Source organism: Schistocerca serialis, chromosome 3 (assembly GCF_023864345.2).
Source record: "Schistocerca serialis cubense isolate TAMUIC-IGC-003099 chromosome 3, iqSchSeri2.2, whole genome shotgun sequence".
NCBI classification, from domain to species: Eukaryota; Metazoa; Arthropoda; class Insecta; order Orthoptera; family Acrididae; genus Schistocerca; species Schistocerca serialis.
In genome coordinates, this window is record NC_064640.1 from 169,888,118 (window position 1) to 170,032,296 (window position 144,179).

Consider the following 144,179-nt stretch of genomic DNA (forward strand, 5'->3'; position numbering starts at 1 on the left):
CTGATTAACATTAAAATCTGTGGATACATTTAAAATTAAACTAAGCGCAGGTAAGCATTACATAATTTATAGATTAGTTAAGATTTACTAGATCAATATAATAAGTACATACAAGTAGATCAATTTTTAACAGTCGGTTAGGCATTATAGAAATTTACATTTTGGAGATAAATAATAGTACAGAAAGACAAGGGAGCAAATATATTTCATAGAAAAATAACATTCAAAATATTCATGTAAGTTATAAAAAGAGTATTTTAATAATATCGATTTAAGCCTTCACTTGAAACGTGCTGGATTGTTGATGTTTTTTATTTTTAGTGGTAGATGACTGTAAAGTTGAATCCCAATGCATTTTACAATATCAGCATATAATTTGGTGGAATAGGGAAACCGTGTCAACAAGTATTTCCCTCTACTGTCATGCTGGTGATGGTCCCAATTATGCTCCAGATTGCCAATATTTAGCTTCGTAAAACTTAGTTTCTCCAATATGTACTGGCATGGAAGTGAACGAATATCTAGTTTTTGAAATAGTTGTGTACATGAGTCTCTGCTTTTTAAATAACATTATCCTGACAGCTTTCTTTTGGAGCTTAAATATTTTATTGGACTCAGAACTGTGGCCCCACAATATAAGGCCATATGTTAGGACTGAGTGAAAGAGAGCATGGCACACTGAGATTAGCATACTAATACTCGTCGCTTCCCTGACTGACAGAAGCATAAAATATACTTTACTTAGCCTGGTAACTAAGATGTCAGAGTGCCTTTTTCAGCTTAGAGTGTCAGAGATAGATATTCCAACGAATTTAGTTATATTTTCCAGTTCAGTACTATTTACACCTATTTGTATAGTTGGACCGGTGGGATTTCTGTTCTGGGTTGTATGAATTGTTAAGCGTACAGTCTTTTTTGCATTAATAAGTTGCCTATTAGCCATAAGCCATGAATCTAGTAGAGCTGTAGATTGGCTGACTGCAGCTTCAATATGATCATCTGAGTCAGATATCAGAATACTGCAAAAAGGAATGTATTGCAAGTTGGTTGGTGAACGGCTCTGAGCACTATAGGACTTAACACCTTAGGTCATCAGTCCCCTAGAACTTAGAACTACTTAAACCTAACTAACCTAGGGACATCACACACATCCATGCCCGAGACAGGATTCGAACCTGCGACCATAGCGGTCGTGCGGTTCCAGACTGAAGCACCTAGAACCGCTCGGCCACACTGGCCAGCTTGGTTGGTGAAAAGGAAGATCATTAATGAACAGGAGAAATAGGATTGGGCCTAAAACTGATCCTTGATGGACACCATGTTTTACAGTTTGCGTATCAGAACACGAAACCATGGATATTCCTGAAGGAGTGACCTCACACAACTGCATATAATGTTTTCTGTTAAGTAGGTAGCTTGCAAACCAATCATAGGCAGTTCCCCGTATACCATAATTATACAGGGTGAGTCACCTAACGCTACCACTGGATATATTTCGTAAACCACATCAAATACTGACGAACCGATTCCACAGACCGAACGTGAGGAGAGGGGCTAGTGTAACTGTTTAATACAAACCATAAAAAAATGCACGGAAGTATGTTTTTTAACACAAACCTACGTTTTTTTAAATGGAACCACGTTAGTTTTGTTAGCACATCTGAACAAATAAACAAATACGTAATCAGTGCCGTTTGTTGCATTGTAAAATGTTAATTACATCCGGAGATATTGTAACCTAAAGTTGACACTTGAAACCTCCGACATTCAGTTGCGTGTTGTAACAAACACGGGCCACGGTCGGCGAGCAGCATCTGCAGGGACATGTTTACGATGACGACCGTGTTTACAAGTGTGGCTGTAGTGCACTGTTGTGGTTCTGGCTCAGACAGGTAAAGCGACAGCGACCATGGACTGTAAATGTATGGTGCGGAATCATTGGCGACTACCTCATTGGTCCTCACTTCATTGCAGGGGCCCAAACAGCTGCAACATACATCGCGTTTCTACAGAATGATCTGCCAACGTTGCTCGAAAATGTCCCACTGGAAACGCGTCGACGTATGTGGTATCAGCATGATGGTGGACCTGCACATTCCGCAACTAACACTAGGCTGACCCTTGACCGGATGTTCGACGGGCGTTTCATAGGACGTGGAGGACGCATAAATTGGCCAGTCCATTCTCCTGATGTTACACCTCTGGACTTCTTTCTGTGGGGTACGTTAAAGGAGAATGTGTACCGTGATGTGCCTACAACCCCAGAGGATATGAAACAACGTATTGTGGCAGCCTGCGGCGACATTACACCAGATGTACTGCGGCGTGTACGACATTCATTACGCCAGAGATTGCAATTGTGTGCAGCAAATGATGGCCACCACATTGAACATCTATTGGCCTGACATGTCGGGACACACTCTATTCCACTCCATAATTGAAAATGGAAACCACGTGTGTACATGTACCTCACCCCTCATGGTAATGTACATGTGCGTCAGTGAAAAAGACCAATAAAAAGGTGTTAGCATGTGGACGTAATGTGTTGTTCCAGTCTCTTCTGTACCTAAGGTGCATCACCATTCCCTTTGGATCCCTACGTAATTCGGTGCTCTCCGATACACACGGTCGAACAGCGGAGGAGTGGGACTCAAGCGTCAACTTTAGGTTACAGTATCTCCGGATGTAATTAACATTTTACAATGCAACAAACGGCAGTGATTACGTATTTGTTTATATGTTCAGATGTGCTAACAAAACTAACGGGGTTCCATTTAAAAAAACGTAGGTTTGTGTTAAAAAACATACTTCCGTGCATTTTTTTATGGTTTGTATTAACCAATTACAGTAGCCCCTCTCCTCACATTCCGTCTGTGGAATCGGTTCGTCAGTATTTGATGTGGTATACGAAATATATCCAGCGGTAATGTTAGGTGACTCACCCTGTATAGTTTCTGTAATAGTATTCTGTGGTTTACAGTATCGAAGGCCTTTGTAGGATCAAGGAACAACCCCACAGCTGGCTGTTTTTTTATCTATGAGTGTGAGAGTTGTATCTAGAAATTTATAAACAGCATCTACTGTTGTTTTCCCGTCCTAGAATCCATATTGAGCTGGTGAGAGGATACTATACTTATTCAGAAATGATTTTAGTCTATCAGCCACTACACAGTCAAATATTTTACTAAACACAGAGATCGACTGCTATAGGCCTACAGTTATTGGGATCTTGTTGAGAGTCTTTTTTGTGTATCGGTATAATATTTGCAATGGTAAGTAATTTAGGGAATATGCCTTCCAAAAATGAAGAATTAATGATATGCAATAGAGGCTTAATTATTATACTTGAACGTCTGTGAACAAGGAAACGAGGGATTTCATCTTGTCCAGTAGAACGAACCTTTTTTATTTTTTGGCCGATTGTGTTTTCGATTTCAGCTTCTGAGGCTGGTGATAAGAATAGTGAAGCAGTAGGGTTGCTCGAAAGGGGGCTGGCATAAGGTTTTCAACAGAATTTATGTAGAAGGAGTTAAAGTCATGAGCCATTTCATTTTTGTTAGTAATCAATCTTCCATTTATTTCCAGGTTACTGATATTTGTAACGTTTTTAGTCCTACCTGTATTAATGTTAAATATCTGACACATACATTTACTTTTGTTAGCTGAGGTTTTGAGAAGTATGTTATAATGAAGTTTTTTGGCTTCCTTGACAAAATTTCTGAGAATCTTTTTACAAGCAGTGAAGTATTTCTTAAACTGAACTCTCCTGACAAAGTTGGTTTTGCTCAGGGAGAAAAGCTCTCTCTTTCTTTTGGAGGAAACTATTAATCCTGAAGTGATCCACCTTCGGGAATAGCCAGGAATGACTTTTCTTATTTTAAAAGAAAATGGTAATTGAAGTAATAGGAGAAAATGTTTAGAAAGGTTTCATACTTATCATCTACTGTTTGTGATTGGAAGACTGTCTGCCAGTTCTCTTTATTCATGTGGGATAGAAAATTTAGAATATTGCTTTCTGAAAAGTTTATGCTTTCTCTTACTGCTTTTTTTGGCTAAGGTGTCCCTATGTCGTAACTTTGCATTTATAATTATAGCATTGTGGTCCGAGAATCCTAGGTGTACAGGATTTGCAATACATATTATATTAGTGACTACTTGGTCAATACAGCTACTACTATGGGATGTGATTCTAGTTGCAGATTTTACTTTCAAAAGAAAGTTGAAAGAATTCTTCAAATTTATGAAGATTGTCTGAGTGGTGCCATCATTCAAGAAGTCAATATTAAAATCGTCACAGATTAAGATATTTGGAATGCTTCTATTTGTTGAGTTTCAAGAAGGAATGTAAAGGTTTTAAAGAATGAGCCTACGACACCAGAGGGTGATCTGTAAACAGTTATAAGAGTAGACTGAGACCGGGAAAGTTGAATCCAAGACAATTCTATATCCTTTTCAACACTGTAAGAACAGCATATTTAGAGTGGATGGGTTGCAATTCATTCTCTTTCAAATATGCAACTCCCTCCACCTTTGTAAACTTTTCTTGAAAAATTGTCTATTAGTTTGAATTGTGGGAGCCTTGTACATTCGATTGCTTGTGTTTCCATTAAGTGCTCAGTTACACATAGAATATTTGCGTCTGAAATTTCATTTACAGAGCTTATTAAAACTTCTAGGTCACATATTTTACTTCTAAGACCTTGTACATTTGTACATTATGAAAGTAAATTTTTGAGAGAAAGTCTTTACAATTAGGTTCTTCATTAATTATATCTAGATAATTATTTTTTTTATCAACAATTAGGGCTACTTTGGCAGTTGCATTTAAATGGGTGGATTTATCATCTACAGGACTATTGCAAAAAAGATTATCTATGTGACGTACAGTTGTTACGTCAAGCATTTCTTGTTGAGGGGGTAGTAAAAATCCTCCCTTTTGACAGTAGGTCGTCTCAGGCTTAGAGGCATTTTTCTGTTACCTGAACTTTGAGGTGGAGCTGCTGCAGTAGAAATATCTGATGATGAGTTATTAGCAACTGCACCTGCACAAACACCTGTTGCTGAAGCAAGAACTTCTATAACTTCTTGTGCTGGGAGAGCAACTGGAGATGAGTGACTAGCAACAACATTGCATCACCTCCTGACACACCTGAGCTATTGTCATATCTTCTTGTTGTGGAAGAACACCTGATGAAGAATAAGGAATATCTGCAGTTGCATAATTACCAGACACATGCTTTTCTGAAGCTACTTCCAAATCTTCTTGTGGTGGAAGAGCATCTGACATTTGGGGTGGATGTACTGTTGAGGAGTCAGTTGTTGCTTCTTTTGCAGGATCTTTTGCTACTTCTGATGCTGGGGCTGCTGATAAGTCTCTTCTAGTATGTAAGAGACCTGTAGGTGGAGCTGGGTGTTACGATGTAAACAAAGTGTACAAGTCCATGTTTTTAGGCCTACTCTTTCGGTAACATTTGCACAGGAGAAGTGAAGCTTTTTACCGCACTTTGAACAACAAACGCCTTTGATACTCTTTTTCCTACAGTAACGCAATTCATTAGACATGAAGTTTGTGTCGTTTACAGTCATTAATAAATATAGGTTACGAACAAGTGTAAACATAGGGCACTGTAATGTATTTCATCCGCACTTTTCACTCACGAAGTAAACACTGGAAGCTGCCGAAATTTCACACGCGGTTTGCCGTATTTAAAAAGCGAAAACACGCAAACTCTGTTGTCACTGAAATTGCACCGATAGTAATGTAAATCTTTTTAGATTTCTTAAACTGGGCGTTTACATTTTTCCCTCATAAGTTTCTTCTTTTCGCACTAATCACAGAGGAAAATATCACATTTTCTGAAACATCGTTTGGAAGAATGTCATGTGGTAAACAAGGCATTCCAGTCAAATCCTGCAGTGCACTTACGGCTCCTAAATGAAGTTCTTTCATTAATTACTGGACTTGTATGGAAAATTGTTGTACTAGAGTATAGAGGTGTTATTTTAACAGTAGACGTTCGAAAATATGTCACCGAAGAGTACACTTAGGTCATGAAGTCGGACTCTTACTGGAAAATATGAATACTTTCAATAAAATTTCATCTGAGGTTTAGCATGCCATAAGGAAAATATGTGAACATTTTCTTATTTCTCTTACCTCTGAGCAGCAACGCCCCTTGCTCCAAAATGTAAAAGTGTTGCAACGCGTATCCTTAATCGTCCCAAGAGAATGTTTGCAAGTGATAAAAGAACTAGCAGTATCTTTGGCTGAGGAAGTAAGCTTGTCAGACATTACAGTAACCAAAACCGATTTTCAGTGGTCGAAGCTCCCTGCTGTCCAGTGGAAAGAAATAAACAATACTGCGACGTTCTGGAATGAAATTACGTCCTACAGAGATGCTATAGGCTTCAATCCTTTCCAATGATTTTCAGATACGACTATTACGCTTTTGGTTTTACCATGGTCCAATGTGATAATAGGAAGGGACTTCAGCCAACTACATTTCATAAAAATATCTCTTCGAAACAGATTAACAACCATCATGGCGAACGCTATTAGTACAAAAAGAGCTGGTCTTAATCGCGTTGGTAAGTGTTGTCGCTATTACAAGCTGCCAGAGAATGTTCTCCAAGAAATCAGCACCGTGAGGAGATATGGCACAGTTATTGCTTCACCGGAATCAGTACTTCAGCGGTGGACATGGAAGACACCCTACTGTAAGATGAAGAGGAAAATTAAATTCTGTGGCTTGAAGTACATTAATGTGGTGAGTGGATAATAATAATAATATGCAGTGTCGATGACAAAAAAGTTTTTGGTAAGTTGTCAGTGCATTGAAATTTCAATTTCAGGACTTTAAATAACAATAATAAGCATTTAGCGGGATTTTAACTTCAGTTTAGCGGAATAAATTTTCCTATGTTGGCAACGCTGCTGAAGGGTATATTCACAATTTTCAAGCGAGTCGGATCAATACAGAGTTGTGGGCTGTGGGGCGCAGTATGGGCACTGGACGGCAGAAGCGGAAGGCATTGTACTGAATCTGTTTCGAAGCAATGACTTTTGTTTCGCACTGTTACATATTTTTGCTGAGAAATATTTTAGTACGAGAAATAAGGATATATATAGAGAGAAAAAATGCCAAACCATCATTTCTGGTTGTACCAAAAAGATAAAAGTAAGTAATTACCAAGTTGTAAATGAGACTTTTTAATGTCGTTTTGGGCGTACTCCATGCTATGTTGTTATAGGACAGCGCTTTTTATTTAGAAGAGTAACAAGTCATCGCAGACGCTCCTTAATATGGGCTGATATGAACAACCATTTATATTTCATAATAATGCAAATTTATTTGTCCCTCATCGTAAGGTAAGTTTTGGAAATAAGGAAGTAAATTGCTTTCGGATAAAATACACGACTATATTAGTTAAGAGAATTTACTTTCATTATATACTGGTATATTACGTCAAAATAGCTGTAAATATAAAATCTATTTAAGAATGCAGTAGCAAGTGATTGACAGTTTCATTTACTTGATTTTCTTTACTTTTCCTTCAGTCACCAGAAAACCGATTAAACTAGTTTTAACATACGATGTTGGATTTGCAGAATGATTGTTTGTTTAGAGTCTGCATTCGTTCAAAGCTCTTACATGGGCAAAAGAAAGTTTTGCAGAGGTTTCTGTAAGAAATGTTTAACATCTGGTCTAAATTTTTATTTGCTAAGTGGTCACCAAGTAGTAGTAATATAGTATTTGCTAGCGGTAAAATGGCAAGAAAGGATACCTGCAGCTTTAGGTTAACTGTCTGGGGTGGAGCAGTGGTGAGATACTGACTACTGTTAAAGTCGACTGCTGATTTACTGTTTTTTTCCTTGAATTCTGCAAATCACGTAAGTACAAAGAGGATTCCTTTGAAAGGACAGGGCTGATTTCTTTCACAGATCTGAAGTTGTGCTTCATCTGTTAATGACCGTCATGGATGAAATTAAACAGTAATTCTCATTTTAATTGATAATGCCTTTACAGTTGCATCTCACTGTCCACAGCTTTGTCATTCAGTTTCCTTCTTAGTGCCCCACATAGGTATTAAAATCTGGGTGTAAGTGAATTATGGACTTTTTGGTAGAAGCTGGACATTAACCATGAATCAGTCGTCAAGGAATCATTGTGTATGTCAAGTATGATCTCGCTTTGCACTGGTCCACTCGTATCTATTGATTTTATAATTAATCCGTAAAACAAGTTAAATTGTACGGATTTTGTCATTCAAATGATTTCTTTATTAGACAATGAAACAGTTTCTGTTTGTTCTGTGCCACTGGTTCTCATAGACAGATTTCTTTATTAATCCGTAAAACAGTTTATATTGTACGGATTTTGTCATTCAAATATTGAAAACATTAACAGCTTAAAAAATTTTTTTTCACACAGTAATTGACAATGAATTTTCTTGTAATCAAATTAAATTTGTTTTGTATTTTCATGTAATTATTATTTCAATGTTTATTGTGATACAGAGTCTTAAATTTGGTAACCTGTTTTAATTCAGGTGGGCGCACTCATCACCATATAAAATTTTTTTATTTTGTAAGTAATTTTTCAGTTTTGTTTTGAAAGAGAAGGTATTATCTATGTCCTATGTGTTGTGGTAATTTGCCTAATTTGATGCCATTGTACAATAGATTCTACAGAGTTTTAGCTTTTTTTTCCAGCCCTGATGCAAATTAATGGTTTCTAGTTTTATAATGATGTACTATACAATTTTAGACGTAGTCAATTTTTTTACGTTTTAAGGTACATAAGTCTGAAAAGTACATACGTAGGGGACAGTTAAGATTTCCAGCATTGGGGATGACCATTTGCATAGCATTAAAAAAAAGTGCAATATTTTCCAGAAACCTCACCCTTTAGTAGTCTTGTATCATCGTTCTAGGGAATAACTCCTCCCGTATCTGTGGGGTACAGTGCAGCACATGCTGAAGCAAGAAGCATATGTGAACTGGATGCAGCAGAGTGGTGACTGCACTCCACATTATTATTGGTCCAAATTCTAATCATATACTAAAAAATCATGACTTAATGATAGTTGTATTTGTGTTCAAACAAATAAAAATACCTGAATTATTCTGAAAATATGCCAAGAACTAATGAAAACAAATATGCAGTTTCAGGAAAGAACATGTTGTTGCTATTGAAAACATGTATTATAGTTCATGGTGCAGGACTCCACAAATTTCGTGATGTATCACCTGTATGCGTGGGATTAAAAACGAATATTAGGAAACATCAAAGTGAAAAGTTTCTTCAAATTGGGCTGTGAGCTCTCCGTAGATCGTTTTGCACAGTGATTTGTAAACATGTGGAAAAACTCATTTTACATTTACATTGCAAGTTAATTTATTACTTAGTTACTCATATTCCATGGATGGTTTAGCACAATAGGCATGAGGGGGACTGAGTTATTTTACATTCATATTGCAAATTAATTTGTGCGACTATTTGTACTCTAAAAATCACCATGTTTGTACATATGGTTACATGCTGAACATTAAGGTGTTTTTTTTTTTTTTAATGAAAAAAGAGGTGCAAATTAGTAGCTCGTATCCATCACATTTAACACATTTCTGTAAAAGAAATTCTTCTATGGAATAAAAATAGTTGTCAAGGAGAAACGTTCTCAATTTATTTTCAGATTTTGCATTGCTGTCTAATATCTTACATCATTGGGTAGAAAGACAAAATTTGTTGCAGCATTGTTCACCCCTTTCTGTTCTAAAGATAACCTTCATATGGAGTAATGAATTACATTTTTCCGTCTGGCATTGTAATTATATAAATCATTGTTCTGTCGAATTGTTGTGAATGATCAAAAATAAACGTTATGGGGCAATAAATATGCCGTGAAGCAGTAGTCAGAATGTCTAGCCCCTTAAACAAGACTATTGTGGATAAGTACCACATATTACTCTTCCAGCACGTTTCAGCAACAAACGCTCTGATTCTTAAAGATTAGTTGTCCCAGAATCATTATTCCATATGATGCTGTTGAATGAAAATATGTCAATGTGCTGATTTCTCTCCCCAAGATTTTTGGTGATTATAAGTGCAAATGTGGCTAAATGTTTTAAGAGTTTCAAAAATGCTTTTTACAGTATACTTTCATCAATATGTACACTGAAGAATTTTTAAGTTCGCACCCTATTTATTATTTGCTCACCATGTATTAAACTTATCATTGGGTTAGTATCTCGAAATGGGCAAAACTAAATATGTTGTCCTTTTTAACATTGAGGATGAGACCATTTCCAGAAAATCAGTCAGTGTTTCTTTAAAGAAAATTATACTTTGTCTCAAATAAAAGGTCACCTAGTTTTTAGTTTCCAATGGAGTACTAAAGATTTGTTGCCATACAAGCACAGTCTTACCTGAAATTTGTAATGCATTGCTAACTCCAGGCATTGTTCCAGAGAGACAAATATGCCACTGTTAAACCACTCTTATAGAAAGGCGAGTAAAGGAGATGTCAGTAACTACTGGCCTGTTTCACTGCTGACATTTTCCAAAATTTTTGAGATGGTGATGTATTTGAGAATACTTTCTCGTCTTAATAATAATACCCTTAGCAAATCACAGTGCAGGTTTAAGAAGGGTTCCTCTATTGAAAATGCCATTTGCATGTTCATTCACTAGATTCTACAGCCATTAACTAATAAAATATCATTGAGCAGTGTGCTCTGCGACCTACCGAACGCATTTGAGTGTATGAATCACAGTAGTCGCCTAGATAAGTTGAAGTTTTTGTGGGAGTGTGGGATTGCCAACCTGTGGATGTCATCTCTAACAAAAAAAATATGCACGAACTTGTACTTAATAATTCAACTAATGTAGTCCGGGGACATAATTCTGAGTGGAGAGAAACTGCGTATGGGGTTCCCCAAGGTTCAATCTTAGTTCCTCTCGTTCCTCATATATGTAAATATGTGAAATATCCTACAAGGAGAATTCTTTTTGCAGATGATGCTACTATTGTCATCAATCCAAGCATACATACAGAAACGGTAAACAAAATTCTTAAAGGTGTCATTGACTGATTTTCTGCGGACGGATATATCCTCAATTTCAAAAAAGACAAGATGTATTTAGTTCCGCACATCTTGAGGTAGTACACAAATGATAAGTGTAACACATGTTGAAGAGACAATAAATTGTTAGGTGTCCATATTGATGAGAATTTAAACTGGAAAAAACACACTTTGGAACTCCTAAAACAATTTAGTTCAGCCACATTTTGACTGTCACCTGTAAAAAAAGAATTAACTACGTTTGCTGTATATTACACAGAATGTCATTTACATATGTGAGGAACCCAGCGGGCTCTATTTTATTGTTTAATGTCCCTAAAATATGGCCGGTGAACATGTATATAGCACTTTCAGTAGAGCAGCAGTAGAGCAGAGAATAATTTCCTGATGATATTATTGTTGCTAAGGAAGGATTTTATTCCAGAATACGTTGCCTTCTCATATACTTCGAAGAATGATGTCGGCAGTGAAACAGATCATTAAGTATTGACATGTTATCGTGTCTCTTAAAGGTGGGTTTAACAATGGCAAGTTTGTCAGTTAGTGATGCATTACATATTTCGGGTAAGGCCGGGCTTATTATATGGGAATGGATCTTTAGTACTCAATTGGGAACACCATCAAAACTAATATAGCTTTTACTTTTGAGATATTGTACAATTTTGTAAATTTCACAAGAAGTTGATGTAGTCAAATGACTGAATTATATGGGAGTTGCTTTTTCAGCATACCTCCGTGATTTCTCTCTAACTGTTGTCCCCAAGCTTTCTACTACATGTAAAAAATGATTATATACATTTGCAGCCTGTGACCCATCATTTATAGGCCTTCCATTCAGTTTAGTAGTGACGTTACCATGTACTGTGGCTGTCTGTCTTGTCCCTCTTTGTATTACACTCAATACAGCCTTCAGTCTCTTGTCTAAATTACTGATTTATGACAACATGTGTTTTCCTTGATTTTTTTAATAACCTTTAATAGTAATTTTGAGTAGTTTTTGCAGTGTGCAGCTACTGCAAGATATCTATGTGTTCTTGCTAATAGGGACATTACCCTTTTCCTTCACAAGATACTTTAATGCCTCTAGTGATTAATGGTTTTTTACACAGCTGTTTAATGTCTTCTCTGATTAGCTTATGCGGAAAGCTATTTCCAAATAATGATGTGAATTTGCATGGAATAGCTTAAGTTTTACTTTAGCATTTGGTTCATCATAAATTTCGTCCCAGGTCCTCCCTTGTAAACGATTGTTGAAAACATTTGTCCTGGAGTCATTAATTATTCTGATTTCCTCTCAGGGAGGAGTAGCCATAGGGTAAGGCACTACATTATTAATCCTAACTGTGCATTAAGCTCAGAGACCGCGTTTGTTACTGGGTAAACAGTTCTTTTCTTGCTTTAAGTTTCACAAAAGACAACATTATCAATTACAATCCTACTGTCTTTCTCCACCCTTGATGGAAAGTTGATTACCGAGATGAAATTTTAGGGTCCAAATAAGGTCTCCAGATCATCTTTCCTCTCACAGTTCCTTAGAAAATCTACATTGAAATCAGCACAGACTGAACTGCTTGCTGCTGCCTTGGATGGGGAATGAAACTGGACATGTGTTTTTCAAACAAACCATCCCAGCAGTTGCCTCAAAGGCTTGAAGGAAACCACGTAATACCCAAATCGGTACGGCGACTGAAATTTATAACCCACTCACACCTGAAAGAAGTTAAACAGTCTTAACCACTGTGCAACCTTTCACAGATGACAATCCCATTCTCTCAATAAGTATTTAATATCACAAGTTAATTTCAGAAGTTTATCTTTATTCATGAAGGATGCTTATGAAATTCAAATATATGAAAGAAACTTTCACAAATTAATGTCATATAGAAACCTCGTGCCATTTGTTTGTATATTGTTGTAATGAACTAATAATTGCAGGGTCAATTTCAAAGTGTAAACTTGAGATGAAGCTCGATATTGATCCGAACAAGGGACACACTATTTACACTTGATCTCTCATTTGAAGTACGGGATTCAACTCTCCATATGACAGATTCGTTTTCTTGAAAGGCGGGTGTAGGATACGAGCTAGTGGAGAGTGCAAGTGTAGTTGAGTGGGCACAAGTTGATCGCTGATGGTTGTAATTGGTAGGCATGGCAGCATGCTCCAAGTGAGATGCAAGATCATTTCATGTTCTCAGGTAGTGTAAAACTGTTACTACATAGGGAATACTGAAGTGCCAGATACAACCCATCAGCTAAGACCTGTGATGTCGCCGATATGACAGACATTGCCATTTTACACTTAAGTCATATGGCAGCCATGTCACAATTAACATACGAAGAAATGCTGCATCAGATGATCTATAATCTAATTGATGAAAAGACATCAGTCTAACAGAATAACTGTGCGAATTGGATATTTTTGCTACGTCCGAACAAACTAGGCAACACTTGTAAATACACATCAAAAGAAATGTGTGAGATATACAAGTAGTATTGACAACAAAAACCTGGTATCAAAAATTTTGTTGGCCCATATGACCTGAACCAAGCCCATGAAAGCACAGATTGCTCCAAAAACCTGTACTGAAAGCTTCAAATGACATACGTAGCCTAACGGAGGCTCACAGTACCAACAAACCAGAACACTTGTATGTAGTATCTAAAACCTAACCTGCCCAAAATGACGACGACACACTCTGGTTACCACCAATATCAACTAATAATAAAAATAGAAGAGGAGGAAGACACTGTAACATTAATTTTGATCCCCACATCTCAAAGAAAATCTCTCTCTCTCTCTCTCTCTCTGACAAAAACTGCTAAAACTGACAAATGTCTGAATAATAGCAGTCAATAATGTAAAAGCTTCACTAAGTGTAAGATTCCTTTTACTCACCTCTGGTGAGAAGCAACAAATTACCCCAGGTATATTCTAGACACTGATGCCACAGGGTGAACTTGTAATGGTAATATTAAAATAAGAAAGCTTGTTGATTTCTTAGTACATACAACTATGAAGTCACATCTGTACATCAAAGCTATTGGTTTCGGGATCAGATGGACTAAATCGCAACGAACACAGTGAAACTGTTGAAAATTAGATGTGTTAAGAGTTCCTCTTGTCGCCAACCAGCCCGCCTCAACTAATTATTAACACATTTTTTGTTTGTATTCACTACCACATATCTTGGTTCTTTTCACCCAGAAAAGTAAATGTTTTGTACAAGGAAACACAACACCACCTGTTCTTCTGCACATTTTCAATAATCTTCCAAATTTACAAATGGGAAAGTTGTTAACCTGAAACTCAAATCCTTTACAGAACTAAATTATTAAATCTTTCTGCAGAAAGAAATTTGGTGCAATTCTCAGATAAGTTTAAGGTCAGAAGAAATAGTGCTACAGCTTCTATGACCACCACATTTACTCTTGCTATAGTGAACTGGTTAAATGACATATGAACTGCTACGTACACATTTGGCATAATGTCCTCAACCAAAATGTATCTCTGAATTATTTTTAAAATTCCTGTGAACATTAGCAGCTCTGGAATAAGGGTGACACCGTACAAATTGAATCTGAAAATTTAAAAATCTACCATGGAATGTAAAAGTGGACAGTAACAAATTAATTCCAAACAGAAGGTGTTGAAGGGTGACAGGATACAAAAGAACTAGGCAACATCTCAACATTTTCTTAGATTAGGGACATAACTTGACAAATATTTGAAAGAACATTTGGACAAAAATGCTAGAATCTGCTCTCAGCATACCAGGGAGATTCGGTCACTTTACACATGGGGCAGCACAGGCATGCCGTTTAAGAACCATTTTACAAGTATATTTTTTATAAGATTAAAATTAGAAATCACTTACATCCTTTAAGATAGGGAGAATAATCTGTAAATGAAAATTATGATCAACAATACATTATCACAAACCTCCATTACAACTTACGTGATACAATCATCGAATGGTTCCTAACAAGGTAAGGGGGTCTATTTGGGGAACAAGTATCTACACACATGATGAAGCAAACTGCTATGGCTACTGACACCTGATTTCCAAATTGTGTTGCCACTAAAATATAAGCCCCCCTCCCTGTCAGGAGAAACTCAAATGAGAATTTTCTGGATTACATTGTCTTTATTTTTATCTGGCTGGGTATCTGTGTAAACAATGTAGTGCTATAGAACATGTCACAAAGTACACACAACTTACTGAAAGAAAGCTAACCAGTGACAGGGTAGGAAAGATTCTATACGGGCAGATAACCCAGCGTGCTACAGTAGTCACAAATTCAGGTGAAAGAAATATTAAAGTTGACAACAAGGTCATTGGAACCAGAGTAGAAGTTCCGATAGGACCAGGATATGGAACAAAACTGGTCATGTCTTAAAGTAACTAACCCACCATTAATTTATGTGTGTTTATGGAATCTGCTGGAAACTTAAATTGGAATGCCTTGTCAGGGATTTTAATCCCACTCAACCTGAATATTGTACTTAATCATTGCCCTACTTGGTTACAAAATTAGAAATTTCCTTGGTTGCACTAAGGAAGCTATTGATAACATTAAAGTGCCTGGACTCTACAATCCTAATGTGAATGTGGTCTGGTGTACACTGGCAAGATGGGATAGCACATTAGGCCCAACTGCTACATACAGTTTGGCAAGTGCAACAAATCAGCAGTGGTGGAATATTAAACCCCAGTGCAGGAGATTCACAGAATTACAATAAACATGAATGAGAAATGTGTATAAAGCTTCATAATACAAATTGCTACTACGCTACATGGTCCTCGGAGCAAAATCGTTAGCATAGAATAAAATTAAATTGAGTTGTAAACAGAAGATAACTTAAAGATTTTATTGTTTTTATCTTTTTACTACAAGAATGCAGTCATCTTTCACTGGTGGTTCTTCTAACGACAGAATTACTAAGGAATTAAGATTAAAGTTTAGCGTCCCGTAAACAATGCAGTCGTTAGAAATGGCCCGCAAGGTCAGATTATGAAAGGACTGAGAAGGAAATCGGCTGCACCTATTTCAAAGTAATCATCACAACATCTGCCTTGAAGGATTTGACAATACTGTAAGGTGTACCATTTAAAATTATAAAATTCATAACTCTCAAAATAAAGTAGGCTTAGTGCTGTATGTTACTACTTGATTTGGAAGTTTGTTTTTGCTGGTATGTCAATTGACTGCTCATTTGATTTTGGAATTGTTAGTTCACTTTGTTGATGGTTTCAATTATATTTTGTTTTTCATTTTTACTAGTTATGGATCTTATGACGAAATTTACTTAGTTACCACTATGGGTAATAATATGGTCACTATAATTAAATTTCTTAAGTTATATGGTTTTGTGGTGGAATATGTGAAGTGTCAACAGTGTGGTAATCAACAAAATTCACCAAAGTTGCTGCATCTCAAAAAAGGGAAGAAGTATGTGGCAGAATACGTATATATAGGGTGGAATTAGGATTGTTTTAATTGTGCTTTGTTTGGCTTATTTTGTTTATAAGGAACGTTCAAATAAAAATATATGGAAGGTCTTAACAACCAAACCATTTGAAATCTGCTTATGCCACCTTGGGTTAATGCAGGGAGACATGCATGTAATGGAAGCAAGCATCATTACATCCCCATAAGAAGTTTAATGCTGTGCCTGCAGCACGCAAGGTGATGCTCAGTCTTTTTCAACATCTGAGGTCCGGTACTCCCTGAATTCCTTGCGCATGGAAGAATCATTAACGGTGACATGTTCTGTGACACACTGAATCACCTATGCAAGTCAGAGAGCAAATGGCCTGGGCTGCTCATGGAGGGAGTGATTCTGCTCCACAACAACGCATGTCCACACATCTCCAATGTCACACAAATTGTAATGGCTAAGTTCAAGCATGATCAGCTTGAGCACCCGCCCAGCATCCTGGGCACATTGCCCTGCGACGTCTGTGTGTTTTGTTAAAAAAGAAACCACCCCACCCTCAAAGGCAAGTGATTCAACTACGACAACTAACTGAAGGACACAGTGGAAACTGGCTCTTGTTACAGCCTCCAGATTGTAAAACACTGGAATACTTTTGAATAAATATTTCAATTATACCCACAGTGTTGTTTTGTACCTCATTTTTTCCAAACTTATCCATGCTATTATTGGTTTTTATATTTTTATTTGGATACTGTGTTGGGGATGGGTATTAGCAGATGGGCAAGTGGTGTTAAGAGGCCTAGGATTGAGGAGGAATGGGGTCAAGTGAAATTTTCAACACCAGATTTCTGTCGGTGCTACTTCTCTATTTTGCGTGGTGGTATTGCTACGTATTTATATTATGAATGAATGTTGTTTAGTTTGTTTGTACATACCCCAAAACTCCAATTCTCACAGTTATTCTGTTAGGCTGATGTCTTTTCATCAATTAATTAGATTATAGGTTGTCTGATGCAGCATTTCTTCGTATGTTAATTGTGACATGGCCGCCATATGACTTAAGTGTAAAATGGCAATGTCTGTCATATCGGCGACATCACAGGTCTTAGCTGATGGGTTGTATCTGGCACTTCGTAGTAACAGTTTTACACTACCTGAGAACATGAAATGATCTTGCATCTCACTTGGAGCATGCTGCCATGCCTACCAATTACAACCATCAGCGATCAACTTGTGCCCACTCAACTACACTTGCACTCTCCACTAGCTCGTATCCTACACCCGCCTTTCAAGAAAACAAATCTGTCATATGGAGAGTTGAATCCCGTACTTCAAATGAGAGATCAAGTGTAAGTAGTGTGTCCCTTGTTCGGATCAATATCGAGCTTCATCTCAAGTTTACACTTTGAAATTGACCCTGCAATTATTAGTTCATTACAACAATATACAAACAAATGGCATGAGGTTTCTATATGACATTAATTTGTGAAAGTTTGTTTCATATATTTGAATTTCATAAGCATCCTTCATGAATAAAGATAAACTTCTGAAATTAACTTGTGATATTAAATACTTATTGAGAGAATGGGATTGTCATCTGTGAAAGGTTGCACAGTGGTTAAGACTGTTTAACTTCTTTCAGGTGTGAGTGGGTTATAAATTTCAGTCATCGTACCGATTTGGGTATTACGTGGTTTCCTTCAAGCCTTTGAGGCAACTGCTGGGATGGTTTGTTTGAAAAACACATGTCCAGTTTCATTCCCCATCCAAGGCAGCAGCAAGCAGTTCAGTCTGTGCTGATTTCAATGTAGATTTTCTAAGGGACTGTGAGAGGAAAGATGATCTGGAGACCTTATTTGGATCGTAGAATTTCATCTCGGTAATCAACTTTCCAGCAAGGATGGATAAAAACAGTAGGATCGTAATTGATAATGTTGTCTTTGGTGAAACTTAAAGCAAGAAAAGAACTGTTTACCCGGTAACAAATACGGTCTCTGAGCTTAATGCGCAGACCCTATGGCTACTCCTCCCTCAGTGGAAATCAGTTACACTATGTGATTAAAAGTATCCAGACACCTGGCTGAAAATGAATTAAAATTTCTTAGCGCACTCTGTCGCTAATGCTGGAATTCAGTATGGTGTTGTCCCACCCTTAGCCTTGATGACAGCTTCCACTCTCGCAGGCATACGTTCAATCAGATGCTGGAAGGTTTCTTGGGGAATTGCAGTCCATTCTTCACAAAGTGCTGCACTGAGGAGAGGTATCGATGTCGGTCAGTGAGGCCTGGCACGAAATTGGCATACCAAAATGTCCCAGAAGTGTTTTGTAGGATTCAGGTCAATACTCTGTGCAGGCCAGTCCATTACAGGGTAGTTATTGTTGTGTAACCACTCCGCCACAGGCAGTGCATAATGAACAGGTGCTCGATCATGTTGAAAGACGTAACCGCCATCCCCGAATTGCTCTTAAATGGTGGAATGCAAGAAGGTGCTTAAAACATCAATGTAGACCTGTGCTGTGGTAGTGTCACGCAAAACCACAAGGGGTGCAAGCCCCCACCATGAAAAACACGAACACTCCATAACACCACTGCCTCCTAATTTTATTGTTGACACTACACAGGCTGCCAGATGACGTTCACCAGGCATTTGGCATACCCACTCCCTGCCATCGGATCGCCACATTACGTACCGTGATTTGTCACTCCACACAATGTTTTTACACTGTCATCCAATGTTTAGGCTCCTTACACCAAGCAAAGCGTCGTTTGGTATTTACCGACATGATGTGTGGCTTATAAGCAGCAGCTCGACCATGAAATCAAAGTTTCCTCACCTCCAATGTAACTGTCATAGTACTTGCAGTGGATCCTGATGCAGTTTGAAATTCCTGTGTGATGTTCTGGATTTAGAGATTGGCAAACTCGTTCATCCTTAGGAACTAGTTTACAGGTGATGGCTCCTTTTTGGGAACTGTTCGTGTTTACTCATACACCATTCATTTGTGTTGTGTATGGTTTTTATGAAAAATTTAAAATTAGTAGTGTAGGTGACTGAAGGATGGAAGGTGCCAACTGGGGGCATTTGCCTCCCCCCTGAAGTACAGAGTTTTTGTTCGTTACAGAATTCTCACACACTTGTAGAAGTAATTTCCATGATTTTGCAAAACTTCTCATTTAGCCAAGTGTAGTGTCATGTGGTTGATCGCAGTGAAATAATATAAGGTGGGGCATGAAAAACCGGCCTCAAGTACAGACTGCTTGTCAGTTATGCATGATTTGTTGACCACTACGAGCAGAATAGATAAACATGTAATAATTAAGCAGTAAAGAAATAACAAATAATCTAATGGAAAAAAAAAATTTTTTTTGAAACAATCTAACTGGTGGGTTACAGTGAGCAGTCTAGTACTCAGGCCAATTTTTCGTGCACCACCCTGTACCACAGAAATAATATTGTGGATGCTACCATATTGTCTTTACAAAATATGAGACCAGACTCTCGATTATGGAGTGCGGGCTTCATTCAGTTGTAAGTCGGTCTGCCTTGCATAATAATGAACGTGGTGTTTTACCTTAGATCGAAAAAAAGATGGAAAATGAGCACTCGTGTGTGCCTTCCTGACTTCTTTTGCATGTGTATTAACAAAAAAATTGCCTCTGTATGTCTTCTGCTGTTTATTGAAATAAAGAAGTAAGCTGATGTGCCCTTTTGTTACTTGAAAAGATGTATGCATTACACACGACTTAATTTTTATGTAATTTACGCTACATTTTAATTACCGGTTTTGGGCGCTGAATAGGATATGAAAAGAACCAGAAGTCCAGAGTTGAAGAAAGGTTTGAAACAGATCTAGAATAAGCATGTGCAGCAGACGAAACGAACAACTAGATACTGAAGTAACTAGGAGCAGTCGGCAGTGGAACTGTGATGAGTGGCCACATGGAGGACGATGGGTCTGTCTGAGGTAGACCGATACAGAGACAGAGAAGGGAAGGAGACTGAGACTGGCCGATGTGCCGTTGTGGGAGTGAGACCGAACATTTCTTGTCCCTGGGAACTATAAGTAGAAAGCCGCAACCAAAGTGAACTATGAAAGACCATTCATTAGAATTTGTTCCTCGCCCCTTCTGCTCATCTTGGTGAACCGTTCCTTTGGACCCGTCTGTTTGCGAATGACCCATCTCTAGTCTGACTAGATGTCTGCCTATTACACATTAAGACCCTTTTCAACTGTTGGCGATCTATCAGAAGACGAGGTCGGCCTGTACGGTTTTGTGCTGTATGTGTCCCTTCACATTCCCACTTAACTATCACATTGGAAACAATGGGCCTAGGGATGTTCAGGAGTGTGGAAATCTCGTGTACAGACGTTTGACTCAAGTGACACCCAATCACCTGATCACGTTCGAAGTCACGTAAGTTCCGCGGAGCGCCCCATTCAGCTCTCTCATAATGTCCAATGACTATCGAGGTCGCTGATAGAATACCTGGCAGTAGGTGGCAGCACAATGCACTTAATATGAAAAACGTAGGTTTTTGGAGTGTGGCCAGATACATTTGAGCACATAGTGTACAATAACTAATGACAAATGTTTTTAACAATTTTTACAAGGGAGAACCTGGGATGAAATTTATAATGCTAACATAAAATTGAATCTAGTCCATGATGAATTCATATTATTTGGAAATGGCTTTCCACATAAGCAAATCAGACAAGACAGTGAACAGCTGTGTAAAAAAAACCATTGCTCACTAGAGGTATGATAAGTATCTTCTTAAAGGAAAAAGGAATGGGGAAGTTTATATTTTGGCAAGAACAATACTCTGAAGCGCCGAAGAAACTGGTGTAGTCATACATGTTCAAATACAGTGAGTGATATGTAAACAGGCAGAATACGATGCTGTGGTTGGAAACACTTGTAAGACAAGAAGGGTCTGGTGCTTTTGTTAGATCGGTTATTGCTGCTCCAATTGAGGTCACCAATATTTAAGTGAGTTTGAACATGTTGTCATAGTCGGTGCACGAGCGATGGGACACGGCATCTCCAAGGTAGCGATGAAGTGGGGATATTTCCATACGACCATTTTGTGAGTCTACTGTGAATATCAGGAATCCAGTAAAACATAAAATCTGGGACATCGCTGCAGCCAGAAAAAGATCCCTGCTAGAACGGTCCCAACGATGACTAAAGAGAATTCTTTGATGTGACAGAAATGCAACCCTTCTGCAAATTGCTGCGGAATTCAGTGCTGGGCCATCAAAAAGTGTCAGCGTGCGAACCATTCAACAAAACATCATCGATATGGGCTTTTGGAGCCGAAGGACCTCTCGTGTACCTTTGATGACTGCATGACACAAAGCTTAATGCCACACCTGGGCCCATCAACACCGACATTGGAATGTTGATGACAGGAGACATGGTGCCTGGTCAGATGAGTCTTGTTTCAAGTTGTATCGCACGGATGGAGATGTATGGGTATGGAGAAAACATCATGAATCCATGGATCCTGCATGCCAGCAGGGGACTGTTCAAGCTGGTGGAAGCTCTGTAATGGTGTGGGTTGGTTGGTTGGTTTAATTGGGGGGGGGGGGGGGGTAAAGAATGATGTGGGGAGTGTGCAGTTGGAGTTGTAGGGGACTCTTGATATGTCTAGACACTACTCTGACAGGTGACACGTACGTAAGCTTCCTGTCTGATCACCTGCACCAATTCGTGTACATTGTGCATTCTGATGGACTCTTGCAGCTCTGGCAGGACAATTTGAAACCCTACACATCCAGAATTCTTACCGAGCGGCTCCAGGAACAGTCTTCTGGGTTAACACTTCTGATGGCCACCAAACTCCCAGGATGCCTTGCAACGAGCAGTTCACAAGAGATGTCCACCCCTTCGTACTCTTATGGATTTATGGACAGCCCTGCAGGATTCATGGTGCCAATTCCATCCAGCACTACTTGAGACATTAGTAGAGTCCATGCCACATTGTGCTGCAGCACTTCTGTCTGCTTGTGGGGCCCCTACATGATATTAGGCAGGTGCACCAGTTTCTTCAGCTCTTCACTGTAGATATCCTGCAGTAGTTGCACACTGTAAACAATGCTCCAAATTGCTATCAAAGGTTATTAAAAAAATCAAGGAACATGCATGTAATGTCATAAATCAGTAATGCAGACAACAGATTGAAAGCTATATTAAATGTAATGAAAAGAGGGACAAGACAGCCAGCCACAGCACAGGGTAACGTCACTGCTGAACTGAATGGAAGGGCTATAAATGGTGGGTCACAGGTAGCAAATATATTTAATAATCATTTTTTAAATATAGTAGAAAGCATAGAGACAAACAGTTAAAGAGGAAAAATAACTGCAGTATATTAAAAAAGCAACTCTCATAAAATTCAGTCAGCTCCCTTGACCTTCAAACCCACAACAGCTCTGGTGGTAACCACCCCATCAATGCAGCTGAAAATAACTCTGACGTCACCAGGGAAGAGGATACCTGCCAAAGTGCCCTACACCGAGAATGAAACAAACCAGCAGTATACCATCAATCCTTGACTGAAAGAGCCTCAGGCTGCTGGTCTGGTTTGCCCCAGAATTGAGAACAGGAAAACGTGCTGATTCCAAAACTGCACAGGTGCAAGTAGGAAAAAAATCAAAGTGAATCGGTGTTCAGCTAGTTTGGTCAATCTGCCCCCCCCCCCCCTCCCCCCTCCTCTCTCTCTCTCTCTCTCTCTCTCTCTCTCTCTCTCTCTCTCTCTCTCTCTCTCTCTCTCTCTCCCCCCCCCCCCTCTCTCTCTCCCCCCTCCCTCTCCCCCCCTCTCCCCCCTCTCCCCCTCCCCAAGGAATACCAATGAACAAACGCACATTTCTGTGGAGCCGACTCAGCAGAAACGTAACTTTTACTTGGCTGCTCTGTCAATCCTAGTCTGATGTTCCTTCAGTGGAACTGTAATGGCTGAACTGTCAGTTAATGCTATTTACTCAGCGGTTGGTGTGGCATTTTAGGAGACAAGTTACTTAGAGACCTGACTCCCTACCATAAAAAATTACAAATCCTATTGTAAAAATTGCGGTTAATGCTGAGAGGCTGTCTAGGAAAGTCAACACGCCCATAGGCTCTGATACTTCCAGTGAGCAGGTACCGCTAATTACTGTGTTACAGGTGGTGCTCTCTGTGCCAACCTCTTAGAGTAGCAGCATGTAACATTTGTCTACCACCGGACAGATTCTTAGCATATCATGAGGTGTTGGAGCTAGTGGAACAGCTACTTCGACTCTTCCTCGTACTGGGGGCTTCAATGCCTTCAATCCTCTGTGGGTTGTCAAAATCACACCTGGCTGGGGCCAAGTGATAGCAAAGTTAATTTCAGAAGTGGAAGTATGCTTACTTGAGATTGGAGCTGCAACAAATTTCAGTACGAGGTTGAGGGTTTGATTCTGAGTCGAGGTGTATTTATTTTTATTTACCGATTTTATTCTGTCCTACAATACTGTGGCGTACACCGTTTCTTAAGCCACATTTACCCGTCATTTACATAATACTGTATTTTGTAATGGTGAACATAACAAAAACGTGGGCAGACAAGTCAGAAATACAGTTGATACAGATGATTTGTTTTAGGACACAACTACTACAAAAAGAATACAGATTTGGAGATGCTAAAGATGATTTCGCAGTTAAATAACTGTCGACTAGTCATTTATACTATATGCAGTATGTCTGCTCAGGTGTTACATATTAGCAACCAGTGAAAAATAATTATTTCAATGTTAATGACCACACGACATACAAATTAATACATTGTCCTCAGAGCAGATGCTCAAAGTGACCGCCAGCATGTCCAAAAATTGTGTGACCCGCTGGATTGTACACTCTGGACCCTTTGCAATGTGTCTGCATCCACAGAGACAAGAGCAGCTTGAACATGCCATATCAACTCGTCTACGTGTGTCAGACGAGTAGGATACATGTGCTCCGTAATGTGTCCCCACAGGAAGAAATCCAGGGGATTTAGGTCAGCTGAACGCAGAGGCCATACAACTTGACCTCTCCGTCAGTGCCATTTCCCTGGGTATGTTCTGTCCGAGTACAGTGACACATGAAATCCAATAATGTTGGAACCATAACCTCCGCTGAACGTGAGATGGAACATCTTGCAGTATTTCAGGCAAATAATTTGAGGGGAAGGCATTCGACTCAGTTCCGCACTGTTGCTTGCTACAAGAAGTGCGCGCTTACGGTCTATCCAATGACATATGCAGTTAGATAGAAAGTTTTATAACAGACAGGAAGCAGTATGTCGTCCTGAATGGGGTAACTTCCACAGAAACAAGAGTAACTTCAGGTGTGCCGCCCGGCAGCGTAATAGGTCCTCTGCTTTTTACGATTTACATAAACGATCTGGTTGATGGTATTGACTGTGGCCTTAGACTGTTTGCCAGTGATGCTGTAGTCTACAGGAAAGTAGTATCACACGAAAGTTCTGAACAAATCGATGAGAATTTGCTGAAAATAAATGCGTGGTGTAATGACTGGCAGTTATCTCTCAATATTAGTAAGTGTAACCTACTGCGTATAACAAGGCGAAAATCCCCGTTAATGTAAGAGTACAAAATAAATGATCAGATTACGCAAGTAACGGGTAAGGCGAACTCTAGATTGCAGTTTATTGGTAGAATCCTGACGCGATGCAGTCATTCAACAAAGGCAATAGCTTAAAACACGTTAGTTCGTCCAGTCTTGGAGTATTGTCCGTCTGTATGGGGCCCTTACCAGTTGGGTCTGATTCAAGAGATTGATAAAGTCCAAAGAAGAGCGGCAAGATTTGTGACTGGTACATCTAGCCATCACGAGAGTGTTACAAATCTCATAGAAAGTTTGAAGTGGGACACACTTGCAGATAGACGATGCGCTAAACGCAAGGGGCTGCTCTCTAAATTCCGAAATACAATCTTCACTGAGGATGTAGAGCATATATTATTACCACCAAATTTCAAATCGCATAATGATCATCATTCAAAGATAAGTGAAATAAGGGCTTGTATTGAGGCGTTCAGTCGTTTTTCCCTCGCGTGATCCGTGAGTGGAACAGAGGGGGGGGAAATATGACTTTGTGCCCTCCGCCACACACCGCTTGGTGGCTAGTGGAGTATATATGTAGATATAGATTTAGATACCATATGCAGTCAACCAATTCGGCAACATGTAGGGACCCAAACTCCTGTCGCCCAGTATTCCGGCCTAGACATTGAAGCTGAGGTGAACTTGATATCCACGGTCAGGAGTGACGTGCGGGTTGGCATCATACCCATGGTGGGGGCTGTGCTTATTGAAAACACCCTCAAGAGTGAACGCTGTTTCATCTGACCATATTACGGTGTTTATGAAGTCATTGTTGGCTCACTGCTGTTGTTGGAACCATTCACAGAATTCCATCCACAAATGACCTGCAGGATGCAGATGTTGCTCTGAACAGTAATGCTAGGGGTGATGCCCATGCCTGTGCAGCATGTCAATGGCCATGTGTTGCAAGGTACACAGCTGCCTTGCTATACTGTTTACTTCACTCAAGTTCTTTGTGTATGACCTCCAGAATAGCTTCCTTAGTAGCTCCAAATGACAAAACACATTTTTATCTGGATAATGTCAATGAGGAAAGTGGGAACACCAGCCTGGTTATCAGTTGCATCAATGACCAGAAGCATATCCTCTTGTTCATCGTTTGTGTATATGATACATCTGCCACTGTTTTAGAATAACACAAGAAGAAAATAAGATACATGTACGAATGTCTAAGGTCCTAAAGAAATGTAATGGACCTGAACATGGCAAGAATAATAGTTGGTACTACTCACTGGGACCATTGGGGGAGGGCACACACTAAACAGGTTTGGAATCTAGTAGATGCAGTGGTCCGAAACAGGTCATGTCCACAATGTGCAAAAGGTTTCTTTAAAAGCTGACCATTGAAAACAATTGTACTTCCATTTCTGTGCTCGTAGTTAGTATTTGTAACCATGAACCATGTAACTTGCCATTGGTGGGGAGGCTTGCATGTCTCAGCGATACAGATGGGTGGTTTCTGAAGAGGGGCAGCAGCCTTTTTCAGTAGTTGCAGGGGCAACAGTCTGGATGATTGACTGAACTGGCCTTGCAACATCAACCAAAACAACTTTGGTGTGCTGGTACTGTGAATGGCTGAAAGCAAGGGGAAACAACAGTCTTAATTTTTCCCGAGGGCATGCAGCTCTACTGTTTTGTTAGATGATGATGGCATCCTCTTGGGTAAAATTTTTGAGGTAAAATAGTCCTCCATTTGGATCTCCAGGTGGGGACTACTCAGAGGGATGTCATTATCAGGAGAAACAAAACTGGCATTGTACGGAATTAGTGAAATTCAGTGGCAGGAGGAACAGGACTTCTGGTTAGGTGAATACAGGGTTGCAAATAAAAAATTGAATAGGGGTAATGCAGGAATAGGGCTACTAGGAACAACGTAGTGAATGCATTATTGAAGCCAAGATAGAAACAAAGCCCACACCCACCACAGTAGTAAAATTTATATGCCAACTAGCTCTGCATTTGATGAAGGGAGTGAGGAGATAAAAGAAATTATTCAGATAGTAATGGCAGATGAAAATTTAATTGCAATGGGGGACTGGAATTAGATAGCAGGAAAAGGAAGAGAAGGAAAAGTCATACGTGAATATGGACTAGGGGAAAGGAATGAAAGACCAAGCAGCCTGGTAGAATTTCACACAGAGCATAATCGTAGCTAACACTTGGTTTAAGAATTGTGAAAGAAGGTTGTATACATGGAAGAGACCTGGAGACTCTGGAAGGGGAAGGGAAAGAGAAAGGAAACTGAACTGAACTGGAAGGTTATTGGTCCCATCGGATTAGGGAAGGATGGGAAAGGAAATTGGCCATGCCCTTTCAAAGGCACCAGCCCGGCATTTGCTTGAAGCAATTTAGGGAAATCGTGGAAAACGTAAATCAGGGTGGCCAGATTTGGGTTTGAATCCTCATCCTCCTGAATGAGTCCAGTGTGCTAACCACTGAAACACCTCACTCTGCACAAAATGGTCTTTGTTTTCTTCTTTTGTCTCTGTGTAAGCTTACAACAAATAATTGTTTCTGTTGAGAAGCAGAAGTGTTTTCACACTGGTCAAGAGAGTGCTGGTCTGATTTAAGTGTTTTCTCAACATTATTTTTCTTTCTCCACCTGACTTGATAATTACAAAATCTGCAGATTACTGATTGAGACCTTTCGTGGGTATTCATAGCTGTGTAGCCCATACTTGACGTTGCTGCAGATAGAACCAATAGGGTACTTAGCATAGAAGTAGAACCAAAAATAACTATTCGCATCCTAGGAGAGAACCTCTGGCGTAGTCGAAATCCAGTGACAGGTTTTGTTTTCATGTGGCTCTATAGTGCAGAGTGTGAATACTATAAATGGACAGTTGACAGGGTGTGTAAATAAACTAGAATTATCAAAATAAGAAAAGAAAACTATCGGCAACACGCAACACAAAGCGTTCTCGAATGGCTACTGAGTAATCACTAGTTCAGGCCTGATGTCTACCAGTATTTGACATGACCATAGTTGAAAACATCTGCCACCTAAACTGTCACATTATACAAAGTTTTGAACTTCAGCTAGAAGACAAATGCCCACATTTTTCTGTTCTAAGGTGCTAGGTTCAGTGGCTTAGTCGTACATTGCATTATGTAGTGTGTATCTTATGCAGACCATTCAACCACTCAAGTTTGGTGTGGCACCAGAGCATAGAGAATACTGATACTTTGTTGCATTTGTGCACTTTTTATTTTGCATAAACTTTCTTTCACCAAATAATGTGCAATATCAGTAATGAAAAATTGGTTATATTTTTTATATTTATATCCAGAAAAGAAAACCATTTCCAACTACCTCCAATAAAATAGCTCATCTGGCTAAAATTTGCTGTGAAGTAGCATTTATTAGGTACATTCACACTTATAAAGCAGAATTCACATTTACGCAGATGTTAATTTTCCAGCTCCCTACTAACAACAAATGATACATTTTAAATCACTTGTAACAATAGTTATGCATACTGCAAATGCAGCTGAACCAAGGGGATCATTAATTCTAGACAGTGGGTTTTCCATTTAAGGTCGTGATCTATAGCCCTGAAAACTCGGCTTTTTCTACTTAGTGTATGTCATTGTTCCAGAAACACGATTTTGATAGCTTGTGCAGTTTTATGAGAAGTACTCAACTGTATGACTGAGTCTTGTCAAAGTCCAGTGATAATCCATTTGCCTTGAACCATCTAGTGATATTATCAAATATTTAATTATCTGCCATTTTCAGTAATGGGTGTGATACTATTTTTTATTCCTATAACTGTATCATTTACAAAATGAAAAGTTTTGGATCTTATGAAACTGCAAGTGAGAAATGTGTATCAGAAACAGAGAACCATCAAACAAGCATTGCAATACAATGTGTGATTGCTTCAGATTCTGATTGCATGTTTTTGAGTTTGACATGGAACTCGTACACATTACTTTCTGTCTTATGGATAAAATAGAAACCATAAGCTTGCTGTCTACTTTTCCACAATATTTTAACTTTCGCAAAAGGGTACCATGGTTCACACAATCAAAAATCCATAGGAAAGTCAAAGCATCCCAGTGGTGGTAATTTAAGATTTATTGATGTTGGTACCAACATCAACAGTTTTGCAGATGTGTTGCTACTGTGACTGTTCTTGTATCAATCGGAAGGTCACCCTGATGTTCGTGAGCACTGCATACAGGTGGAATGCCACACGTTGATAGATTGCAGTGTTACAATTGAAGGTAAAGCACTAGTTGGGACACGTGAGTGATGTCTGTGTAACAGTAGAGTGATCATCCGTCATGCCATGAAGGATAATTACAACAAATGATTGGGTTCACATCAGTGTTAAGCACAGAAGGCTTGTTGATTAGGGATGTTGCTCGACATGTGTACTGGAGTCAAAGTAACATGGTGCAGCTATGCCATCAGTTTCAATGGACAGAAAGTGTTCAGGACTTAAACTGCACAGGTCATCCACATTTGGCAGGTGCCACAGGATGATAGATACCTTCGACTTCAGAGTCGCAGGAACCCTGAAATGAATTTGGTGTTCAAAGAGGATACAGGGCATCGTGTATCGCATCAAACTTTGAGGTGTTTACATGTTGCAAATCTCCTTTCTCAGTGACCATAGTGGGTACCAGGTGTACACCACAAAAGCATGGACTCCGTTGCAATGGGCAGGAAATGATGTAGAATGGACGCCCCAGAATTGGCTGTGAGTATTGGTTACAAATGAAACTCAGATGTGTTAGTACTCTGATATTCGCAGACAACATCTTTGCAGACAACCTGGTGATATTGAACACCTCCAACACTGACTCCCCACATGTGCAACAAGTTGGTGTAGTAGTGATGTTCTATTGTAGCATTTCATGCGGCCATTGTAAACCTCTCGTGGTTGTTGAGGGCAATCTCAATGCTCTGTGGTACTTGGGATAAGATTTTGCAGGCAATAGTGGGACCGTATTGCCAACATTTTGGTCACAATTTCATCTTGATGGATGATAACTCATGGGGCCATCGTACTGTTCTTCTAAACTTACTCCTTCACCAGACTGGAGTGTCCTGCCTGCTCCCTGGACCTGAACCCAATCTAAAATGGGTAGGAGCGATGGATATGAGCCGTTTTTTGATGTTGACAATGACCACATACTCTGCGCGACTTACGCAGAATTGCCATTGAAGAGTGGGGCAGTTTGGACAAGGGCAGGTGGATGATACCATTGGCGATATGCCAGGATGGATCCAAGTCTGCATCTGAACAAGGGAACGTTCCACCATGTGTTATTACCATTGTTCAGGAATGCTGTGGAAACCCCTCATGGGAAACACAGTTTTGTCACTACAGTTTTTTAATTCTGTGATCAGGACACATTCCAAATGCATAAATACATATGCACCAGAGCCAAGTTTTGTTTGCTATGTCACAAATTTCAAAATAAAGGTGCCGTGCAAAAAGTGTGTGTGTGTTTTTGTTTTACGACAAAGTAAATATAGCCTGTTTGGTTCACAGTCCTTTTTGAAATCCAAACTGTTTGTTGACTGATTCTTCTATCACTTCTTGTTAGAATGATTTCGTAGTTATGATTGGTAAGAACAAAATTGTGGATATTACAAAATACTGTAGAACAACTGCAATGTCTTTTCATTTATAATCCTGTACAGTTTGTTACTGACTGTTTTTCCATACTCTGTGTTCATAACGTCTATTGTACTTGGTCTTCTCAAAAATACTGGCAGTAACGAGATAGCTCAGAAATTCTTTACTACTGTTTTCTCATTTTTGTGAAATGCCATTAAAACAGCATATTGAAGTATCTTTTGGAGAATGTTACTGGAAAAGATTCATTATATCAATAACTCAATATATTAACAAGTTCAGCTGATCACTTGTCACCAATTTGCTACTAATTTCTTCATAACCACTTAAGGGTGTTGAGAACATTGAAAACTTATTTCCTAGATGGAGGTTGAAGTTGAATGAGGGATGTCCACAAATTAAGTTTCATTCATGTGTGTAGTGTTTTTTCCACAGCAGCTCTAAAATAGCAGTTTGGCATGTGCATGGTGATTACTTTGTGTCAACAAGGAGATAACAACTAGAGTTGGTTGTGTGGTGTTTCTACTGTATAGCATTCGCTCAAAATGGTGAAGGTGATGGAGACATCCCGATGTTGGTGGTATTTGACCTGCAATTGTTTTTCTGAATGTGAAGAACACTAAACCAATTAGCTTTCATGAATAGATTTGTGAAATTTGCAGAGAGGATGCAATGAGTGATTCAATGGAAAGGAGTTGGATGTAACAGTTCAGTGAAAGGTGTGTTAAAGTGTGTTATGATGAATGAATTGGGAGGCCATATTTGGTTAATGAATTGGTTCGTGCTGTTGAAAAACTGGTAAAGAAAAACAGCAAGTTTACGGTAGCTGATGCTTCTAAAAACTTTACACAGATTTAAAGACCACTTCTTCATGAAATTCATTCTGAAAAACTGAACTTTTAAAAACTGTGTGCTCGTTGTGTGCCAGAAACTCTTATAGAGCAATGCAGAAAAACACCATGTGGATAGTGCATGTGACTTTATGGCTCACTACAACAAAGACAATTATTATTTTCTAATCAAGATACACCTAAATCGAAACAGTAATCAGTGAAATGAAAACACAGTTCATCGCCAGTAAGGAGCAAATCTTGACACCTAGAACAGCCATGTGCAGAGTCGTTCGAGAAAATTTAACGATAATGAGGTCAAATAATAAGTTACCACATGGTTCACAACACAAGCAGCAACATTCTGTGAGGAAGACCTACAAAAACCAGTGTCATACTGTCTCTACAAAATGGTGAGAGCTAAGTAGGAAGCTAGTTTAAGATTTTTATTTAATTTTCTCAATAAATAGTTTTTCTTTACCTGTACTAATTTTGTTTTCATGACCAGGGGAACTTTGTTTCTGTATACACCTCGTATCAGCTACTGGGAGAAAAAAGTTGTTAGAAGTTTCTGCAGTTTTGGGCCCTCTTCAGTTGGCTCATTATCTACTTTTAAAGAAACCTCTATTATGAAAAGAATAGTTGCTACTCACCATGCTGAGTCACAGATAGGCACAACAAAAAGACTGCCAGAAAAAGAGCTTTCGGCCAACAAGGTCTTTGTCGAAAAGACAAAATGTGCTCTCTCTCTCTCTCTCTCTCTCTCTCTCTCTCTCTCTCTCTCTGTCAAGAGGTTAGACAGTGTGTGGGGGAGGGAGGGGGTAGCGTAAAAAGAGAAAAGTAGGAAAACTGGGTGTGTAGGTGGAGTAGAGAGCTGTGTAGTGCTGGTATGGGAACAGGGAAGGGGCTAGATGGATAAAGACAATGACTAATGAAGGTTGAAGCCAGGAAGATTACTGGAAGGAGGCTAGATTACAGGGAGAATTCCCACCTAGGCTATTCAGAAAAACTGGTGTTGATGGGAAGGTTCCAGATGGCACAGGCTTTGAAGCAGTCTTTGAAATCAAGAACGTAGTGTTGGGTGGTGTGCTTACAAACAGGACTGTCCAGTTGTTTCATGCCACAGTTTGTCATTGGCCATTCATGCGGGCAGGTAGCTTGTTGGTTGTCATGGCCACGGAGAATACAGCACAGTCGTTGCAGCGTAAATCACATGACTGGTTTCACAGGTAGGCCTGCCTTCGATGTTATGGGTGCTGTTTGTGACTGAACTGGAGTAGCTGGTGGTGGTGGTGGTGGTGGTGGTGGTGGGGGGAGAATGTGTGGGACAGATCTTGCATCTAGGTCTATTAGAGGGATATGAACCAGGAGGCAAGGGGCTAGGAGCAGCGGTTGTATAGGGATGTACAAGGATAATGTGTAGGTTTGGTGGGCGGTGGAATAAAATTGTGGGAGGGGTGGGGAGGATAGTTGGTAGGATAGTTCTCATTTCAGGGCACGATGAGAGGTAGTGGAAAACCTGGGGAGAATGTAATTCAGTTGCTCCAGTTGTAGGTGAGGGGAATACTTCTCTGTGGCCAGGCGGTGGAACTTTGGAAGGCGGAGAGCAACTGGAAAGATACGGCATGGGAGATCTGTTTTTGTACAAGGTTGGAAGGGTAATTACGAACTGTGAATTCCTCAGTGAGATTCTTGGTATATTTTGAGGAGGACTGCTTGTCATGTACATCCTCCCACCACCACATAGACCAATCCGGTCGCAAACATCACCTGTCCAATCAAAGGCAGGGCTGCCTGCGAAACCAATCATGTGATGTAGAAGCTAAGCTTCAACCACTGTGCTGCATTGTCCGTGAGCATGACAACCAATAAGCTGTCTGTCCACATGAATGGCCACCGTTCTTGCGTGCTCCCACAAGCAGCACTTTACTGTTCTCCACTGTGTGTGTGTGTGTGTGTGTGTGTGTGTGTGTGTGTGTGTGTGTGTGTGTGTGTGTGTGTTTGTTTGTTTGTTTACAACAAAGGCCTTGCTGGTACAAATCTCATTTTTCAACAGTCTCTTTGTGGTGCATATCTGTGACTCAACATCTCCACGATATGGTGAGTAGCAACTATCCTTTTCATAATATTGTTACATTACATCCTGGGTTTTCCATTGTTTAAAGGAATCTGTTCATTTTCTTAATTCATTTTTCCTGGCTCTCTTCTTGAAATAAAGCTAAGAAGTACCCCTTTCAGTGCATGCATGTATGCTCATAAATACGTATTGCCTCTTTATTTCCACATTGATCACTTCCAATGATATTGGTTAGTTGGAAATGAGCTGATTCTCTTCAGACAAGTGTACTTGCAATAGAGAAAGCTGAGACTTGCCTGGGAACATAACTGCCTCTGAATAGTAATTTCTTGATTACTTCAGACTGTCTCAGTGACAGTGGAAAGTTAACTCAGATAAACAACCTTCATTAAGGCACCTGTGAACTGTATTAGTGGATGTATGTCAGTGACTGCAAATTGGAGTACTTGGACATGCTGAATTTGATAAGACCAAAGTAGAGCAGCCACACAAGTATGTAAGATATGTGTGGTCAGTAATGCAAACAGGTAGAACTTTGAAAAAAATCGACTTACTCCCACTACCTACAGACATGAGAATAGCCACTCAGCACCTTGGAACAAAAGTTCTCTTTATTTTGCACACCATTGTGTTACAGCACATAAATGATGGTTGTTTACCAACTTGACTGTTTCTTTCATTAACCTCAGTTAAGGCTTACTGGGGCTTGCAGGGATCTGTCAGAGTGGACTCTTATTTTCCGAACTGCTTGTGGAACTGAAATGAATCCTTCAAAATTTTCTTTTCCTCCTCCCAGTGGAAAGGGTGGGCCTCTGGAAGGTACTAACACTCAAACTAATAAGAGGGCAGATGCAAGATTAAAGCAGTACACAACAGTAACAGAACTCAGGCCAGTAATCAGAATGTGTGTGTAGTTATAAAAAGAAAAGAAAGAAGTTTCGATAAAATCTTGCCTTACTGCATCCAGAAAGGCTTAAAAGGAATTGTTGCGATTCTAAAATCTGTAAAGTGGTTGTGATATGTGACTGTGTTGGTTGAAACATCAGTTCCCAACAAGCTGTTAACCTACAAAGTGCTAAATGCCTGGGAATATGCCTTCAACAGAGAGTTCCACAGCACTTTGAACTTCAGCAAAAGTTCTGTATCGTGTAGGGACCTAGTTGCTATACCTATCAAACAACTGAAGAGTGAGTAGACTCTGGAGGGAATTGTTGATGTTCAGAACATTATGAAAAGGTTGGATGGAGACCTGGTGAAATCTGACTCTTCCATTCTTCCCTTCAGTACCCAAAAACTACCAGAGCACATCAAGGCAGGCTTTCTTTGCCTAAACATACAGCTGTATGTCCCAAACCTGATAAGCTGTTTTAAATGCCAGCATTTTGGGCATACAACCTTAGGATGTAAAGGAGAAGCGACGTGTAGCAGCTGCAGTAAGGCTGCTCGTGGAGTTGGTTGCTCATCTCCTGCCAAATGTGTCAGCTGCTCTGGAAACCACCCTGTTTGGAGTAGGGACTGCAGAATCTTTCTAGAGGAACACAAAGTACAGGAAATGAAAACAAGGCATATCCCCTAAGAAAGCTACTGTAAAGCAGCAATAACAGGTAAAATCAAGTAGTAAACCTTTGGACCATATCAATGAGATTCTACCTGATGCTTCATCTGACTTTCCCAGAGCTGAGGTATGTGTGGGGCAATCGTATCACCCCGCGACTGAACCTCTACCCTCTGCAGTCTCCCACCACGGCAGAGAGACAGGATGAAGGTGAGGACGCACGTAGTCCATCAACAAAGGAGGTGGCTTACAAAACACTCATTCGACCTATACTTAACTATTGCTCATCAGTGTGGGATCCATACCAGGTCGAGTTGACAGAGGAGATAGAGAAGAGCGGCGCATTTCGTCACAGGGTTATTTGGTAAGCGTGATAGCGTTACGGAGATGTTTAGCAAACTCAAGTTGCAGACTCTGCAAGAGAGGCGCTTTGCATCGTGGTGTAGCTTGCTGTCCAGGATTCGAGAGGGTGCATTTCTGGATAAGGTATCGAATATATTTCTTCCCCCTACTTATACCTCCCTAGGCGATCACGAATGTAAAATTAGAGAGATTCGAGTGCGCATAGAGGCTTTCCGGCAGTCGTTCTTCCCGCGAACCATATGCGATTGGAACAGGAAATGGAGGTAATGACAGTGGCACGTAAAGTGCCCTCCGCCACACACCATTGGGTGGCTTGCGGAGTATAAATGTAGAGTGTAGATATAGATGTGGTGAAACTTTGTCTACTATCTCTGCATAAACCACTGTGTGTGTGTGTGTGTGTGTGTGTGTGTGTGTGTGTGTGTGTGTGTGTGTGTGTGTGTGTCCAGGTGACCAATCAGTTGTACACATCTGAGCTACGGGGCTATGTACTCCATAAAAGAATGACCTGAGTGGAGAGCGAGCTCGAAGCAGAGTACGTATTTTTACCAGTACAGACTACCATTCCTCGCTTCTCACTTTCAACGAATTGACAGTCAGTTGCCATATCAGTGCATGTGTACTATCCATTGACAGTGTGTTTCCTTTACCTGCTGCCACTTGATGTGCTCGGCAAAGAGGCTCTAAACGATCTTCTTGCACAACTCCTCCCACCCCTTCATCCCTTGTTGGTGATTGTAATGTACACAGTGGGCGTTGGGGCTGCGCAACTATCTGTCTCAGGGGTAGAGCAATTGAGAGGCTTGTCATATTGTCATGTGTATTTGCTAAATATGGGATAGAGCCCGCACTTCAGCACTGCAGCCGAGTTGTTCTCTGTCGCCAGTCTCTGTTTGCTCCCTAGCACTTTCTCACATGACGCAATGCGAAGTGATCAATGACTTGATTGGAAGTGGTCACTTCTGGATCTTAATTCACCTGCCAGATAGTGTGGAACGTGAAAGGAAACTGCCACATTTGGTGCTCAGTAGAGCAGGCTGGACACTTTACAGGCAGCTAGTCCAGTATGAACATAAAGTCAATGTTGAAGAATGGGTGGATCATATTACCAAAAGGATCCACCATGCTGCTGCAGCATCCAATTCTCAGTCCACAGGACAATTGAAGCGGCAGCCTGCCCCTTGGTGGAGTGACAAATCCCGCTCTGCAGTCAGGACTAGCATGTGGCTCTGTTCAAGTGCCAGCCAACTGAAGAGAATCTTGCAGCCTGGCAAGGGTGAAATGTTGCTGGATTATTCAAGAGAGCAAGGAGAGATCGTGGCAACAGTTCCTGAACACCATTAATCATTCCACAGTGACCTTTGTTGTATGGGAAACCATCAGGAGAATTTCTGGGAGGGGGGCAAGGTGCCCCATGGCTGCTGTAATGGGGAACAGCACTCTTGAAACCAGTCCACGAGATGTTGCCCAAACTGTGGTGGCCTATTTTGCCACCACCAGTCAGGATCCAGGTTTCCAGCATCATAGAGCGGTTGCCTAGAGGAGCTTCCGGTCCACCACTGATGAAGATTACAACTGCGCATTTTCAATGTGGGATATGGATTCTGCATTGCCTGCAGCTTATGACATCCCCTGGTAATGACAGTACATTACAGTATGCTACTGTACCTCCCAAAGTGAAACAAAGATATGCTCCTTGCACTTTAATGCAATTTGGGCATCTGTTCACTTTTCCGACTTGTGGCCTGAGGCAATATTAATTCCTCTTTCAAAACCCGGGAAAGACCATACCTGCCCAAGTAGTTACCGTAGTGTTGGTCAACCACTGCCTCATCTGGATCTTAGAATCGAGGCAACTCCTTAATCGCTTTTAGTGTGGGTTCAGGAGGTATCTCTCCACCTTTGATAACCTGGCCCTCCTGGAGGTGGCTACACAACAGGGTTTCATGTGCCAGCATCACCTTCTAAGTATATTTTTTGACATTGAGAAGGCCTATGATACTATTTGGAGACATCTAATGCTCGAGTAGATTTGTGAATGGGGTTTTCATAGTTGTCTTCCCATTTTTATTCAGTCCTTTCTCTTGCCACAGTATTTTCGACATTGAGTCATGACATCCTGTCCGATCGCTTTGAGCAGGAGAACGGTGTCCATCAAGGTAGTGCTTTAAGTGTGACTGTCTTTGCTGTAGCTGCTAATAGCAGTATGCCAGTAGTGAAAACTTCTGTCCAGTGTTCTTTGTTTGTGGTAAACTTCTGTGTTTTGCTCTTCTTCAAGCCCTTCAACGACAACACAACAGTTGCAACTAACTCTTCAATGTTTGGATGAATGGGCACAGAAGAGCGTTTTTAAGTTTTCATCCAAGAAATCTGTGTGGGTTCTTTTTGACTGTTCTCAGTCATTTTTAACTTTGAGTTGGGAATGAAGGACTCTGTTCTTAAATTACACACACAGTGGGGTTTCTGGGCCTCATATTTGACTGCAAACTTACGTGGTTGACACATCTTAAGGAACAGAAAAAATAGTCCCTTAGAGCTGTATTTTAAAATGACTCAGCCACAGTACATGGGGAGCAGACAGGACTTGGCTGCTACAGTTTCACCGATCATTTGTGTGATATGGGCTAGATTAAGGATGGGCAGTGTATGGGTTTGCGAGACCCTCTTATTTAAAGATGTTGGACGTGGTGTGTCCTGAAGGGATTCAGTTGGCCATTGGGGCATTCAGAACAAGCCCCATACCAAACCTCTATGGAGAGGCTGGTGAACTGCCACTTCCCATCAGGCAATGGCTACTTTATGGGGTGCCAGGCATATCAAACACTGTTCACACCATACACACCCAAATACTGTACCAATTCTCAGCCTCCATTGCAAAGGCTTTTTCGTAACCAGCAATGGACAATAAGGCCCTATGGTATTCACGCACAGGGTTGCCTTATAGAGATGGGTGTGAAGGGTCTCAATATTTCGCATAGAGGTTGTAGCAGATTTCCACCTTGGCTCCTCAGGAGGCACAGATTTATTTTATACTTGACCAATTTGAAGAAAGATAGTACACCAGATTTTACATTTCACTCAGTTTTTTTAACGTTTTAGATATGCATCACGATTTCACAGTAGTGTACACAGATGGCTCCAAACAAGAGAATTACATTGGCTGCTCTGTTGTGTTCCCCAACCGTGTCACTAGGATTCGCCTTCGTAACATATACCATTTTCTCAGTGGAGCTCCACAGAGTCCTGAAGGCACTGGAGCAGATGCGATGTATTCAGGGCAAAAGGTTTCTCATCTGCTCAGATTCCCTTAAGTGCCTTACAATTCTTAAGGAACCTGTACCCAGCTGAGAAGCTGGCCTAACTGATACATGATCAACTATACTTGCTCCAACGGCAGGGAAAGCAGGTGTCATTCTGCTGGATGCCATGTCATGTAGGGATATGGGTGTAATGAAGAGGCAGATTGGGCTGCCAAGGAGACCTGCAGAGGACATGATATGGCACGTTGCCCTTTTCCCCCGCAGGCTATCATTTCTGTGCTACACAAGTAGTTTCTGCTGTTGTGGGATGAGGCTTGCCTGGCAGTAACAGACAATAAGCTACAGTTGGTGAAGTCAGCTGTCTGGCAGTGGCATTCATCCTGCCAGTTGCTTACACGGGATGAAGTGCCCTTCACACGTCTTTAAATTGGGCCCTTCCCTCTTACACATGACTTTTTACTACGCCGAGAAGATATCGCGTTTTGTGATGCTTGTGGCATGCAAATCTCTGTACACCATATTCTAACAGATTCTACTGTGACACAAGGGAAGAAGCAAATATTGGTGGGAATCTGCCCTCTATTTTAGCTGATGATGAGACAAAGTTTTGTGATGTCTGGACTCCTGGCTAAGCTTTTAGGCTGGATGTTTTAGTGTGTTGCAGAGTATCTGGCTCCTGCTCTTTTATTCTTGCAGTCAGCCGCAGTCAGCCAGTGACATCCATGTGCTTTATTGTTTTAGCTCTTTATACCAGTTTCTTCCTTTTTAGCTCGTCTGAATATTGGTGATACTATGTTCGGTGCTTCTATGTGGGAACACATAGTATTACAACTTCTGTTACCTTTATTTTATGTGCTGTGTTATACTCCTCTTTAGTGTATTTCACTGACATTTGTCTCAAACTGTTTTGGCAGACAGGTACTGCAAATCCACAGTATTCCTTAGAACTGAGATGCAGTGATACTGACGGATCATTGTGGGGAGCATACTGCTGTTTAAAATGTATATAAACACCTTCATTTTTATTTTTCCACCAGCTAAAATATAATGGTGAAGGTGCAAACCAAAAAGAAATCGGCCCAAGGCTACCATACCGAGTCCTCCAAATTTTTCTGTTGCTCCAACATCTCACATAAGTACTACTTTCCAGGCACAAATGTATCATTACTAATCATTCCATAGAACCTTCTGCTGCTCCACAAGCAAATTGCAATAACACATGCACCACCCTGAACAATGTCGCACATTTGTGTATGCAGTTGGTGGTTTACAGAAGTCAACAGGATCATGAAAATGTCTTTTGGTCTCTTAATGGATAATTCTTTCATTGACATAAGTATTTGATTTGCTATGAAGATTCAAAATAGGTTTTGTTTGTCTGCTTTGAACAGTTGACATGAGTCGTGCATTCCTTGCGTGTTTCCCTGATCTTTCTGTATCAAAATACAGGGTGTATACGCTCCGGGAAAAACCCGGGCATATTTTCATCCAGGAGAAAACTGGGAAAAACCCTGGAATTTTTTAGAATTTTGTAAATTTTTCATTGTTTTAGTCTTCAGTTAAATTTTTGTAATTTTGACTGGTAGGAACTGATAAATAGCAAAATGTGTCAAAGGCTTTAGGACAAAGACTGCGGAATACTTAACAACAATAAACTGCTGCTGATGAGCGCGACATCACAGCCGTATACATAAAGTTCGTATGAGCAGTTGCCTGCAGGCTCATGCGCATGAGCAGGTGAGTTGCGTATAGGCAGTATCTTCTCCCGCTTCCGACTGTTTGAAGTGTGGCTGTTAACTGTATCAGCAATGGTAACAAGTATCCAGATGCTGCCTGGAAAAATTGTTCTGGTGCGGCCAAGCTGCCAGATTCGCTCATACGTGGAGCAGTCTGGGTTGTAGTAGGGAAGGGGTTAGTCTACACATGGGCCGTGTTTACGTTTAGTGATTTTGCTTTTCCTCTTCGTTTACATTTCTCATGTCAAATGAAAACAAAACAGGTTTGTGTGGCTGGGAGCTGTCAAGTGACTAAAATACATTCACATAATTATGGAAGGCTAAAATATGTTATTAGTTACAGTTTTGTTTCCATGTCTTTGGCAGTTGAGTATTAGTCGCCTTGCAGAACAGTGAAGTAATTTTTGTCGGTTTACTAAAAAAAATAAAGTGGCTTTTATTGATCTTTTCTGTTGAGGCAGTGAATTTATTAGAAATGAAGTCTTTCATTCCACACTATTGGTTAGTTTAAACTGTTCACTGAATTTCAAGTGCACTTTTTCATCTTCTGGCATGTATGGCATTGATATAGTAGAGTACTGGCACTCAAAGAAAATTTGCATCCCGAAAACAGCAATGTAAAGCTTAATATCAGGTTTGGCCCACTTCATTGTGAACCCAGACATATGAATGTGTACTTTAAGCTAATTACGCATTTTAGTATGGTTTACGAAATTCTGATGCTCCAGTATCCTCTGATGATCTATTCCTTTTGCGATGTCGTGTAAGATCTCTCACTGCAGCCACCCAAGCTCAGTAACGCCTGTTTTCTGGTGCTCTGTGGCAACTGCCGAAACGAAACTATTTCTAACAGGTTGCTGGAAAATACTGTGAGTGATGCTGTGTAAAGTGTTACTTTCAAAGTAATTTTCCTTTTACAGAAGATGAGCTATGATGCGTGTGAGAATGTGCAATGAATTTCTTAAATCGCAGAGTGTGTGACTTTTATCTAAAACTTAACACACTGAGGACCGGCCACTTAGAAGAATTTCACGCTCAAAACAGCAGACATCAATATCATTATTTAAAATTTTACTGGCACATTTGGGTGATGTATCTTAAAGTGTAACACACACAAAAAGACATAATATTATATGTGAAAGCTTAGCTTTTCTTGTAGCTACACTATGTACATTAACTTAAACCATTAACTTTTTCTATTTGTTGTTCACGCTATGTAACAATGATGTTGCTATTGGCTGACTAGATCACGTGTTGTATGCTCTGAACATCTGTTGCCTGTCATTGGCTGGTGCGATCACGTGACATGAGATATTATTGATCTGCATCTACATCGACACTCTGCGAATCACATTTAAGTGCCTGGCAGAGGGTTCATCGAACCACCTTCACAATTCTCTGTTGTTCCAATCTTGTATAGCACACAGAAAGAATGAACACCTGTATCTTTCCGTACTAGCTCTGATTTCCCTTATTTTATTGTGGTGATAGTTCCTCCCTATGTAGGTCGGTGTCAGCAAAATTTTTTTGCATTTGGAGGTGAAAGTTGGTGATTGGGATTCCGTGAGAAGATTCTGTCGCAACGAAAAACACCTTTCTTTTAATGATGTCCAGCCCAAATACTGTATCATTTCAGTGACACTCTGTCCCATACTTCACGATAATACAAAATGTGCTGCCCTTCTTTGAACTTTTTCAGTGTGCTCCGTCAGTCCTATCTGATAAGGATCTGACACCGCGCAGCAGTATTCTAAAAGAGGACGCACAAGTGTAGTGTAGGCAGTCTCCTTAGTAGGTCTGTTACATTTTGTAAGTGTCCTATCAATAAAATGCAGTGTTTAGTTAGCCTCCCCCACAACATTTTCTATGTGTTTCTTCCAATTTAAGTTGTTCGTAATTGTAATACCTAGGTATTTAGTTGAATTTACGGCTTTTAGATTAGACTGATTTATTGTGTAACCAAAGATTAACAAGTTCCTTTCAGCACTCATGTGGATGAGCTCACACTTTTCGTTATTTAGGGTCAACTGCCACTTTTCACACCATTCAGGTATCTTTTCTAAATCGTTTTGCAGTTTGTTTTGATCTTACGATGACTTGTTAGTCGATAAGCAACAGTGTCATCTGCAAACAACCGAAGACAGCTGCTCAGATTGTCTCCCAAATTGTTTATATAGATAAGGAACAGCAAAGGGCCTATAACACTACCTTGGGGAATGCCAGAATTCACTCCTGTTTTATTCGATGACTTTCCATCGATTGCTACGAACTGTGACCTCTCCGACAGGAAATCAAAAATCCAGTCACATAACTGAGACGATATTCCATAAGCATGCAATTCCACTACAAACTGCTTGTGTGGTACAGTGTCAAAAGCCTTCCAGAAATACGGAATCGATCTTAAATCCCTTGTCAATACCACTCAGCACTCCATGTGAATAAAGAACTAGTTGTGTTTCACAGGAACGATGTTTTCTAAACCCATGTTGACTGTGTCAATATACCATTTTCTTCGAGGTAATTCATAACGTTCTAACACAATATACGTTCTAAAATTCTGCTGCATATCGACGTTGACGATATGGGCCTGTAATTTAGTGGATTACTCCTACTACCTTGCTTGAATACTGGTGTGACCTGTGCAACTTTCCAGTCTTTGGGTACGAATCTTTTGTCGAGCGAATGGTTGTATACAATTGTTACGTATGGAGCTAATGCATCAGCATACTCTGAAAGGAACCTAATTGGTATTCATTCTGGACCAGAAGACTTGCTTCTATTAAGTGATTTATGTTACTCATGTTGGCAGCTGTTCTCGATTCGAATTCTGGAATATTTACTTCATCTTATTTCATGAAGGCATTTTGGAAGACTGTGTTTAGTAACTCTGCTTTGGCAGCACTGTCTTAGATAGTATCTCCATTGCTATCGCACAGAGAAGGCATTGATTGTTTCTTGCCGCTAACGTACTTCACGTACAACCAGAATCTCTTTGAATTTTCTGCCAGGTTTGGAGACAGTTCCATTGTAAGAACTGTTATAAGCATCTCGTATTGAAGTCTGTGCTAAATTTCGAGCTTCTGTAAAAGATCGCCAATCATAGGGATTTTGCATCTGTTTAAATTTGGCACGTTTGTTTCATTGTTTCTGCAACAGTGTTCTAACTCGTTTTGTGTACCAAAAAGGATCAGCTTCGTCGTTTGTTAATTTATTTGGTATAAATCTTTCAATTGCTGCCTATACTATGTCTTTGAATCTAAGCCACATCTGGTCTACACTTATATTATTAATTTGGAATGAGTGGAGATTGTCTCTCAGGAAAGCATCAAGTGAATTATCTGACTTTTTGAATAGGTATATTTTTTGATTATTTTTCAAGGATTTGGGGATTAAAATATTCACTCTCGCTATGACAACCCTGTGTTCATTAATCCCTGCATCGGTTTTGATGCTAGTTAGCAACAAATAATCCCGAGTTAATAAGAGGTCAAGTGTGTTTTCACAACCGTTTACTATTCACGTGGGCTCATGAACTGACTGCTCGAAATAATTTTTAGAGAATGTGTTTAGCACAATTTTGGATGATATTTTATGTGTACCTCCAGAATTAAACATGTATTTTCGCTAACATATCGAGGGTAAATTAAAGTCACCGCCAACTATTTTCGTATGACTCAGGTTCGTGTTTGAAATCAAACTCAAGTTTTCTTTGAACCTTTCAGCAACTGTATCATCTGAATTGGAAGGTTAGTAAAAGGATCCAATTATTATTTTATTCCAGTTGCCAACAATGATCTCTGCCCATACTAACTCAAGAAAGTATCTGCTTCAATTTCGCAACAAGTTAAACTACTTCTAACAGCAACAAACACGCCACCGCCAACCTTGTTTAGCCTATCCTTTTGGAACACCGTTAGGTTCTTCACAAAAATTTCGGCAGAGCTTATATCTGGTTTTAGCCAGCTTTCAGTCCCTATAACGATTTGAGCATCAGTGGTTTACTTTCCCAACACAGCTACGACAATTTACAACTGTTATACCAATGGTTCCTGTATCTGTGTTCTTTCTGTGTTCAGCCTGCACCCTTTGTGACTGAAGCTGTTTTTGTGTTTTCTGAGACCCTCTAACCTAAAAAACTGCCCAGTCCATGCCACACAGCCCCTGCTACCCACATAGACGCCTCCTGTGTATAGTGGACACCTGACCTATTCAGCGGAACCTGAAATCCAACCACCCTTTGGTGCAAGTCAAGGAATCTGCAGCCTACATGGTCGCAGAACCATCTGAGCCTCTGATTCAGACCATCCACTTGGCTCTGTACCAGAGCTCCGCAATCGATCCTGTCGACTATGCTGCAAATGGTCAGCTCTGCTTTCATCTTGCAAGCAAGACTGGCAGTCTTTACCACGTCTGTTAGCCACTTGAAACCAGAGAGAATCTTTTCTGATCCAAAGTGACACATCATTGGTACCGACGTGAGCAACTGCCTGCAGTTCGCTGCACCCTGTGCTCTTCTTGGCATCTGTGAGGACCCTTTCCACATCTGGAATGACTCCACACAGAGTGCACATTGGTTTTCTTACTGGTCTTGTCAGCCAAGTCCCTAAGGGGCCCCAAAACGCGCCTAATGTTGGAGCTTCCAACTACCAATAATCCCACCCTCTGTGATTGCCCGAATCTTGCAGGCTGAGTGGTTTCCTCTGAAATAGGACAGGTGACAGCATCTGGCTCAGCAACAGACAAACCGGGGAGGCCTTAGGTGTGGCCACCTGGAAAGTCTTTCACCGCCTGCTTCACCCCACAGCCGGCCCACAAAAGTGGTGCCCATCCATTGCAGCCGCAAGCTGTGTAACCGAAGCCATCACAGCCTGAAGCTGAGAGCGATGTGTCACCAACTTGGCTCGCATCCGAACACAACAATTGCAGTCCCTGTCTGTACTAAAGATCGTGGAAAACTAAACTATGCAGATAAACAGACTATCGGCATGTGCTGCAGAACTCTACTGTAGACCCTGACGAAAATGCAGGAACTGTGTCTAATAATATGCAGATATTCAAAAACCTAACTACCAAAGCACTCGGATGAAACTAAATAATTCGCCCCTGATTACGAACTTGTAGTATGTCACAAAATCTATTTACTTTCAGATGCAAACGAAAATGCGAAAACAGTGGCTGTTAGATATTAAATTTACATGCAGCAATTCAAGAAACTAAACTATTAAAGCACACAGATGATATAATAAAATTCGCTCCTGGTTAGGAACTCGTAAATGTCACAGAAGCAATTACTTCCCTGGTGCCGTATCTGTCTCGGTCGGCTACTGCTGCCAGACTGATTGGCTTACAAAGGCGCATTTGACTCTTGATTTCAGTGCTTCAGAAACTAACGTTCTGTGTTTGGAGTTCGAATCATATACTTTCGTAATATGAATACAAAAATATGCAGTGTAAATATTGCTGCACATCGAAGATCTTTCCAAAACTTCTTTTTGCTGAGTTTTTTCATTTCGTAAGTGCCAGGATGTTCTACACTGGTGTTTTAAAACCTTTACCATTCAAAGGATTGATACTTTAATATCTATGAGGGAAAGTATACTGTTACTTGTCATGGAAAAAGTGTATTTTTCACCATGGAAGAAGTGTATTTTCACATGAAGAAAAACGCTTTCTTAACCGGTAATCCTTGAAATATTCGGGAATTTATTTTTTCTTGCTCACATATACGCCCTGAAATAACATTGTTAATGGTTGATTAGGGTACATGGAAATTGTGTTACTCATCTTTCAGAATGCCAGAACTTGTAAGGGAGCTAAAATAGTGTCTTATTTGAACTCTATAAATTATCTCCATTAGATCATTCTGATAGGCCTTTTTTTTATGTTGACACATTGTGCATGCCTTCATACATTCTTCTTTCATGAGCTGGCTTCACAAATAAATTTTCTAAGGTTTGCTTGAGATTTTTGTCCTCATAGTATATGCTATTTGTATATTTACTACTTTATACTTTCAACACTCTACAGATGCTTCATTCTTATGAGGCACATATGAGCAGTTTGTTAGCTGCTGTTGCGCATTTATTGTAAGATATACTTTGTTCTTTATTTTATTTTCTTTGTTCCTATGCTGCTAACATTGATATGATGTAATAGGATAGGCATGCCCATCAGTTCTCTGTATTAAGAGATCTGAAATTAATTTGCATGTACAGTGCAAAAGACCTTGAGGTTTCTGGAAGAAGCCTGTTGTTAATGCATTGAAAAAGGATCCACAACTATAAATAATAATGTAAACCTAGAAGTTTCCTAAGACAAGACACAATGAAAGAGGTCTAAAGACTTCATAAAGATGATGATTGTAATTTATATGTACAGAGCATGTTTTGAATACTATGTGATGACTGCATTTTGGAAGCCTCACTGTAATACTGAGTTCTTGCCTAACTTGTTGCATAAAATTCAATGTTTCACTTTCAACAATTATCATATGTCATATGCCATCAGAAGATTCAGAATTGCCAAGATTACACTGATACTAAAATCTTCTGCTACTTAAATCTCAGTCCGCAGCTCATGGTCGTGCGGTAGCGCTCTCGCCCGGGTTCCTGGGTTCGATTCCCGGCGGGGTCAGGGATTTTCTCTGCCTCGTGATGACTGGTTGTTACGTGATGTCCTTAGGTTAGTTAGGTTTAAGTAGTTCTAAGTTCTAGGGGACTGATGACCATAGATGTTAAGTCCCATAGTGCTCAGAGCCATTTGAACCATTTTTTTTGAACTTAGATCTCACCCACCTGGCCAACTATGGTTATTAAAGCACCCGCTTCCAAGACAGGGAGACATGCCAGCCTGGGTTCGAGTCTGCCCAGCAGTTTGATGAGTCAGTGTGCTTGCCAGCCTGAATGACTCATCTAAGATACATGTTATGCAAACACTTGGAAATCTTTCTCACATTTGCACATGGAATTTACTCTAGATGCACACAGTTGCGTATACTGATTCCATCGTGCAGAGTGAGTAGGAGCTGGACGACTTCAGATGTTTAGTCTCCTTGAACCCACAATTAGCAGCAGCTGTGATCATCTCCTTCCAGAGTGATTGTGCTGTGTTTTTATGTTAAGATGATTTTGTAATGACTTGATCTAACAGACTGATAGTGCTTACACTTCATCAACATTCAAAAATATACATTGCTTTTGCTATTATATGCTTCTCTTTATAAATGATATGCTGTTCCTTCTTTGACTGTCTTTGAAAATGACAAATATGTTAACTGTGCCAACAACATGCAAAGCACACACTGTCATTGCTTAATTCTTATATTAATTTCAGATTATTGCATTCATGCAGAAGGGCACCATATTGGACACTGCTCCCTTTTCAAGAAAAGGGACCTAAAAGATTTAGTTGATGTGAAGTGAGGGCTACGGTGAAATTGGAGAAACAGACTGGATGTAGAATGAAAGTCACCAGAAACATAAGGTAAATAAGTCAGATTATACCCTTCCTCACTTTTTCATTAACCCATTTCCCATGTAAGAATGTATTTTGATAAACTTAAAGCAACAAAATTAGAAGCATTTTGGTCCTTTTGCTGTATACATGGGTAAAATACCTAGGCATCTGTTACTTTCCAAGGAGTTCCTAAATTCTCTTCTTCCCTAAACTCTCTTCTTCAACATGGTAAAGATGTGAAGGAATATTTCCCCAACAGTTATGTGTGAATACAACATCGTAATTGTGCTGTCATGACTCGCCATGCTAATGCGGAGAGGGGACAAGAGGAGGAGCTAGAGAGAAGAGCAAGAGGGAGAGATGGTGACTAATGGCAGGTGAAGGCAACACATTATATATCGTCCTGTAACAAGTTTCATACAATGTGTAGGCAGTTATTTAAATTTCATCTTACACTTGTTTAACAATTATGGGATATTGAATACTATATTACAAATTTTGCTGCATTACACTTGTGTTGTAGAATTTGACAGAAGTCACATTTGAAACAGTTTTGTCACATTCATTTATGTGGGGAAGCATTTTTCACAGAATGCCAAAAATATATTTTCAATTGCATAAAAACTAAATGCTGAAACTGAAAGAAACCATTGTGACTCCTTTATTACATGTGTGTAGTAATTTGTGGTGCCTATCAGAGAAGTTCCTCTGCTTGCTGTAGTAAACTACAGCATTCTTATACATTTTGATGGTGATGTGTCTACGTCTGTATCTAATCCATTAGCCAGTGTGTGGCAGAGGGTCCTTACTGCACAACTATCATTTACTCATTTCCGTATTTCATTTGCTAATAGTGTGTGTGAAGAATAACTATGGTGAGCCTTGGTATGAGCTTAAATTTCTTATACTTTACCAACCGCATATACTGCTGCTGTTTCTTCTTAAGATGTGCTCATATGGAACTTAAAAGTAAACCTCCCTGTGATGTACAGTGTCCTTTGCAGTGCCTTCTGCCAGAATTGGATGAGCATCCCCAGTTCACTCTTCCAGTTACTAAACAAGCCTATGACAAAATGCTCCATTTTTCTTTAAATCTCTATCTTCTCTGTTAATCTTACTTTGGACAGACTAAAAAGTAATACATACGAAACATAAAATAAAATGATTTTATAAGCTACCTCTTTGATGGATGAATTAAATTTCCTTTTGATTCTTCCAGTGATTTTGTGACATTTGTTCCTTCTGGAACTGATTTTATATGATTGTTGCACATAGTCACTCTGGACACACACTTGTATATATTTAACTCTTGATTGTTTCCTGTGACTAGTTGCCATTTGTGTAATCAAATGGCGTTTCCTAGAAATTGATGCCAAATAGTTTAATCAAATAATAACGGTTGTTGCCAAATGTTGTGTGTAAAACAACACATTTTCTGGTGTTGTGCCTTACACAGCAGCATCACCTGTTAATAGCCTCATCCAAATGCTCATTGTCTGGTTGTGCTACTGGCAACAGTGAGTGCGCTGTAGCAGGTGTGATCATGTTTGTCATTGACTGTTTCACACACCCTCAACCTGACAGGAAAGGTTATACATCACACAATCTCACTATGGCAATCATTGATTGAAGCCCTTGCATTAGCACCTTGGTGGAAAATGCAAAGTGTTCAGATAGCACAATGAGTTAACTTCAAATTTCTTTTGAAACTGGGAAAAACTGATATAGAAGATCATGCCATATTGAAGGAAGTGTACGGAAGTTAACGTTTATCGCAGTTACAAGCTATCCACTGATTTAAAAGATACAAGGAGTGACATGAAATGAGCAATGATGATTCACACTCTTGAACAACCCTCAACATCAGAAATGGACAATAACATTGAGAAAATTGGTAAATTGATCCTTGAAAATCATTCTATAGGGTCAGGCGGTCAATCAACATCATGATGTTGAGGTTCTGACTGCTGATTGTGAATAAGTGATGAGACGAAGATAGGATTTGTGGAACTGGAAGTCCTGGAGCTCCACAAAGACAATGTGCCAACCCATTCTGCTTTGTCTGGTGGACTGCCCAGCATATTGCTTGACATGGCTCCCTATGACTTCTTCTTATTTCGTTAGGTCAAATCGGTACTTAAGAGACAAGACTTGACAGTGTTGAAGCAATGAAAGCAAAAGTGATGAAGTTTGTGATCAAGCTGACAGAAGTAAACTTTCATCACTACCTTGAACAGGGGGGAGTGTTGTGCTGATTCCAAGGAGAGTACATTGAGGGTGATAATTTTTTTAATGTAATAGGTGATCAGTAAAGGAAGGGTGGGTGTGTGTGTGTGTGTGTGTGTGTGTGTGTGTGTGTGTGTGTGTGTGTGTGTGTGTGTGTGTGTGTGGGGGGGGGGGGGGGGCAGAGGGAGAGGCTTGATAGTCTCAGATGATGCTGTCGTGTAGATCACACCACCAGAAGTTGTAGTAAAATGCTATAAATCTTGCATGGGATCAATGTATGACACACAGACTGGTATTTGACCCTTAACACAAACAAATGTGGTGTATTGCGGAAAAATATTTACCAAGAACCATTATTGTTTGATTAAAGTATTTCTCATATGTTAGTGGGAAACTCATTTCAACACAGTTGGCCATCAGTTACTAGGAAAAACCACACAATTACACAAATGGCAACCAGTCGCTGGTAACAGTCTCAAGAGTTAAAGATGAACTAGTGTGTGTCCAGAATGACTTACAGTGAAACAGCTGCATGTAATTAGTTCTAGAAATAGCAAATGCCACAGTGTGTCTCCCTGGAAGAATCACAAGGAAATTTAATTCATCTACCAAATCTTTGTGATTAACGTTTCTTGAGTATCACTTGTTAGTCTGTACCAAGTAGGATTACTTGAGGAGATGCAGATTTTAAGAAGAATGTTTTTTAGTTGGATGAGTGAATTGGAGTTGCTCATCCAGTTCTGGTGACAGGCACTACAAGGCACATTATACGGCATGAAGAGGTTTAAAATTAAATTCTGAATGTGTATATCCCAGTTTGCCTATATTACATCTCTTACATCATTGTTCACCACAGAATGCCATACAGAAAGTACATTACTAGGTCTGGAATGAATTGTGCATATCAACTTTCTCCTATGAAAACTTGCACCACTCCATTCAGCAGGGTTGCCACAAGTTCTGGAAATCGAGGAATATCAGGGAATTTCAAACATGGCAGGGAAATTTGGAAAAAAAAACCACTGGAAAAATCTCGTTTTTGTTTTAGTAGATGAAATGGTTTGTTTATTGAGATGTCGTGCATAGTCACTGGTTGCGTGCAGCTGAGTATGCCCACTGCTTCCCTACTCCCTCATTCTTACTGTGTCTCCCCTTCCTACCATTCCCCTCAGCTTGCAGGCAGCGCTACCACCAGTTCTTGCCATTAACCTAGCAGCTGCCGACAAGAGGCTGGGAGATGTGAGGAGTGGTTTGTATGGATCTGATTCTCAGAGACAGTTGATGCAGTGGCTGGAAACAGTGGTCACGTGGTTGTGATTTGTGTAGAGTGATTATGTGAAAATGCTGATTCTCAGAGTATTGGCGCGAGTTATCTGTTGGTTGGAATGATCATGTGATTCATTTCATTAGCATGGTGTCTGTGACTCTTGAAAAGCTGGCCCCACGAGTGGACTTCCACAATGGGCCAAAACCGCTGGTCATTTCTGCAGGCATCTCCAATGGATTGGGCCTGCCGATCTGAAGCCTGTCATTTCCTATAAATGTACAGGCCCTGCCCATCGGATTTAGTCTCACCGATCTGCCTGCAGGCTGGGTCCGTTTGTGTGTGTGGTGTAATGCGGCAGAGTTTAGTCGTGGACTGTGGTGCTGTTCGGCAGGTCAGAGGCCACAGGCAATAGATTTTGGGAATTGTGACTGTCTCACTGCAAGTGCATTGTACAGTGTGGTGTTTTATAGACATTTTATTGTTCTAGCACATTTTGGCACTTTGAAAGTAGTTTGTATATTAGAAAGTATGGACGATAAGAAGAAGAAAATTGTGGCAGTTGCTGGCAGTTTGTATGCTATGTACTCCTGTATTTCTCGAAAGAAAAATCGCACAATACCTGTATAATGAAATGATCGTGTGGCATTGATGGCCGTGAGGCCCCATCCAGGGAAGTTCGGCCACCGGGTTGAAATACTTCGTTCAGGTGATACCACATTGGCCTCCTTGTGTGTCACTGATTATGAAATAATGATGAGGATAACACAGCACCCAATCTATGAGCAGAGAAAATCCCCATCCTGGCCAAGAAGCGAACCCGGATACGGTGCATGGTAGGTGGACGCACTACCACTCAGCTAAGCAGGCAGGCAGACATACAATACCACTAAATTAATAGATGTAACACAGTGGGTAATAACTGACAATAATGAACATAGTAGAACCAACATTTCATTGGCAGTCACCCATAGTAGTGTCTTACACAACTCTTCCCCACCTTGTACAGTTCTTTCAAGAGGCCTACTTTTCTCGGAGGTTATTTCTGAACATCAGTGCTCTTAATGAAACACACTTTACCATTTGGCTTGCTTTCTTCATTTAAATACAGTTCATTACAAAAGATGCTGATGTTAGTACTTCAAATTTTTGCTCACACATTTTGAAATACAAAAGTCCTGACAGTTTTTTGTCAGCTTATGTCTTTACTCACCCTTAATATCTCAAAATTTGTTAGGGAAAAATGCTAAAATTTGTCTGGAGATCAGGGAATTTCACTTGGGGAAACTTCTGGCAACCCTGTTCAGTTGACTCGGGACTGTGCATCCCCAACCAGAAGTATACATCGGCCACCAGTTACTTGAAGTTGTTGAAATTTGGAGCCTGTATTAGACAATAAGTTAACATGGTTACCATGTGTACACCAGTTTGAGGCAGATTGGATGAGGAAACTTACTACCCTCAGATTTCTCAGTTGCACCTCCCAAGATTCAGACAGCACAGTTCTTCCGTGATTCTACTAAGCTTTGATTTTTATCCCACCACTATGAATGTGTTGACTACAGGCCAGCACAACTACCAGTAGTGAGCTTGGTAGACCATTGCCACCATATGTCCGCAAGAACAAGCAACACACGACAGCTGCATCAGGACTTTATGCAGAATCAGCAGCAATGAGTCAAAAATGTATGCCGCACCAGGACTTGAACCCAGGATCTCCTGCTTACTAGGCAGTGCAAGTAACTACTGTGCTACCCGGACATGGTGTTTATCATAAATGTGAGGACAATTTTGGTATGATCCCCTGTTGACCCACACTCTCGCCTAATGCCATCTGTCTGTAGTTCTGTCTGTGTCCTTCCTGCTCACTAATTTTAGATTCCTGTTGGAGTTTGGATGTAAATGTGCATCCACACTGGAGGTGGTTGTTCCATTTCCCATCGGACATGTGTGAAAGAACAGTTCACCACACATTCATATAATTGATTTGCCTTGATGGACAATGAATTCACAACATTCAGTGCACAGATGCACATTTACATTCAACCTCCAGCAGGAATCTAAAATTAGTGAGTATAGAGAACATAAATGAAGACTGCAGATGGGTGGTGCTAGGTGAGTGTGGGTTAGCCGGGGAGTGTACAGAGATAGTCCATGCATTTGTAATAAACATTCAATCCTGGTGGCGCAGTGATAAGCACAACTGCCTAGTAAGCAGGAGATGCTGGGTTTGAGTCACAGTCTGGCACACATTTTCACTTGTGGCCATTGATTCCTTACAAAGTCCTATTGCAGCTGATATCATTAGTTTCATTTTTTCTTTCTTCCCCCTGCAACTTCAGTTTATATGATCTGTCAGATATCTATTCATCTGTTACTTTACTCTGTATCACAATCAACAGTTTTTCAGACTGGTTACACACAACTCAAAAATGGGTAGACAATCTGAGATTAGATTCGAGCCTCTATGCAGGGGGCACCAACTGCCATCTCTTGTCTTCAGTGAATCCCCCCCCCCCCTCCCCCCCCAGACCCCTCTTCTCACACACACAATTCGACATATATTTGCTGGGGTGGATGGAAAGTCAATGACAGGGTTGGTTATACTTTCACACTTACAAGGGGCACAAGAAGTGTTCACTGCTGAGTGCATGCAGTATATACTGCAGAGTTGGTTGCTGTATCACAGGCTATGCAATACATTAAAACTCTTGCAAGAAAGGACTCCATGAGCTGCTCACAAGGAATATCCCCGTGCTATCCCACAAAACTTTCGGTTACCAGCATCCGAGATCTATTAGTTGACCTCCACAGCTCCTAAACCACTGTAACTTCTGTCTGGGTACCAAGCCATGTGGATATTCCGGGAAATGAACTCACTGACAAATTATGTAAAGAAGTAACTGCAGAAGACAAACTAGAAATCATTGCAACTGCAATATCTAAATTTTGAAAATTTAGAAATATTAAATGGCAGGCTGCTTTAACCAAGGGAACCACTAAGGTTTACCACAATTACAACTAGTGGTGTTATTTATGAATTATCTATCGATAATTTGTAAGAAACTTGGAATACAGCATTTTTAAATACAAATTTTCTTAGATTTGTAAGGTGTTTGACAGGCAGAGTTTTAAACAGTGATTTTTGAAATTTTGAATTCTTGTCAAATTCTTTTCTTGAAGTGTAGCGATCACACCATCCTGAATGGGTAGTGGTTAAATGGAGAAATGTGAATCATCCTGTTATATATATATATATATATATATATATATATATATATATATATATATATATATACACACAAATTACTTTCTTCAACTCAGACCTTCTCATTGCAGAGCCATCTCCTTATTTTTCACTTTCCTTTTGATTCATATTTGTCTATCCTGTTTTCCTGCGTACTGCACTGCCCAGTTCTTATGCATTTCTATTTAATCTACCAGTCTTGTAAATTCTCATAATCATTCTCTCCAAGCTTAAGTCTCCACTTCAAGGGTCTTGAGCTTAGACCTCTCAAGCTAAAGATCCATGTCTAGACACACATTTGGAACAGTTCTACAGCTTGGTGTGCAGTTCCTTCTGTCCTACTGGAATTCAGGTCAGCTTATTCAACGATTGGGATGTGTATGCAGCAGAGACATCTGAGCTGACTTTGTTTTCCTGTGACAAGACTGTTCAGAGTACTTCATTGCTCATGTCTCTCCTCACTATGAATGCTCCTGAAAGTTTGGATACTGAAGTAGTGGAGGATTATTCAGTGTGTGCTTTAGTTCCTGAAAGGTATTGTTTCATCTTTTGTCCCATTCTTATTCTACTCCTTTTTAGCCAGTTCATGAAGTGGCTTCCCAATTCTGCTAAACTTTGCTATGAATCTTCAGTAATATCTGACTAAATCTATGGATCCTTTTGGTTCTTGCACCATTCTCAACTGGTGGAAGAATTTCATTTCTTCCACCTTTACCATGTCTGGTGAGGTTCCTTTGTCTGCAGTGCAGTGGCCTAAAAGGATCACATCTTTCCTTAGGAACTCATATGTATCTGGTTGCAGCTCTGGTATTATGCTCTCGCAACCTGTCCAGAATTTCTTGGAGCTGCTCATTATGCTCCTGCAGTTTTCTACCATAGCACACTATATTGTCTAAATTGACAAAACATGTTATTCCTTGCTGGTTCTCGAGACTGTTTACGAGCTGCTGAAAATATTCTGGGGCTACTTTGTCCTGGTGGCATTATCTTGTACCTATAGTACTGGTAGTTTGAACTAAATTCTGTTTTCCGTCTGTCTTCTCATCTCTGAATATTTAATGGTATCCACTTGCAAGATAAAGTGTCGAGAAATACTTGATATCGAAGGTATTTGTTAGTGGAAATGCATGTATTGTGATACTATTTAATTGCCTGTAGTCGACTTAAGACTCGCCATTTCTGTTTGCCACAGACATATGTACTTTTGAGAACAAATGGCAATGGGACACTCTGTGCACTTGTTTATGTAACATACTAACATGACTTCCTCTTTCCTCTGACATGTCATTACTTTAGTAGACTGTTACTAGTTTACTAGTTGCTGTATTTGCCACTAGCGTGACTTTTATCGAACTTTGCTCTCTGACAAATTCATTGAAATCATTATACACCTTCTGTTTCAAAATTTCACTAACGTCTTGGTATTTGCACCCTATGTACAATCTCCTGCGCTGGAACGACCATCCCTTTAACTATCTTGTAGTATGATACCGTCCACTTTTAATAACACTATCTTTTCTTCTCTCTACCTGATCTGCCAATCAGAAACTCGATCACCTGTGAACTTAGAACCTTTGTTTCTATTGTTTTGTTAAGGGTACTTTCTGCTCTTGTATTCTGAAGTTTTCACGTGTATTATAACTTAACTTATTTTATGACATGCATGCCACACAGCTGTGTGTTACGCATTTTATAAAAACTGAACAGCAGTTGGTAGTTATGATAAAAAAATTAACCTTCAGACTTTTTAACAAATTTCTACTGATTAATCCATTGTATGGGATACCCAATTCCGACCCATATGCGTGGAATTTATGCCCTTCTTTTCTGGCACTTTGTACACTTAAGTGTATTCTTGCCACACTTGTAGTACATACTGCTTCACTGGTCATACCTATCAGCTGAAGCCTCTCTGCTTCATTCATTTTAATGTTATTAACAGGAATACTTGTGTTCATTATCAAGCATAACTGTGCCCTGTGTTAAAATAAATAGTTTCAGTTGCTTCCTTAGTTCTGCACAATACCTCAGTATGTAGCATAGTCTATTACCCTGACGGTGGGCTTATTTAATGTGAAATTGCCAGACTTGTGGCTTGGTCACTTCTTAGTTTCTCTGGTTATTTCTCTTTCTGCTTGGCATTGGCACCCTACCTTTTGTCTGTGTATGCCACACACTTTTGTTGCAGCCTATAACATGGTGCCCTTTTCACTTACATTTAAAATAAACGAGTGCTTTTGCATTTGTGCATATTCCAGTGTGTCCCAACGAGTTAGTTGTGACACCTTATTACTTTCAGACATTCATACTCTTTACAATTTCCCTTTTAGGTACCAGGTTTTATCTCTCTCACTCTGGCCCTACTGTCTACATCTGTGTGAATGTCACTATCACATTACTAGTGAATTTTTTACCTGTCATTATATGGATCCTAGTATCTTGAAACACTGTAGTTCTCTTGTAACCCTGTGTAAATTTACTACACAGCATTTCAACTTTTCTTGTGGATTTATACCTCTCTTGTACTGACAGTAGGGAACAATCTTAGTGCAACGCTAAGTTAAATGCCTTGGCCTGTTTTTATCTCATCAGCCTGATTTACTGTAGTTTGTGTGAGACCATTACTTAATGATTCTGTGAAACGTGCTATTCCCAGGGTGTCAACTAATTTGATATCCCCTTTCAAATTCTGTTGAGACATTGCTGTACTTACAGCTTCTTCGAAATCGTTCTGAATTTCGTAAATCTTCACTCACATTGTAGTTGGTTCTGCTTATCCTTGCCTAGCTCGAAATCTCTTGCATCCCTAGCAGTTGGTCACACTCTTACTTGTGTAATTGCCCTTGAGGACCTAGTACACTCCATCACAGTTACCTGTCTTCTCTTGTATTTGGAACCTGACCTTGCCTCTCCGATAATTTTAGGGTTTATCTGCTGAAATAAAGTTCGTGTTCCTCCTCCTTCACTAAGTCAAATGCAAAATTTACATTTTCTAAACAGACTTTTAGATCCTTTTATTACAGTCAAATGATTTGACTATAATGCACAGCACATGCTATGCACTAATTCTACAATTTGCTGACGAGCTTACTTCATTAGTTGTAGCCAGTCTGACAAAATAGAGTAGTATTATAACAGATCCAATTTTTTATTTTATCTCCTTGCTATGTTAGATGTGACATGTAGCGCTGTGATGTATGAGGCTTCGCTGCTGGGCAGTGGTCTCAGTGTAGGATATGCTGGCCGTCCTGTACCTCCTGTTCCATTTGTGTCCTTGGTTCGTCAGTCGCCACCGTCCAGGACTGGCTTGAACTCGTGACCGTCTGTCTGGCAGTCTTTACTGCTTGTTAACCTCTGCTCGGTGCCTGCCTGCAGCTATTCTGTTGCTGCTGCATCTGCCTAACAATCTTTTCTACCTCCATCTCAGGAATGTTGCATGTTGTCCTCGTGTTAATCATTGCAAACCTAGCAATTTCTATGCTGTAACACCTCACATGCTTCTCACAGTTTGTATTTGAATAACATCCCTAGCTCGAGTAAACCTATTACCCTTCGAAATTTAACTGTATGTGAAGAGGAATGAGAATGAGAGATGACTTGGATGAATGAAAACTCGAAAACTAAAATGTTACTTCAAAGTTCATTTCATGAAACCTCTTACAGGAGGAACATCTACTCATACGGAACGTCATCTTCATTGGACTTCAAAGCCCTGGTGCATGGGTAGTAGCAACATTAATCTGCCTACCTGTCACATCTTCCAACCTCCAGACTATCTGTGAACTTACAAGCAAGACTCCTATATCTTCCCCAGCTTACCATTTCTTGACCTCGAGACTTTCCTGGATTGATGTTGGCTGAGCATGGTCTCTACTTTAACACTGCTTACTGAAGATGGCAGACTGACTCACGGTGCCACTGTGTAGGCTATGATTCCTCTGTGACTGCTCCAGACTGCTGCACTGGTTTCTCTCGAGGACCCTGTGTCCTCCATTTCTCTGGAGCTTTTTGTTAGACTCTCCCTGTTGAAGGTCTTTTCATTGCCTAACTGGCTATCCTTGTGTGGTGGTGTTACGGTGTTTCACAGAGGCTGAGTGGAGGGGGTAAAGGTGATTTTGCCTAAATGGTCTCAAGTTGTGTCTTGAGTACTTCATTGGCTTAACATTATGCAGCATGTTCCCCACAATAAGCCCTCCCTTGTTACCTCTCACAACTCTTACTTTTTGTCTCATTTCATACCCACTTATTCCCTAACGACCTTCCTTTATTCATTGTGTCTCATTTCTTACCTTACAGGCCCCTTTGTTTGTTTGGTTTGGCCCAAACAGATGTCTGTCGCATCACTATTCACAGAATCTGTAGTGTCGTCAGCATCATCTTTATGAAGTGTTCCAGTAGTGTGGCAGTGGTAGCAAATGACCACATCTGAAGGACCATGATAGCACGTCATCCCTCCTGATTGTCAATGATACAGTTGCATATTTAATGCAACTGATAACCGTTCCTGAATGGAGAGGGGATCTAGTATTTGACTACTGTCTCATGTGTAAGTACCAGTTACTTTTCCTTCATGTATGTGCATGTATGCATATATACTTAATGAGTGTTATTTTTTCTTGTAGGATTGTTAAATGATGTCACAACTAGCCAGTTCTTGTTCTTTGCATTGCTATCAGAGGATCGGTGTCCTGTTAAGAGGCATATTAACATTCTTTACCATGATTGGCTGCACACTCTCAGGGTAAGTATAGTGTGCGCAGGTTTTTGTTTTTGTCCTTGTGTGTGGTTTTTGTCCTTGTCTTTGTTGATGTGTCACGGTAGATGATTGCTGTGCTACAGTGCTGAAAGATGTGAATCCTATTGTTAAAATTAATCGGTCTTCTCATGTTTGCAGTACTACGAAACGAAGAAATAGTCAGGACTCGGTAGTTTGTAATATATCTAAGGTCTCCTAAAATGGAGACATCACATCATTAAACATCGTCACTCACCCTACTAGATGCTAATTTTTTCAGTCTTCATAGTGAAAGATTGAACAAAAAGTGTATTGCGGCAGTGTGTTTCAGTTACTCACCTAAGGTTGCCCAAATTAAGGGAAGTGCTGAAGTGCCGATTAGTGTTGAACTTCTTGAGACACTCAAAACAAGAAAACATGGGGCCAAAGCTGTTGTATAATGTTGTGCTTTTGCTAAGAATATGAAACAAGAATAAAGAAGGCTTAAAACTGTGTGTCACAAAAAATAATGAATTGTTCTCAAGAGATGTTTGACTGTTTTTTTTATCCATTCCATGAGCACAGTGAATGCTGTTGAGGATTAATTTTTCATTCAAATGCCAAACAATTAAAAAAATTCAGATTACAGTATCAGTGTAGCTATCCAAATGACATTTACAAGAAAAAGATGACTTTCATAAGAAACAATTTCAGAAATAAAATGATTGCAAAAAGCAAAACGTGTGTAAAATTGTAGACATTTGGTCAAACTACAAAAGGTTTTTTGGATCGTGGCCCCTCAACAGGTAATCTAAAACATCAGCAAATTTTTTTTTTGGAGCTCATACCTATAATTTTGTGCAACAATGCTATATGAAATCCCTGGTGAATTAGGTTTGGACACCAAAGCTGTTGTTTCAACTGTAACTGATTACCTCTTAATCTCAGAATATCTGCTGCAGCCAGCAACCTCCTGAATCTGCCCTACAGTATTCATCTCTTGGTCTCCCTGTACAATTTTCACACCCACACTCCACTCCAGTACTGAATTGATCACTTCCTTCAGTCAAGTTGTCCCCTCATGAACCAGGGACCTTGCCATCAGTGGGGAGTCTTGCGTGCCTCTGCGATAGATATAGCCGTGCCGTAGGTGCAACCACAATGGAGGGGTATCTGATCGATGAGAGGACAGACAAACATGTGGGTCCTGAAGAGGGCAGCAGCCTTTTCAGTAGGTGCAGAGGCAACAGTCTGGATGATTGACTGATCTGGCCTTGTAACATCAACCAAAACAGCCTTGCTGTGCTGGTATTGCGCAACGGCTGAAAGCAAGGGGAAACTAAAGCCGTAATTTTTCCCCGAGGGCCTGCAGGTTTCCCGTATGGTTTAATGATGATGGTGTCCTCTTAGGTAAAATATTCCGGAGGTAAAATAGTCTCCCATTCAGATCTCCGGGTGGGGACTACTCAGGAGGATGTCGTTATCGGGAGAAAGAAAACTGGCGTTCTACGGATCGGAGCGTGGAATGTCAGATCTCTTAATCGGGTAGGTAGGTTAGAAAATTTAAAGAGCAAGTCCAGTGACCAGTGTCCTGGTGGAGGCTGGAGTCCCTCCATTGCGGATCCAATGTGCGCAAGCGCTGGCCAGTTACATTGCACACATTCGTTGTTCTTCTGAGCATCCAAATTACAGTCTCCTTTTCCCACCCGCAGCAGTTCATCTCGCGCATCGGTGGCCCAGGTCAGGGCTCGTGACTAATTTGCGTGTGATCCCTTCCCTCCGAACTGGAATCCTTCCCTTTACCACCTCTACTTAAGGTCCATTCACACCTCCACGGTGTACACCTCGGCCGGAGCTTTGTCTGGGCCTTTTGCATGGCCGTAAGAACTCCGTTAACCCCGCCGCTCTCCACTGTCACTTCCTCTAGATTATTGATGTGTTCTGGTGCTCTGAAGTTGGTTACACTGACGGCTCGATGGCTGATGGTCACGCAGGCTTTGCGTATGTTCATGGAGGACATATTGAACAGCACTCCCTGTCAGATGGCTGCATTGTTTTCACTGCAGAGCTGGCAGCCATATCTAGTGCTCTTGAGCACGTCCGCTCATTCTCTGGTGAGTCACTTCTCCTCTGTACTGACTCCTTCAGCAGCCTATGAGCTATCGACCAGTGCTGCCCTCTTCATCCTTTGATAGTGTCTATTCAGGAGTCAATCTATGCCCTGGAACAATCCCATCATTCAGTGGTGTTTGTGTGGACCCCAGGACAGATCGGAATCCCAGGCAATGAACTTGCTGACAGGCTGGCCAAACAGGCTATGTGGAAACCACTCCTGGAATTGGGCGTCTTTGAAACTGACATTCATTCTGTCCTACACCACAAGGTTTTTCAGCTTTGGGGGACGGACTGGCATAACTGTATGCACAAAAAACTGCGTGTCATTAAGGAGACTCTGAATGTGTGGAAGTGTTCCCTGTGGGCTTCTCGCAGGGAATCAGTTGTCCTTTGTCGGCTCCGCATCGGCCATACGTGGCTCACACATGATTACCTCCTCAGTCGTGGGGACCCACCTCAGTGTTGCTGCGGCTCCAAAATGACATTCGTCCACCTCTTGCCAGACTGCCCACTTTTAGCTGCTTTGTGGTGGATTTTTAGCTTTCCCAGCACCCTACCTTTGGTATTGGGCAACAATGCCTCAACAGTAGCTTTAGTTTTATATTTTATTCGCGAGGCTCGGTTTTATCATTTGCTCTGAGTTTTAGCACGTCCTTTGTCCCTCTGTGTCCTCCACCCTAGGACTTACAGGGTGCAGGTTTTAATGTGTTGCAGAGTGGCTGGCTTCTCCTTTTTTATTCTCGTGGTCAGCCAGCCGTGGTAATCTGCTTTCTTGTTTTTAATCTCTCCTCCCTGTTTCTTGCGTCTCTGTGGTTTTCTTGTCCTGTTTTGTCCATTGTAGTGTTGTCCTGTCATTCTTCTGGTTCTTCCTTTATCCTTTTATTGTGCCGTACGTCGTCTGTTTTCTTCTTTGCCTTTGGTAATTATTCTACTGGGAACAAGGGACCGATTACCTCGCAGTTTGGTCCCCCCTCCCCCATTTTAAACCAACCAAATGTCTTAAATTTCAGCCAGTAACTAATATGGATCATCTCTGACTGCTACAGTTTTTTGTCTCGTTATATTTCACACACCCCTCCAGAGTGAAATGGACTGTTCTGTGTATCTTTCTATTGGTTGACACGCTATATGTGTCGGAACTCTTGCACTGTTACTATTCTTCTTTCCTTGTTTATGGCCCTTGAGGTCTCATATGTATCCTAGTATTTGCATATCATCGCCCCGTTGAGTGTACCATTTCTCCGTGGCAGGAAACCTAGACCTTCTATGGAATTTGTTTTACATAAGACAGATGCGGATGTTCAAGAACATTTCAGTGAATCCTCAGATGAAGACTTTCACCACAGTGATGGTAACCTTGATTTCGAGATCTTTAGTGATCACAACACTTAATTCAGAGAAGGAAACAGAAAGTGGTGAAGATGTGACATGATGATGATGATGATGATGATGATGAAGCTTATTTCTTCAGTAAGAACTGATGTTTTCGCTGGAGAAAACAGCAGCCACCAGCTAACACAAGAACACAACACATCGTCGTCTTGCAGCTTCCTGGACTGCGACAAATGGCAAAAAGTCTTGGAGAAAACGCTGCTGTTTTGGAAGTATGGAAACTTTCCTTTACACAAGGTATTCTAGATGAAATCGTTCAATGAACAAATCTGAAGATATAGAAACTTAAAGCACAGTACATAAATGATCGCTTATCCTACCTACAAGATGCTGATGTCATAGAGTTGAAGGCAATAATTGGTCTATTGGTGTATTCAGCCATTTTCAAATCATGAAACAAATGGGTTTACAGCTTGTTTGCAACCTATGGGACAGGCAGAGCTGTTTTCAGATGCACTGTTAGTAAAGAAAGATTTGTGTTTTATTACCAACAGTACGATTTAACAACCTAAATTGGGAGGTGGGAAGAAAGTTGACAAGTCAGCAGCAATTTCACAAATCTTTCTGCGTTTCACTGAAAACGGTCAACTTTTATGCTCTGTAGGTGCAACAGTGTGTGTCAGTGAAGTGCTTGTACCTTTCTGTGGAAGGTGTGGGTTTAGAATGTATATGCCAAACAAATTGGCAAAATATGACTTGAAAATTCAGTGGTTGACCGATGATCATACAAATTTCTTGTATAATACATACATTTATTCCAGAAAAGCCAGCAATGGTCACACCTTTTCAAACTATCAGAAAGGTCACAGTGTTCCCACACAAGCTGCTCCTTGATTGGTGAAATCTATTGAAAATAAAAGGAGAAAAATTACCTGTGACAGCTGGTATTCATCAGGAATCTAGTCAATGAATTTTCCGCAAGAAGACCTCACATACTTTGGCACACTCAAAAGAAATAAACCAGAGAAAGCACAGCAGTTTCTACCTAATAAGAAATGAGGTTTTGAGGACAACTGTGTATGGTTCTACACAGGACATTACACTGGTTTCCTTCATGCCCAAGAAGTCAAAACCTGCAATACTGATCTCTATGTACCATGCAGTAAACAAATGATCCTGAATCAGGTAAAACTGAGATCATCATGTCTTATAACATGACAAAAGGTTGTGGGCTGTTTCGACCAAAGGTGTGCAGCTCATCCTCAATCTGCTGGATGAGAAGGTGGCCTTTAGCCATTTTCTTCATGTTAGTTGATGTTACTTGTAATGTTACTTCTTATGTGGTATGTCAAGCATATCTAAAGGCAGAAGTAATGACAAGATTGATCTTCATGAAGACTCTAGCAAGAGATCCTGCTGAGCCTTTTACTATAGGATGCTTGCCATGAGGGTTGAGTGACACCAGCAGAAGAATACTTCACATACGAGATGAGCCGCAGACACAGAAAGAACAGTTAGGAAAATGAAAAGCATGAACCTTGTGACCTCCTCATCTGGAGTGGAAAAAAAGATATTCCTGTCAACAGTGTCATGTTCCGATTTGTTTGGAGTGTTCTAGGAAGATCTGTGAGAAATGCATACAAGTCAAAAGTGATTAAAATGTGATTCAGGACCTCTTAAGACTACATAATTAGTTTGTATTTGTTCTTTTAAAAGTCTTTATTGAATTATGACGTGCAGTAGCTGTCTACTTTTGGTACGATGAGCAAGAAACTCAAAACTGAATTTGCATCCAATTTCTCATAAATGAAGTGTGTTTCCCCAGTTACTTATTTTGTGAATCTGAAATATAGTTTCTCTGATGATGCTTTGTGAGTGAAAAGAGAGCCAACTATCTACTGTTATTTTCGTAACACATAAATTAAAAATATACTGCAATTTTGCTGTATTTCATTTGTCTAAATGTTTAAAATCCTGCATTATTTAAAAGCATTAAAGTTTCCACAGAGTCAACTTGTTAGAAGTGCAATGAATGACAAGAAGTCGTATATATATATACTGGTTTTATATATAAAAAATAAAAAGGTGGCCTGAGAGACCCCTCGATAGTGTGTCCCTGACAACGTCCCTAGTAGTTAAGGTCTTCACAATTATATAATCAATCTGAAACCTTCTAATACCTCCAGGTCTCTTCCATGCATACAGCCTTCTTCCATTATTCTTAACTCAAGTGTTATTGATGAATAAATTATGCTCTGTGCAAAATTCTGCCAAATTGCTTCTTCTTTCATTCCTTTCCACCAGTCCATATTTATCTACTATTTTTACTTCTCTTCCTTTTCCTACAATTGAATTCCAGTCCCCCCATTACAATTAAATTTTTGGCCCCCTTAACTATCTGAATAATTTTTTATGCTGTGATACATTTCTTCAATCTTTTCATCTGTGGAGCAAGTTGGCATATAAACTTTGTACTATTGTGGTAGGTGAGAGCTTCGTATATGTCTCGGCTATGACAATACATTAGCTATGCTGTTCATAGTAGCTTAGCCACATTCCTATTTCCCTTTTCATTATTAAATCCACTTCCACATCACCCCTGTTTGATGTAGTTATAACCCTGTATTTACTTGATCAGAAGTCCTGTCCCTCTGATCACTAAACTTCATTAATTCCCACTACATCTAACATCAACCTATGAGTTTCCATTTCTAAATTTTCTAACCTACCTGCCTGATTCAGGGATCTGACATTTCACGCTCCAATCCATAGAATGTCAATTTTGTTTCACCTGATGACATAGTCATGAGTAGTCTCCACACTGAGATCCAGATAGGGGACTGTTTTACCTCTGGACTATCTTACATCTGGAATGTTTTACTGAAGACAGCACCATTGCCTTTGAACCAAACAATAGAGCTGCAGACCTTCATCATATAATTATAGGATTTAGGCTTCTTTTGGCCACTCTGGAGTGTCAGTAACTGAAAGAGAATTTTCTTTCCCCACATAAGGCATCTACAGCTGTTACGGAAGTCATTGTACAATCCTGTTGTTAGCTTTCCATATTTTGACAACATTATTAACATTGGTATATTCCCGAGAATATTCATTTACTGTTCGTTGAGGCAGAGGCCCAAGTTTACTAGTTGCTACTTCAAGCAAGCGAGCAAATACTGTGGGTAGTAATTTCCCAGACAGTTAGAAAATATTGTGATCTATGCATGTGTAACTTTATTTGTGTTGTGCCTTTGTAGAGTGTTTTTTTTTTTTTTTTTTTTTTTTTCCAAGAGCTCTCTTGTAGACAGGCTGATACTGACGTCCCTGAAAGGGAAAGCAAGATAAATTGAAATACATTGTATGGAGGGTGAAAAAAATAAAGCAAAAATTTTTAAAGTAGTCTGTGATAATTAACCTGTTTGGTCAGTGGTAATAATAAAATTTGTATTGAAAGTAGATATTAATTTCAATGTCTGTGTTGGAAAAAATCTCTGCAAATGCTAACGTTTGTTGTTTAGTCGCAGTCTATTTTGTTTGAAATAAATTTTGTAACTTTTCATTTACACATCCGTGCTTACATTTGAACTTCTTGACCCATTTTTCAGAGGCTTTAAATTCAAAATCTGCAAACTGCCCTGCTGCTACTGCAGCCAAGGCCCGTTTTTAAGAATCCCATGTAGTCGCTTGTTGATAGGTTTCTCGAGCTTCCACAAAAGACCATACGTCCAAAAATAATCAATGATTGCATACTTACTAAACTTATTCCTATGTTTTTTTTTATTTCTTCTTACCATTTGGATGTATATATTCTTAACCAGCTGCATTTTTATTTATTTATTTATTTTCTTCGATATTTGTAGGTTCCATTTAGTATTACGAGCTTTTGCAATATTTAAAACTTTTGTTTTATAATCCAAAGAGATTTTTTCCCCCATCTGGTTCATATTCATCGATCGAACGGGCAATTGTCAAATTTCTTCAAAAGGCCCCTCAACAGTCTTCATTTTCGTAGATGAGTCCATCATCAATAACACACTTGGCCCCCCCCCCCCCCCCCCCCCTTTGCCAGTATGTCCATAGTAAATGTATAAATTTTCCTCAACTATCAACATTGCCTCACAGGAAAGTGGAAGTGGAAGTTGACAGTTCTGGTGCAATGAAATTATCAGTCAGCAAGCCTATGTAATGAACAACTCTCTCTCTCTCTCTCTCTCTCTGTGTGTGTGTGTGTGTGTGTGTGTGTGTGTGTGTGTGTGTGTGTGTCAACAGTAACTTCAATTTTTCACTGTGTAATGATTCTTGAGTTATTTAATCTCCAGCTTTTGGTACTCTTGGTTTGCTTATTGACAGACATATTCACTTAAATGGTCTTAAACAATATACACTCTCCAACCTCACAAATATTCCAGGGAGAATCGTCACGTGTATGGAGTTTATTCAATACAACCAGTTAAAATGCAGAATATGGCAACACAGTGTTACCTGTAAGTACTACTATGTTTTGGAAATTTTGAAACATCTGCCTATCAATAGTTACTCTTCCATGGAATAAACATGTTAAAGAAAGTTCCAGTGAACAACTGGGACCTATTCACATATGATGAGTTTCAGAAAAGACTTTTTAATGACGGTAGTACTGTATTAATATTTACCTCATCCAAAAAAACAAGAATTTACTATGACTTAACAATTTTAAAATAGAATATTATTTTTAACTTGTGTCATTAGATCTAACAAAGAGTTGCATCATATATTTAAAAAAATTTATTAATGATTTAAGTTATAGTAGTTTTGGTTATTCGTTTTATTTAAAAATCCTTGTAATTATCGCTAAAGAAGGAAAAAAATTCGTAAGCTGAGATTGAACCTGCATCAGCAGATTAAAAATCAAGGCTGATGCCAGTGAGCTATTTTTACACAAGTTCAGTTTCATTAAACTAGTATGTAAAGTTTGGGTAAAACTTTGAAACCTTTTTTCTGGGACTTGGCTGGCCAGTGCATTTTACTACTACTACTACTACAGTATAACACCCTTCAGGTAAACTAAAAGCCAACCAAGCCTCATTCCAAGTACGAGTTGCAAATCACTAGTGTTGTTTCAACAACAAATTTTACTATAATGAAGCACCTTTTTTCTGCTGCTGCAAGATGGCAGGAGATATGCCTCCCTAACAATTCTTGATTAACAGTGTGTGTACTACATCTGACGAATTGGTGTTTCCTTTTTACTGCTAGTTCATACTTCATTAATTTTTCCAACAGCGTACTGCAATTTTGCACTTTCAGTCTGCGCCACACATATGAAACTCGTGCAGTTCACCTCTTAGTAAAACCTTAAAAGTACTACTGAGAGTCAAGGTTGGCCACCATTGATGTTTAACAATCCTAGGCATATGTCTACCTTACCACAGGTGTGTGACTCATTCCAAAAATTTTACATATTGCTTTCATTTTTGTTGGTGAGAAATTCTTCATTACACACTTACACACATAAAATGGCTTGAATCAAGTATATTTTGCTTGTAAGTATTTACTATGTTTCTGCAGTATTGTACACATTCAGATAATATCAGGTAGAATTGTCGTGAAATTCAGTTGTGTATTCTGTAAGTTTATTGAATGAACCCTGTCTGTAGGTTGACGTCTGGTAACCTAAATACAGCCAAAGCAAGCTGTGGGTAGCAACCCTAGAGAGAAACATTGAGAGCTGCCCAACACTGTGTTCTGCTGCTGGAGTAGTTGAAACACGGCAATATCCTGGAAATGGATTGGCAACCTTGTCGTCAATCACTCGCTTCCTAGACCAGAGCTGAATTATCCTTCTACATTCATAGGTATTCTATTGTAATTTTGAACAATTCCTATGTAAAAAGTAATAACGAGCCACAAAATTTAATTTTTGGGCTGCAAGAGGGTAGTTTGATGCATAAATTAAAATTTCTCTAGTCTTTTTCTTTTTGACCAATGTGCCATACTTTGTGCTACTAGAGCCGTGAGAGAATGTTCATCTCGTCAGTGCCTTGCTAGCTGTATGGTATAGTGCTTGTTCGCTGATGTGGATGCAATTGTAGCCATCCAGCTGAATCTCACTGGAAAAGCAGTGTGTAAAGTCAGTTGTTTCGTCCTTCAATGCGGTTGGAAACAATCAGAACTGAATATTAAGAAAGCCACTGAGAGTTTGTACTGCAGTTTTTGTGCAGACTGAAAAAGCAGTTTTTGAAAATGAAGTGTCAAACTGTTACTTTATTGTTGTTGTAGTTGGTGTTATTATTATTATTATTATTATTTGTTCAAAAGAGCTTTTCTATTGCTATTTTTAAATGGTGATGGACAAATTGTTTGCCACAGTGAATGGACAAATTGTTTGCCACAGTGAATATTTGCATTTAATCTGTAGCTTCATAAACCAACTGCCTAAATAAAAGGTGGTACATAGTTTCAGAATGTACAGAATTCTTAATTTGCAATCATGGATGGTACAAATTGATAAGAATAAAAGGAATTTAAAAACTAATCAACAGAATGATAATGAAGTGTCAGAGGTCACAACACCAACGTTCCAGCGAGTTCACTTGTACAACTCGTCATTATTATGGACACACAAAATTATCACTGCCATTCCTCCCTCCCCGTATTGTGTACTGCAGCTCTCTTGGTACTTCAGCTTGATCTGCTGACCGGCTCTTTTGTGGGTTGGGTGTTGTTGTGTTGATGACTGTTGACTGTGGCACTGGTATGTCCATCAGCTGTGGAGTGATCTGTTGGGGTTGATGAAACATGACTCATTGGCACTGGACTTAATGTGGTGTGGTGTATGTCAGTGGGGTGTCTGTGGTTGTTGCAGGTGAAGTCCATGCCAGTTTGATATTCACAGTTTATACTTTCAGTGACATGCTATTTGTAACTAACTATTACCTCAGGGACCTTTGTTCAACAGTACATTAATGAAATTTAAGATTCCTTTCTTTTTTAACTATGTTTTTTTCAAAAACTACAAATCTTATGTTAGCTAAGGAAGCCTTTGGGATCAGGGGATTGTATGTACATTTATTTATAATATCTTTTTTTCCGTGTTTTATGTAATAACTTTGGGAGCCCATTTTTATATCTGATTGTAAAGAAGTTAATTATTGGGTAAATTTCATTTGTAGTTGGCATTTATCTCACATTTTGCAGTGTTTGGTCATGGAGATTCCATTTCAAAATTATATTCAAAAATATGTATGATTATTTTTATAAATGTTGTTTATATTCTGAATCATGTTCCTTCGGTAAAAGTCAACCCACATGTACAGAAAAAATATGTAAATTTGTTAGTTTTGGAAAGACATAGACATTAATGCCATAAAATGTAATGCTGCTACTTCGCACCAAAGAGTTGCGCTTTCATTGTATAGTTTTTAATGTAACAGTGTCTTCATCTTTTGAAGAGAACAGTCTAGTCGCCACAGTGTTATGGAATGGAGATAAGTCTTCGGCCCGATTACTGTGAACTCATTGTGTAACAAGAGGTCAATTTTACCTAATTCTGCAGCTAATAATGATGATACAGGGAGCTGTAAGAGAATGCAGTAGTCTCGTCAGTTTTAAATCAGTGTTTGTGTAACTGTGACTCACATTAGCCAAGCTCTTAAAGTTGAAAACGTGAAGTTGATTGTTAAAAATGTTGACTCTGGAAATATAGCAGGATAATATTTACCTGTGAATTAATATCTTTGTTGATACTTCACAAATCTGGACCTCAAGAATCATACTCTTAGGATACAAGACGGGCTGAGCAGAAAGATACTTTGAAAAATGAAGATGAGTATCAAAACTGCTTTCAGTTAATGTAGCAACCAGTAATGAAATTGCTAGTCAACAGTATTGTTCCCCATCGCATTCTGGATAGCATTTACGTATCAAATGGCTCAGAGCACTATGGGACTTAACATCTGAGGTCATCAGTCCCCTAGAACTCTGAACTACTTAAACTTAACTAACCTAAGGACATCACACACATCCATGCCCAAGGCAGGATTCGAACCTGTCACCATAGCGATCGCGCAGTTCCAGACTGAAGCACCTAGAACCGCTCGGCCACACCGGCCGGCATTTACGTATCAGATAGAGCTGATAAAGAAATGTGAATACCCGGTTTACATCATAAAACATATATTTATCTTGTTTGGACAAAGGGAATGAAATGGTATTGTTAGACATTGTGTGATATCTCTATGATATGAACATCTCTGCTCAACACCAAAAAAGGGCCAGTGTACAGTTGCTATAGGGTTTGATCTTCGTGTTCAAACACCTGATAGTCCTCGTGGTGGGAAGGGGGTGGGAGACGTATATTGGTGCAGTGATGCTTTAACTGCTGCACCAGCTGTGGAAGTTCCTCTGTATCTGGAAGGGATACTAACAGTAAATAGTTTGCCAGAATCCATAGAGGTTCACCATAAATCATTTCTGCTACAAACACCCTAATGTCCGGTTTGCTTGCCATTCAAAGGCCTACCGATGCTGAGGGTGGCATGTTAGTGATGTTTTAGAGTTTATGTACCAACGCTCTACTGCATCATTACTGGCAGGATCATAGCTGTCTGTGTTGTCATTGGTTACCACATGGTATCGTTACCTCCTGGAACAGCGATCAGTTGTAACATAGAGGTGGCACCCAAAGTTTGCAATTCACACACGCGTAAACATTTTTATCGTAGTTTCAGCTGATGGGTTATCAGTGCTGCCTCTGCTTACTTTGTACATCTTGTATGGCTGTGAATATGTATTTGTATCCATCAGACTGTGGAAGAGGGCCTACTGGTTGATGTGTTTGTGACTAAATCTGGCTGGTATACCTTGGAAGTTACCGATCTCAACGTGCACATTATGGCCCACTTTACTTTGTAGGTGTGGAGTGCAGGAACATGTCCACTCAAGTGTGCCTTTCTTTGTGGCAGTCCACTTGAAAGGGTCCACAAGTAATCTGAATATAGTGTTGGCTTCACAATGAGATGTGCAATGGGAAATGTGGAAGGTTATCTATTGGAACTTGTCTGAAATGTATGGTCATGGTTGGTCTTCAGAAACGTTTCACCACAGCTTCAACTTAGATTCAGGTACAGGTCTTTGTTAAAGTTTTAGTCCTTTAGATGAGACATTTAAAAGTAGTTGGAAGTCAATTAAAAGTAGTTGTAAGTGAGGGTCCATGCTTTGTTCCACACTAGAGTTCTCTGTAGTTCACAATCTGACACCTAACAAATACAGGAAAAGTAATCAGGTATTAAATTTTGTGCCCCTTTTATGTGGGAGTTGTCGTCTTTCATAAAGTGGCTTACAAATTAAAATGTTAAAATGTTTCAGAACTGTCTTTGTGAACTGTCATTTTTGAATGCAGAGATAATGGGTGTCTGATCCATAAAAAAAAAAAAAAAAATAGTGGACTTTCCATTTGCGGAAGGAAATATCTTAGTCTTGTATATTGCCAGCAGTCTCCTGTGAGTCAATCCATGTGTGGTATCTGGTCTTCCACCATTGCAGGAAGATGTCGCTACAAAATTTACCATTCACAAAAAGCCTATTCTTAGTGATTTATGATTTTTTTCACAAAGTTTTCTGCCAGTGTGTAGATGTTGTAAGCTGGAACAGTATAGCCTAAGAATGTGAACCCCCCCCCCCCCCCCCCCTGCAGGTCCAGGGGTTAGAATAGGCTGGAGTTATTCCTGCCTGTAGTAAGAGGCTACTAAAAGGAGTCCCACATGTTGGCCTTTATGTAATGGTCATGTGTAGTGTTTGACCTCCATTTTTCAAAATTTTCCCGAAGAGTGAGCCAACTGGGGAAGGACGCCTTACACGGTGCATAGTGTCCATGCGCTGAGACCTATCGCATCCTTCATTGACTTGGATCTGCACTTCTGCTCATTCTCCAACTGTTGGGTGAGGTCACCCTCCTGGGTGCATATTTTTCCATCAACTGTGCAGTATCATTTTCTATGCTGACAATGATCATAGACTTGCTTGCTTGCTTGGTTGCACCTGATATCCAGCATGGTAGCAAGTCCGTTGTGGTGGGGCCGCCATGTACCCTGTTGATTATAGCCCCCTAACCACACAGGGATCGCTCTGCTGACGCCTGTGCCACTACCTCCCCATGTATGCTGAGAAGTAGGTGCCCCTCACCCTGGGGCATCAGGACTCCCAGCAATAACCAACCTGCCAGGCGACCTTTGCTGTGGCTGGGTGGTGCCCGTGGGAGGTCCCTTGGTCGAAGTGGGTGGCATCAGGGCGGATGACACGCGATGAAGCGTAGTACATCGTCTCTTGCTGGTGGTCAAACACCAGCAGTCTCTAAGCGTTCCTGGGCTCAATTCAATGCACATTAGTATGACCCCTAATCGTTCCCCTCCCTGGCCTCATCAAGGGAGGAATGTCAGGCTAAGGATGGCAGTGGCTTTTATTCGCCCTGGTACCTTCTATCTTAGAGAGCTGATGGGGAATCTTTCATGATGATGAAGCGCCAGTTTTTTCTTGAGCATTTAGAGGACAAGTTTGGGGAGGTGGAGGGCTTGTCCAAAATGACATCTGGGTCAGTCTTGATCAAAACAGCATTCTCTGCCCAGTCACGGGTGTTACTTGCTTATGACAAGCTGGGGGATGTTTCTGTAACCATCACACCCCATAAAAGCTTAAATATGGTCCAGGGTATCATATTTCACAGGGACCTTCTTTTGCAGTCTGACGATGAGCTGCATGCCAATTTACAGAGGCGAGGTGTACATTTTGTTCGGCGTGTCCACTGGGGTCCAAGGGATAATCAGGTGGCCACTGATGCCTTCATCTTGGCCTTCAAGGGTGATACATTACCTGAGATGGTCAAGGTGATTGTCTACTGCTGCGATGTGAAGCCCTATATCCCTCCCCCAATGCGGTGCTTTAAATGTTGGAAGTCCGGCCATATGTCTTCCCCCTGCACTTCCAGCATCACATGTCGACATTATGGATGCCCATCACATCCCAATACTCCATGTGCTCCGCCTCCCATCTGTGTCAACTGCACAGAGCACCATTTGCCTTGCTTGCTTGACTGCAGGATTGTCCAGAAATCAAGGAAAACCATGGAGTAAAAGACCCTGGACGACTGACCTACACTGAGGCTGTGAGGAAATTTGAATGCCGACATCCTGTATGTATGACCTCGTCTTACGCCACCGCTACAACAGTTCTAGCCCCATCAGTTCCACCAACCCTAGTCACATCTCAGAGCTGGAAGACTACACCTGCCACCTTGATGGTGGGAGACACTTCCCTCCATGTTGCTCCTGCACCACCTACTTAGGGAGCAACACCCCCCCCCCCCCCCCCAAATCCCCCCAACTATCGGGGATATCAGACCCCATTTCTGCACTGGAGCAGTGTAAGTCTTCTTTGGCTCCTCTTGCTAGGAAGGGGTCACTTGGGTCACTCCCTTCCCAGGTTTCTGCTAGTGGAAAAGTGACACCTGCCGGTGGCTGAAGAGCCCAAAAGCAACCGGTCATAGGGCTTCACACTTGTCCCCAGTCATGGAGACTGAGCCAGTGAAGTCCTCCCAGCCAGGGAAACCCAAGGAGCAGTGAGAGAAAGCCATAAAGAAGATCCCCAGGACCAAGAAAACTGTGGTGGCACCCACACCACTGCTACCTACAAGCTCTCCGTCTGCGGATGAGGTGGAGATTCTGGCGTCTGCTGAGGACCTAGATCTCACCGGACCCTCAGACACAAGGGATATAGACTGCTCAGGCAGTAAGTTGGTGGCAGCAGGTGACCCTGAGACATAAACTGCCTCGTTGAATGTTCCATGCCTTCCCAGTCTCACGATCACGTCATTCTCCAGTGGAATTCGGCAGTTTCTTCCACAACCTGGCTGAGCTACGGCAACTGTAAAGCTTTACACCTGCTGTCTGCATTGCCGTGTAGGAAACCTGGTTCCTGGCAGTGTGGACCCCTGCCCTCCACAGCTATAAGGGATATTACAGGAACCGTAGCAATTACAATGAGTGTCAGGTGGAGTTGGTGTTTATGTCCTAAACTCAGTCTGTAGTGAAACTGTGCCCCTTCAAACCCCTCTTGAAGCAGTGGCTGTCAGAGTAAGGACGACACAAGAAATAACTGTCAGCAGTGTATATCTTCCTCTAGATGGTGCAGTACCCCTGAATGTATTAGCTGCACTGATTGATCAACTCCCTAAACCTTTCCTACTTTTGGGAGATGTTAATGCCCATAACCCCTTGTGAGGTGGCATTGTGCTTACTGGCTGAGGCAGAGATGTCGAAACTTTACTGTCTTAGTTCGACCTCTGCCTCTTAAATACTGGGGCCGCCACACATTTCAGTGTGGCTCATGGTAGTTACTTGGCCATTGATTTATCAGTTTGCAGCCCAGGACTTCTGCCATCTATCCACTGGAGAGAACATGATGACCTGTGTCGTAGTGACCACTTCCCCATCTTTGTGTCACTGCCTCGGTGTCAGGCCCACTGACGCCTGCTCAGATGGGCTTTAAACAAGGCGGACTAGGAAACTTTCACCTCTGCTGTCATTGTTGAATATCCCCCATGTGGGAACATCGACGTGATGGTTGAGCAGGTGACTACAACAATCCTTTCTGCGGCAAAAATGCAGTCCCTCGCTCCTTAGGGTGCCCCTGTGAAGGCAGTCCCTTGGTGATCGCCGGAAGTTGCTGAAGCAATTAAGGAGCGTCAACGAGCTCTACAGCAGCATAAGCGGCACCTTTCCCTGGAGCACCTCATAGCCTTCAAATGGCTGCGTGCACGCAATCGCCAACTTAACAAATGATGGAAGCAGGAGTGTTGGCAGAGATAAGTCTCGACCATTGGGTGCCATACATGACCTTCCCAAGCCTGGGCAAGGAACAAACATGTTTTCGGGTACCAGACCCCAACAGGTGCTCGTGGTGTTACCATAAATGGCGTGTTACCTATCGACGCAATTGCGATTGCTGAGCACTTTGCTGAGCAGTATGCTCAAGCCTCTGCATCAGAGAATTACCCCCCCCCCCCCCCCCCCCCCCAGCCTTTCGCACTCTCAAACTGTGGCTGGAAGGGAAAGTCCTCTCGTTCACTACACGCAACAGTGAATCCTAAAACGCCCCATTTACAGAGTGTGAGCTCATCAGTGCCCTTGCACTTTGCCCCAACACTGCTCCTGGGCCAGATTGGATCCACAGTCAGATGATTAAACATATTTGACTACAAGCGACATCTTCTCGTCATCTTCAACCGGATCTGGTGCGATGGCGTCTTTCCACCACAATGACAGGAGAGCTCCATCATTCCTGTGCTCAAACCCGGTAAAAACCCACTTGATGTGGATACCTATGGGCTCATCAACCTCACCAACATTCTTTGTAAGCTGCTGGAACGTTTCGGTGGTTGTGTTGGGTCCTGGAGTCACGTGGCCTACTGAGTCCATGTCAGGGCAGCTTCTGCCAGGGTTGCTCTACCACTGATAATCATGTGTCCCTCGAGTCCGCCATCCAAACAGCCTTTTCTAGACATTAACAGCTAGTTGCCGTCATTTTCATTTATGAAAAGCGTATGATATGACCTTGCGACATCATATCCTTACCATATTATACGGGTGGTGTCTCAGAGGCCCACTCCAGATTTTTATCCAAAATTTCCTGTTACTTTGTAGTTCATGTGTCCAAGTTGGTGCCTCCAATAGTTTCTCCCCCCCCCTCTCCTCCCCCCTCTCCAATGTCCAGGAGAATGGGCTCCTGCAGGGCTCCGTATTGATGTATCTCTATTTTTAGTGGCCGTTAATGGTCTAGCAACAGCTGTAAGGCCATCGGTCTCGCTGCAAAGTTGTGTGTTATGCACTTCTGTCGGCATCGTATTGTTCATCCAGAACCAGAACTTTACCTTAATGATGATCCACTCACTGTAGTGGAGACGTATCGATTTTTAGGACTGGTTTTCGATGCCTGGTTGACTTGGCTTCCTCACCTTCGTCAGCTTAAGCGGAAGTGCTGGCAGCAACTCAATGCCCTCTGCTGCCTGAGCAACATCAGCTGGGGTGCACATCGCTCTACGCTGCTGCTGCTGCTGCTCTGCAGAGCCCTTGCTCAATTCCACCTTGACTGTGGGAGTCTGGTTTATGGTTCAGCGGCGTCCACAACATTGTTTACTTGACCCAGTGCACCACTGTGGCATTCGCCTAGTGGCAGGAGCTTTTAGCATGAGTCCGGTGACCAGCATCCTTCTGGAGGCCAGAGTCCCCCCATTGCATGTTAGGCGTGCACAACTGCTGGCCAGTTACGTTGCACACGTTCGTGGTTCTCCTGCACATCTGTATCACCGTCTCCTTTTCCCACCCATGGTGGTTCATCTCCCGCATCGGCGGCCCAGATCAGGGCTTACAATTGCAGTTCATGTCTGATCCCTTCTTGCCGAAAAGGAGTCCTTCCCTTTACCATCTATACTTCTGGTCCATTCATGTACACCTCCGTGGTGTACACCTAGGCTGCGGCATCGCCTGGACCTTTACATGGCCCTAAGGACTCAGTTAACCCTGCGGCTCTCAGCTGCCACTTCCTCTCGGTCTTAGACATGTGTGGAGGCCATGAAGTGGTTTGCACTGATAGCTCGATGGCTGATCATCACGTCGGCTTCACGTATGTCCATGGAGGACATATTGAACAATATTCCTTGCCCAATGGCTGCAGTGTTTTCACTGCCGAGCTGGTGGCTACATCTTGTTCTGCTGAGTACATCAGTTCATGCCCTGGTGAGTCGTTTCTTCTGTGTACGGACTCCTTGAGCAGCCTACACGCTGTCGACCTGTGCCATCCTTGTCATCCTTTGGTAGTGACCATCCAGGAGTCCCTCAATGCCCTGGAACGGTACAGTCATTTAATGCTGTGTGTGTGGACCCCAGGTCACATCAGAATCCCAGCCAATGATCTTGCCGACAGGCTGGCCAAACAGGCTACCTGGAAACCGCATATGGAGATAGGCTCCTCTGCAACTGACCTGTGTTCAGTACTATGTCGCATGGTTTTGCGGCTTTGGGAGACGGAATGGCATAACCTCAGTATGCACAACAAACTGCGTGCCATTGAGGAGACTATGAATGTGTGGAACTCCTCGCGGGTCTCTCGCTGGGACTCTGTGACTCTGTCGGCTCCACATTGGCCACGCTTGAGTGACACATGGCTACCTCCTGCGCTGTAAAGACCCATCTCAGTTTCGGTGTTGCGCCCGGCTGATAGTGGCCCATATCTTGGTGAGTTGTCCTTCTTTGGCTGCCCTGCGATGGACTCTTCAGTTACTGGACTCATTGGCATTAACCCTTTGCCTTAAGATTTAAGTTCCGTTAGCGTGAGCTGTAAGTGGCTGCAAGGTATGGATGCGCCTTACAATTTCCGGTGTTTACACACGCTAAGACTGCGGTGCACTATGCCTGGTGGCGTCCAAAGTCGTGCAGATGTCCTTGAGTTTTGTAAGTACGTATGTGAGATACCAGTAACGTGACATTTCTACAGATATCATAAACAATGACAATTAGTTGGCCATTGGAAACGAAGCATTCATTGTCTCAAATGCAATGATATATTCACAAATGTTTTATTTCCCTTTATAAGCAAACATACATTGATGAAATACATCTTAATAATAATATTCACAACAATGCAGTGATCTGAGACTGTATAATATTTTGTTCAAAACATTCTGGGACCTGTTACGTTAGTACGTTGGCAAACATATTTTCAAACGCAACGTCTTCACAATGACATGTACACGAATTTAGTAGTCTTAGATTGTATGACATTGTTCAAAACAATCTGGCACATGTAATGCAACCGTGCACTTTTTGCAGTCCCACATTGTTTAGCTGCGTCGTTTATGCTTTCTGCACACTACACAAGCTTTTGCAGGATTTACTTTTGATGGTGTTGGATCAATATGTTTGGGAAAATGTGTCCAGTGTTGCACGTGCAATCTTTGTGGTATATCGCCGTATGCTAATCGTCCCTTCCGGTTATATTCCGGTAAAGGTGTAGTTTTCAACAATGATTCTGCAATGTGGATCCTATATACTGTGTAGCTCTGTCGTTTGCCGCAATGTATTTTGTAATACAAAAAGTACGTGTTAAATAAAGCAACATCAAATAGCTAAAAGAATATCTTGCGGTATCCTTTCATACATTTTCTCATCACAGGGAAGCATGCGAGCATCTGATCTTGGTGATCAATTCCAATCATGCCTCTATTGTATTCGACGACACATTTTGGTTTCCACGACACATTGCGGAGTGGTGTCTGTGGCAATCATTTCTGCTGTTGAATGTTTTGTGGGAAGTGTGTAAACGTGTTGTTTATCTTTCCATTTTAGTGCCAATATTCCATTACAACTTCTCACTGTATATTCTCCCTTCTTTAATTTTGCCTTCAGGAAGTCTGTGGGCATATTTTTTTTAGCGTACTGTTCCAATCGCATTAGTTTGATTGGTGAGGAGAGTTTTGGAAAGTTTCGGTGAAGAAAACCAGTTATCTAAATAGCGTATGCCCTTAGTGTAATATCGACTGTGATAGTTCCAGAACTACACTTTCAGAGCCACTACCACTAGCATCACATTTGTTACTATCCGTGTATATCTTAAAATCATAGCAGTATCCTGAACTTGACTCTCACAATTTATAAATTTTAATACCAAACCTCACTCTTTTTGATGGGTTAAATTGTTTGTAGGATAAAACACCCCTTAAATTTAATTAATGATTCATCAGGGGTAATATTCTCTTGCATTATGTACACTTCCTTAAATTTTTGATTGAACATATCTATGACTGGCCTTAGTTTGTACAGCTTTTCTGTGTTGTTGGCTAAACTGTTTTTCACTAGATGCAGAAATCTACTTATGTGCAGAAATCTCCTGAATGGCATCGTCTTCCTAGATATTGGCATTTCTATAATGGCCCTCCTAGCCCAATACATCTGAGTCGACGGTTTCCGTACTTCAGCCATGATTATACATAGCGCAATGTATATTTTTATTTCATTACAGCCGATAGGAGACCACTTATGGTCTGTTTTTTCTCTCTTCTATTCATTGTTGAGTACGTCTTGTGCATATCTATTCGTCTCAGTTAAGATGTTTTCCGAAAATCTACTACTAAATATTTCATAGAAAATGTCTAATTCTCTTATGCCTGTACTCACGTGCTGTAAAGCTGCTTCCTTTATTCTGGGAATTTCCGTATATTCGTCCAGATCTTTGGTTCATTGTCTTCCTTTTGCCACATCCATGACTCTGATTGTTGCTGGTAGGTTTGCTCTTCTTCGTCAGTATCATCTTCAATCACCAGCCGCTTACACAGTTTTCATACAGTAGGTAAAACATCACTACCACTGTCACTGCTGCTGTCAAAATATCCTGCAAAATCATTGTTGGCTATGCCACCACATCTCTCCCTTTCCTCGTGAACACATTTGTTACGTGTTGGGAACATTGTGAAAGTATTTTTGTAATGTCGGCAGGTCCGATAGTGCCGAAGAACACTTCGTGTATGCCACGTGTACTTGATCAGATCTGCAACGTGTCACAGATGTTCTGTTTACATTTGGCACAGCTGACCAATGATGTCTCTCACACGACATGCGCTTGTTCGGAGCGGTAAACATACCACGTCTCTGATACATCTAGGTGATGTTTGGCCAGGTCTGCATGCTATATCTCTCTCACGACATTGTAAGCTAAGGGGTTAATTTTAGCTGACAACGCCTCGTCGGCTAATTTAGTTTTACGTTTTATATGTGACTGTGGGTTTTATCATGCTATATAAGTTTTAGCACATGTCCTTTATCCCTTTGTGTTCTCCACTCTGATGCTTTTAGGCTGGGTGTTTTAATGTGTTGCAGAGTGGCTGGCTTTCCCTTTTTATTCTCATGGTCGGTCAGCCATAGTCATACGCTCTCTTGTTTTTATCCCTTCTACCTGTTTCTTGCTTCTCTCTGTGGTTTTCTTTTCCTATTTTGTCCATAGCAGTGTTGGCTGGCCTTCTGTCATCTTCTGGTTCTTCCATTCTCCTGTTTTTGTGCTGTACTTCTCCTTTATTTTCTTCTTTCCCTTGTGTAGTTACTTTTCTGGGAACAAGGGACTGATGACCTCACAGTTTAGTCCCTTCACCTCCCCCCCCCCCCCTCCCTCCCCCTCCTTTAAACCAACGGACCAAGAATGTGACTTTGAGTCTTCCTCGTGATGCATTTTTTTTCATTTACTACCATCCCATGGTCAACAAACCATGTGCGTGCCGGCACAAGTGTTGTTCATGCACTTGAGCATTAGGAGAGCACATTAAAAATATCGTTAAAGTGGAATAAAATGGATGTCTTTTTGAATATCTGGTCAATGAAGCTTCGTGAACTTTGTGGTGTGTTCTTGAGGCCAAAAAGGCATGAATAAAAATTTGAGCAAACTGAACGGTATAATCATTGCTGTCTTCGGAACACAATTAGCAGCTATTGGTATTTAATTATAGGCTCTCTCACTATTGAGAGCACTAAAAACTTCAGCGCCAGCCAATGAACACAAGAAGTCTTGTATGCTGGACACCCGGTATGTGTCCTGGATCATTCTTTCATTTAGTGCATGGTAATCTCTATATGGTCTCAAAGATCCGACTTTGTTGCAGATTAGGTATGAGGGTGATGACCACAAACTGTCAGACTGCCAAATAACTCATGATTGTAACACTTCTTAGAATATTTTCTTCGTCTGTTCAGCCTTTCAGACACAATTCTGTGTGCACAGAGCAAGATAGGTTGTCCTAGTGTTGTACGGTTGTAGTGTACTATACAGTGTTTGATTTACTTGCATTGAACCTGTTCTTCTGAAACATTTGCCAATTCTTCTGTGTGATCGTCCAAAGGGTTCAGTGTTTCAGCTGCATTACGTTTCTTCAATGGGAATGTATTGTCATTTCCGTGTAATACTTGTTATATGATGTATACTCAAGGACACTGCACTATTGTCTATAAAGCTTAACAATCGTGCTCCCTGTGCATCAACTGCTAGTGCAAAATATGTTAAGAAGTCAGCAGTAACAAGAGACCACATAAACCAATTAGAGAAAAGCACATCGACTGTGGACATATGTCGTGTGTTGAATTATTAGCAGCCTACAGCACATCTTGTTCATTCCAAGGTGCATGATTGACAGGGAGTATGCAGCTGTCGGAGATGATGTCTCCCAATAACATTGTGCTGATATGTTTGTGTGATACATAATCATTTTGGTGTGGTAGACTATGTGCAGAGGGTGACTGTTGATGGCATGTAGGCACTACACTGTTACTTTGTTGTCCTTTAGGTAAGTGGTGGTGATGTGCATTTGGCCCCATCTCGACCAAAATATGTATAACAACACAGTTTGTGAGAGTCTTTCTGCTGTTGTCGTGTTTTGTTGTGCAGTGTTGCTGGTTTGAAGTGATCTTGATTTCTATTAATGGAGCACTGTCATCGCTGCTGGTGCGTAACTGCATTGTCAGTGCCTCCACTGTTGCTCTTAAATCTCTAATCTTACCAGAAACTTTAGACGGGATTTGCAGCATAATGGCTGTGCGCAGTTCAGAGATGTAGTTTCAGTTGGGTTTGACTGACTGCGGTAGATTTTATTCAACAGGCCTGACAATGTAATTGCAGCTGTTGGAGTTGACTTGAGTGTCATATACCATATGAGGCTGAGATGGAAGCTCCTGCTGCCAAATGTGTAACAAATTGTCAAACACTGTGGAGCCTGTGTACTAAGTTGCGGAGGTAATGCCAGAACAAAGATGGTGTTCTGTTACCTGATTTAGCACCTGTCTCTGATCCTGAGGTCAATTGGTTTTTTGCATTGGTAGATTAGCTCTTGCTTCAGCTTGCTGTAAGCTGTGTCTGCCAACAGGTGCATTGTAATGTCAAATACGAATGTTGTGGTTTGATGGTCTAAGTTGCTTATCAACAAGTGAATTGACTGTGTCGTTGGTGACCTTTCCTTTGTTGTAATATGTTTTCCATCACCGCAAACCACATGTGCGGTTGAGGTGGTTTGATTGGCAGGGTCCACAATTAAAAGCTCTGTGTTTGTGAACTGCTGAAACCGACGGGTGGATACCATGTTGTTTCAAACTGTGAGCTTGGCTCTGCTATAGCATTTGTTGTTATATCTGGTTGTTACGCAGTGTGTTTTACTTGAACCTGCAGGTATTTTAAATATTGCCAAGCATAATCCTGCTCCCCACCAAAAGCATCTGCTGTATTATGATGGTGCGTGCGTTGTTGACTTCATGCTGTCTTATGAATTCACATTGTGTTTGTTGTTCTGTGTGTGTTTCATACTCGTATTTGTCGAAATAAAGCTTTTTACTCTGGAGCCTGATAATTTCCTCAGAGGTGATGTGGAAATGTTTGCAGTCTGTACTGCTATTCTCACACAACTTGGCTGCTAGCCATTTACGCCATTCACACTGAAAGGTGTGAAAATGTTTAGACAGTGTCACTAATTATGTAGCTTCATATATTATCTACATAACTGTCACTACATAGGGTTTCAGGATGTACAGAGTTCTTCATTTTCGATTATTAATGTTACAAATTGATAAGAATAAAAGGCATTGAAGAACTTGCAACAACAGTACTCAAAATAAAGTGGCAGAGGTCACAGCACCGATATGCCAGAGAGTTTATTTGTCCAACGTGCTATTCTTACAGCACACATTTACACATAGAAGTATCACTGCCATAAACCGTGAGAGCAAAAACAGAACACTCAGTTGGAAGCTGGTAATGTAGGTATAAATCTAAAATTATTTCAGATGGTTGGTCACCACGATGATAAAGCAATTGATGCTGGAGGATTTTGCCTAACTGTTCAATGGTGTAACATGCACTACAGTTACCAAAAAGACAAGTACGTGTGTTCTTAAATAGCCTAGAATGATTTACCTTTTTTTTTTTAAACTGCAGGCCCTATTGACTTGACTGTTAAAATTCTTGGCAACCTTGATTCAGTATTTTGTGGGACAGGTTATAGCTGGTTCTTTGGGGAGGTATATTTTGTAAAATTTAGTTTATGCACCTGTAGGATCAAGTTGGTAGGAGAGTGATTGTTGCTGCTCAGTTTCTGATTTGCAGCTTACATATGATTCCTCTTCACAATGGGACGAACTGCGGCAACTTCAGAGACCTTAACAAGCTAGTGGCTGAGGTTAGTACACATGCTGGATGACTCCATTTGTATACAGCTGTTATGAAGAGAACTGGAACTTCTAGGGCCACTAGGAGCTCGCGCAATTCACAAGTCGCTTTTTGTCTCTGATTGAGGACGAGACATGTCAGGTCCTAGCAGTCTGTTATGGCAATTACTTCTCAATAATTCTTGTGTAAATGTTGTGATCATGTAGAAACATTGTTAATATGAAACAATCAGGCAATAAATTAAGAGCAAACTATGCTGGCTACAAGACATTGCATTGAAAATCTGCCCCATGCTCTACTAGATGAACCTCTTGTTGCTGTTTTAGTTTCTCTGTCATAAGCATACTGCAGACAGAATAGCTAATTCATCAGATGGTTTTTGCTTTTATGAACAAACATTGATTATTCTGTAGTCATTACGGGCAGAAATAACCTTACCCTTCTTGTGGTTGTTACAGATTCACTGGTATCTTTGCTTAAAGGTGACATACTAGAGACGTTACTGTCAGTGTGTTGTATTCAGTTTTACATACCCTGCTTTCGTTTCTTCACGCCTTTCCAGTGAGTTATTGCACAAAATTTCTGCAAAGTGTCCACACAAATACTTTGAGGCCTTACATTGCTTGAAGCTTCCAGAATTTCTCTGTGGATGGTAGTATTTTGTAATCAGTCATCTGTTGTCTTCTCTTTTGTGTTCCTTTGTCTGAGGGTAGAGCAAATGACAGTATTCTTAAGAAAAATATGTTGCCTAAAAGTAATATTTACACTATAAAAAACTGCTGGTGCTCCAGAAGGGAAAATCGCATCTGGTGAATAAGCTTTTCACTTTGCCTTATGCTTAAGACAGAAAAGTAATTGTATACAATATTAATTTATAATGTCATTGCAGTGGATCACTCTGAATATTGTAAGTACCTATGCTCTAGACCTTAACCCTAGATACAGAAATGGGAGTAAAAGTCATTAGCTGATACTTCCGGTATTTTGTCTCTCGGTCAACGCAGCAGCTGAGTCTTTGATGCAAGCTGTGCTCCTTACTTTAAAGCCTGCTCAAAAAGCACATTAGCTATGGAAGAACATTCATCTTGTTGCTAGTATGATTTGTACTTTGTGCCATCGCAGAATATGTTTGGCAACTCTGTGATCGATATCCCAAATCGTGGAAAAGCAACATAGTTTATTTCCAAGATCAGAAACGTTCAATTGCCTCGTGGTTACTGACCTGTCTGAATATTAGCTACTGTTTCCGAAGCCCTGGAATATATTGTTCACGACCAAATTACTGACACTTGTATGTATTTCACTTGTTAGATAAATATCAATCCATTTTTCATAAACACCACAGGACTAACACTTTGCTAGTCAAGGTAACTGATGACCTAAAATGTGCCATGGACAATTGTGAGGCCACAGTTTTGGCTTTACTAGGTTTCAGAAATGCTTTTGATACGGTCAATTTTGACTTACTGCTGAGCTAAATTTCTTGGTGCCCTGAAGTGGTTTGAAACCTACTTGAAAACAAAACGGCAAAGGGTTGTCTGTGGGAACGAAAAATTTTCCTGGAAATACCTTCCTTGAGGAGTGCCACAAGGTCCAGACCTGAAGATATAAATACTGTGAATGCTCAGAAGAATGATGATCTGTCTTCAGCGCAACACAGGCGAGAAACCTGGGATTTCCACTAAATGCAGGAAAGTTGCAAGTAATCTTAATTTCCCATCAGAAATTAATAGGTTCAGAATTCCACCATCAGTTGCCCCCCATTCAACTTGACGGCATCCAGATACTGTATCGTAAAGCAGTGAAGAACGTGGATCTAATTTTGGATGAACACGAAATTGGGCAGAGGATACTGCGACTGTATGCCGGCAGACTTCATCTTGCCTCTATGCCCTCAAAAAATTTTGAAAGTTATTTCCCCAGGATCTGAAATGCAAACTTGTGCAGTCACTCATTCTTCTGAACCTCCACTATTTTGATGTAATTAAACGTGGTACAAGCATTGAAAATACCAGATGGTTAAAGCTAACCACGAGTGCTTGTGTGTGATAAAGGCCTCACCTATCTAGTATCCTAGCTGTGTTGATTCATAAAACAAAATCATTGGCAAAATCCTTCACTGTCACTGCTGTCTGCATATGGAACAAGTTGCCCCACAGTCTATGTGTAGTTCAATCTTATGCTACTTATAAGAAAAACTTGTAGAAATTCCTCCTGTCATCTTCATAGTACTTCCCCAAAATCAGTACATATGCCCAACCTACCTTATTGTAATTTCTAATTATTTTTGTATTTAGCATGTAGGAATATAAACACTGAGTGTTTTCCATATGTGTATTATTGTAATTTTTATTTTTCTAAGTTTAGTATGCCATGCTTACAATAATATATGCAATGTAAAATATGTACAATGCTTGGTTAGGTATAAGGGTGGGCATGGTGGCCCTAATGTTGCCATTTTAAATAATCAGGTTAGTAAAGTATTTTGAGTGATTTTTCACGGACACTATGATTTTGAGTTAAAAAATTTTAAGTTTTTGAATCGAGGAAGGTCATTCATTTCACACTGAATCTAAAACTGATCTCATCTTGTACATTGTGAATTATCTGTGTTGTCAACCACAACGGCATTGAGCAAGGAACGCATGCTGCCGCAGCACTGGTTAAGTAATAGCAAAGGCAAGTTGCCGTAGTTGTTGGTCACATTCTCACTGGGACCTTCAATGCTTCTGCCAGCTTTTTACCTATCCTCTCATAGTTACAAGCTACTAGATCGAAAATCAACAAATCGGCAACAAAATCTTGAGAAACATTCTCCATTGTAAACATACTTGCAACAGTTCTGACAACAAATGCCAACTGCAGTGAACACACATGTGGGGAGCAGCTGGTAGTATACATCACCCTCTTTATGCCACCACATAAAAATGAAGGATGTACCCAGCCCTCTGCTAGAGTTTTTCTAATAGAGCTAAGAAGTTAATTTATTTTTATTAAGTCAACATACAGGAACTGTATCTTGTCACTGGTAATAATACCTACATCTACATTCACACTAAGAAAGCCAATAACATGGTGGAGGGCACCATTTACCACTACTAGCCATTCAGTTTCCTGTTCATCCAGCAACTGGAGTATGGGAAAAATGAATGTGTATATGCCTATGTATGAACCCTAATTTCTCTTATCTTGTCTTTGGGTTTTTAGGCAAAATGTACATTGGTAGCACTAGACTAATTCAGCAGTCATCTGTAAATGCCATTTCTTTTAAGTTTCTCAATAGTGTTTCACAAAAAAAAAGTCGTATTCTGTCCAGGGACTCCCATTTGAGTTAACAGAGCATTCCATAATACTCGTGTTGATAAATCTACTGGTAACAAATCTAGCAGCATGCCTCTGAATTAATTTGATGTCTTCTTTTTATCCGACCTATTGGGGTCCCCAAACACACGAGGAGTACTGAAGAATGCATCCACAAGTGTTTTGTATGTGGGCTAATTTATTGATGAGCTATAATTTCGTAGAATTCTCCCAGTAAACCAAAGCCGACCCTTTGTCTTTTATGGTAACCAACACTATGTGCTCATTCCATTTCATATTGCTTTGTAACATTATGTTTAGTGACTGAATAAACTTGACTGTGTGAAGCAGCACACCCCTAGTACAGTGTTCTAGCATTACATGATTGTTTCTCCTACTCTTCTGTGTAAACTTACTTTTTTGCACATTCAGAGAAAGCTGGCATTGATCACATCAAAGAGAAATTGTGCCTCAAGTCATGTTGTACCCTCCTACAGTCAGTCAGATGACACTTACCCATACACTACAGCATTATCAGCAAGTATCACAGATTGCTGTTCTTCTTATCTGTCAGATTATGTATGTAGAGAATGATTGATCCTCTTTCATTTCCCTGGGAAACTCCTGATGATATCCTTGTCTCTGATTAACACTTACAATCTAGGTCAACATACTGGGTTCTATTACATAAAGTCCTTGAGCCACTCACATTTTTGAGAGCCTATTCCCTTTGTGTGGATCTTTAAGTGTCCAGTGGCATAAAATGCTTTCTGGAAACATAGGAATGTAGTAACTACACGTTGCCATTTCTCCAAAATTTGCAAAATATTATGCAAAACAAGGCAAGCAGAGTTTGACATGAGGTATACTGTCTGTCAATGGTGATTTGTGGGTAGAAGCTTTTGTCTCAAGGAAATTTGTTATATTTTAACTTAAAATATGTTAAAGAATTCTGCAGCAAACTATCATCAAGGATATAGCTCTGTAATTTTGTGCATCTGATCTTATACCCTTCTTATACACAGCAGCTATGGTTGACTTTTTCCAGCCACTTGGGACTTTGTATTGGACGAGAGATAAGTAATAAATTCTAAATATGAGGCCAATGCCAAAGAGTACTCTCAGTAAAACCAAACTGGAATCCCATTTTGACCTTCTTGCTTTATAAACGCTTTCAGTTGCTTCTCAATGCCTATTATTATGTCCATGCCACACCAGACTGCTTGAAGAGTGACTGGGTAGAAGCTTTTGACCCATGTAGTTATTTTACATAGGACCGGAATTTTCTTGGGTACTCGGCAAGATATTTCACTATTGTATGATGGTGGAAGTCATATTCTTGAAGAGAAAAAACAACCTGGTTTCACAAAGCACCTAGCATCCAGCGCACATTGGTCTATCGATTACTCATATGATTTTGATGCGCATCACTGTTGGTTTTTGAACACACTCTGTAAGTTCATTTCTGAATGAATCATAAGCCGCATGGGGTAGCCATGCGGTCTGAGACGACTTGTCTTGGATCGAGCGGCTCACGCTGTCGGAGGTTCGAATCCTACCTCGGGCATGGGTGTATGTGTTGTCCTCAGCGCAAGTTAGTTTAATGTAGATTAAGTAGTGCGTAAGCCTAGGGTCCGATGACATCAACAGTTTGGTCCCATGGTTAAAAAAAAAAAAATCGTAAGTTGATTTTTGAATGTGTGCATAGTGTACATGATGTCTCTGTCAAGGAAATCCTCGTGGCATCTAGAAATAAACTTGCCTGTAGGCAAAAGGGGACCGGGATATACAAGCTGAGTGGAGTAAAGCCAAACGAGTGAACGCCAATCACTGTCTGATTGTTGTTATTTGGGTTTGCGAATGATCAGCGGTGTTATAATTACTAGAGAAATCCATAGATTCCGACTGCCAGAGTGAAAATAAACGACTAACAGGGATTACAGGTAAGAAAGATAACGTATTACCTTCTCGGTATAGCCAAGAAAATGAAATTTTGTCAGAAATTTTTTTGCCAGATCGCTACACTAGTAAGGGCCAATTGTACAGTCCCTGTCTAGCAGCCGCTTAAGTTCTATTCTGGAAGTAGCGTGGAAAATGGTTTGTACAAACATAACAACGCCTAACCGGCGAATAATCGGGGATAACTAAACCAGTGATTCTGGCAGGGTTAGTGAAGTTAACTGGTGAATAAGTTTTGACAAAGGCAGTAATAGTTCTAGAAGTAGTCATGACAAGATTGTTAGTTAGAATGAGGAAGGGGAAGAAAGGGGGACATCACACAAATTAGGGAAGAATATGAAAATTCCAAATTTATATGAAAATCTCATACTACTACTTTTTGATCTCATGCTCGAGAAACTGGAGTGTATGAATGAAATGTGAAACTATTTTTTAACATAAGGATTTTTGTTTGTAGTAGGCGTAATAGGCATTTTATGTTGGTCTTCCTGAATTATATTCTGTCGTGTTATAAAAATGACCATTTGTGCCAAAACAGTCTCGTTTATTTGGTGTGTGTTAAAATTTCTGTGGTGTTATAAAGGCCTATTTCGTTTTATCTATCAAACAGTGACAAAATAGATGTAATCAGATCGAGAAACTACACCATTCTTAGGTACTGTTTGTATTAACAGCTTGTGCAGTATTAGACAACGATATTTCGATTTTTCATGTAGCAAAACGTTTGACAAACTTCGATGAGGTAATAGATTCTGTCGCAGAAAGGAAAGCACGCCATGTAAAGCTGTAACAAGATTAGAGAGACTACAATGCTAGGAGCTAAGAATTGAAGAAATGATCGAAGAATGCTGTGGGAAGAGGGGTGGCACTGCACTGTGGCACCATTAAATCCAAATAACTTGTCTTACATTTCCTCGAACATATATGTTTTATGTATCAGACTCTTCAGAAAGATGTGTGCTACAAAATGAACATTTCTTGAAAACTCTATTCTTTTTTAAAATTTTTTACCTCTTATCTCAAATGTTCGAGGGAGAGAGGGAGAGAGGGGGGGGGGGGGCGCGCGTGAGTGGCGCCACTATCTTATTATTGCCCCCTAATATCGTAGATCCGAGGCTGATGCGCAGAGCAGTGGGGAAGTATGTAGTCTCCACGTGACCCGTGTTTACATTTAGTGATTTTGCTGTTTCCTCTTTGTTTACTGCTCTCACGTCAAATGAAAACAAAATGGATTTCTGTGGCCGGGAACTGTCAAGTGAATTAAAATACATTCACATAATTACGGAAGGCTAATATACGTTATTAGTTTCAGATTTTATTTTATTTCCACTTTTCTGACAGTCGTGCATTAATTGCCTTGTGAAACAATGAAGTTAGTTTTGTCGGTTTGCTAAAGAAATTTGGTTTTTATTAATCTTTTATGCTGAGGTAGTCAATGTATTTGAAACAAAGTGTTTAGTTCCACACTATTGGCTAATTTCAACTGCTTGCTACATTTCAAGTGCACGTTTTCATTTTCTAGCACGTATGGCATTATGCCATAATAAAGAATAAAAAATTAGTTAATACAGTACTGGTACTCCAAGAAAATTTACATCCTGAAACCCACACTGAAAAGCTTAATATCAGATCAAGGCCTGCTTCATTGGGAATCTGCACATACGAATGTGCTCTTTAAGTATGCACTTGAAATGTGCAATTTTAGTATGGTTCACGAAATCAGGATACTCTTAGAGTATCCTGTGATGTATTTTTTTCTTTTATGAGATAATGTAAGATCCTTTAATGTTTTACACATACGAAGATACGGGCTTCCTGTGTCGTAGCAGCTACCAAAGTGCGGTGGCACCTTTTATCTGGCAGTCTATGACGACTACTGAAACGAACCTATTTCTAACAGGTCGTGGGAAAATATTGCGAATGGTAGTTTGAAAAGCATTACTTTCAAAGTAAATTTCCTTTTACGCAAGTTGAACTATGTGCGAGAATGTATGACGAATTTCTTAAATCACAGAGCGTTTGATGACGAGCCATTTAGAAGGATTTAGAGCCCAGAAGATCAGACATTCATGTTGTTATTATGAGCAAATTGATGTAGTGCTATGGGAAGTTCTCTCTCCACTGCGGTAGCTAATTTATTTGTGGAAAACTTTGAGGACAAGTCACTGGACTCTCATAAAAATTTTAGTGGCACATTTGTGTGATATATCTTAAAGTGTAACACACGCAAAAGATATCAACATTATATGTAAAAGCTTAGCTTCTCTTGCAGCTTATTAACCTTAGAGACCAATATTATATGTTAAAGTTTTGCATTTCTTGTAGCAACAGTATGTATATTAATTTAAAATATTAACTTCTCCTGTTTGTGTATACGCGCTACTTACCAGTGATGTTGCTATTAGCTGACTACATCACGTGTCCTGTGGTCTGAATATCCGCTGTCATTGGCTGGCAGGATCATGTGACATGAGCTATTACTGGCTTTCAAAAGCGCATTGCAATCTCGATTACAACGGTTTGGAAAGTAACGTGCGGTGTTTGGTGGCATTCAAATTTATACTTTTTTAATACGAAAATATACAGCGTACATTTTGCTGCACATTAAACATCTTTCCTAAAGGAGTTTTCTTCCCTGAGTTTTGTTTTCTAAAGCGCTGGGAAATTCTACACCCATGTATAAAAACATAACCGTTCATAGGATCGATAAGTTTTACAGTTCAGAGGGAAAAATATATTGTCACTTACTAACACAGAAAAAGTGTTTTCATCCAGGAGAAAGTGTGTTTTTAACCAGGAAATCCGGGAAAAACTTGGGAATTTATTTTCCTTGTCCACGTATACACCCTCAAAATGCCAACTGAAAGTCGTAATCAGCTGTGTCAGATCTATTGTCCTAACACCACAAGCAAGCAGGTGGTGTGTTACTGGTGCAGTGTGTTCACAGCAGAGCACCAAAATGGTCATGAGGAGCTGTGCAGCAGCCACCCGTCATTACAGGCGACCTTGTGAAGCTTGTGCGGGAACACATTATAGGGAATTGTTACTGCACAGTTGCTTAACTCAGCAGTCAGTCCTAACAAGTGTACCAGTCGTTGTTGCATGAAATTGTCACAGACCGCATGTTCGTTAAGATTCATGATGGTGATAGTGAAGCCTCCTTGAATTTTTCTCTCCCTTCAAGAAAATTCAGTATATGACCTTTACCTGCAGTGTGCAAGATTACCAACTTATAGTTCTTTATGTCAAAAATGATCTAAAGAGTATTGTACTGTAACCACTGAAGATGCTCCAAAAAATTGAACTCTCTCTTGTGAACGCACTTCTAAATTTGCAGCAAGCTTATGCCAAAAAAACAAAATTGACAGCTACAGATTTTTGATGTCCAGCTTGCAGTCTGCCCATCTGACGGGGGGACCCTAAAGTCTTTAAAATTCAGTTCGGGATGAGACTTGCAGGTTAATAGTAAACAACAAGCCCCCCCCCCCCCCCCCCCCCCGCCCCCCCCCCCCGCATAAAAGTTGTAGAGCACACCAGCTAGAAGACTCTGAGAAAAAGGGGCTCTGAAGTTTTACATGCAGCTTGTATACTGGCCATGTTGTGCACTATGGCAGCACAGCGAAATCACTGCGCCTGTAGTGGACTCACATGCCACATGGGTGATCCAGATTCGATCCTACCTTTGGGTAATGTTTTGTTTTTTAATTGTTTTAAACATTATAACAACTTTCAAATAAAGTTAATGACCTAAATTATCATCAATTAAATCTTAAATAATTGTACAGTGAAAACTCGATTAACCGTCACTCTTTAAACCATCAGTTTCTGTTAACCGTCACTGCTGTAACAGCATAATAATACTGTAATAACAGAATGCTCTAAGGTGCAGCGACGCATTCGCTTTGTTTATTTACTCTATTTTATTGGGAACTGAATGTACCCGCCCGCCGTAGAATGGTACATAAAATATGACCTTCAGTTGACGTGCTAACACATCTCCCACTTTTCTTGTCTTTATCTCACTTGTGAGTCAACAATCACCACTGGATCGGTTTCCAGTTGTGGTGAGAAGACTGTAATTGTCGCAGTGTATCTAGCGGGCTGTGCCGTGTTACGTGTTTTCCACTTGAATAAGCTTTATTGACTAATATTTTACACTACCATATTTAGTGCAGGTGTGTGTGATACAGTGACTTGATAAATGTCTGAAAATGTAAACGTGTTGTTTTGGGACTTAGTCAAAAACTTGGAATTATAAAACGCTTAAGAAAGGGCGAAACTGCAACAAGTGTAGTGCTGATTTATGGTATTGGAAGAACAACAGTTAACGATATAAAACGTGATGCTGATAAAATAGAACAACATGTGTCAACAATGCAGAGCATGGATGGAGATGTGCGAACAAGAAAGACGATGAAACCAATGAAACCTGGAAAATATGATGAATTGGACACTGCAATGTACCGATGGTTTATACAAGCAAGAAGTCAGGGGCTTCCACTTTCAGGGCCTATAATAATGGCCAAGGCTGTTGAAATGAACAACAAACTTGGTTGTGACTCATCTTAAAGCAAGTATCGGATGGCTCGACAAATTTAAATTTCATCATAGCATTCGCCAACTTGATATCAGAGGAGAAAATCTCAGTGCGGATAGCTCTGTAATTGCTGAGTTCCGGGAACAATTTAAAGAAAAACTGGCTGAATTGAATCTTGTTAGGGAGCAAGTTTACAATTGTGATGAAACTGGGCTTCATTGGAAGGCTTTACCACAAAAGACATTAGCATCACTCTCTGAAGAAGCTGCTCCAGGTTTCAAAGTACAAAAAGATCGCATCACTGCTATGGCTTGCGCAAATGCGACCAGTGATCATAGGCTACCCCTACTTGTGATTGGAAAATCAAGAAAACTTCGTGCATTCAAGAATTTGAATTTGAATTCTCTCCCTGCACAATACTACGCCCAGAAGAGTGCTTGGATGGATCAATCAATTTTTTCTGACTGGTTTCACAAACAATTTGTACCTCAAGTTATAGCATATTTGGCTGAAAAAAAGTTGCCACAGAAAGCGCTATTGCTATTAGACAATGCCCCAACGCACCCTACTTGTTAAATGAAAAGTGATGACGGCAACATAACATGTCTCTTCCTTCCAGCAAACACAACTTCACTTATACAGCCCATGGATCAGGGAATCGTCAAAAACATGAAACGTCATTACAGAAAAATATTTATTGAAAGTTTGCTCTCATCTGATGAATCAACATCTGTAAAACAGTTTTGGAGGTCTTACAGTATTAAAGATGCCATTTTCAATGTTGCCAGTGCATGGAGTGATTTGTCAGTGTCAAATCTCAAGAACGGCTGGAATAAACTTTGGCCTCAACCAAGAGGTGAAGAATCGGAGGAACCTGAGTGTGTGACAGTTGACAAGATGGTCAGTTTGTGCAATAATTTACAAATCAGCACAAATTTGACGTCAGAAGAAGTGTCAGAGTGGTTAGAGTGGCAGAAGAAATTGGCTGACTATTTTCAAGCTAGATAAACTATTTCACCTGTAAGTTTATAGTACAGTACAGTACTGTACATAACGTATTTTGCAACTTTTGTAGCTACTGTACGGATGTTTTTATCATGTAATAAATAGCTTTATTTGCTATTACAATCGTGTTTAATTTGTTTTCGCTCCGAAACATTATTATATTACTGTGAAAATTACATGTGTCTATACATACAATAATTGATTGAGGTTATGTTTTGGAAGAACACAGTGTTTCTGTTATCCGTCTATTCGCTCAACCGTCACGACCACGGTCCCGAAGATGACGGTTAATAGAGTTTCCACTGTATTTTATTTATGAAAGGACTGTTACAGCTAATTAACATAAAGTGTGAATTTAAATTAATATTTTCTTCTAAAAAGTTGAATAGTTTCAAATGCATTTGTAATGGAGGTAAATTAAAGCTTTAATAACTATATATTAAATATTATTATAAATTTAGTGATATTGTAAGCTGCAGAGAAGTTAAAAATATTTGTTGTAAATCTGTGGAATCGGTTTCTACGTGGAAGAGAAGAGCATAGCTGTTGCCCTATTTTACATACAAATGGGCAACTGGTGAGGAAGTGTGAAGACTAATTGACAAATAGTCCTTACCTGCTGTAAAATAATACACACAGTTGTACCCACCCTTATTTGTATAGTAACTTGAACTAATGTACCAGTTCATTCCTGATATTCAGAGATTGGAGCATTTTGTACTGCAAAATATTATCGGAAGTTTTAAAATATTGTGAATTAAATTTAATGAAGACATCGCAAAAGTATGAGAAGCCACAGATGAAATTGGTCAAGATTCATTATACAGGAAAATGTCAAAGGTGAATTTTGAAGATCCAGCCATTTATTATGAAAGCTTGCTTGCTGAAAATGATTTGATTTACGTTGGAATCTTTAGTGTCAATTTGTTGTGAAGCAGTGTTGATGGGTAAAGAAATTTATAAATGTACTATGAACATGGTGGCTGAAAAACTACTTGTGACTGATGATTAATGTGCTTAAGAAATTGGAAACTGTGATGAGAAACCTTTTCAAAAAGTCAAACTAGTGTTCATCAGATGATATGAACCAGAAGAAGAAAAAAAGTTGACCATCTGTCTCTGGATTACAAAATTGAAGCTAAGATTGCAAAGGCTCAAACCATGTGAAAACTACAAACATTAAAAAAAGGGCTGCAGCCAGTTACAAATAAGGATTATGTACCCCAATTCGAAGAAGAGAGAAAAGCGGAGGCAATTAATTTGGTAAGTACACAACATTCAATACCTGGACATATGCTCATTTTGTTGAAGCCTGAGAGAATTACCAACAAGCGACATCTTGGAATTTCAAACAGTTTTCTTTGGCAGCAGCAAGTCTATTGGCAGATATCGAATTTAAAGCTTCTGACAGCTGGTTTCATAAATTTTAAAATAAGACTGGACTTCGACAATGAAAAATGAAAATCTGTTAAAAAAAATTATTGTGGAGTTTTTACAAATTTATTTTGCACTCAATTTTTATGATTCTATGACAAAATACTTCGGTTTCAGTTGTTTTCTCTTTCCAGGATGTCAGTATCAATCAGTGTAAAACAGGACGCTGGCTGACAAAAAAGGAAAACTATTTTTGTAAAGATGAGACATAAATAAACTGATGCATACATATACCCTTCAATATGCTCTCACTGTGTCTGGAAAAAGTCCTACCTCGAGTATTTCTTTGTTTGAGAGGCACCCAGTAACTTGCCGCCCCCCCCCCCCCACCCCCACAGGTCCAAAAACAGTAAATGAATATGTGGAGAAATATAAATATCTCTTAATAATGAAACTTCCTGGCAGATTAAAACTGTGTGCCCGACCGAGACTCGAACTCGGGACCTTTGCCTTTCGCGGGCAAGTGCTCTACCATCTGAGCTATCGAAGCACGACTCACGCCCGGTACTCACAGCTTTACTTCTGCCAGTATCTTGTCTCCTACCTTCCAAACTTTACAGAAGCTCTCCTGCGAACCTTAATAATGTCTTTGAAATCTGAGAAGCCAGTGACAGGACTGTATATTAACTTTCTCAACCATTGTTTAGTATTGGGGGAAACGAGCAGTGTTAATTATTGGCTCCTTCGGTGGACAACCAAAGTGTTAGAACTATATGATGAAATCTTTCAGGATGATTAAAATTCCAAAATGTACTCCTGTTGTTCAACCTCATGACATTTATTTTTATAGACAGCTAAAAGAATGCAACACAGTGTATACAAAATTGCGCTTGTCTGACTGAAAATAATAGAGAAATAAATTCCCATGAAGGCTGTATAGAAGTACAATTGATAGTGCATCATCAACTGTCATCACTAATTTTTAATGAAATGATCCGTTACACCAGTTACATTTCCAGGCTTTCTGATAAAAGAGAAGTTTTCATGACTGTTGATGGAGTATGTTTTCCAACAGACCCTTTTTTTAAAAAATGCTTGTGTAAACAATTGTCCTTCGTAAATTGTGCAAGATGTCGGAATACTTTTAGTTTTCAATGTTTCTATGATAATTACCATTCTGGCGCTTGCACATAAAATATGAAACTGACAAAGACAATATTGTAAAAGTTAATTTTTATAAATTTTACTCTACCGAAAATTTTATTGCAATGGTAATTAAGCTTTAATTTTCCTTCACTGAAAATGTGTTTGAAATTATACAGATTTTTTAAAAAGAAATATTAATTGAAATTAACATTTTGTGTTAATTAGCTGTAAAAGTCATTTCATAAATAAAATATTTCTTTAAGATTTAATTGATAATATTTTAGGTCATTAACTTCATTTAAAAGATGTTATAATTTTTAAAACCATTAAAGAATAAAACAAATTACCTGAAGCTAGGATTGAACTTGGATCCTCTGTTGGCGAGTTTGGTACAGGTGGTCATTTTGCTATGCTACCATAGCGTATAAACTGACAGGTATATGAGTTCTGAGTAAAACTTCAGAGCCCTTAACGTGGGAAGTCTAATTCCGAACTGGATTTCTGAGACTGTAATTTCCTTTTGTATTACTAATAACTACACTGTAGCCTTTACACCTGGCTACAGGGATAAGAGTAAAAAACATTATTGTTTTGTCCATTGGTCACCGCGGCATCTGTATCTTTGAGAATAAGACAGAATTATCATTTTAAATCCATTTGATATTGTGCAGTTTCCATTAAAGAATCATAGTGATTTTCACATGAGGAGTCAAATCAGGTTATCAGTTACATGCTTTTGACTCCGGAAAGTCGTTCCACCCAGAAACTACTACTAATCTCCTCTTTTATGTTGGAAATTGTGTGTCTTGACCACCATTGGGGCACTGGAGGGAAGGTGGATGCTGCAGTCATTTGATAGTTCCATGGCCGTTCTGGAAGGTGACTGCTGCAGTAGCTGTGTTCCAAGTAGCTTTGTACCTCTTCTGTGACAGAATTACAAACAGCCAGATGAAAACTCAGTAAGGACCTCTTAAGAAAACAACAACAACAACAACAACATCATAAGTCATCTTGCTACTTTCAGTACTCATATCCCAAAGGCTAAAAACTTACAATATTGCAGACTTTTTTTCTGTTTCTGCCAAAAAAGTTTTGACTTTTCACAAATACTTAATTTCGTTGATGAAATTGTCCCTGAATTATTTGTTGATGGAGTTTCTTTGTGTTTCTTCCAACTGACACTTTTTTGTACTACTTGAGTATGATGCAAGTAAACAGAAACTGTGTTGTGGACCAAAATGCATAATATCTTAGTAAATCGTGTAGATTTATGCATGCTTATGTTACAGAAACTTTCATCATTAGGTGATAATATTAAATCAAACAACAAATTTACTGTTACCAGTCACTGTTTCTAAACAGTCAATAACAGTCACGGTAAAGCCTAACCTAAAATGTTCGGATTTAAGGTTATAATAGTAAGTTATTTCATTTATATAAGTGCATATTTTTATAGTATTTTTCCATTAGTTTATTGAACACAAGAGTAAACATAAAAGAAATGAATCATCAACAGTACAAAACACTATTATCTCAATTTATCTGAAACAGTGTGACAGTGCCTACATAGTTTGCTGATTCCATGGCTGTAGACACCTAGTGGTTCAGATTTGAAGGGTATTTTCTATAAAGGAATTTTCATGCTAGTTGTTTGATAAAGAGCAAAAAAGAAATATTTGTGTGCAGGATCAGAAGAATAAGGGCATAAGGGAGCTCTTGGATAGCTTTTTATGAACTCAACACAGGGCAGGCATCTACTTTTATGCAACAGCAACACTTTACATAGTTTTCTTGGTTGTTTTTCTTACTTGGTACCCAAAACAAGTGTCTCTCTCTCTCTCTCTCTCTCTCTCTCTCTCTCTCACTCACTCACTCACTCACACACACACACACACACACACACACACACCCTTGGGAGCAGCAGTTCATACCACACAATCCTTTCTGTGCACAAGATGCAAAATATTATCTGTTCCATTGCTTGTTGTCTAAGGAGATGTCTTTTGTTAGGGCTCGGCTATTAATTTCTTCTTAAGAAGTTACCACAATGGCATCACATCAACCTCACCACCAGTGCCAACATTGCATAGGAATGCTTGGCCTTCCGAACCTTGCCCATTGAATGCCTATGTCACACATAAGTTAAATGGTCACAGTTCATCACATTTGGCAGTTTCCAGGCTTGCTGAATGTGGAAAATTGTTCATGCTAGAACGATCATTTCTTGAAATGAGAGAACCATTTTCTGACATAATTTCTCCAATAACAATTGCACCACACATGGTACAGATGTTTTGAGCTTCCTCTGCTTCCTTCACCAAAAGCAAACATCGTGTCACAAATGTTAACCTCTTTGCACTTAAGACTGTTTTGTCAATCTTACACAATGTCAATAAGATTAAAGTATGCAAAATCCAATAAGTAGCTGCAAGACAATTACTGGAACTATAATCAAAATAGAAAATTCGATAAACACACTAATAGCAATCTGTGCACCAACTTAGCAGACATAAATGCTACAAAAGTATACGCTAAAGTAATTTTATGTGGCTGTGTGATGGTATATTACACACACCAGTATTCCTCACACTCCCGTATGAGCAATAGCAGTACTATTGCGTTATTGCTTGGTGTTCATCTAAGGAAATTACTTCACATGGAAAATCAAACTACAATAGTGTGCAATTTTTTACTTGTCAATGAGACTACAGAAACTTGGCCAAGGTGTGCCACATTGTGATCAGATATGCAGACACATGTTGCATCAGGTAGGTAATGGTCAGTGTCTGCTGCATTGAGACATTTACCACTGAATTGGAAATAGATACAGCAAGTGCTCAAGCAAAAGACAACACTTCCACCAGAAACTTCTGCATCCTGAAGTGTTGCCATTTTGTGCAGGTGGCCTGACTTAGGAGTCTGAGAGGTTGCCAGTTTGTGATGACTTAAGTGAATGAATGACTCAGACTTAGTCTGTGGCCGGGTTGTATGCCAAAGAATGCACATTGCCTAGCACACACAAAAGGTGACATTGTGTCAGGTATCTCATGTATCTGCATAACAGTGCTCTCTGGTACCAGTGATCAATTTTGTGTAATGATGCTAAAGAAAACAAAAATGAAAGCATATAGACAGGAGTCCATATTAATAGTAAGAATTATATCTTCCCTTAAATCCACACCACCTCTTTCCAAAGCTAGTAAAGTCTAGGCATTTGTAAATATCCCCAAGTGAAACATGCTTTATGCACATCACTCACCAGGAGACAGTTTTGATGATAACAGCATGTGTGCACTAAAGGATTGCAAAATGCACAAGAGTAAAATCTTGGTGTGTACAAAGGTGTGTGCTTGTTTTCTATAATTGAGATAGAACTCATTAGGAAATTCTAATCCTGTTTTGTCTAAAACTGACATGGTGAGACCATGGCTGTGTACAATTAATGTAGGTTAATTCTTAAAAAGAAGAAGACTGCAACCAGCCACTATTAATACTGCTATTTATTTAGGTAAATAGCGCCATTAACGGTTTTGAACTGGCAAGTTAATCATGAGATGGCTGTTCACATGATTTCCAAGTACACTTTACATTATCGTCTGTTTTTGATTTTTATTCTTCCACTGTGGCGAAGTAAAGTGTATCTTGGAAATTATGTGAACAGGCGTCTGATGATGAACTTGCCAGTTCGAAACTGGTAACGGTGCTATTTACCTAAATAAATAGCAGTATTAATAGTGGCTGGTTGCTGTCTTCTTCTTTGTAAGAATTAACCTACATTAGGAAATTTGTGCACCATGACCACACAAGTATTACAAACAAGGGAAACTGCAGCATTGGTCGTATAAATTCAAAACCGTTTTTTACTGTTTCATATAATTTTGTCACAGTGTGATCATTTTCAAAGCTAGAATAAAGCATTTACTTGCTGGTGCTGTTTTCTGTAGTGGCATTTACGATTCCATCCCATTCTCTCCTACCATCACATTAAAAGCAATTGCCATCGGAATGTGTACACCACTGAACACAGTGTGTGCTTTATTGCTGCCATGTTGACTAACCCCTCCCCCCTGCCCTTACCCCTATACAGTCTTTTATCTCCATGCACAGTTATGTGATCCTATTAACATTTGCTACAAGGGCCAAATTACAGTAAGCTACATTATGACATGCGCTCTCTCTATTTTGAGCAAAGAGCAAATGGTGCATTGCAGCAGGATTATTCTCAGACATGACCCTCTGATCATCACTAGATCTTGTGAACACTTCCTGTTGGGAAGTTCATGATGATTTACATTCCAGTGAAAACTCTCAAACTGGATTATACTAGCCAAAATAGCAGTGCTCAAGAGGAAATCGCCTAGAGGGATACACACAACGTCAAACTGGGATCAATACGGTTAAGTGGCTAAATTTTAAAAAAAGGTTATGCTGTTTATGAACACAGTGGATGTCATTACAATTGTGATCCACAAAGCCTCTAATATTCATTCCAGTTTTGTCTAGGTAGCTTAGAATCAGTCTGCCCTATGCTGGAATGAGGACTATTGCACTATAGTACGGGGAAGGTGGATGAATAGATGTAGACACTAGCAGAAAGTGTGGCAGTCATTCCTGTCTAAAGAGCAAAAGGTTACAGAGTAATTAAGGAAATTAGGAACTGGTCATGTAAATAGTTCCAGCAAAATTAAGTCAGTTAACCCTCTTCAACCACCATGTTATGAAAGTCACTCGGAAATTAATGGTTGTCATAAACAATCTGGGAAGCTTGTAAGGGTGTTACAGGGTAGACTGTGCTGATAAATAATTGTTAAGAACAAAAATAATATACTTCCCACTGTTTCAGAGTTTGTTAGCATTGAAGTTAGCCAATCAGGCCTTCGTGCGTGCAAATTCAAGTGGCCTGTCAGAGATTGTGTTCCCATACCTATTTTTCATTCGGTTTCCTAAAACCGAACAAGAGGGATGTAAAACTTGAATGTGGGATGATAATAGTAATCAAACCAGAGTCAAAAGTTGAACATTCCTGTGCACTATCATCTTCACTGTGAGAAAAACTGACTCTTACTGTATTTGGTACGCTGCTTGAAGTCGGATGCACAGTGCCATGATTAGCTAACTTCAGTGTTAATTAACACAGATATGGTGCAATGTATCAAATTTTTTCCTTAACAATTATTTCTTCGCACAACCATCCTGCAACACCCTTACAAGCTTAACAGACTGTTTTTGACCACCCTGTATATGTGGCAAACTCTCCTGTTGAAGTGACCAACAAAATAGCACATTATTTTCACCAAATAACACCTGGTGATTATGTACAGGTTGAAATTTGTTGTATAGAGAATGCGTAGAAGGTGGTGCTTGAATTTAAATCCTCCTTCTTTGTGTAGAAATCAGAATTTGCTTTGCTGGTGGTTAATAATGCAGTGCAATGGCCAGATCTCAATTGGTACAGTATACTGCAGTACTATTAGTGTAGACAGATTCATCTTGGTCTTTTTAATAAAAGTTGACCTGAGGGGAAAGTACCTTGACTCCAGATTAGAGGTCTGTATGACACTTCATAAAAACAATAAAGACTTTTTAACGTCAGATCATTGGTAAGTGTTCATTCGGTGGAGGACCTGAAACTGGAGAAATATCACCTGATAAAAGGACACGAAACAATGACTTATCTGCTGCTTCCAGTGTTTGTTTAGAAAGTACTGTCAAACCCTTAATAATGTGACATGGGTAGAAGCTGTAATACACGATCTTTCGTGCATCACCATTCCTGTCAACTACTTATCTGCACCCCCCCATGAACCATGGACCTTGCCGTTGGTGGGGAGGCTTGTGTGCTTCAACGATTCAGATAGCCGTACCATAGGTGCAACCACAACGGAGGGGTATCTGTTGAGAGGCTAGACAAACATGTGGTTCCTGAAGAGGGGCAGCAGCCTTTTCACTAGTTGCAGGGGCAACAGTCTGGATGATTGACTGATCTGACCCTGTAACAGTAACCAAAACGGCCTTGCTGTTTTGGTACTGCGAACGGCTGAAAGCAAGGGGAAACTACAGCCGTAATTTTTCCCGAGGGTATGCAGCTTTACTGTATGATTAAATGATGATGGCGTCCTCTTGGGTAAAATATTCCGGAGGTAAAATAGTCCCCCATTTGGATCTCCGGGCGGGGACTACTCAAGAGGACGTCGTTATCAAAAGAAAGAAAACTGGCGTTCTACAGATCGGAGCGTGCAATGTCACAGCTCTTAATCGGGCAGGTAGGTTAGAAAATTTAAAAAGGGAAATGGATAGGTTAAAGTTAGATATAGTGGGAATTATTGAAGTTCGGTGGCAGGAGGAACAAGACTTTTGGTCAGGCGAATACAGGGTTATAAATACAAAATCAAATAGGGGTAATGCAGGAGTAGCTTTAATAATGAATAAAAAAATAGGAGTGCAGGTAAGCTACTACTAACAGCATAGTGAATGCATTATTGTGGCCACGATAGACACGAAGCCCACACCTACTACAGTAGTACAAGCTTATATGCCAACTAGCTCTGCAGATGATGAAGAAATTGAGGAAATGTATGATGAGATAAAAGAAATTATTCAGGTAGTGAAGGGAGACGAAAATTTAATAGTCATGGGTGACTAGAATTCGACAGTAGGAAAAGGAAGAGAAGGAAACGTAGTAGGTGAATATGGATTGGGGCTAAGAAATGAAAGAGAAAGCCGCCTGGTAGAATTTTGCACAGAGCATAACTTAATCATAGCTAACACTTGGTTCAAGAATCATGAAAGAAGGTTGTATGCATGGAAGAAGCCTGGAGATACTAGAAGGTATCAGATAGATTATATAATGGTAAGACAGAGATTTAGGAACCAGGTTTTAAATTGTAAGACATTTCTAGGGGCAGATGTGGATTCTGACCACAATCTATTGGTTATGAACTGCAGATTGAAACTGAAGAAACTGCAAAAAGGCGGGAATTTAAGGAGATGGGACTTGGATAAACTGAAAGAACCAGAGGTTGTACAGAGTTTCAGGGAGAGCATAGGGGAACAATTGACAGGAATGGGGGAAAGACGTACAGTAAAAGAAGAATGGATAGCTCTGAGGGATGAAGTGGTGAAGGCAGCAGAGGATCAAGTAGGTAAAAAGACGAGGGCTAGTAGAACTCCTTGGGTAACAGAAGAAATATTGAATTTGATTGACAAAAAGAGAAAATATAAAAATGCAGTAAATGAAGCAGGCAAAAAGGAATACAAACGTCTCAAAAATGAGATCGACAGGAAGTGCAACATGGCTAAGCAGGGATGGCTAGAGGACAAATGTAAGGATGTAGAGGCTTATCTCACTAGGGGTAAGATAGGTACTGCCTACAGGAAAATTAAAGAGACCTTTGGAAAAAAGAGAACCACTTGCATGAATATCAAGAGCTCAGATGGAAACCCAGTTCTAAACAAAGAAGGGAAAGCAGAAAGGTGGAAGGAGTATATAGAGGGCCTATATAGGGGCGATGTTCTTGAAGACAATACTATGGAAATGGAAGATTAGGTAGGTGAAGATGAAATGGGAGCTATGATACTGCGTGAAGAGTTTGAGAGAGCACTGAAAGACCTAAGTCGAAACAAGACCCCGGGAGTAGACAACATTCCATTAGAACTACTGACAGCCTTGGGGGAGGCAGGCCTAACAAAACTCTACCATCTGGTGAGTAAGATGTATGAGACAGGCGAAATTCCCTCAGACTTCAAGAAGAATGTAGTAATTCCAATCCCAAAGAAAGCTGGTGTTGACAGATGTGAACATTACCGAACTATCAGTTTAATAAGTCACAGCTGCAAAAAACTAACACAAATTCTTTACAGACAAACGGAAAAACTGGTAGAAGCCGGCCTCGGGGAAGATCAGTTTGGATTCTGTAGAAATGTTGGAACACGTGAGGCAATACTGACCCTACGACTTACCTTAGAAGCTAGATTAAGGAAAGGCAAACCTACGTTCCTAGCATTTGTAGACTTAGAGAAAGCGTTTGATAATTTTGACTGGAATACTCTCTTTCGAATTCTGAAGGTGGCAGGGGTAAAATACAGGGAGCGAAAGGCTATTTACAATTTGTACAGAAACTAGATGGCAGTTATAAAAGTCGAGGGACATCAAAGGGAAGCAGTGGTTGGGAAGGGAGTGAGACAGGGTTGTATCCTCTCCCCGATGCTATTAAATCTGTATATTGAGCAAGCAGTAAAGGAAACAAATGAAAAGTTCGGAGTAGGTATTAAAATCCATGGAGAAGAAACAAAAACTTTGGGGTTCGCCGATGACATTGTAATTCTGTCAGAGACAGCAAAGGACTTGGAAGGGCAGCTGAACGGAATGGACAGTATCTTGAAAGGAGGGTATAAGATGAACATCAACAAAAGCAAAACGAGGATAATGGAATGTAGTCGAATTAAGTCAGATGTTGCTGAGGGAATTAGATTAGGAAATGACACTTAATGTAGTAAAGGAGTTTTGCTATTTGGGGAACAAAATAACTGATGATGGTCGAAGTAGAGAGGATATAAAGTGTAGACTGTCAATGGCAAGGAAAGTGTTTCTGAAGAAGAGAAATTTGTTAACATCGAGTATTGATTTAAGTGTTAGGAAGTCATTTCTGAAAGTATTTGTATGGAGTGTAGCCATGTATGGAAGTGAAACATGGATGATAAATAGTTTAGACAAGAAGAGAATAGAAGCTTTCGAAATGTGGTGCTACGGAAGAATGCTGAAGATTAGATGGATAGATCACATAACTAATGAGGAGGTATTGAACAGAATTGGGGAGAAGAGGAGTTTGTGGCACAACTTGACTAGAAGAAGTGATCGGTTGGTAGGACATGTTCTGAGGCATCAAGGGATCACCAATTTGGTACTGGAGGGCAGCATGGAGGTTAAAAATCGTAGAGGGAGACCAAGAGATGAATACACTAAGCAGATTCAGAAGGATGTAGGCTGCATTAGGTACTGGGAGATGAAGAAACTCGCACAGGATAGAGTAGCATGGAGAGCTGCATCAAACCAGTCTCAGGACTGAAGACCACAACAACAACAACAACAACAACAACAACTTAACTACAGTAGATTCTTCAGAGAATTAAGGTCATAGCTTTTAATCACAAAGGACAGCAGCCTTCACCACTTATGCCAGTCACCTTTATGACCTGAGGATGGCCTCAGAGCCCATGCAACAGATGCCATTGGTGCCGATTTGAGCCACAACTTGGAGATGACTGCACTCTGCATGCTTCGTAGTAGCAGGCGAGGCTACCTCCACATCTCAGATAAGGCACCCCAGCAGACACACCAAGTGCACATTGGATTTCTTTCCCGCCCTGAATGTCATCTGGCTAAGGGCCTACGTGGAGCTCTCGATAACTGGTAAACCCCTCCTCTCCTGATCATGTGCCTTCTCATACCCTGCTAAAGGAGCGGCCACCTATCCACTCGCAGGGTGAATGGGCGACACTAGACAGCCAGTCTCCACATTGGCCCTCTGCCTAGAGTGATGCGCATGTGCTACCTCCTGCCACTCTCCCTGCTGTGAGGGCGAATTCACTAGGTGATGTCTTGGTAGCAGAGCCTGTGGATGAAACAAGCGACACTTACGGTGTCTCATATAACGCCCTAAATTCTCTGCCATAGCTACACTCGGAGGCATCAGCCTGATGGTGACTGGCCATAGCCAAAAGCGCATTCAGCTTTTTGCGAGCTGTGGCCAGCTGCTCCTGCGTCCACACAGCATGCATACATCTACCCATCCTAGCAAGACTAACTTAAGGAGTAAACCATAAAAGCAGACATAATCTTAGATATGCAACTTGCTACCCTCTGATGTATCACCAATAGATGCTGATGCCTCAATGAGCTATTTAGCTAGCTGTTCAGAAGAAATGAAAGCTTGGTACTGACTTCCTGAACTTACACGTCGTAAATGCAAGCTTACACCTCTGGAACAGAAAAACATGCATGAAATTTAAGAAATATACTGAAAATAGAAGACAGGAAACATCTACAGAGGCGGTAAAAGTGTTAATCAGCCGAGAGCTGGACCGTGACTCACAATGCTAATTGAGCCAGTCTGACATCCTCAATATAATTAACAAAGGTTTCTTGTTGACTTTGTACCCAAAAATAATGTTCATTAATTAATTACCTTCTCAGCCTATTTGACAAACCTAGGTTAACAGTCCCACCACGCAAACCACTCGAGGCACCCCGTTCTGGAATAACATGATCAATAATACTAGCCAACCACCTTATAGTTAATGGGTAAATGGTCTGAAGACTCTAAGATCAAGAATTTGGAGAACATTAGCCTATTGTAATTTAACCAACAAATACAAAAATTCTAAAATTTGGTCACTAGTTTCCATTGACAGTTTATCAGTCTTGTGTATAATAGCCATGACAGGGGTAGGTAAACAATTAAAATGTTCCCATATCTGCAGCCCACTATCATGCTGCAAAATACTATCATCATCAATGCTTATGTGTTTGTCAGGAATTTCTTTCCACTCCAGTAAATTAGCATGACGATGAAATTCCCTAACTTTCTCTTGTGCTCTGCTTCACATCAGTATTCATTTTAAACAAATCCTGTAACAGATTACTTAAATGATAGAAATGAGCTTGCGCCAGAAATGGGGAGACCATGAGTGACAGCTGTCCTTAAGTTGGTCAAATACTGTGTTGCACACTGGTTAGGGACATAGGCAAACAACAATGGCTTGACTTACTCAGGACAGCAGGGCTCTGCTGCAGTGGGGGTCAAATGCTGCAAGGGTGCACTGTGCGAATTCACTAACACTGCATTCGACTACCTGGTTCTGGATTTGTAATTCATGTATCAATTCATCTTTTCTCAGATGTCCAGTCCTGACCACTTCCCTTACAGCCATGATTGAGAATGGAATAATGTAAGGAAAAAATGGAGAAGTACACACTATGCAAAATACTTCACAAAATAAATTGTTACTCTTAATACCTTTTCTGGTATGAAAGCTCACTCACCCCACCCCCTAACACTCCCCCCTATCAACCATGCTCTGCTACTGTTGGAATGTGGTAGCAAGCCAGGAGCTAGGAGTGGTAAGATGGCACGCCATAAGAAACTTTTGATTTCATCCAGGACAGTCTAATTTATGAAAAAAAAAAAAAAAATCACCCAACTGTTGTAATGGGTATAAAATGTGAAATTTGACATAAACATGTAAATGCAAGATGATTACCAATAAGCTGTTAATATTTGAAATTAAGCAATTTTCAGTTAAGATTTTCAGTAATGAATTAGACCTTCTGTCTGAAATTTAATAAAGCACAGACAAAAAAACGTTTCAACTCGTGTAAACAGAGCATATCAAATCAATCAAAGGACAACTATAAAATAGTGAGAATATAAGAAATGTTACTTGAACTCCCATAAGTAGGTTAAACATTGAATTCAAGTAGAATGCAAATCTCTCGGGCTAGTACACTAAAAGAAGGTACAAATAAAATTTAAACCATAGCTTGAAACAAAACAGAAAGTAGTGAAATTGAACTTACCGTAATCCTGAGTACAAAATAAATTACACAGAATCAGCACAAGTAGCATTCCCAAATCGGCAACTGGGCTAAACCCTCCTAACAGGAATAACTGTGGTAAAAACTGCCAGAAAACTTACAGCAATAAAAGTTATCCAACGGGACTGTGAGCACTAGCCCTTGAGTGGCCAGCCTCCAGTTATCGGTGGTAAATGAGTGAGAGCAGGTGCGCACACACCACCATAAAGCTGGTGCAGTAGTGTGTGTGTGCGCATACCCGTTGGTGGGATGTGAAGGAGTCAGTTGCTTAGCTGCATAGGCAAAGAGATTACATTGCAATTTCAATGTATCAGAGTACTGCAGAGTCATAAACAAAAAGGAGAACAATGATTTTCACTGAGATAATTATGACCATTTGCATGTCTTTTGTACTCCATTTTTAACATATTTTAAATGTTTTGTAAAAATGTGTATCTTAAATTATCTTATAATAATATTGTCAGGTGATGAACATAAATTCCCTTTTGTTACAGGAAGATGTACGAGAAGAATGGTGTTAGGAGCAAGTGGATTGATGCTTGTGTACAGTGTTTCATAAGCTGTGCATGTGTCCTTGTGGTGCCGACTAGCTTGTGCTGCCATTGAGGTCACAATTGGGAATGATGGCACACAAAGAATTATCTTATGATGTTCTTGCCTAAATGTCCTGGTAAGGTTTAAACTCTTCAGTTTGAAGAGCTATGTTCAGGTGTGTTTGCATCCTGTGGATTCCCAATGACAAACCACGTGAACTGACCCTATTGTGGTATTGTGGTTGGAGGCTAGACTGGCAAACAGACCTTAATGCTGAAAGCTTGGTTTGCTGTCAGATCCCTTTTCCTAAACTGTGTCCTTATGCAATATTGTGTGTGTGTATGTATGTGTGTGTGTGTGTGTGTGTGTGTGTGTGTGTGTGTGTGTGTGGTGTGTTTTCAGGCAAAACAAATGCTAGTGGGCATCTTTGAGTGCATCTGCTGCCCATAGATTGTATTTGCTTATGTACTGCTGCTGGATATAGGGATGTTCCAATACCAGATTCAATAAGATATTTGGTATCAATACCAATACATACAGTTATATACGTCTCGTGATAATATAGGAACAAAAGTATTGATATTGAAAAAAACAGCAAGGTATTGATGGCGTTTTACATATTTTTGAGCTTTCCTTTAAGACAAATGGTTTAGAATACAGTGCAAAATATGGGACATACACTGTATGTACATGAACTGACCTCAGTATAAAGTGTAGTATACACAAAGCAATAACAGTGAAATTTTCAAAATTTCAACCAAAATAGAGGCATAGATGTAAATTTCATCTAACACACAAATGCCATTCTTAAAAACAAAACTATTTTCGTAGTGAAAAGTTGCATTTAACTAAAATATTCTGTTTTGATATGCTGCCTAAAATATTTATTTTGGTTGGTTTTTGGCAAAAATTTGATCTCCCTATTGCGAGAGTGGAGTGCCAGGTTCGTGGTTGGAGGGGTGTTTGTTGTTTCACGAGGCACTGAAGTTGCCATATTGAGGAAATGAATGCTTGCGTGTTTTTATAATGTGTGAAAAAATGGTCTTATTGTTCTCTCATTCTGTTAGAGAATTTGATTTCAGAGGGTCATCCTCTTCTGCCAGGAGCAAGGACAAGCTTGTAATATATCCTCCCAAAATAAGTGTTTTTACGTATCATCTTCCTCATATTTGCCAGAGGAACTTTCTCCAGATGAATAATGGCTCAAGAATTAGACTGACTGCAGATATGTAATTTTCTGCTGCAGATCAAACGGCTTCGACGTTTCAGCAGTGTAACAACTCACTTCTGCTAAAATATTAGCACTGTTAAGAGTTGAAATTGTTCATTTATGTGAACAGTTTACCACTGAAATTATTTTGAGTATTGTACTTAACCAAGAACACTGTAATTTATTGCTCGAACAGTACACACACATGGAAGACAAGGTAGTCGGCGCGTGGACAAGGTACAATACAATTAGCAATACGTCAGTGGCCAGCAGAGCCTTGTGCTCCAGCCTACATAGACATTAGTTCCAACAGGTGGTGCAGCCGGCATGCTGCGCACAAAACTGCTGTCATATTAGTAGATCAAATGGCCTCTAGTGGCAAAAAAAAAAAAAAACTTCACACGTGAACTATGAAGCAGCACGCACACGAAATTGGTAGTTACAGCCAGTATGTTTATTCATTTCTCTCCCAAGATTTCCATAACAACCCACTTGTTCAGCTGAAGTAACACAGTAGTAGTCGAAGCTCTTAGCTCTCACTGGCACATGTCATTTTCAGTCTTAAAGTGTCATTCAGAAAAGCAAATCTCAGGATTTTCTTCTTGTGTAGGAATCTTTAGAAGATACAGTAGGTTGATTTCTAACTTATTTTCACATCTAGAATTACGCTTTCTGTATTCCCTTGTGGAGGAATAGTGCTGTGGCCACAAAGCAGCAGAATCTCAAGTGAACTGGGAAAAACCCAAACAGACTCGAATATCTGTGGAAATAACAAACAACAAATGTCCTAAGTGAGACATTCGCAAAGACAACACGAGGTGCGCAAGTGACACCATAAGCAAGCAGGTTTGAAAGAGTGACTAAAGGGGAAAACAAAACAGTGCAATAACATAATAGACACAATCTAGTGTCGGGCATAATGGCACCTGTACACAACAGAAGCAAATAACAGACTGACAAATTTCTGGCTGTGGAGCTGTATTTAAGTGTGTACTACATGTAAAAGAAAAAAAAATACAAAAAAATACATAATTGAATAATAGAATTGTAGCAAGTACAGCTGTGTCACATAGCTTTGTCTGATTATCCCCCCCACCCCAATGGATTATACAGAAAGATACTACCAATAGAGATCAGAAACGAGCTCTGTACATGCATTTTAAATTTTACAGTGGGTCCTGTGGTGTCATCTCCTAACTTGCTGTCTGGAGAATTTACTCTCCAGGCTGCACTACTGACCATTTAACTAATAACTTTTCATTTGAGTCAGTCTGTTGTCAGGTAAAAGTAGACTACACCAGTATAGAATGATGAATAAGTATACAATGTGAGTTCACAAGTATAACAGAATCTCACGGCATTGCCACTATGTACACAACTGTTGGCCATGACAACTTTTATAAGGGGCGTTCAAAAAGAAACGAGCCGGAGGCATAATTACAGAAACCAGTACCTGTATGTCACAAGTATTGACCCTGGCTGTTGAGACACTTGTCCCACTGTGACAAGGTGGTGAATGGCTGTCTCAAAAATTTCCTGAGTCTGCGATGTTAACCTGTTCTGCATGTACAGCTGGATGTTGTCATCTCAAGTGAATTGTTTGCCCCTCAGAGCCTTTTTAAGGGGACAAAAAACGGCATAATTACAGGGGGAGAGGTCCGGACTGTATGGAGTGTGGCAGAGAACCTCCCATTTGAATTTCTGCAGGAGTGCTGTGACTGTGTTAGCTATATGAGGCTTTGCATTGTTGTGGAGCAGAATGACCCCACAGGTTGTTTTAATTTGATCCCTTGGTGAAGGGTGGTCAAGGTTTGTGAGTAACGCTGGACATTCACTGTTTTTCCGTACTGTAAGAAGTGACTCGGAAGGGAGCCATTCAACATGCTTCCTGGTGTGGTTGAAGACTGTGGGGAACCCATTTTGTGCATGTGCAGTTATTCCTTCATGGCCGTGTGAACACTTAAGACACTCAATCCGACCATGGTGGCTATGGCTTTCACTGTCACTCGATGGTCCTGGGTAATGAGTGCATCCAACAGCCGGATGTTGTCATCAGTAACGCAGTGTGCTGCTCCAGACCGTGTGTCATCGGCTAACGACACCCATCCTTCCCTGAAGCGCTTTGCCACGCCTTGACGCTTGCAATGGACATGCAGTGTTTGCCATACACTTGTGACATTCGTCGATGAAAGTCTGTTCCTCCTCCTCCTCCTCCTCCTCCTTCCACTGTCAGAAAACGAACAACACCTCTTTGCTCATCTTTTGACGCCTCCCTGTCACTGTTCGCAATGCATCTGGCAGTGTATGGACAATTGATGGATGCTGCTGCTAGCTCTGTATAGTCACGTGACGCACATGTGTGACCTCTAGGCACGGGCTGTGAACTTCCTTCCTTGCTCTGGTCGGAACCACCCCTCATTACACATTCCACGGATATTACCCTCCTACTTGAATATACTATGTGTAAAACGTAAAAATGAAAAAAAGAAAAAAGTTATTTAAGGAGTTCAAATGCAGGAAGTGGAGCTATCTGATCTTGCTGTATCTCGTTACATACACTGGTGTGAAAAACGCAAGGACAAAAGTAACTTTCGCATGATGTGTCACTGTGAAGTAATATAACTTTGTGAAACTTTAACCATGCATAGGAAGAACTGCTAGTGTATAGTACAGAAGTGAAAGAAACGGACCGCGAGACTAACAGAAATTATGCTGTTATTGAAAGACAATAATTATACTGAAGTCGTCGCAGTTTATTATGCTTCTTGGACATTGCAGAGGTTGGGACATGGTCCTTAATGGGGTATGTGATCACCACAGATGGCAAAGCATGCCCTACAACTTGCTCCCATGCTGGCAACAAGGTTGGTAAAGAGTTCTTTTGGTAAGGCATTCCATTCCCTCCTCCAGTGTGGTTGAAAACTGCTGGGTGGTCATTGTTGCGTATGGATGTACTGCAGTATGTTTCCCCAAGGCATCCCACACATGCTCGATAGGATTTTAATTGGGAAATGGCAGGCCAGTCCATTCGCCAAATATCCTCTTGTTCCAAGAGCTCCTCAACAAACTCAGTTTTTGTGTAATTGCACTTCATCATCTGTAAAAATGAATAGAGTCCGAATGCATCCCTGAAAAGAAGCACATCGGGAAGGAGGCAGTGTCACAATGATGATGACTGGTGAGTGTACCATGTTCAGAGATTTTGACATCAATATGCCCATGCAACAATTATGCCTCCCCACATGATAAAACTTGGATCAGCAAAATGATAATGTTAGACGATGCTGGACGTATCCTCAAATGATGAGAAGTGGGAACACACAATGAACCCGGCAATGTGATTTTATCGGTGGAACAGGTGTTACACTATGGGGAGGCTTAATGTTGCGTGGGGGGTCCTCTTTGAAGATGATACACTCACCATGTTTTAACAGACCTCTTCCTTCCTAAAGTTCCACAGTCTATAAGTTAGATCATATTCAAGTCCTACTCCTTTGTCCACATGGTAAATTTAGGATCTACAGAAGGCTCAAATTTAGATGGAGGTCGTTAACAAGTACGAACAGTGTTTGCACATAGCTTTTATGATGATGGCTTCATTATTTTCTTCATAGTATATAGTGGCTTCATTGAGTCTAGGAGTGATTCCGCTGAGAGGTTCATGTGGTTTTCTTTGTTAGGATGAGACTAACTGGTTTTTATCGTAACATGTGGTATTTTGTCTTTTAGAGAAAGTCACTTTAGTTTATGCACATCACTATTTAATGAATCTTCTCACATTTAACAACACTTCTACACAAATATAAAATTAAACTTATTGTCTTTCACCAAATTTACAATCAAAAGAATTTTATGTTTCTCACAATTGCCAATGTGTTTCGGGCCGTTAGTTTAAATACGGAGGAATGCACAGAAAAGGCTGGCTAATGTTTTCTGCATGCTTCAAGGTTACGCTAAATGGTATATTCAATGTGCTTTGGAAACTATTACATGCTACTCAATAGTCACAAGTTGTAGACACCATTGCCACGTGAAGAAGGTTAAAGTGTGTAAATATAGATATAAGGAATCTGACAGTCTTCAAATCGGACATTGGAGTATTGGTTACTTCCAAACTATTTACTGTATCGAGTATTACTATACTAGTTTAGGGCTCAAGGTGACGTTCTGTTATAATGTGACGAAGCTAGCTAAGATCTCTTTACTTCCTCTCTTCTCTAACCATCTGCCTCCTTAAATTAATTTTATTTTCATTTTTGCGTAATTAACATTAACATGAATGAGTATAATCTGCATTTCCATTAAAAAGAGAGGTTGGCCCTCATTCTTAAGGAATATAGCACCAGGTCTAATTTTGTGCTTAGTATTGTGTATGTAATTAGTTTCCTAATTTATTTTGACCATTCCTAATTAATATCTTGTCTCACTTAAATGTTGATAAGCCTCATTAATAGGTTGCAGGCAACATCAGCATACTGCTACAATAGTTTGCTGTTGAACACCTATTGCGGCGGGGCAGGATCGTTCTGCCGTTCTTTTGTCTCCATACTCTCTCTCAGTAACGTCCTTCGAACAGTTCACCTACCTCTATATTTCTTCTTTCCAATGTCCCTTCACTCTGCAGTAGTAGATACACTCTAGGCAGTGTAAAGCAGCGTTGATGAAACCCCTACCTAATACACAGAGGCTGCGTAACTCAAGTTGAAAATCAATTCCTGTAAGTTCATATTAAAAAATTTCGTGTGTTCGGAGGATGGAGTTTAATTTCAGTAAGCATTTGAAAATTCTATTGAAATGGCTTGTTATTCTTAATAAAGCACTTGAAATTGCTATCAAGTCTATATTTAATAAGGCAATGGCTCATTCCAAGTTCAGTCTATACAACATATTTTCACACAAAGAAGCAGCCAGAATTTCTGCAAGTCTGACCCGATTAAATTTGCGATCCAATAGTCACTGACCCACCACTATTAGTGAGTTTAACATTCGGTCGTTTCAGTGGTCTTCTGTGTCAGAAGTGCTCACTAAAGTGTTCCGTAAAGAACACGGAATATGTCACGCGAAATTGTCTCTGTGACCAAAAGATCACACGCTTATAAAGCTTCAACTAACTTATTCAGAAACATCAAACTTCCCTCAAAATGTCCGTAACTTAAGCCGCCTTAGTCGCGTCATGTTTTAAACGCAATGAACTCGCTAGTTTATCATTTTTCATATTATTTTCACGGAGACATCTAACGTGGTGTTACTCGGAAACAGGTTAATGAGCGACTATCTTGATGCTCCTCTCCTCTCTGCCTATCTAATTATCTGCATGCGGGAACTTCTTAGTTCTGATTGGCTATTGATCTGAATGACCAATCAGAATGATCCTTCCAGATCATTCTCGTGGCAAAACCTGCCTTCACGATACACTATAGGTACAAGGGTGGCAAGTCGTGTTTCGTATTTAACTGTGGCACATGCTAGCTAATTGCATATGAAAAGGGGATTATGAGAACTATGCCAAATGCATGGACATTCCCAGGCTGAAATGAATAGTTATTGTGTGAACATAGCAACTGCTTTGTCACACAGTTTCTCATTTAAGCTTTGCTTGATAAGATAATCATTTTATTCAAATTCATATGCTGACCACCTCCCATCAAACAATAAGACAGAAGGACAACCTATGTGGTATACACATTGTCCACACACATTACATTTGTACTTCAAGGATGTTACTGCTCATTGACACACATCGTTTAATAATACATTGATATCTACTGATAACCTTCACAATTCATAGTTTTCTTAACAAAACATGGCGTTGTACCTTACTTAAGCATGTACTCAGACGGTTTACCCTCGACTGCAAGACACATCTGTAATCGACGTTCAAGAGAATGGGTAACAGATGAAAGGGCAGTGGATGATATGGCGGAGAAAGCTGTGATGATTCGGCGGCCCGTGCCATCTGGCATTGTTGTGGCTTCACGGTAGACCGCATCTTTCAGTGTTCCCCACAAAAAGAAGTCAAGTTGAGTCAAATTGGGGGACCTGGCAGGCCATTGTGCTGCAGCATTCCGTCCAATCCAGCAGTCGGCAAATGTCCCGTTCAATATTTGACTTGCAACATGTGAGGAGTGAGCTGGGACCACACACACATACACAACCGCTCATTGAGTGGTATCTCCTCTAGCAGAACAGGTAGAATGTTCCTAAGAAAGTCGCCATACTTATTTCCATTTAATATTCCTGTAATGAAATGTAATTTCCTACAGTGCCGCACCACACGTTGACGCGCCATGGCCTTTGGTGCTGTACCTGATGAAGCCAGTGTGGGTTCTCAGCTGCCCAGTAGTGGACGATACGTAAATTTACATTCGTGTGATTAGTGAATGTTGCTTCGTCAGTGAACTCTCTTAGTGCACTGCAAGCACTTCACCAAATGTATCCAGTAGACTCACTGATCCAGCTCATCCATGACTGCCGTGGCAAGGAGGTGATCTTTTGCTGGGTACCTGGCCATGTTGGGATACAGGGTTATGACATGGCTGATAAAGCTGCCAAGGAAGCATGTTGGGATAGTGCTGTCCATCAGTGTCCCATCCCGTTGCACGCCATTGTCTCATTTTCTGACAAATGCATCATGCGTCAGTGGGAGACTGAATGGTTGCAGTGTCTGACAACAAACTGCGGTCACTCAAACTGATCACAAAAGCTTGGCGGACTTTGTGTCAGCCTCACCACTGGAAGGAGGTTTTGCTTACCAGACTGCGCATCGGGCATAGCCCTTTCGCACATAGCTTCCTCCTCTGGTGGGAGGATCCACCTTTCTGTGAAGTTTGTTGCGTGCCACTTTCAGTTCAGCATATTGTGGTTACGTGTGTCCTGTATACTGATAATAGGGCAGCCCTTGGTTTCGCTGGAGATCTCCCCACCGTCCTCGCAGATACCGATACCAGTGTTAACAGAGTGGTGAAATTTTGTGAACTATCAGGTCTCATCCCTAAACTCGTGGGGAAGGGCGGCAGGCTTTAGTACGTTATAAACTGCTCTGCATGTGGGGACAGCCTTCGTCCCCACCTATGAGATTTCATGTTGATTTTTCGTCGGGGCGCTGATGACCGTGAGTTCGAGCGCCCCCTCAACCCAACTCATCATCGTCATTGTCATCGTTGTCGGTGAAGAGCACATGTTTAAAGAATGTATTATCTCGCAGGTGTCGCAGAGCAAACTGACAGAATTCCTTACGACTTTCAAAATCGCGTCTTTAGAGTGCCTGATGGAGTGAAAGGTGATATGGGTGAAACTTATGCCGGTGCAGAACGTGCATGACACTTGTCTGGCTGACCCTACATTCCGCGGCAATACGTCTCGTTCCAGAATGAGGATCGATAAACGTGGTCTCTGTCGGTCTCTGTCTGCTTCCTCCTCCTCTGTTTGCTGTTAAAGCTGGCTGTTCGCACTAGTGTAGTAATCATTCTTGCAATGGCCTGGCGAGTTGGACACTGACAATCAGGATACAGATCCCTGTACCTCCATACGGTTTAGACAGCATTCCTACGACATTCACCATACAAAAGTAATATGTCTAACTTCTCCTGATTTGTGTACATATCTTGACGTAATGTTCCAGCAGCAACTACGTCTTGATAGGAGACGCACGTCCTACTGATTCAAAGTCGTATGACCTACTAGTTGTACGACGCAGCCTGCTTTCCGGGTTGCGTGAGGTGTGATTGCAGTCTGCAGCTGCTTCCGACCGCCTCGACCTTCAGTCGCACAATATTTCATAGCTTCTTTTAAGCAAAGTTTGAATCACAGTAGCAACATGTGTTATATCACTATACGCGTCTTTTCCAGAGCGTTTGAATGATGGTAAACAAAGTATAACGTCCCATTTAAAAAACATGTACTTGCCTCATTATCTCGGTCAATATAAACATTTTGATTATTGTGCGTGTACCAATGTATGTGCCCCATAGTCCACTATGATTCGCTGGAAACCACATGCTGATACGTGCAATCGCCCCCAGAATAAAGGGGGTGTTAAGTCTTCTGCAACTCACCCTGTATATTTTTCGGTGCATCTAGATAATTAGCTTTACATATTTTTCTGTCCATGAGTGCCAACTCGCACCTCCCTGTCATGCTTAGTTTTGTTTTTATCTACATTTCTCAGGCATATAAATTTCTCAAAGTGCGCAGACACGGCCATATGCGTCCTTGCCGAGCACTCTGGTTTTTTCCAAGGCTGTGTAGACGCTAGCCGCTCGCCACAGCCCCATAGCAACCGCCAGCCACGTGCTCTGTGACGAGAAACTGCCACTCTAATCTCGCCCCACAGCTTGTACGGTCACAAAAGGCATAAAAATATTACGATGTATGGCCAGTATCCACAGAAGCATTGGGAGTGGCTAGCGTATCATTCGTTTCAGAACAGTCTTTCGTCACTTTGCACTTCACTTGACAGAGTGAAGGCACCATGAACATTTAACCCATTATGTGTGATGTATAAATTGCATATTTGAACCATCAGCTGCTTTTATTTTAAACCCAAATATCTACCAGTTTCAGTCTTGATCCATCTTCACGGAAAAGAGTTAAAATGGTTTAAGCCACCATATTACGTTAGGCATTACTTAAAGTGTATAATGCATGCCTTGAATGTAAATAAGACACAGGACTTTAGAAGCAAACATACGAATACTATATGTACCCTGAACAGTACTGAAGAGAAGATTAGGATTATGTGTGAGATGAATTGTGTTCCAATATCACATAAACTCGAGTTGGGATTCAACATTATTTGTCTCATTTTATTACTATGGCGTTATCTTTAGTTCTGGATATATCTTCAGAGGCTTTCAAGTTGTTCTTCCTGATAATCAGTAACGTCACAAATGCTATTGAATTTGTGTGTAACGCATCTCTCCACAAGTAGTGTATGTCCTGTACCAGGTACTTACAAATTTACCTGCTCATGTTATTCTGACCAACCTGCTGGGCCGTCGATCTGAGTCGCGATGACAGCAGAATCTCCTGTGACAAATTTATCTTTCGACGTTCGTACTCTTAAACACAGTTTTGATAATCCTTTGGAAAGTTACTCGACAAAGCTGATTGTAGTTATTACTGATTTTCTGCAATGGTTTTGGCGGCTGAATTGAAATATTGTTTTCATGAACGTGTGTAGCTCTGCTTGAATAAGCAGCACTCGTCAGCAATTTCTGCACTGCAGGATTGTCACACGCTCACCTCGTGGCAGTGATGTGTTCCCTCGTGAATGCATTTTCTGTGTGTGTTAAGTAAATTCCATGCACTGTCCCAAAACACATGGCAAGGGAAAGCCAGAGAAGGGTGAGCATATTGTATGTACCAAATAGTGGAGTGTCAGTGTACCTTCAATTTTGCTGCTAAAATTTTGTCACTAGTTACAAAGTGTTTTATGGTAGTGTGGAATTCGCATAGTAATAATACGTCACATAATGGATGGTTTCATTATTTTGCCTGGACTAAGAATTTCTGATGATTGCTTCTGTTTGTCTTGTTGATCGTACGGCCCGTTTTACATTCACGTGTTATCATGAGCTTTAGGCAGCACAGTGGGAATTTCCGCACTCATTAACGGCTTCGGCAACAGAGAAACATGGTGGGGCTCTCTCTTACAAAGGGAAGTACCTGATGAATGTCGAGTCCGCAGCTGCGTGGACTGCAACGGTTTGTGAATGAACAACAGACAGCTTTCTATTAGGAGGGTTTGGTCAAGAACGACTGTAGCGTTGAAGCGTGATCGGGTGCTTCTTGTGCACAGATTTTGTATAACTGCTCTGAAGTCACAAATAAAACTCCTATGTATGCTAAGAATGAAACTGGCGATCTCTTGATGGTAGGCGTATTAGTAAGGAATATTGCAACGATCATTAAGTAACTTGTGCACAAGGAGGTTTAAGTAGCGAGTGTTTGTAAAGACATGTAAGTTTCTGCAGTGGCAGGTAGTGTGTAGCTGTGACCCAGCTTATCAGGACCCAGCAGAGTGCGTACACTCGGCAGCACACACAAGGAAACATTTATGAGTACTCAAATGTTGGAGACTACTGTATTCAATCAGTAGGATTTGAGGAATTACATTGTTTTGTGGAAGTGTGTGAAAGCCTGCTACCGAATTCATGAGCACAGTGCTTCATATATGTGCAATATCAATAATCAATAAACGTCAGGAAAAAAGGTTAGTGACAAAGTTGGTATTACTAGCCCATCCAAAGATCTCCTTCTGGATGTTCGGTGCTTACAAAGTTGGTGTTTGGATTCCCTTATGTGGTTCTCCTGTCGGAATCTTGTCAATCATGGCTTAGGGTGTCCTGAGTGAGAAAGACAGAGAAACAGAGTATTTGGGCATGGCATGGCATGGCATGGCATGGCATGTTCTTCTCTTTTCTTAAACAGCTAAAATGGGAATTCATGTAGTGATGTTCACTTGTAGGTATGGTTTTGGGTAGTATGAAACATAATTGTAAATAGGATTTAAGTTTAACCACAAATTTTATCTACGAAATTCGTGCAGTGTAGACGTCTGCACACAAAATCCAGAAGTTTGCTCCTCTTCGTACATAATAAGTTGGACGCAAAACTGCATTTTCTAGCGGCTCCTTTCTAACATATGACTCTCCGCTAATTTTTTCTGCTATGAATGCTGAATAAAGCCTTCCAAGCTTACAGGATTGCCGGCTGCTCATAATCAAAAAGAAGTTGACAAGGTCGCCAATGTTGCCACGTAAGTGTTTGAAATATCGTATGTATGTAGTTAGAAGCTTGGTCAGTGCTTGGCATCCTGCCTCTGGCTTTTATCTTTAGGAGTTATGGTTACAAAATGGGAATCAGAACTACTAGAGACCAGATTGTTACAAAGATATAAAGGGTCTCAACATTTCTGTAACACGAAAGTCTATCCACATCGACGTCGGCAACCCGACTTGCTTGCCTTTCCAGCATGGGATGAGAAGATAATGGAGGCATTGGCTGGATTAACAGTGTACTGTTTCGGCATCGTTGTAGACAGTCACAGTGGCGTCAGATTGAACCCTCGGCAGACGACGTGACGGGAAGACGTCGCGTCGGTCCTGATGCCTGTGGAGTTGGCGAGGACTGCGCACAGCCATTTGGCGCGGCGTCACGGTGCATGGAAAGGTTTCCCACAGACAGCGACTGCTCAGTGTAAGAGACTGCCAGTGTGACAGGACACTTGGCTTGGCATTTGCGCGCATGAATATGCAGCTTGGTTGATGTGTGCATCAATTATGGCTCTCTCTCTCTCTCTCTCTCTCTCTCTCTCTCTCTCTCTCTCTCGTTCTCTCGTTCGTTAACTGTTAACCTGTAACCTAATGGTGCTCAGCCTCAGCTACTTGGACTATGCATGACACTGTTTAAAAGGAATAGCTCGATGCAGTCGTAGGGCCAAGCCACACATCTGCTTTCATAGCCAGTAGCTAACTCAGTGCAAATAGTGATCTGATGCTGTGATCCTGTAGTCAGATAGTCTATGCATTGGCTGGAATTACGAATTAATAGAACACACGGATATATAAAACATAATAGAAGATAATAATTTAATGAAAAGGGGTGTATTCTAACATCTGTATTGTAGACAACAGAGAATTATGTTGAATGAACTTTATTCATGAAAATGTATCGCAGCTAAATGGAAAGCGATACTAAGATATCTGATTAAAATGGACGATAATAACCATATCAAATGCAGCAAAATTGTGTTGAACGTTCTGAGGGTGGTAGCAGAATCCCCAATCAAAATAGTTATCGAAGATGGTCCGAAAAGTAAGCCCATTTCGTGATCACAGTACACGAAATATTCACCAGCTCAAAGTAACTGATGACTTACAAATTAACACACGTGGTATAACAAGTAGAAATTTATACTCTGACTCTTTCAGATTGCATTACAGACTCAAGATTATTGTAGAGGCAGTTTACTGCCTAGAATCGTATCACCTACATGATCAGATACCATTTGTTACCATAGGCATGTCTGCGTTCTTGAAGAACTGTTAACGAAGTCTCTGGAATCGCTCCCTTGAGCATACCACTTGAGAAAAGTCTGTATCTGTTTGATTGGAGTGGTGTTCTGCCACTGCCTGCTTTTCCAGTGGCTGAAGGCCATCCCCACGTAAATATGTCATTCTTAAGTTCGACATACATTATTTGACTCGGCTTCATCACTTGCTGGACTAAACTAATTTCAATGAAGAAGTGTCATAATCTTTTGGTCACATACAGGCCGTGCATAATAAGTATATGTAAAGGTTTGTTTATAAATAAGTAATCCATTATTAGTGCGCAAGTGCAATCATGTTAAATGATGACAAATTGTCATTTTTAATGTTTAAACAAGAATTTAGGCCTGCTTGACAGGAGCGTCTTTTGGCCTAATGAAGAAATAAAATAGTTACAGATGTGCAGCTTTCAGGGATGATGGCACTATAAACAAAACTTCCGATTGTTGCCCACTTTGCTGGCACACCAACGAGAGCTGTTGAGGCACTGCAGTGCAGCCAATGCGTGAGGTGGTCAGCCCTCATCGAGGGAACTGCCTGCTGTGTTCGCTTGCTCAAAAGCGCTGGCTTCATCTGCCAGGTGTGGGGGCAGGGTAGGGTAAGAAGCCATGCTGCTGTTCCGTGGGTGACACTACTCCCGAAGCAGGTCAGGACAACGTGTTGTCGGCCTGTGGTGGGCCTGGCAGTCCAGCCTATGAATTAAACACGTGCCACAGTGTTGTTGTAGAACACCCGAGTGGACTGTCAGAAACTTTCCTGCAGGAGGGGAACGTCAGCTTCCTTGTGTAGCAATCTCCTGGAATAACGAGGTGTTAACATAGGGGGGTTATGTAGGGATTTTGCTAAAGATGATCAGGTAGTGATTGTGGGTGGGGCTGGTAATAGTATTGATAGGGATGGGGAGTATAACATAGATGGTGACCTGGAAAAGATAGCCACTCAGACTGGCAACACGAATGTGCATTTCGTGGAACTGTTTCAGCGTCACGATCGGCCTCATCTTAATACAGCCGTCAGGTGTAATAACAAGATACTTCAGGGTGCGTTGATGACAGAAAGCATGGGTCACATTTCAGTGGTATCGGTGGAGTCTATCGGCAGGACGGGTTTCACTAGACGTGGCCTGCACCTCAACAGGTATGGCAAGGGGAGGTTGGCAAAGCTTATAGGTGACAGCATAGGTGGGGTTGGTGGGATCACTCATGGGAAAATTCCTGAAGTAGTGGGTGTTAGAGCTGCACCTTTTTTAGATTGAAGTCAGCTGATAGGTATTCCTGCTTAAGGGAAGTCTCTCTAACAAAGGAACCACTTTTGACAAAGCTTAGGTATCCGAGTAATGAGGGAATTAGTATATTTCATCAAAATATACAAGGTATTAGAGCTAAAGTTAGTGAACTGCTTATTGATGTTGACTCTGAAATTATTGGTATATCTGAACACTTCTTAAATAATGAGATAATTCAGAGGCTTTCTTTACCAGGATACAGGTTGGCTGGCAGCTTTTCGAGAAAGCTCTTTGCGGTGTGGGGGAGTAGCAATGTATGTGAAAAATAGTATCCCATTTGAGTCAATTGATGTTCCAAAGTACTGCACTAAAAAGGTGTTTGAATGTTGTGCCGGTGTGGTTAAATTTAACGGAGCTAAACTTCCAACTGTTGTTATTTATAGATCCCCAGACTCAGATTTCACAACATTTTTGCTAAAGCTAGAGGAGGTTCTTGGTTCACTTTATAGGAAATACAAAAAGTTAGTTATATGTGGTGACTTCAATATTAATTGTATAAGTGATTGTGCAAGGAAGAGGATGCTGGTAGACCTCTTCAATTCATATAATCTTATGCAAACCGTATTCTTTCCAACGAGAGTGCAAGGGAACAGTAGAACAACCATAGACAACATTTTTGTTCATTCCTCATTACTAGAAGGGCATTCTGTTAGCAAAAAGGTGAATGGCCTTTCAGGTCATGATGCACAAATTTTAACTCTAAAAGATTTTTGTGCTGTGACACGTGTTAAATATAGTCATCAGCTGTTTAGGAAAGCTGATCCAGTTGCTGTAGAGACCTTTGTAAACCTTATCAAGGAACAAGAGTGGCAAGATGTTTATAGCGCTGATACAGTAGACGATAAATATAATGCTTTTCTCAAGACTTTTCTCATGCTCTTTGAAAGTTGCTTTCCATTATAACGTTCAAAACAGGGTACTAGCACAAACGGGCAGCCTGGGTGGCTGACTAGAGGGATAAGAATATCTTGTAGAACAAAGTGACAATTATATCAAAACGTTAGAAACAGTCACAATCTAAATGCAGCAGCCCATTACAAACAGTATTGTAAGGTGCTTAAAAATGTTATTAGGAAGGCAAAAAGTATGTGGTAGGCAGATAGAATAGCTAAGTCTCAGGATAAAATTAAAACCATATGGTCAGTCGTAAAGGAAGTGGCTGGTCTGCAGAGACAGGTCAAGGATATAGAATCAGTGCGTAGTGGGAATGTCCATGTTGCTGATAAGTCACATATATGTACGGTATTTAACAATCACTTTCTGAATATAGCAGGTGAACTAAATAGAAACCTAGTCCCAACAGGGAATCATATAGCGCTCTTAGAAAAAAGTGTTCCGAGACTGTTACCTGAAATGCTCCTCCACGATACTGACAAGAGGGAGATTGAGTTAATAATTAAATCACTAAAGACAAAGAACTCTCATGGATATGACGGGGTATCTAGCAGAATGCTGAAGTATTGTTCTATGTATGTTAGCCCAGTACTTCGCCATTTCTGTAACTTTTCCTTTAGGAGCAGTCGGTTTCCAGACCGATTAAAGTACTCGGTAGTGAAGCCACTTTATAAAAAGGGAGACATTGATAATGTTGAAAATTTTAGACCTATTTCTATGCCATCGGTGTTCGCTAAAGTTATCGAGAAGGTTGTATATACAAGGTTACTGGAGCATTTAAATTCACGTAATTTGCTGTCAAATGTTCAGTTTGGTTTTAGAAATGGTTTAACAACAGAAAATGCTATATTCTCTTTTCTCTGTGAGGTTTTGGACGGGTTAAATAAAAGGTTGCGAACGCTAGGTGTTTTCTTTGATTTAACGAAGGCTTTTGACTGTGTTGACCACAAAATATTACTGCAGAAGTTGGACCATTATGGAGTAAGGGGAGTAGCTTACAATTGGTTCGCCTCTTACTTTAAGAACAGAAAGCAGAAGGTAATTCTCCGCAATATTGAGAGTGGTAGTGATGTTCAGTCCCAATGGGGCACTGTTAAGTGGGGCGTTCCCCAAGGGTCGGTGCTGGGGCCACTGCTGTTTCTTATTTATATAAATGATATGCCTTCTAGTATTACAGGCGATTCAAAAATATTTCTGTTTGCTGATGACACCAGCTTGATAGTGAAGGATCTTGTGTGTAATATTGAAACAGTAACTAATAATGTAGTTCATGAAATAAGTTCGTGGCTTGTGGAAAATAATTTGATGCTAAATCACAGTAAGACTCAGTTTTTACAGTTTCTAACTCACAATTCAACAAGAACCGATATTTTGATCAGACAGAATGGGCATATTATAAGCGAGATGGAACAGTTAGAGTTCATAGGCGTTCGGATAGATAGTAAGCTGTTGTGGAAAGCCCATGTACAGGATCTTGTTCAGAAACTAAACGCCGCTTTATTTACCATTAGAACAGTATCTGAAATAAGCGACACTTCAACACGAACAGTAGTCTACTTCGCATATTTTCATACGTTTATGTCGTATGGTATTATTTTTTGGGGTAATTCTTCTGATTCAGAAAGGGTATTTTTGGCTCAAAAACGGGCTGTTCGAGCTATATGTGGTGTAAGTTCGAGAACCTCTTGTCAACCCCTATTCAATAGTCTGGGAATTCTGACATTGCCCTCACAGTATATATTTTCTTTAATGTCGTTTGTCGTTAGCAACATTAGCCTATTCCCAAGAGTTAGCAGCTTTCACTCAGTTAATACCAGGCAGAAATCAAACCTGCGTGTGGAATGCACTTCCTTGACTCTTGTGCAGAAAGGAGTGCAGTATTCTGCTGCATCCATTTTCAGTTAGCTACCACAAGAACTCAAAAATCTTAGCAGTAGCCCAAACTCTTTTGAGTCTAAACTGAAGAGTTTCCTCATGGCTCACTCCTTCTATTCTGTCAAGGAGCTCCTGGAAGAGCTAAAAAATTAAGCAAGTTCTAGTGTTACATTGTTGATTTTCTTTATTTAAACTTACGACTTGTCACCTGAATATGTTTTTTTTTTTTTTTTTAATATATTTCATTTTATCTGTTTCTAATATCGTGTTATAATTTCATGTATTGACTCGTTCCATGACCATAGAGACTTCTCCTTAATTTGGTCCCACGGAACAATAAATAAAGTAAAATAAATATGCAGTGTGAGCTTCAGTGCCCTGTCCTGAGTACTCTGGAGCTTCGCAATGTGCGATGCAGCTTCATTGCCCCCACACCCCTGCCACATATTTGAGCACTGGCTAAACAAGGACAAGGTACTCCATGAGGCTGTGCTGGGTGGGTCAGAGGAAGGATTGAGCAGTGGGTAAAGTGCAGGAAGACACCCCCATTGCTCGCGCCCGCCCCCCCCTCGCCCCCCCTTCCCCTCCTCTCCCTGTCTTGGCAGATGGGAGGCAGCCAGATCAAATGCCTGTCCAGCGTCACCCCGAGGTATCTGCTGGTCCACAACTGTGGGTTAGGGCCCTCTGTGATCATGACTGGTGGAAGGTCCAGAGGCAGCAGTGTCCTAGAGGAGACGATGGCCTGACTCTTAGCAGCGTTGAACTTGTGGCCCCATTTGGTGAAGCAGGCGACCCCACCTCACGCTAGGGGAAGGGAATTGCTGGTGCACCCCCCTGCAGGTTTGGGGGTTAGAATAGGCCCGCAGTATTCCTGCCTATCGTAAGAGGTGACTAAAAGAAGTCTCAAACGTTTCCGCCCTTATGTGATGGTACCCTCTCGGGTTTGACCTCCATATTTCCAGATTCTTGGGGAACGATGCCTTACATGGTGCATTGTGTCCGTCTTGCATTGAGACCTTTAGCCATCTTTCTTGTCGTCGCATTGCCGTCCCGTTTGTTCTCCATCTCTTGGTCGAGGATACATTCCTGGGTGCGATTTCCACCATGCACTGTGCAGTGTTGCTTTTTGTGGAGATGACGACCATGGACTTCCTTGCACCTAATATCCAGCACGGTATCCAGTCGGTTGTGGTGGGGCCGCTGTGTACCCTGTTGGTTGTAGTCCCCTGACAACACAAGGATTGCTCTGCTGTTGCATGCGCCGTTAACTCCCCATGTATGCCAAGGAGTAGATGCCTATCTCCCTGGGGCATTGGGACTCCCGGCAATGGCCATCCTGCCAGGTGGCCCTTGCTGAGGCTGGGTGGCGCCCATGGGGAGGGCCCATGGTCAGAGTAGGTGGCATCAGGGTGGATGACCCGCAATGAAGCATGGTACATCATTTCTTGCTGGTGGCCGGCCGCCAGCAGTCTCTAAGTGTTCTCGGGCTCAATTCAATGCTCAGAAGTACAATCCCAAATTGTGCCCATCCCTGGCCAAACCGTGGGAGGAGTGTAAGGCTCAGGATGGCAGTGACATTTACTTGACCAGTTCCTAGTTTGTACGAGAGCTGATGGGAGTCTTTCATGTCAACAAAGCCTCAATTCTTCATAGAGCATTTAGAGGACAAGTTTGGGGATGTGGAAGGCTTGTCCAAAATGTGCTCTGGGTCAGTATTGATAAAAACGGCATCCTTTGTCCGGTCACGAAGGTTACTTGCTTGTGACAAGTTGGGGGATGTTTCAGTTATCATCACACCCAATAAGAGTTTAAATATGGTTGAGGGTATTATTTTCCATAGGGACCTTCTTTTCCAGTCTGATGACAAGCTGCGCGCCGATTTAGAGCGTTGAGATGTTCATTTCATCAGGGTCCGAAGGATAATCAGATTGCTACCTTTGCCTTCATCTTGGCCTTTGAGGGTGATACATTACCAGAGGAGGTCAACGTGATGGTCTACTGTTGTGATGTCAAGCCGTATATCTCTTCCCCAATGCGGTGCTTTAAGTTCTGGAAGTTTTGCCATATGTCTTCCTGCTGTACTTCCAGCCTCACATGTCGAGATTGCGGACGCCCATCACATCCCAATACTCCATGTGCCTCGCCTCCCATCTGTGTCCACTGCGGAGAGCATCATTCACCTTGCTCGCCAGACTGCAGGATCTTACAGAAAGAGCGGAAAATCATGGAATATAACACCCCGGACCGACTGAGCTTTAATGAGGCTAAGAGTAAATATGAATGACTCCATCCTGTGCAAACGACTTCCTCATATGCCACTGCTACGACAATCGTGATGGGGCTATCAGTTCAGTGAATTGCAGTCGTCTCACCGAGCCGTACAACTCCACATGCCCCCTTGCCCATGGGGGGCAGTACCCACCCTGTTGCTCCTGCGCCACCTACCTCTGGAGGAACACCCCGCCACCCATCAGGGACATCTGTCCCTGCTTCTAAGCTGGAGAAGCGTCAAACTTCTTCGGCTCCTCTTGCTCGCAAATGGTCCCTTGGGTCCCTCCCTTCCAAGGTTTCAACAAGTGGGAATGATGACACCCGGCAGTGGCATAAGTGCTGACAAGCAGCTGGCCATAGGGCTTAGTGATCATCGCCCGTTCTGGAGACTGAATCATTTAAGCCTTCCCAGCCAGTGAAATCCAAGAAGCAGGGAGAGAAGTCCAAGAAGAAGACCTCTAAGACGAAGGAACTTGTGGTGGCTCCCACCCCACTGCAACCTACAAGCTCTGCTTCTGAGGACGAAGTAGAGATTTTGGCGTCCGCTGAGGACCTAGATCTCACCGGACTCTGACACAATGGATGTCACTTGCACAGGTACTCAATCAGTGGCAGCAGGTGACCCAGCGGCATAATCTGCCTCCTCAGTCCCTTCACGTCTTTCTCGGCCATGGACAGTGTCATCCTGCACTGGAACTGCAGCGATTTTTTTTTTTTCCACCATCTTGCTGAGCTCTGACAACTTCTCAGCCTTCACCCTTTCCTCTACATTGCTCTTCAGGAAAGTTGGTTTCCGGTGATGCAAAACCCCGCCCTCCACGGTTATTGGCAGTATTATAAGAACCAGTAAGCTTATGAAAGGGTATCTGGTGGCGTCTGCATCTACGAGGGCAGTTCAATAAGTAATGCAACACATTTTTTTTCTCGGCCAATTATGGTTGAAAAAAACCGGAAATTTCTTGTGGAATATTTTCAAACATTCCCGCTTCGTCTCGTATAGTTTCATTGACTTCCGACAGGTGGCAGCGCTGTACGGAGCTGTTAAAATGGCGTCTGTAACAGATGTGCGTTGCAAACAACGGGCAGTGATCGAGTTTCTTTTGGCGGAAAACCAGGGCATCTCAGATATTCATAGGCGCTTGCAGAATCTCTACGGTGATCTGGCAGTGGACAAAAGCACGGTGAGTCGTTGGACAAAGCGTGTGTCATCATCGCCGCAAGGTCAAGCAAGACTGACTGATCTCCCGCGTGCGGGCCGGCCGTGCACAGCTGTGACTCCTGCAATGGCGGAGCGTGCGAACACACTCGTTCGAGATGATCGACGGATCACCATCAAACAACTCAGTGCCCAACTTGACATCTCTGTTGGTAGTGCTGTCACAATTGTTCACCAGTTGGGATATTCAAAGGTTTGTTCCCGCTGGGTCCCTTGTTGTCTGACCGAACACCATAAAGAGCAAAGGAGAACCATCTGTGCGGAATTGCTTGCTCGTCATGTGGCTGAGGGTGACAATTTCTTGTCAAAGATTGTTACAGGCGATGAAACATGGGTTCATCACTTCGAACCTGAAACAAAACGGCAATCAATGGAGTGGCGCCACACCCACTCCCCTACCAAGAAAAAGTTTAAAGCCATACCCTCAGCCGGTAAAGTCATGGTTACAGTCTTCCGGGACGCTGAAGGGGTTATTCTGTTCGATGTCCTTCCCCATGGTCAAACGATCAACTCTGAAGTGTATTGTGCTACTCTTCAGAAATTGAAGAAACGACTTCAGCGTGTTCGTAGGCACAAAAATCTGAACCAACTTCTCCTTCTTCATGACAACGCAAGACCTCACACAAGTCTTCGCACCCGAGAGGAGCTCACAAAACTTCAGTGGACTGTTCTTCCTCATGCACCCTACAGCCCCGATCTCGCACCGTCAGATTTCCATATGTTTGGCCCAATGAAGGACGCAATCCGTGGGAGGCACTACGCGGATGATGAAGAAGTTATTGATGCAGTACGACGTTGGCTCCGACATCGACCAGTGGAATGGTACCGTGCAGGCATACAGACTCTCATTTCAAGGTGGCGTAAGGCCGTAGCATTGAATGGAGATTACGTTGAAAAATAGTGTTGTGTAGCTAAAAGATTGGGGAATAACCTGCTGTATTTCAATGCTGAATAAAACAACCCCTGTTTCAGAAAAAAAAGTGTTGCATTACTTATTGAACTGCCCTTATATGTCCTTCACTCGCTTTACAGCGAGTCTGTCCCTCTAAAAACATCTTTAGAGGCTGTCGCTGTTCGGGTGTGGATGACTCGGGCTGTTACTGTTGGCAGTCTCTATCTTTGACTGGATGGTGATGTCCTGCAGCATGTCCTGGCTGCACTGATAGCCCAATTGCCGCCATCTTTTCTGTTACTGGATGACTTCAACGCCCATAACCCTCTGTGGGGTGGATCAATGGCAACAGGCAGAGGCAGCATCGTTGAGCAAGTATTGGCACAGCTCGACCTTTCTCTTTTAAATAATGGTGCCTTCACACATTTTAGTGTGGCACATGGCACGTACTCAGCCATCGACCTTTCAATATGCATCCCTAGCCTATTACCATCTGTCCAATGGAGTGTGCATGACGGCTTGTGCGGTAGTGACCACTTTCCAATCTTTCTGTCACTGCCACGGCGTCACTCTTCTGGGCGCCCCTGCAGATGAGCTATGAATAGGGCTGACAGGGACTTGTTCACCTCCATTGCCGCTATTGAGCCTCTTTCCAATGACTCCATTGATGCAGTGGTTCACTCGGTCACCACCGACATTGTTACTGCCACAGAATCTGCCATTCCGTGTTCTTCTGGGTCCCCTCAGCGGAGGACTGTGCCTAGGTGGTTGCCCGAGATCGCTGAGGTGATTACAGTCTGTACTGACTCCAACAGAATTGCAAATCGCTTAGCGAAGCATTTTGCTCAGAGTTCCGCTTCTGTGAATTACCCACTGGCCTTCAGCTCCCTGAAACAGCAGTTGGAATGTCAGAGCCTTTCATTTGACACGTGCCACCCTGAATCGTACAATGCTCTGTTCAGTGAGTGGGAATTCCAAAGTGCCCTAGCCGCGTGCCCCGATCGGCTCCTGGGCCAGATCGCATCCACTATCAGATGCTCAATCACCTCTCGGTGGACTGCTAGTGACGCCTCCTAGACCTTTTCAACTGTATCTGGCTTGAGGGTGAGTTCCTGTCGCAATGGCGGGAAAGCGTCGTAATCCCCATGTTGGAACCTGGCAAGAACACACTGGAGGTGGACAGCTACTGCCCCATTAGCCTCACCAATGTTCTATGCAAGTTGCTCGAACACAAGGTGAGCCGGAGGTTGAGTTGGCTACTTGAGTCTCGGGGCCTTCTGGCTCAGTCTCGGTGTGGGTTCCATAAGGGCCGCTCTGCCGCCGATAATCTGGTGTGCCTGGAGTCTGCCACCCATGTGGCCTTTGCCCGCCATCAGCATCTGGTTGCAGTCTTTTTTAACATGCGGAAGGAATACGACATGACATGGCGGCATCACATCCTCTCTATGCTTCATGGTTTGGGTCTTTGGGGTCTGCTCGCGATTTTCATACAAAATTTTCTGTTGCTTTGTTCCTTCCGTGTGCAAGTTGTGGCCTCCCATAGTTCCTCCAGAGTGGGGTACCGCAGGTATCTGTCTCAAGTCTGCCTCTTTTTAATTGCAGTTAATGGGCTCGCTGCGGTGGTGGGAACGTCTATCTCAGCTTCCTTGTATGCTGACGACTTCTGCCTATACTATAGCTCCACTGGCATTGCGGCTGCTGAACGGCTGTTGCAGGGCGCTATCTGCAAGGCACAGTCTTGGGCTTTATCGCATGGCTTCCAGTTTTCAGCTGCCAAGACCTGCGTTATGCATTTGTGCCAGTGATGCATTGTTCACCCTGAGCCACAGCTTTATCTAAACAGTGAACCTCTTGCTGTGGTGGAGACGCATCGGTTTCTGGGATTGGTTTTCAATACCCAGTTGACTTGGCTGCCTCATATTCGACAGCTTAAACAAACGTGCTGGCGGCATCTTAATGCTCTTCGTTGCTTGAGTCAGACCAGCAGGGGGTGCCGATTGGTCTACCCTTCTACGGCTATACCAGGCGTTATTTCAGTCCCGTCTAGATTATGGGAGCCTGGCTAACGGTTCAGCATCCCCTTCCACATTTCGGTTGCTGGACCCCATCCTTCACAGCGGGATCCAACTCGCCACTGGAGCTTTCTGCGCGAGCCCTGTCAACAGCATCCTTGTGGAGGCAGGCGTCCCTCCATTGCAGTTCCGGCGCCAACGATTACTGGCCACCTATGCTACACACGTTTGTAGCTTGCCCGGGCATCCCAATTATCGTCTCCTGTTCCCTCAGTCGATTGTCCATCTTCTGGAATGGCGGCCCCGGTCAGGGTGTACGATCGCGGTTTGCGTCAGAGCTCTTCTCTCTGGGCTAGAGGTTTTCCATCTTCCAACTCTTTTTCTGGGTCCCTCTGCATATACCCCATGGTGTGTGCCCCACCTATGCCTTTGGCTCGACTTGGCACAGGGCCTTAAGGACTCAGTCCCTCCTGAGGCCCTCTGCCGCCGCTTTCTTTCAATCCATGCAACATTTCAAGGCTCTGACATCTATACTGACGGTTTGATGTTTGCTGGTCGTGTCTGTTATGCTCTTACTCTAGGGGATCATTATGAACAACACTCATTGCTGCCTGGCTGCAGTGTTTTCACTGTCGAGCTGGTTGCCATCTCTCACGCCCTAGAGTATATCCGCTCCTGCTCAGATGAGACCTTCGTTATCTGTATTGGCTCCCTGAGCGGTTTGTGAGCCGTCAACCAGTGTTTCCCTCGTTCTCGTTTGGTGATGGCTATCCAGGGGTCCCTCCATACTCTTGCCCATTGCGGCCGCTCTGTGGTCTTTGTGTGGACCCCGGGTTATGTAGGCATTCCAGGAAATGAATGTGTTGAGACGCTGGCCAAACAGGCTGTTGGTGCACCAGCCTTGGAGATTGGCATTTCGGAGTGTGACCTCAGGTCAGTTTTGTGGCAGAAGGTACTTGGAACCTGGGGTGAAGAATGGTGCATCCTTCCTTCACCCAACAAACTTCAGGCCATCAAGGAGGCTACCGGTGCGTGGCGCTCCTCCTTTCAGGTCTCTCTCAAGGACTCTTGTTGTCCTCTGCCGGCTGCACATTGGCAACACCTGGATGACGCACAGCTATTTATTGCACTGTAAGGACCCACCGTTATGTCGCTGCATGTCAGCTTTGACTGTGGTCCACATCTTGTTGGACTGCCCACTTTTAACTCCGCTCAGGCAGACATTTGCGCTGCCTGATACGCTTCCTGCACTGTTATCGGATGACGTTGCAATCACAGACTTAGTTTTGAGTTTTATTTGTGCAGGGGGTTTTTATCGCTTGATCTATGTGTTTGTCCTTTTTTTGTGTTGAGTCCGGCCTTTGGCCTATGATTTTAGACTGGGGTTTTTAGTGTGTTTCTTGGTGGTTGGCTTTTCCTTTTTTTTTTTTTCCTACGGTTGGCCAACCACTGAGAGATTCGCTGTGATCAGTGGGCTTATAAAGTCTCTCTCTGTCTCTCTCTGTATGTGCGATTTTAATTCCTTTTGTCTGGTCTCTGTCTGTCTCCTTGTCTTGTCATCTCCATTGTTTGTTTTTATTCCTTGTGGGTGTTCCAAGTTCATGGAAAAAGGGACCAATGGCCCTAGTAGTCTGGTCCCTTCAATCCCATAAACCAACCAACCATCGTCAGTGCAGTGAAGGACATAGGGAGGGAGAGGTGTAAACAACATGGTGAGGTTGTAGGAAGGTCATTTAGGATGAGAGAGTCAACTTGGTGCTGGGACACGGTATGCATGAAGAGAAAGCTGGACATAATTTTCCTCATAAAAAAAATCTTTCATTCCCCTTACGGCAATCGCAGTTTTCTATCTCAAATACATACCTTCCCTTATGACAGGGCAACACCATTTCCTTCACACTCGTTGGAACACACACACACACACACACACACACACACACACACACACACACACACACACACACACAGAGAGAGAGAGAGAGAGAGAGAGAGAGAGAGAGAGAGAGAGAGAGAGAGAGAGACTGACTTTATAAGCCCACTGATCACAGCGAATCTATTGCACATCCACTACAACTAAGTATAATACATCGCCAGTGAGTGCTGGCGGTACCAAACAATACTGAAGGAAAATAAACGATGGGTGGAAATGTCTCACAAATTTTTCTTCTGAGTGATACCACTGTGCCTTATAGAGATAGTTGTGATCATCTTACAAGCAACACACGTGGCGATACCAAACAATACTGAAGAAAAATAAACGATGGGTGGAAATGTCTCACAAATTTTTCTTCAGAGTGGTACCACTGTGCCTTATAGAGATGGATGTGATCATCTTACAAGCAACACACGTGGCGATACCAAACAATACTGAAGAAAAATAAGCGATGGGTGGAAATGTCTCACAAATGTTTCTTCTGAGTGGTGCCACTGTGCCTTATAGAGATGGATGTGATCACCTTACAAGCAACACACGTGGCGATACCAAACAATACTGAAGAAAAATAAGCGATGGGTGGAAATGTCTCACAAATGTTTCTTCTGAGTGGTGCCACTGTGCCTTATAGAGATAGATGTGATCATCTTACAAGCAACACATTTTTTTCCCTTTTTTTCCCTTTTTTTTTTTTACAGTTGGCCAACCACTGATAGATTCACTGCGATCAGTGGGTTTATAGTGTCTCCCTCTCTCTTTCTCCTCTCTCTCTCTTTCTCTCTCTCTCCTCTCTCTATCTTTCTCTCTCTCTCCTCTCTCTCTCTCTTTCTCTGTGTGATTTTAATTCCTTTTGTCTGGTCTCCCTCTGTCTCTTTCTTGTCCTGTGTCATCTCCATTGTTTGTTTTTATTCCTTGTGGATGTTTAAAGTTCATGGAAAAAGGGATCATCTTACAAGCAACACACATGGCGGTACCAAACAGCACTGAAGGAAAGTAAGCGATGGGTGGAGATGTCTCACAAATTTTTCTTCTGAGTGGTACCACTGTGCCTCATAGAAATAGATGTGATCATCTTACAAGCAACACACGTGGCGATACCAAACAATACTGAAGGAAAATAAGCGATGGGTGGAAATGTCTCACAAATTTTTCTTCTGAGTGATTTTTTTTTATTCGTGTCCGAAGCACCATGGATACAGGAATATAAAAAAATGAATAGCACTCAGAAAAAGAATTGATTACATACAAATATGTGTGCACAGAAACAAAATGTCATAGGCATTTGGCCCATAAGCGGGCTACGTCGACAGCATTTGGGGTTGCCAACATCAGATCCTCTAAAGTGCAGTGTGAAGGACATTCAGGGCAGTTATACATGTGCTGGGTCGTCTGCACCTCTCCACAGTCGCAGAGATTAGATGTAGTAGAATATCCCCACTTCAGAAGGTTATCTCTTGACCGTGCAGTGTTGGTGCGTAGCCCCGTTTAGTGATCTCCAGACCACCCAGTCCTCATCGTAACCTGGTGCCAATTCTTCCTTTGGTTCCATCCGGTGCCCTTCTCCCGACCGTTTCCATCTCTCCACCCTAGATCCAGGTTGGTCGCTAAAATCTTCGGTTGCTCTGAGAAAACTGCGTCTAGATTTCAAGCGTTTGGTGGCTGGCTGAGTTTTGTGGAGGGGGTGGCTCTCTGCCATCTCAGCCCTCACTCTTTCACTATAGGCTGCCGCTTCTCTTCGCACTGCAGGAGGTGCAATCCCAGCAAGATGGTAGAGCTTGTCTGTTGGCGTCGGTTTCAGACATCCAGTGATGAGCCTGCAGGTCTCGTTCAGAGCAATGTCGACCTGTTTAGCGTGGGTAGAGTTGTACCAGACACTGCTTGCATATTCGCCTGCTGGGAAGCAAACTGCTAGTGCTGTGGTCCTCACTACCTCTGGCTTTGCGCCCCAGGAGTAGTTCGTTATTTTCCGAAGAATATTATTTCTGCCACTCACCTTCATTTTGGTGTTAATACAGTGCTGTTTATACGTCAGAGCCCTGTCTAGGGTTACTCCTAGGTATTTGGGGGTTAACGCAGTGTTCGAGGAGTGTGTCCTTCCAGAAGACACGCAGCTTACGGGATGCCTGCTTGTTACGGAGATGGAAGGCGCAAACTTGTGTTTTGCTAGGGTTCGGCTTGAGTTGATTTTCGGCGTAGTACTGACAGAGCATCCGTGAGCTTTCTCACATCCTCAAAGGAGTCACCCTGTACGGCCATAGCACAGTCATCGGCGTAGATATAGTTTTCCGTACCAGCTGGCAGTGGTTGATCGTTGGTGTATAAGTTAAAAAGTAAGGGTGCCAGTACGCTGCCCTGAGGGAGACCACTTTTCTGTGCCCGCCACCTGCTATGCATCCCTTGGAATTCCACAGAGAACCTACGGTTCTCTAACAGACTTCTAACTGTGGATGTGAATTTAAAGTCCCTGGTAATGGCATACAGCTTCTTCATTAGCAGACGTAAGTTGACTGTGTCATATGCGGCTGTCAAGTCTATAAAGGCGACACCGGTTATTTTCCGGTTCTCATAGCCGTCTTCAATCAGCTGCGTGAGGTTAATTACCTGAGATGTAGTGCTTTTCTCTGGGCAGAAACCTGCTTGTTGGGGGATTAGGTAGGGTTCTATGGCACTGGAGAGGCGATCCTGGAGTATTCTTTCAAAGATTTTAAAGATATGGCAGAGAAGTGATACGGGTCGGAAATTTCTGGGGACATCAGCATTTTTGCCTGGTTTTAAAATGGCAATAACTTTAGCCTTCCTCCAGATTTTGGGAATCAGACCTGTTTCCATGCAATTGTTAAACAGTTTCAGTAGCCATTGTTTAACATTGGGACCAAAGTGTTTAATCTGTTCAACAAAAATCCCGTCCAGGCCCGGGGCCTTCCTTAGCTTGCATTTCGCTATGGCTTTGTCCAGATCTGCCATTGTGAGAGGGGTGGCCAGAGTTGAATTTTCTTGGTGTTCAATCCTGTCTATTTTGGTCTCCGACTTCCTGATTTTAGTGTCTGGTTTCCCATTCTTGAGAAGCTGGTCGGCTGTGACGGGAGCATGTTCTGGAGAGAAAGTCGGGTCATTGTTGAGACGTTTAAGGAGTGTCCAGGCTTTCTGACTGCTCCTTTTCATGTCCAATTCCTCTATTGCCCTGAGCCATTTCTCTCTCCTGGTTTTAGCTTGTGACTCGGTTAGCTGCTCGCCCGCAGTGATAGTTTCCGCGGATAGAGGGTTTGCGTCAAACAGTGTCGGGTATTGCTGCAACTGATCCTCTAATTCTGGCGTAAGGCCTTCAACATAATTGCTTCTGCATCCTCTAGGGATCAATTGCTTGGAACACCACTGCACAGCCTTCACGAAATTGTCATAGGATCTTGGTTCAGGTGGTAGGTTGTTTACAGAATCTTCCATGAGGTTTTGAAAGGTTGACCATTCTGCTTTCTTAAAATTGTACCTACGGCGAAAAGGTACGCTATGGGGTTTAACTCTTTGATGCACAGATTTTATGTTTAATTAATTTTTTAATAAAACATGCATTTTCTATGTCTGGTGGGGTTGCTAATAAAGGAAAACATGAATTAAAATTTTTTATTGTATTGATTTTGGTTTTAGATGGTGGTATATATAATATACCACCATGCCACTTAGGGCCGTACCTAAAGTTTTTGAGATATCTTGGTTTGTGCTTGTAACTCACCTTTAAATTCTACTCTAAGCAGTAATAATTAGTATAATTAATGTAAAATAATTTTATTTCTGGCAATTGGTCATTTACAATACAAAATCAAATTACAAACCTTACAAATAAAATATGTTTCTTATTCCTTTTTGTGAAAATCTTGAAAGCACCTTTTTGTTTTGCTAAGGCACAAAGGCACTTTGCATTCAGCGCACATCCAGAAAGTGCGCACTTGCTTCTTTTTTGTACTGCATTTCGCACAACGTCTGGCGGTAGTACGCTCTGGCTGGTGGGATGAATTGTCGAGACGCTGGCGTGAGGAAACATATGGCTTGTTTTTCTTTACGTGGACTTGACTCTCATGAAGTCTAGATGGCCTCAATGGTGTTTTCTGGGTTACTAAGCTTTGCAGGATACTCATCCTGAAGACTTTGGCAGTCATTTTTTCTCTATCGCCTAGTTCCTTCCAAATTATATAGCTGTTGACGATACTGACATCAAGCAGGTGAAAGAATATTCGGTGCCACCACTTTTTACTTCTCCGGCTTATTTCATATGATTTTTTCAGTTGGTCGAACTTGTCGACATTGTTCATGTGTGCATTGTAATCCATCACTGCTTGAGGACAAGGTAGCTCTATGCGTGAACCATCTCTTTCACGGCGAGTCACTGTAGTAACTTCAGGACTGTGAAAATTTGAAAGGAGATGAACAGCTCTCTTATCTTTCCACTTCAAGTAGAGGATGCCACAGTTGCTGACCCTCCAGTCAAATTCACCTCTGCTTAATTCTTTGTCTGTTTTTAATTTGGGTAAATGTTTCCTTGTTGGTTGAACTGTCCCACAGGCATATATGTTTCTCTGCTGTAAACCAGCCAACAAGTTATAGCTATTGAAATAGTTGTCGAAATAAAGATAATGGCCTTTATTTACGAGTTCAGAGGACAAACTCAGCACTACATGCTCCCCAAGGCCTGTTTGCACTGTGTCACCTACTTTTCCGGTGTAAATATCAAATTTCAAGTTGTAAGAGGTCTTGTCACACAGCATCCACACTTTGTAACCACGCTTTATGGGTTTATCTCTCATGTATTGTTTCATACTGTTGCGGCCTTTGAATTTGATCATTGACTCATCAATTGCTAGGTGTTTGCTGGGTTGGTAACACTTGGAAAAAGATTCAGATAGTATCTTGATCACTGGTCGCAGCTTGTACAGTTTGTCATAACCTGGGTGTCCTTTTTCTGGATGCAATGTGTTATCATTCAGATGAATGTTCCTCAGTAACCATCCAAACCGATTTACTGCCATCAGAGATGCAATATAACGATCATGAAGTTCTGGGGCACTAGACCAGTAGTCTCTGTATGCTGGCATACGCTTTATACCCATCAAAATGTTGATTCCCAGGAAAGTTCGTATTTCATTGTCAGTTGTTGGAGTGAAAGACTTGCCAGATTGCGTCGCATATAAATTTGTTTGGAAAACGATTAGCTCAACTAGCTCTTTTGGAAATATTTTTTCGAATATATCGATAGGTTCTGGATCATCAATGTCCCTAATAAAAGCACTTGGTCCTGATTCACTGTCGAACTGCATTCCTGAGGTAGCATTGAATTGTTGTCCCCAAGTTGGCGCTGTGTCAGCAGCGCGTTTTGGCGGAGTGGACTCACTTTCTTCCTCGCTCTCTGAAACTTCGCCTTCAGACGACACAATAGCCTCCGCAACAATGCTTGCTTCATAATCAGATTCGTCATCTGTGGTGTCAACAGTGGAATCCTCGTCTGATGGAATTTCACACAATAATCGTTCGATTTCTTCATCTCGTAAGCCTCTTCTTGACATTTTCATTTTCAAACAACAGCCTGAATCCAAGTAAAGAATACGTAAGCAAAACAAAATGGAGAAAGAGCTAAAATAAGTCACAACACAATTAAAAACTAAACTTTGTAGCGGAGGATTTCGAATTTTATACTAGGAAACGAAATGCAATAGAATACTGCTACATGCACGGTGGTACAAATAATATACCACCAAAATAAATTGTATATAAATAACGGAAGATTGTGCATATGAATGTATACATGGGTTCATACCGTAGCTGTGACGTCCAAGATATGGAAAAAACACAGGCGCAACAAGAAATTCGTTATAAACCACTATTCACACGCAAAAACCATGCACAACTCAGCACGCAGCTTTCACAGTTGTAATCTATGCAATTCTTGGCGGGAACTGATTCCTTATAGGCAGTGAGTGCCATCTGTCTGATAAGTAGAGAACTAGGTGAGCATATTAGAGTGGTGGTCGTGCAGTTAAACCACTGTGCAAAGAGCCAAGAAAATTTTCAAAAGGTGGTATACTATGTATACCACCGTGCTCCAAAGAGTTAACAACAGATGTGATCTGGCACATTATTGGACGGTGCTGGGTGTTTGGTATTGGTGAGCAAACTCCTTTTGAACATTGGGACGTTACTTGATGGCTAACGAAGATGAGGTCCGGGATATAACCTCTCCCCCATCTGCCACTGTTGTAGGAAGCAGGCAGTTTATTGTCGTGTATCAGTTTTAGGTTGTTTAGCTCGGCCCAGCAGATCACAGCCGTGCCATTGTAGTCATCTTCTTGGTAGCCCCACTGCGTACTGTGGCTGTTGAAATCACTGATTACAAAATTAATTCTGTCTTTATTAAAATTGTTTATGTTGGAGCTGGAAAAGTCCACAGTTGGTGGTTTGTACAGTGATGTAACAGTGCAGTCACTAAGTTCAATGGTTAGCACTTCAGTATCATTGATGTCGTTTATACTGCTTGAAAGGATCTGTATGTTTGGCCTGGTAAAGATTGTGTTGCCATACTGTCGGTGTGGCCTTTCAGCTACTAGTCGCATGCCGTTTATCTTGGGTCTTTTGACTGTGCTATCTCTGTGAGTTTCTTGTTGACACAGGACGTCACATTTCTCTTTCTGACAGAGGTCTTGTAGTAGACGTTCTTTGCATGCAGACAGGCCTTCAATATTTACAGAGACAATCGTCAGTGCTGGGCCTGATAAGATCCTTTTCTGTAGGATTGTCATGTTGGTTCTGGAGTGAAAGGATCACCCGGTATACAACCGCCCAGGGGACGCCCGAGTATGTGTATTGCATTCACATACTCTTCGTGGAGGCTCCTTTCTTGTCCCCCTTCTGAGTGATACCACTGTGCCTTATAGAGATAAATGTGATCATCTTCCAAGCAACACACATGGCGGTACCAAACAGTACTGAAGGAAAGTAAGCGATGGGTGGAGATGTCTCACAAATATTTCTTCTGAGTGGTGCCACTGTGCCTTATAGAGATAGTTGTGATCATCTTAAAAGCAACACACGTGGCGATACCAAACAATACTGAAGAAAAATAAGCGATGGGTGGAAATGTCTCACAAATGTTTCTTCTGAGTGGTGCCACTGTCCCTTATAGAGATAGATGTGATCATCTTACAAGCAACACATGTGGCGATACCAAACAATCCTGTAGGAAAATAAGCGTTGGGTGGATTTTAGACTGGGGTTTTTAGTGTTTTTCTTGGTGGTTGGCTTTTCCTTTTTTTTCCCTTCTTTTTTTTTTACAGTTGGCCAACCACTGATAGATTCACTGTGATCAGTGGGTTTATAAAGTCTCTCTCTCTCTCTCTCTCTCTCTCTCTCTCTCTCTCTCTCTGTGTGTGTGTGATTTTAATTCCTTTTGTCTGGTCTCCCTCCGTCTCTTTCTTGTCCTGTGTCATCTCTTGTCATCTCCATTGTTTGTTTTTATTCCTTATGGGTGTTTAAAGTTCATGGAAAAAGGGATCATCTTACAAGCAACACACATGGCGGTACCAAACCGCAGTGAAGGAAAGTAAGCGATGGGTGGAAATGTCTCACAAATTTTCCTTCTGAGTGGTACCACTGTGCCTCATGGAGATAGATGTGATCATCTTACAAGCAACACACGTGGCGACACCAAACAATACTGAAGGAAAATAAGTGATAGGTGGAAATGTCTCACAAATTTTTCTACCGAGTGGTACCACTATGCCTTATAGAGAGATGTGATCATCTTACAAGCAACACACATGGAAGTACCAAACAGCACTGAAGGAAAGTAAGTGATGGGTGGAAACGTCTCACAAATTTTTCTTCTGAATGGTACCACTGTGCCTTATAGAGATGGATGTGATCATCTTACAAGCAACACACGTGGCGATACCTAACAATACTGAAGAAAAAATAAGCGATGGGTGGAAATGTCTCACAAATTTTTCTTCTGAGTGGTGCCACTGTGCCTTATAGAGATAGATGTGATCATGTTACAATGAACCAGATGTTAAAAACATGATCACAATGGCTATGTTACTGTCATAAGCAGTCTTGGTTCCATAGGTGCACACAAGTATCACTTACGATGTCCATGTTAAAAACTATAGAAGCCTTATAAAACGAGAAATGGCAATTCCTCAGAATGAAGTGCTTTTCCACACAAATACCGCTACACTGAATACAGACAGTGATCGCCAGGGTTTGCATTAACAGACTGACAGTGCGGGTACACATCGCCAGAGTTGTAAGCTCGTAACAAAATCACTGAATTTAGGATATGATTCGGCTAAGGAACATTGTTTGAAGCCAATATTTCCAAGTCCGCCATACTGCCACTTGATGTTTCTCCAGTATTTGTAATACATTCTGTCTTAAAGGCATGTCTGAGGCTCTGCAATGAATTCACTGGGTTATAGGCGATGATTGATTCAGAATGATCACATACAGTAGATGGTGTGGTGTGCTATGCGACGAATCACTTTTAAAAAATGCAACACTTGATAGAGTTGTGAGAAATGTACCAAATACACTTGCTTCTCAGATCTATAGTGTCAAGTTTTCCGGTAGAAATGTTGTCCGCGATTTGGGATGAAGTCTTGGTAGAGGAGACGATACTGTTGGTGCGCCAGGGTAGGCCCGGGGGGGGGGGGGGCAAGGGAGTGGTAGTGGAGGAGGGGGAGGGGAGGGGGAGGGGGAGTGGGGTAGGGAAGAGGAGAGAGGCTTAAACGAGGGTGTTGAAGTTGGGTAAAGGTGAAGTGGGGACCATTTGTGGGAGTATGTGGTATAGATGTTTAAATGGAAGACAGAGCAGGTGACCAGGGGATCTGCTGGAGAGTGGGGAGCGTTGAAATGGGTGTATGTTCTGGTGGACGATGGTGAGGTAACGGATGATGTCTTTGGCCGT

The 144,179-nt window shown here is 41.1% G+C and overlaps 1 long non-coding RNA gene across 1 annotated transcript; it reads left to right on the forward strand.

Annotated features, from left to right (window-relative positions):
• Positions 1–6,990: 6,990 nt before the first annotated feature.
• Positions 6,991–109,964, forward strand: LOC126469885 (uncharacterized). Its single transcript, XR_007586090.1, has 6 exons — positions 6,991–7,178; positions 47,904–48,053; positions 59,060–59,309; positions 59,386–59,504; positions 68,561–68,758; positions 109,552–109,964. It is a non-coding gene; the product is annotated as an uncharacterized LOC126469885 (long non-coding RNA).
• Positions 109,965–144,179: the final 34,215 nt, after the last annotated feature.